Source organism: Carassius gibelio, chromosome A1, assembly GCF_023724105.1.
Source record: "Carassius gibelio isolate Cgi1373 ecotype wild population from Czech Republic chromosome A1, carGib1.2-hapl.c, whole genome shotgun sequence".
Lineage (NCBI taxonomy): Eukaryota > Metazoa > Chordata > Actinopteri > Cypriniformes > Cyprinidae > Carassius > Carassius gibelio.
Window position 1 is genome coordinate 23,515,967 of NC_068371.1, and position 144,179 is coordinate 23,660,145.

Sequence of the window (144,179 nt, forward strand, 5' to 3'; positions counted from 1 at the left end):
ATGAACTTCCCCAGTCTCACTAGCTGTTGCCTATCTGTCAGAACGCTGGTGATCCACTGACAGATAGAGCTAGGAACAGAGAGCTGGGTCAGTTTGATCTGGAGGGCTGTTGGGATGATGGTGTTGAAAGCCGAACTAAAGTCCATAAACAGGATACTCACATAAGTCCTTGTTTAAGGGTGAAGGGTCCAGTGATGTCATTCAGATAAACCAGAAGTTTTTCAAACAACTTCATGACGACAGTCGTTAGAGCCACAGGTCTGTAGTCGTTAAGTCCTGTTATTTTGTTTTTTCTTTGGAACAGGGATGATGGTGGAGCGTTTGAAGCAGGAAGGGATTTCACACAACTGATGTGTGAAGCAGGAAGGGACTTTCCACATTATACAACAGATATGAAAAGAATGGGTTTTCAGACAAGCTGGTGCAACATCATCTGGGCCTGGTCCCTTTCTTCTTTTGTTCTTCCTGAAGACCTGACACACATCATCCTCACTGATTTGCAGAGCAAGAGGTGGGGAGAGTGGGATTGCAGGAGGTGTTAACGGGTTGTGTAGGCAGATGGTCAGAACGGGTGTGAGGGGTTTCAAATCTACGATAAAACGTATTCAGGTCATTAGCAAGTTTTTGATTCACCTCAGTGCAGGGGGATGGTGTCTGTTTGTGATGGCTCTCAGACCTTTCCACACTGAAGTTGAGTCTTTGGAAGTGAACTGATCTTTCAATTTTTTAGCGTAGGACCTTTTAGCTGATCAAATCTCCTTATTCAGTGTGTTCCTGGCCTGACTGTACATGACTCTGTCCCCATTTCTGTACGCATCCCCTTCGGCATGACAAAGATGTCTGAGTTTTGCTGTAAACCATGGCTTATCATTGTTGAATGTTAAATAAGTCCTGATAGGAATGTATATATCCTGACAAAAACGAATATAGTTAATTCCTCTGTGAGATTATCCAGATCAATGGTAGCAGCTTCAAAAAACACTCCAATCAGTGAGGTCGAAACAGGCTTTTAAAGCCCACTCTGTTTCGTTGGTCCATCTCTTTACAGACTTTACTACAGGTTTAGCAGATTTAAGTTTCTGCCTGTAGGTTGGTATGAGATGGACCAGGCAGTGATCAGAGAGCCCCAAAGCTGCTCGTGAAACTTGGCACTTGTAAACCTTCCAGTCCAGTCCTCCACAGACAAATAATTTAAGTGTACTTAACAAAGAGTTAGAGTTATCAAAGCTGTCACTTCATGTCAATGTATTCTGCAATGACACAATAAAACATATGAGGCTATCCAGCGTTCCCATGCTAACTGCTTTAGCCGCAGCTGTTTTAGTACATCAGCTCATGAGATTGCATAGTGTCATGGAGAAAGTCACAGTACTTCATGGTTAACCATCTGCCCTTTTGTTTTCCTCACGCTGAGGTGTGAGAGTACCGAGAGACTGAATCACGGACGCAGACCCTGCAGGCCACTGAATCATCCTCTGTTTAAAACATAGAAGCTCATCAGTGTCCAAGCTGTCTTCTGGAAGCTTAAGTTTGTCTTCAGCTATGGCAAACAAATGTCAAGAGCAGCCATGAGCAACACACAACCCCCTCAGGAGCAGCACTGTTGATGTTTAAGAGTGGGAAGTACCCATTTGAAACCACTGTCCATTAAGGTATTAAGAACATGATTATAAGCATAAGCTCAAGCTCCCATGTGTTCATTCAGTGCTTATTTCCACAGTGTGTTGGGAACAGGTCCTCCTTTCTGTGTGGGTGGTCTGCAAAGCTTCACTGGAAAAATCGCAGCAGAAGCAGCATGTTGTATCGGCCCGTAGCCAGAAGCCCAGATGTGACATTAATTGTTTTTAATCTGCTCAGTGAGCCAGTAGTCCCTATTCACACTCAGTAAATATAGGGATACACTTGTAAGTTAAACAATAAAACTTCATATTTAAGTTCAAGTTGGAGGAATGGGAAATGTAATGTTTTTGATGTAATTCAACCTGACAGTTACATGACCTATAATGGTTTCATGAAAAGACTGTGTGCTGTAGATCCAAAATGCACTTTTTTATGCACCAGCTCTGTCAAAGGCGAGTGATTTAAGAAAATTTTAACAGAACTAAATCTTATCAGCCACAAAACTACATTTTGTGTTTATTTAAAACATATTTTGTCTGATTGACTCATTTTAAAGCTATACTATTGGCCATAAAAGTCACAAAGGTTTTCTTTTTTTGTTTTGTTTATTGAGATGAGTCCCTGATAACAAAGTACATCATGGAGATGTCTATTTGATGTCTGGATTTACATCTGCAAGACCTATTTTTCAAGTGTTTGCTCATCTGCAATATCTCTATAGGACGTTTCATATCAGATGTCAAAGAGACATTTAGAAGATGTCTTAGAATGTGTGTAAAACGAACATCTGAAAGATGTTCATGATGAAAGATCAGATTTTTACACAGCAGATGCTTTCCAGATGAAGCAATCTTTAACAGACATCTTGCAGATATACGTGTGCTATCTAGGCTGAGTCTTTGAGTTTTTTTCTATTTGATTTGTCACAAAAGTGTCAAAATACATTTTGGCTGACATCATTTTATTACTGTTAAGGAATATTTTCACACTGCATTTAACCATGGGTTATCATCATTCTAAACTCCACTTTCAACTCCAGATGCGTTTCACACTCATGATTTAGTTTCAGGATTTGGTGTTAGAGGGTTATGTCTATGCTTAGGAACAGCCAACCAATCATAAGCCTTTCGAAGTTCATTCAGGAGAAACATAATAGTCTTCTATGTAATATTAGGACGTGCAATGCTTGAGCTGTTCTGTAAACAGGTCAAGTACTGCATTTGTCCAATCAATGACACTGATACTACAAACATGTTAAATAACAACGTCAGCGGTTTTTAGGAATGTACAGTCATCTTATATACACAAGATTAATTGTGTGTGTGTGGGGGGGGGGGCTTGCTTTTAAATAATTTCCATTAAAACGATCCAGCTGTTTGTTTGTTTAGAGCAAAGAAAGGCTCATTTGTATTAATCTGGCTGGGACAGGTTATGAGAAAGTGCAGTTTATGATGTTTTGAGGGCTGAAGGTGAAGAAAAAAACTAGGGGCCCCATATTCATTAGAGAAATAATGTTCACCCTGGAGGTTTAAAACCTCCGTGAAGCAATGCTACGGAAAGGGGGAGGTAGGAGATGAAGAAAGAGTGTAGGAGAGAAGGAGACTTGTAGGAGTAACAATTCTCAAGAGGAACCTTGAAGAACCAACCTCCTGATTGGGTCCAGTGGAGCTTCCATTGTTTGCCTGTCTTTGACATCTGAAGTTCATTATGTCCAGGGGCTGAGGAATCAAACTAAGAACATATGTAGAAAAGGGAGAAATTCCCCTTCTCTTTAAAAGCAATGAAAGCATTTATTTTCCTTTGTGGTGTTTCCTGATCTCATATCAAAAGCTTTATTGTTTCTTTGCTCTCAGCTTGTAATTCAGTTGCACACCAAGAAACCAGTGATGCCTCTTAAAGCAAACAGTGCATTCACCAAGCGTACATACGTGCTGAAAGTTTCAGGGCCTGAGATTCTGAACATAACATTCACACACTAGTTGAGAATCAGATAAAAGTATGAAGGGGCATCACACTGATTCCAGGTTCAGTATGATTGATAAGATGTTTTCAGTTGTCACAGTGGGCTCTGTTTGGGATCTATGTGAGCAGGGAAATAAAATCATCTGTTCCAGAAGCGATAAGATTGATTTTTAAAGGCTGTAAACTGGAGTTTGTGATGATTTAGAGATCTGTCTTGAACATGAGTCACACTCTGGCTTTTAAACTGTAACAGTACATATTAAAATGATACATCTTTTTGAATTAGAAGTCCAATTTCTACTATCAAATTAAAGTTAAGGTGCTGAATCAACACTTACATTTTTTTTATGGGTCACTAATATTATTTTATAATATTTGAACATCACCAGTATATCAAATTATATGATAAAATATCAAAGGCATTTTAAAGGATGTTTGAATCCAAACTGTTTTGGTCACCATTGACTTCCATTCCGTCCCACATTTTACAAAATATCTTTTGAGGTCCAACAGGATTGGAACAACATGAGGGTGAGTCAATGATTACCAAATTGTCATTGTTTGGGTGAACTATCACTTCATTTACTTATTGTTTTAGGGGGCAGGATGTAAAATTATAAATGGGTTGCACTGGACAATAAAAAATGATATTGAGGCATTGTGCTCACATTACTCTCATTCTTGACTTATGTTGACATAAAAAAGGAATTCCCATTAATTTTCTTTTTCAGAGCTTTAGGGTTTGTTTGAGTTGTGGAAATTGTTTCTTTACGATGTCAACCATCAGATAAGAGACATTCAAACTTTTTGGCGTAGGTCCAAGTGATCTTTGAAACTTAACTTTCTGCTTTGAAGATAGTTTTATCTTTTCTCCTTTGTAGTATTACTTTTCTTGGACCTTAGAGACATCAACAAATAGAAATTGGTCAAATACTTTATAGTGAGTGAACAGAAACCACTAGGCATACGTCAACGTAAACAATAGAAATGTAGTTTAACTGCTTTCAGGGAGGCAGATTAATGGTTAATCTACATATTTTAATCTGAACACACATTATTATAGCTTTGTCATTCAGTAGAAATTGAACACAGACAAAACAATGTGCGAGAGAAGTTTGTAAAATGCATTAAAAATTATAAAGTTGATTTTATTAGGTTTCATATCAATCAGTAGGCAAAAAACATATTGTCAAGAGGACAACCAATTTAGAAATATAATTTCAGAATCTACAAAATAAGTTTAAGTGAAAAAAAAGAAAAATCCAAAAACAAAAGCAATATGATCTTTTTTTTTTCAAAAAAAAGAAAAAAAAAAGAATAGAGCAAAAAAATAAATCTAAATAATATTTACATTAAAATGTCATAGTATTTACATTAAGGCATTTCAATTACACAAAACTTGTCAAATTCCACTTCACAAAGCCAATGCAATAAATACATCGATTTTACAAGAAAGAACCAGTTGATGCGATAACCCTCTCTTAAACGAAGCCGAATTAATGCGGTAATAGTGAAAAAACTGTAACCTGCTGAATTTTCTTTTGATCTTTTTATGAACAAAAAGTTTAAGCATGTGCTGCTGATAAAAACAAATATGAAAAGGCACTTTAAGATGAGAAGCGTTCAAAAGAACAGTCACTGTGGTCTCGTACATTCATATGAGCTTATGCATCAATGACAGTAGGAAAACAAATGTTCAGCCGGCGTGCTTCGGTGTGTATAAAGGGGACAGTACAAATCACACAGCTGTCTAAAGCCCTTTTCCAACTTCTCATTGCTTTTCTATACCACTGTTTAATAATTCATGAAATAAATGCTGTTCAGTAGCAGCACATTATCATCCAAAGCTATAAATACTTCAGTAACTAAAAAGAGGGAATCGCAGTATAGGCGGTGTACCTGAAACCCCAGCATGAGCAGGAACTATTCCAGTGATATATATATTCAGATATTCATCTTTTCCAGTCTAATTCAAGTGCCAAGTACAAATGGGAGTTAGTTAGTCTCAGTGCTCTACAGATGTACAAGAATGAATCCTGTGTATTTAACAGTTCATTTCGTTATGTTTAAAAAAAACATTTCTTCTTCCAATTAGACGATGAGAGCCGGGTCTCATGTACAAAACAGCTTAAAGAGAATATCAAAATGAGATGAGGGTCCTAACGGAAATTTGATCTATACATTCTAAAGAAAGAGGAAAAGGGTACCGAACAACAAGAAACAGGATTTCGTGATAATATCTAAAGTTTACAGTCCACAGCTCGATGCTCTCGACAGGTCAGAGAAAGATGATTACCCTAAGCATTATAAGGTTCGTCGCGGTGTAGAGAAAGAAACAAGTCGTTCTGTCATCACTTCAAGTGCATAATAATAACAAGGATGTGTGTCTTTGTGTCTAATTCTGATGTCTCTTCATGTGCAGGGCGAGATGATCGGAGCGAGAGAAGCTGCGGCTGCACACAGCGCACTGGAAGGGTTTGGCTCCCGTGTGCTTCCTGAAGTGACGCGTCAGCTCATCGGAACGAGCAAACCGCCAGTCGCAGCCCTCCCACGTGCACCTATACGGCTTCTCACCTGAACACAGACACAATGGACACCACGTTTGGTTAGACACACCAACACAACACGGAAGAAACCATTGCTCATGGATAAAAAACCGGTTTCTGTTCACGAATATGTTAGCATTGCCAAATGAGTAATCTGTTTGGGTAGGTTTCTCTGTCATCGCTGTAGTAACCATAACAAACATATACATTAACTTCACTCAACTCAATCTCTAAGATTAAAGTATTTCAGTATTTTGGTATGTTTGTGGAGACCGACAAGACTAAACTTATATTCGGCCATAAATAGCAGCACAGTGTTTTGCTTTCTAGAACTCGGGTTTAGAGCATTTTTTTTTAAACGATATGTTATTTTTTCCTCCCAAAATCAAGTTGGTGTGACTGTCATATCAACACATGCATTAAAATCACAATGTTGTCTGTAGGTAAAACTCAAAACTAGAAATTAGGAAGGATATTGAAAAAAAACTTGAGGGTGAGTCAATGAGAATAAAATGTTTCATTTTGGGGTGAACTATCCCTTTAAGGGATGACAGAATGTTCATTTTTAGGGAAGTGTCATTAAACGCAAAAACTTTTTTTGGGCATTGTGAACAATAAGTGCTTTGATTAATTCAATTATCTGAAATATCAGTACAAACAAACCCGAAAACTTTATACCAATGTTATCATTTATCTTAGCAATAGGGCTATTGCTGAAAAACTATAAGGAGTAATACTGCAAGTCAAGCTGTTTCAACTGTAGTTTATGCAGTAGGTGTGGTGCTCAAAAACAATTAACTAGCTCAACGTCAGAACATGTGCGTGTCTTGAGCTTTAACGTTTGTGAGGAGAGCCCTGAACAGGAGTCCTGTAATGACTTGTTTGGAAAGCTCATCCCATGTGTTGTCTGCTCGAGGCCTCACTCTTCTCCCCAAGGACTGGTTGGATTGGGTTTTATCTTCATAGGTTATCTGGACATGGTGTGGTTTCTCTTATTTAAATAAAATAGAGGTGACGTTTATCTGTTTATTAATCATACCTGTTCAGGCTAAAATGATAGTGGTTGGAGATGGTTTATGATATTATATTGCAAAATAAGAGATTATACTTTTCAAAAATTTTGAAAAAATTGATTTTTTTTTTAAAGGAATTAAAATTTGTATTCAGCAAGGATGCATTACATTAAAAAGGCCCAAACTTAAGTCTGTGGTCCAAAACTTTCAACATGTATAATAATTTATTTACTCAAAATGTGGAGGTAACAGTTAACAGGTGTAAAAAAAAATACATCTTGGGTACAAAAAAATGTTGGCATCATTAAACTGACCCACCCTGTGCTCTAGGAGCAAAAATAAATCCTTCTTATGAACTGTTTACAAACTAAATGTCATTATGAATTTGAAACTAGCAGCTGAGCAGTGTAAATCTCACCTAACAGGCAGTTTAATCGAAAACAGCAACACTGTCGAAAGACTAAATCATGCCGTGTCAAGTCTTCCAGAAAAGAGTGGGTGTTGTTCTCTTATCATAATAGTGCTGTACAACCAGTATGAGCCTGTAATTAGACTCAGGAATTGGTGACATGAAATATAAATCTATATCTTGAAAATGAAAATGGCCTGATAAGTACAGTACTTCATCGGTATATTCAGTTCCCAAACCAAAGGCCACATTCTGGAATGTATTACTATTCCCTCCTCTGGCTCAAATGAGGTCTGCTCTTCTGTTTACTTCCATCAAGACACTAAACTAATATCTCCAAATATATTTTTATATGAGAGAGTTCGACACCGAACAATATTTTTCTACGGATAATTTCAAATGTTGCCTAGAGGTCATTTTAATACTGGATATTATAAATTGATATTGAAAAAAGGAAGTAGAAACGGCTGTTGCTGCTGATGTATTTGGACCTGGTTTTGGTGCAATCTCACATTAGGAAGCGACGTAGGCTAGCTTTCAGGCAGCATGCAAGAATGAACGCATGTGGCATGCCAACAACGCACTTCTGCCCAGCAACATGACCGTAAAAGTGCCAAAAGAGGAGGCCAGCTTTATCCAGCATAAATAAAACCGTTTTTAATTGGGGAACTCTTACCAGTGTGTGTCCTCAAGTGAGCTTTCAGGTGGGACGACTTGGTATAAACTTTCTTACAACCTAAAATAAGAGAACAGCTTTTGTTATTCACAACAGTAAGCAATTGTGTGTTCAGAAATTTTGAAAGCTGTTGAAAATGTGTAGAATAATTACTAATGATTAAATATTTAAAGTAGAAATGTAAAGTACCAAAAATGCAAATATTATATTTAATGCATAAACAATATGACAAGAGAGTATTTTAGTCCTTTTGGATATTGTTTAACAAGGCTATTGAAAAAAAAAATTAAAGTGTTTTAATTTTTTGAGAGGTAAACAATGTGGGAGGCTATTGACAAAATATATAACTTATGAAAACAATATTGAAATATACATTGTAAGTAATAAAAAAAATCTACGCAATTACTATGTTTGATGCATAAACAACAAGACAAGAGTGTTTAATCTTTTAAGAGAAAAAAAAAAACTTTGGAGGCTACTGTTCAAATTTTTAAAGGCCACTGTTATTAAAAATGCAACTCTGCTTTATGCAGAGTATATATATATATATATATATATATATATATATATATATATATATATTAAAAACTATGCAATTGGTATGCTTAAAAAAAACTTAAATAAAAACTATGCAATTGGTATGCAGAGTATATATATATATATTAAAAACTATGCAATTGGTATGCTTGACACATGACAGTATGAGTGTTTCATCATTTGAGAGATAAAAAATATGCCAAGAGGTTACGGATAAAAACATTGTGGCGAGTGGGGCGGGGCCGAGAGGCGTGGGAACGAGGAGTGAGGCCGGGTGTAGTGATTGGAGATGAGCTACACCTGCGCCCCACCGCCAGTATCGAGTCCCACGTAGGAGATGGAAGGATATAAAACTGGAGTGACGACCGTGAAGGACGAGAGAGGACCAGGCCTGGGACATTGTTTTATGTTTGCGCGCGTCAGTCGCCGTGAGGGGCTGACGCGCTGTTTTGTGTTTAATTTTGAATATAAAAACGTTTTTGATTGTGCGCCGGTTCCCGCCTCCTTCTTCCCGATGATTAGGGAGTTTTTATAATTACAGTGGTGCCGAAGCCCGGGAGAAGGAGGGACGCGCTGCTGAAGATCCCTCGCCGCTGTGGTGAATCCGCGGTGCCCTCGAGCAGGCGAGGTATGTGCCGTCATGGACGCTCGAGGCGGTGGGCTGGAGCGAGTTGCCGGGGACGGGCGAGCTCACTCCCGGCCGCCCACGATATGGAGGGGCGGCTGCCGGCCGTGAGGGAGCGGAGGAGTCGGCGCCGTTCGCCAGGGGGCCGGAGCCTGCCGCCTCCGTGACGGAATCCAGAGGGGCAGGGAACAGGGGACTCCTGCCGCTGCCCAAAATCGGAGGAGCCGTCGCCGTCCACCGGGCGGCGGAGGAGTGTCGTGCCGTCCGCCGAGGGCCGTCCAGTGCCACCGCCGGGCACCGCGGAGGAGATCACCCAGCCGGTGAAGGGCCGAGCAGCAGTGCGTCTGGGAACCGGAATTTTTTTTTTTTTTCCTCTCTCCCCTCTCTCGTCCTTGTCGCTCCTCCTTCCATCTCCTTTTCTCTCGCCTCGTCTGTCCAACCCCCAGGTTCCTGCAGGTCCCCGTGAGCGGCCCCCCCCCGGAGGGAGGGGGGGGGGGAGTAGAGCGCAGTCTCGAGGGTACCCCCCGGCCTGCGAGGGGCGATGGGGGTATGTGGCGAGTGGGGCGGGGCCGAGAGGCGTGGGAACGAGGAGTGAGGCTGGGTGTAGTGATTGGAGATGAGCTACACCTGCGCCCCACCGCCAGTATCGAGTCCCACGTAGGAGATGGAAGGATATAAAACTGGAGTGACGACCGTGAAGGACGAGAGAGGACCAGGCCTGGGACATTGTTTTATGTTTGCGCGCGTCAGTCGCTGTGAGGGGCTGACGCGCTGTTTTGTGTTTAATTTTGAATATTAAAACGTTTTTGATTGTGCGCCGGTTCCCGCCTCCTTCTTCCCGATGATTAGGGAGTTTTTATAATTACAAACATATTAAAATAATCAAAAATAAATAATAAGTGATTAAATAGACATAATATGTGATTATTATGCTTGATACACAAACAGCATGAGAAGATATGTTTAGTCCTTTGACAGATAAAGAAAAGCTGGAAGGCTTTTGATAAAAAATATGAATTATTAAAATAATAATACAATTATTACATGTTTCAGTTATAAATATGAAAACAAAACAAAAAAATGCCATTGTAATGTTTGATGCATTAACAGTAGGATAAGAGAGCGATTCATTCTTTTTAGTCACCAACACAAAATCGGTTGGTTCACTCGTTGCCACATTCACAAATAAGAGCATCCTGTTATTTGGTTTCAGCAAGCTTTCTTTTCCAATTAGGAATTTAAAGCCCATCTCATGTCGTTATCTGTAAAACCCCACTCAGTGAAGTAAAGCAGTGATGGGTTTTTAATTGCGAAGCTCGTCGCTTCAGACATGGAGCTTCTTAGCGTAAATGCACTATTAATGGCACTGTGAGGCTTGTCTGTTTTATAATTTGCCCAGTCAATTTGATGCAACAGGATTCAATAACAATCAGCCTGACGTCAACTCTTTGGCGTTCATCTTGAGCGCTTGTTAAAAGGCTTTGGCCATCTCTGAATTATTTAACAGTGAATTCAAGGTTTTGAGTAGGAAAGTGCAGTCGAAAGCAACATAGTGCTTCAGAAAATACAACAGCATTGTGTAAATTTGGCTATAGATCTATTTTTATATTTGATTCCAGTTCAATTGTAAAAAAAAAAAACAGTTTGTACCTGCAAAATCACAGTGGTGTATCCGTCTTTTCTCAAGGTCTGGGTTTGTTCGTCTGTTGTAACGAACAGGCATGGACCCAGTGGTCGCGAGGGCTCGTGTCGAGGTGGGTGTTGGGTGACTGGGAGCATGGACAGCCATTTTGGAGGCGATAGTGGCGGCGTAAGATGGTGGTGGTGTCAGATTGTGAAGCAGTTCCTTCTGTATGTCAGGACTGCCCGGTTCTGAAGTGGGAGGCGAGGGGGGAAGATAGGGCATTTTGAGCTGCGACTGAGCCTGACCCTGAGGATGCACAAAGTGGCCCAGGCCGAGAGGGTAACCGGTGGCGGGCATGCCACAGTACGCCTTTGAAGCAGTCTGTTGGGTCGCTAAGTGCAGGTCATGGAAAGTAGGCATCTGTGAGGACACAGAGTGAGCGTGAGGGTGGGAGTGTGAATCGGCTTGATGGGGGATGTCCAGCTCTGAGTTGAGGAGCTGGAAGAGCGGCCCATCCTGTGGGATGTCAAAGCCTTGCATCTCCTGCTTGACAAAGACCCCAGAGTTATCGTCCATGGGATTGATTTCAGAACCCGAAGTGGAATTCGAGTTAAAGATGCTGGTGAAATCGGGCAGCGTGGATGGAGCGGGGCCAGTCGAGCTCACCGGACACTCGGGATGAGAGAAAGGCGCTGATACAGGTTCAGTTTTGACCTGGCTGGGGACTGAAGGCCGCGCTGGCCGGCACATTCCCGTTCTTAGATAAGCAATGTCGGGGAGGAAGACATTCATGTTGATGCTGAAGGGGGACCCGTGTTCATCCCTGAAAAACTGGTCCATTACAGAGATGTTCTCTCGTCTTGATTTCTTTGGGTCAGGGAGAGCCACAGATTGTGGAGACAGATATTTATCCATCTCCTGTTTAGCCTAGAGAGCAAAAGAGAGAGGCATAAAATTGTAAATGCAGTTGTAAAGGCCATTAAAGGCAAACGAGATAAACAGATTTCAGAATAATAACTGCTAGAATATTGCACACGCTGCTTCTGTCATAAAAGCTGCCAGGATCTCCTGAGACTGCTTGTGTCGGCCGAGCACAAACACAGTATACATAACATTTCTGAAAAGCTTGCTAGAATACAAATATTCACTTACTGCTACAACAATGACCAACATGCCTGCTACTCAGCTAAGATAACTTGGCTCGGAATAAAAATATATGGACTACTGATCACAGCAGATGCTTAAATCATCTTACAACATGAATTATATTTACAACATAAATACAAACATATAACACATACATACATACATATATAAAATAACTAATTATTCCTCATATGAATAAGCATGGTGGAGCAGATAAATTTAATCTATCATATACATCTAGCAATAAACCGATTTATCGGCCAGGCTGAGTAATTAGGAGATATTTCTTTGGTTTTCTCTTCAAATAAGGACACTTTGGACTATAATAATGGTAATAAAACAATTAACCTTGAAAATAATAATAATAATAAAAAGACAGAAATTTAAAGTTTTTAGTATTATATGGACAGGCAAGGACAGGTGAGTAAATGGCTGATATTTGGCAATTGTGCATTTTCAGTAAATGTTGCATACCATTTATGCTCTCATTTGCTGTCACTGAATGTATTATGTTTGCAGTGTATCAGCACTACTATGTCTCAATGAAATACTATGTCTTTTTTTTTTACAAAAAAAAAAAGGGTAGATATTTTACCTGCAAAGCTAATATATAAAAGCTAAAAATCAGAACTTTACGTTTTAACGTCTGACCTGCGAGCTTGTCTATATTGAGAACATGAATCGGTTGTGTTGCTCTATGGAGCAGTCAGAGGTAAAGCATTTATCAAGTCTTCTTCGATATGTCTCTGCTACATTCCGCCTTCGACTGTAAAACAGCGCTCATACCACGAGCTCAAAACAGACTTGCTGACAGGTGGAAAGCGTGCTGAGAGATTGCTCAGCAGCCTTTCCAAATTTCCACCCAATTATCATAAAACCGTAATCAGCAGAAAATAGTAAATCAAGACTCATTCATTACTTCCTGAGAGTAACATCTATAGAGTCAATAGTGGAATAAACATCAATGGAAATGAAAACACTCTCACACATACAGTACATGCATACATAAACACTCGAAATGCCAGAGCTCTTTAAGTGCTCTTTACGCGGCTGCTACACGTCGCTATTTCTGGATTTAGATCTTCCAGCTGTTCGCCGGACATGTATCTCTTTCACAAGTTTTCAGTTTGAGGCTCGGCGTTGCTGGGAAGTTTCAGCTCGGAGCTCGAGAGCAGCGCGCGTGGGTGCGGAGGGGGAGGCAGTTGTTGACGGTAGCCAAGAAACCAACTGCAAGCAACAGACACGAGTCCGACCCAGCCCCAGCACCAGCCGCAGGCCAGACTCTCCATTGCGTTGAGCCACGGGGAAATCCCCAAAACATCACCAAACCCTTTTGAAATGGACGAGTGATTCTTCATTTTGAGGACGCTGTGGTCTACTTAAAATTTACAACAGTGAAGATGATTCATTATATTACGCTACGTGTGACAGTTTAATAACTAGGCCTATGTGGTAATGTCATTTGTTTGTTTGATTATTTATTGTAACCTATGTATTTGGAGAAAAAGGGATAAGCACTGAACAAGTGAACACAATTTGCATAGATTAACTTTGAATTTCTAATAAAAAAAAAAAAAAACTCAAATAATAACCTTCTTTGGTAATACAACCATTAAAAATAGCAGATTATGAATACAATTATTTAATTTATCATCTTTAATTTCGTATTTATTTTATTAAACACTGTCTGACCTGGTGTAAATGAAAGCATTTTATAAATAAATAAATACGGTTATGGAAATTAGCGATTATTTGTTATAAAACACAAGCGGATATTGTTTGTTAGTAACAACATAATTTGCACACAGAATTAACTAACACACTGAAACACGTTCTAATGGCAACAAGCAAAGTAGAACTGTCCTGAATTGAACACTTTTGTCCGTTTATTTCAAATGGGAAGGTGATAATTGTTGGGTAACAGTAATTTAGAAACACAATACAAGTTTATTTTAACTATTCTTTGAATTAGATTTTGCTTTATTTCTGATATTTAAAGTTGCTTAAATTAAAGAATTGCACATGGCTTTGTTAACGCATCTGATGGGGCATGATGCTGATGGGACTGCAGGCGTGCACGCTGCCGCATCATCCACGACGGCCCACCTTTCACGCGAAGGGATGCATTTGATCTTTAATTCATCCAGTGATACAGTCCTAACATGATCAAAACAAAAAAGCCAAGCACCATTCAAATAACTGATTAACCAATTACCTGAGAATAGTCGTGTGATAAGCCCCTTTCCGTGTCGGGATTCTTGGCTTCAAAGGAAAACAGAGAGGAGTCCTCCTGAAAGCCGTCGGATAGTGAGGGTTTGAGGAGCGAGAGAAAGTCATCTTGTCCCGGTGCGAGCGCAGCGCTCATCGTAAGAAGCGTAGCGGCCATAAAGCCGTGGATGTGACGGAGAGAGGGTCCGCAGGATGTGTTTTGATAGACGTTGAGGAACGGGAGGTGAGTGTATGGTGCATGGAATGACAACTGTGCGTGTATGTGCGCGCGCTTTCAGTAGTAATGTCCCGTTTCGCTTCACTCCGTTCCTGGAGCTCCGGGATATATGTATAATCGCTGAAAGGGCGGGGCCTGACAGAGACTGAGAAAGTGAGACGGCTTTACCTTTACTACTGCTGTTACTGGAACCCGTCAAAACAGAGAGTTAAATCTGCCCACCCCTTTACGTATTTAATTTAGCACTTAAATAATTTTAATAATGACAGCAGTGCAGCATAAAATCACTATAAACATAAATTAATTGTGTTTATCGGTTAATTCAATGGGCATTTAATGATAAAACATTGTTTATTTTATATTATAGCTACAGCAAAAGTATGTTAGAACAAAAAAATAGCTACAGCAGAGAATGAAATAGTCAATAACAAGTCGTAAAACCGGATCTTTTTCAGGGTAGTCGGATACCCGAACAAACGGCTCTTATGAGTCGGTTCTTTTAAGTGAACCAACAACATTCAGAGTGGTCAGGGTTGTCCGATTCCCGACTCTTATGAGCCGGTGCCTTTAATGAATCGAAGCCAATCATGAATCTCTTACTGGATCGGTTACTCCCTTCCAGAACGCAAATAATGTTATGCTGCAGTCTACTTCATTAGGCTCCTCATTATGACATTTGCTATAATCAGAGTAAGTGTGTGCACATTTCACATTTAGGACTACACTTGTTTGATTGCCAAATTCTATTAAAAACATTTATGTTTTGAGATTTTGTTAATCTGAAATCTCATCTGAGATCTCATCATGTGGCAACCGACTGCCAAGAGCAGTCAATGCAATCAGATATTTTCCCCTTCAAATATTTATTCCTCAAAAGCATTAAAACGAAAGTTACTGGAGCCGTTAAAGAACCGGAGTCCTTAAATCCCTTAGGATTCTCATCCCTAATAATGAGGTTCAGACACTACCAAGTTTTTAAAGATGTGTCTGTCAGGACATCCTACATTTACTGTTTCCAAAGCTGTAGCGTACAATAAGGCTCATTTACAAACGGTAAATGATCCCTATATAAAATAAACGTTCACCATAACTTCACATTTAAAAATAACACAATAAGGCAAACAAAAATATCAATCTCAAGCGGACTGAATCAATGAAATGAATCAATAAAACGCAGCTCACTGCTACCGCTGTTCTTGTTGGCCATTCGAGCCTGTGGCGCGTAACATTAAGATGACACAAATAAGCGTGCTTCTCTATTTTTACCAACAGCGTGTCTCACATCTTGTGAATCATTATCATCAAATTATAGATACAGATATTGAGCTATTTTTACGGGGGCAAATATTAAAAATGCTTATTTTCAGATACTGTATAGCTACGTGTTGCTAGCCTTACCTTACTTTAGAACCTTACTTTAAAAACAAAATGTTTGAATGGTTTATTACCATTCATATTTATATTCATAGTTTGAGGTTCACATTTTTCATTAGTACACATCAAACCAGTGGAACTAGTTATGTAATAGGTCTTTAAAAAACTTTCATCTTTGGTTGCATGCAATAGCATCCCAGAAGTATTAAACAAGTTGAACAAGTCTATTTAGTTTTCCGTTCGTCTTTTCTGTAACATTCTGGAACTTCTTTATTGGTCTGTTAAAAGAAAAAGAAAAGAAAAAAAAAAACATTGTTAAATATCTTTGACCATTTCTTTGGACTTTGGTTCTATAAAAGTTAATGTGAGTCTAGCCACAAGCAGCCCAAATAGAAAGAAAAAAATATATATAAAAAAAATTTGCAGTTCAAAAAATCTTTAAAATGTTTCCCTGTTGTATAGAGAAGATAAATGACTGTTTGAAAGGTTCTGTCCAAGCAAAACTTACGAACACTGTGTGTTTGGGACCATAGTTGCATTGCTCCTTGTCTGTACTCTTTAAAGTTTTGTGTATGAACTGCTGTACTGGTACCGTCAGTCTCAAGCTCACGAAGGGATACAGATACAGACAGAGGCCCACCGTGCTGCTGTGAGCGCGTGCTAATCAGGACTTGCTTCATCACAGACAGTTCCTGCAGCAGAGTAAGAAGAAAATCAGTGGTAGTCTGAAAGTTAAAGAGCTTCATTCTATTGTTAGTTTGTCTCCCTTCACAATATGTAAAATAGAAACTGCAGCTTCTGTGGTGCTTTGACTACAGTCTTGTTTTGCCAGCAGTGATCTGCCCTTAGGAAGGACAATTAAGACTTAAACTGCATACACAAACATCTCATGTGTCCTGATGCAGGATGTCAACATTCCATAACATCCATACAAACACATGCCATTTCAAACTCTGTTATTTGCTTTTATATATATTATATATATATATATATATATATATATATATATATATAAACACACACGAGAGACAAGTGTGAATAAATAAATAAATGACAGAAGTTTCACTTTTCAGGTGAACTATTCTTTTGTGTGCAATTGTTTTTTGCCGACATTGTTCTTTCTTGTATGCCTTCTTGTTCTCTTTTTCTCACTTCCATCCACCACATATACAAAAAACATTACAGAAACTTGGGGGTTCATGTAAACACTTAATTCAAAGGTTTAATGCTAATTGGAGGCGTATCTTCATAACCTCTCCAGTACAGGTCGCCGTGATTTTGCCAAGCAAGACATGTTCCTGGCTGGATCAATATCTTTTCAGCATTAATGTCCAAAAATATAGACTTAACCCAATCCCTACCCCTAAACCTATCCATAACCATAATTAATTTCTGAAATCAGTGGGAAATGATAGCTGATTAAGAAGCACCTAACCCTGATTGTAAGCCTAAAACAGATATTTCCTGAAAAGTTATATATCAATTCTGATTGGTTGATTGGAATGTTGTTCCAGGATCAACAAGAATGTTGATCCAGGAACATGTTGTACTTGTGAAATCACGCTCACAGTATGAGGGGTACCCTGAGAGTACTTCTGCAAAGCACACAACCCTGCTTTAGTGTAAATACTATCTGAATCAATTGAAGGAAACACCCTCAAACACTACAGGTTTCTTTTATTACTCTGAAGTCATCAGTGTAATACAGCTCTGAGAACAGATAGAGGTTTACACGTCACGGTCACTGAGGAAACTTAACTATCTAAAATATATTTTAAACAATGTGGTGCAGAGGATCTAGAATTGCTTGAAAACAGTGAAACTGCAATATGTCTTTCAATGTTTTTCTTCATTTTTATAAAAAACGAATAAAACAAACAAATACATAAATAAAACAAACAACAAAAAAATGTTTCTTAATACTTATTAGAAATAAAGAAAGAAAGATAGAGAGAACAGGTAAATATAAATACTGACTAATTGGTGTTTTACTGTAAGAATATAATAATAATAATAATAATAATAATAATAATAATAATATCTGACATCTCCGTATTTATTAGTGAGTAAATCTATGTTTATGATTCATGTGTTCAACCACAGTCTTGTCTCATCTACATCCAATCAGTAATATGCGGCTGGATAAAAAATAAATGTTTTAACTTGTCTTGTGTGAATAAATTAAAAATGTTTATAGAAAAGGACAGTTTGATATCAGATCAGTTGCTGTTCATTCTTGTGTTCCAGCATGCTGATAAAAATCACAGATGCCAAAAAGGTTTTCAAAAAGAAAAGCTGGTGACAGATATAGAAGATCCTTTAAGAGCTACAGAATACTGCACAAAAAAAAAATAAAAAAATACACATACACATACTTAGCCTCAACAAAACCATTTAGGTTTTAAAATAAAACTAAGAAGGGGACAGACATTCCATATTATGCAACGGGAACGTTGCTACAAAAATGTACAGAAACCTGCTGAAAGGAACTTTGTTTTGACACTTTGGCGTCAAAACAAAAACCTAAAAAAAAAAGTTGAATAGCATTTTTTTGTGTGTGTGAACAGTTAATATTCACATGCATGACAGCAATGTAAAATATCCCCAGCTAGCACATGACCTCCCAGATCAGCGGCGAATGTAGATCACCCCGATGCGTAAGAGTCATTCAATATTTCTATTTATCACTGCGCGACCATATGCGCTGGCATGCTAAAAAGCGCCAGTGAGGAGCAGCTGTCTGTGAGGATTGCATGCTTTCTGCCAACATGCCACTGGAAGTTGTGAAGTCGGCACAGTGTGTGCCAGCAGTATTTGGTTGAAAATAGCTCCAGATTGCACCGGCGCTTAATCAGTTCCACCCTGCCCTTAATATCCCAAGAGTTCAGAACGTCAGAGGAGGTATAGTGTACCTAGTAGATACAGGAAAACTCCATAAATTTGATAGAAAGTTAATTCTATTTCTAAATAAGTATATGAAACCAAATAATATTTTCATAAAAATTCATACCGTGTACTAACTTTTTCCTTGTTTCATACATTGTCCTTCCAAACACTAAATTCAGAACCTATGGGTCAAGTAGATTTCGGAGTTACACATTGGTTCCCCTGAGGCAATGTATTAGCTGTCTGTGAACAACCACAAGCAGCAAGGTTATTATGAATCTGATGACTTGAGCTTGGGAAACAGCTGACCTGAGAGACTGTGGATATTCTAGTTACTGCATCTCAGAATCTTCAAGGAAAGCTGTTGTCGCACCTGAGCTGATCTGAGAGCATCCTAAACATACACCGCTGGAGCATCCCTTGATCAATTACTAGTGCTGCAGATGACTAATTTGAGTTTTTTTCCCCGATGAAGGTATGACTTGTTTAGAGAGTAAACTGCAGGTATGCAGTGTAATTTGGAAAGGCAGGCGGGGTGACTGAGTGACAATAAAAGAGGACACACCTAAACTAGACTCTGTGTCTGTGGGAACTACTCTCTTACTGTCACGAGTAAATACCTTTTATCGACAATGCATAATAACATTCTTCAGAAAAGCAGTTCTTAAGCGAGTAACTTGAAGTTGTATTATTTAACTCATTAATAAAAAATTTTTAAAAAATCTAAATAAGCATGAAACTACTTTAAAATGCAAGTGAACCCACGTCCACTTTCAAAAATATTAAAGCGGAACAAAACGTTAATTGTAAAATACATTACATTTTACAAATTAAAATCAAATGTAGAATTAATTACAAAAAAAAAAGAAAGGAAATGTATGTGAAACTTTACAAAAATGACTCATGAAAAATAGTTAAGAAATTCTTCAGAGTAAAGGTCATTCCTCAGACAAAAGACTGACTCTGAATGAACAATTCTCAGAAACATGTTATACTGTATTTGCAACATGTTACACTGTCAGGGTTTTGAATGGTAATTGAGTGTGGCCCCATTATGCGAGTTACAAGAGGTTGTTAATCAAAAAATGATTTTTTTTTATTTTTAATCCTAATTTAATATGAAGTTAAACAGTGGTTTCTATGATCTTTAGTTTGGATCAAGAACAGTCAGTCAGTCAGACGGAAAAAAAAAAAAACCTTGTCTTCCTCCTGTTCCTCCATTTTTATGTGATATGGAAAAGTAAATTAATCAATATAGTATAACAGAAGAGGCTTAACATATTATTGATGAATTACATTTTGGATTTGTTTATTTTTATTTTTAAAGGGGTCATATGACGTTATGTTGCTGTGTTTGGTGTAATGGTGGAAATGTTATGCTCGTCACCATACTGTGATGCTGTCTCCCGGCATGACGAGACAAAACCAATAAAACCCATTACGAACGAGGCATTTGTTGCATCCAGTGGGGACATAATGACTGATTTATACTGTCTTTTTACACAGCACTGCATCACGCCTGCATCAGCTGATACAGCAGTTACCTCTCTGTGGTTCAGGAGTCTCTCCGAATCTGCAGCCATGTTGTTTTTCACCTGTAGTGAAATCTTCTCTTTCCGTAGTGCACTGTGAACATTTATACAAGAAGTGTCTAAGAGAAGATATCTTGAACTCTGACAAATCTGTGTAGTAATTTGTTAAATAAATTAACAAAATTCATTAAAATTTTGACAACCCATTTAATCTACCAAGCGATTTGTGACTATACGTCTCTCTTGTGAAGCCAACAAGGAAGCAAAAGAGAGTCAATCCCGTAGACTCCCCATGTTAAAATGCCCAACTTTACAGCAGAAAAAAAAACATAATAATAATTTATAGGTAATTTCTCTACCTTGCGACAGAGAGTCGCAGGTTATGACACAATCGTTAGCCTATTTTTACGAAAACTGCTTCTACAGAACCATAACGTAAGATACAAGGTAATGGGGCATTTTATAAATTTTCGTGTTTCTTTAGAAATAATTTAATGGCCAAATGGAGTCTTTAAACGCCTCAGATGTAAAGTTATTCGCTGTCAAAGTGACGCAAAAATGAATGGGAGTCAATGGAATTCTAACAGCAGGTGGGGGTCCGCAAGCCAATGGCGGCGCCCAGGGGTGCTTCAAAAAATTATGAAACCCTGCCCCCCTGCTCTGCACACTTTAGGCTTCAAAAACACACTTCAGAAGTCTACGGGTGATGTCACGGACACTACGTCCATGTTTCTATACAGTCTATGGTTAAAACCAGTGGCATACATGTAAGCAACTTTAGGATAATGTGTCTATGCTGCAAAAAAAATATATATATATTTAGACTACTAGAGTATGTTGTACAAGAAAACACTATTTCAGTCAGAAAAAAAATCCCAAATTTTCTTAGAGATACATGGGTTTAAAAGTCAGCTGCTCCTCGTGTGAAACCCAGCACTCAAGGTCACACATGACAAAAACTGCATTTCAACAGAGCAACTCTTTGTCAAACGTATGGCATGAGTAATGAGTGGTGACAAACATAGTGAGCTGAAGGTATTTCTCTTTTTGTGTACTAACATTTCTACAGAATTAACACTGAGCTGTGAACAAACTCACAACCCGGAGGGCTTGACAGAGTTGAATAAATAAAACTTCAAATAAAACGAATGTGAAATCAACAAGCAATAAATGAATTGCATATGCTTCACTGACTGCACGGCACCTGTTTGCAGTGAACAGGCAACATTCACTGAGACTGACCTCTTCATCACTTCAATATAAAGGTGAAGTTCACTAATTATCCTTACTCAAGAAAAATCGTCCCATCCACAAGTAGCCTTCTAATAAAACTGATAGATGCTGATATTTAGGAGAGTTAGTTGTATATTTTTCATATTAGTCCCAAGATGACCTCTAAAGAGACCAATACAGGAGAAAACCTGCTTGTACAGTTTGCATATACAGGTAAGGGATTACATCTGTCATTGACATGTGACAGAGCCAAGAATAAAACATCCAGCCATACATGCATGCACGCACATGCACTGCTAATATGAAGCTGTCAGGTGGGCATAGAGCCTGACCTTTATTGGCAGGTGCATTACCTTTGCTCCTCAATGAGTTGGAATGTATTTACATTTTTTCAGCTATTTCCTACTACCTTCACTTAGCCAGTACAAATGCATACCTTGGAACATGCATATTAGTAGTCAGAGACCGTTGCGGCTATTGTTACAAAACAATGGCAATGATTCTATGACAACTCCACCTATATCCTTTCAAAATAAAAGCTTTTTAAAGATTTCAAACGGTGCTCTTGTATCAAAAACAGGATGCATCTATAAATCTGTGATAATTATTTACTTCCTCTTTACCTTACTTCCTCCTAAAATCGCGTGAGACGGTCTTTCAGTGTTTGAATCCGAGTGTCTCTTTGTCGTACGATCTCAATCAGGTAGTTCTGCGGCTGCTGTGCCTGCTGAAGAAGCTGATTTGCTGCCTCCAACTGAAAAAAATAATAATTATAATAATAATAATAATAATAATAATAATAATCCACATAATTTCTTAACAGTATCTTAACGGTTATTGATTGATATTACATATAAATTGTAGGTCAATACTTGATATTTAATGTAATTGTAAAATGTTCATTTTCCAAAGTTTTATGTTTTAGAATGTAATACTTATCAAATCTAAAAATCTAAATATTCTTATTTCATGCTTAAAAAAAACAATCCATGTTTTTAAATAGTTTCACAGTTTTATTTAGCGTTTTTATTTACTTTTAAAATAATATGTTCGTACACATACAGTACGTAAATCCCATTCAGAAGTCAGTAAGATTGTTTTCAATATTTCTTTTGAACTTCATCACTAATAATAAAACAAACAAATAAATAAATAAAAACAGTTGCCACTACCTGTTTCAACTGTGATAATAATAACAAATGTTTTTGAGCAGCAAGTCAACATATAAGAACAATTTCTATATTATCATAAATTCAGCTTTGCCATCACAGTAAATACATTTTAACACATATTTCAATAGAAAACAGTTTGATTTGAATAATATTTCTAAATGCTTATTTATTCATTTATTTATAAAAAAAATAGAGGATCGATTTCTTTGTAGTAAATAACTTTGCAAGCAGGATAAAATGAAATATCTTCTTTGTTTTTGTTTTAGAAATATACGACCTGGTTATACTTATCAGAAAGACACATCTAAGCACAGTCCTTCGACTGATCAATTATTATCCCCTCTGCTATTCTTCTTATGTCAAGCCATCAGTGAGTGCTTGTCAAGTGTGAGAAGATATAGAGCATGAAACAGATGACTTGAGGACCAGATTCCAGGTAAGATCTTGCTATCTTTGGGCTGCTGTAGCAGGGTGGGGCTCCTAAAGTCTGCATGCAATGAGAGGCTTCCACTGTGTGGGTGGCTAAGTGAGCAATCTAAAGGAATTTTGTAAAGAAAACTTGGTCTTCATCCTCAGTGATTTACAAAAGACATACAAAGTGCCAATTAGTCATTTATGACATGGCAAAAGTCTGTTTGCTAACAGCGGAGGCCAGGTTCACGGTAACCTCATTAACATTGCTCAACGGCTCTTCCAATTGGCTGAGGATAAGCTGGAGTGTGCATCTGATAGGGCAAAGGAAAAGGGCGAACCCTTCATTCCTACAAGAGATGAAACACGCGACTGAGAAACGTGATGCATATAAACACGACATAAGCACAAGGGCCAGATACAGTATCGACACACTGATGTTTCAGGTGCTTTGTGAGAACATCAAGCATGACAGTTACGGTCTGCTATGATCTTGTTATGATAGCTTTAAACGTCAATGAACGAAAAGACTCCGATGTTATGTCTGTGAAGCAAGTCATATATATCAAGTGATTTTTTTTTTATGGGTAGTTTTAAACAATGCAATTATGTTTCCCTCCGTCTGGCCATTTTGTGTTTCAGACTATAATGATCTTTTAACAAAACCGTTCGGCACTTTTTGTCTCAGCACCCTTCTAATAAGGCAATGATAATTACCTTGGTTACAATGTATTATTGCCCTTTTAAAAAAAATGGATCTGTTCATTTATTAATGAATCATATTACTTTAGGCTGAGAACAAAGTGTACTAGGGTTAAACTGTGGTGTAGGAGGGCAGAGAGGAACAAGTATAGACTTGCGATGCCTCTTTATTAAAAGCTGATCCCAATTGTTTCGGCCAACAGTCTTTCTCATTTACAGGATTTACTGTATACAGTAGATTATATACATACCATATGTATTTATGAAGTTCTTTCTCTTGATAGAGTATAATCAAATAATCAAAATATATCCCTTTGTGTTCAGTTTTTACCAATCCAAGTATCAATGTTTTTAGCATTGTAAAAAGTCTTGACAATTGTGCTGTGGACTAATCAGAAGGACTAGGATTTCTCAATTTAAATATGCATAATTGGACAGCCCAGTCTAGATATATGGCCCAGATGTACACCACTGATCAAAAGCTTGTGGTTGGTAATGTAAAAAAAAAAAAAATAAATAAATAAAAAATTTGATGCTCACCAAAGCAGCATTTTATTGATCAACAATACAGTAAAAGCAGTAATATTGTGGAATATTATTACAACTTTAAATAAAGGTTTTCTATTTTAAAACGATCTAAAATTGTGATTTTTCAAAAGCCATTACTCCAGTCTACTGAGCAAAATGATCAGAAATCATTCTAATATGCTGCTCAATAAATATTTCTTACTATTATCAATGTTGAAAATATTGCTGCTTAATATTATTTTTTTCTTTTGTGAAAACTGCTATTTTTTTAGGAATTCTTTGATGATCAGAAAGTTCGAAATAACAGCATTAATTTGAAATAGAATATAAACAGATTTACTATCGTTTCTGGAAAAATAACAGGAAGTGTACAAAGCATTGTATAAAAGAGGTGAAAATGAATAATAATGAATAAGCACTTGATTGTTCAGATGTGGAGCAGAATGCAGCTAATGTTTGATCAGGAGTTTCTTTCAACACCGTTATCAGGAAATAAGAATTTCAAAATATGGGTTTTGATGTCATTGGGGCTTAGATTAAAATTGAATGCAAAAATGATTTATTTATTTATTTATTTCTTTTGGCAAATACATCCAACCAGACCTTCTCAAATGTCAAAACTATAAACCTAGTGGATATTATCCTTTATGCCATTTAATAGCTCTCAATCTCTGAACCCCTCCCAACCTCTCAATGTATTGCACATTCGTTATCAAGAACAAGATATCTGTGTGTGTGTGTGTGTGTGTGTGTGTGTGTGTGTGTGTGTGTGTGTATTATTAACTACTGTACCCGCTGTCCTAGAAACCAGCAATAAGTAATGATACTGATTGATCACAAACATTGCATACCTCAATTTCGAGACATTTATCTGTAAGTGATGACTTACAGATCTGTAAGTGAGTCAGGTGTGGATTTAGTAACTGCTCTAAATGATTCGATGGATTTGGTCATCAGACCGATATATATATATATATATATACATATATACATATATATATATATATTTTAATGGTTCATTGAAAGAGTCATTTGCTCATTCATCAGACTACACTGTACATTTTTGCACAACTCAAAAGCCATGTTTTCTTTACATTATTTTGTGGTACACAACCCTTTTTTAATCCCCATCACATTAAATTTAGAATGCAAACCCTTCATTCATAGTTTTCACATGGCTTCTTATGACATGACTCTATTGAGTCTGTGGCAGCAGTGTAATGCTCGGTGAAGCCATTCCATTGTCCATTGTCATATTATTGTGACAATGTCGAATAATTAAATGAATTCATTTAATGCACCAGCCTATTTTCACACCATTATGACTGCACAAATTTACCACCAACATTTCTTCCCTCTGCTTTAAAAATGGCAAACTGGGGTAACCTTTACATTTTACTTAACTCTGCCTTCAAGTACACAGATATTGGCAAGAGTTATGCAACATCCACAATTCAAACAGTCTTTCCAAGAACGAGAGACCTGTCTTCTGCGTTACGTTAACCACAGGCAGTGCGTCACATCATAAAACATTTATTACTAACTGCCAAAACATTTATTGTAATAAAATTGGAATAAGAAGCTGTCATATTATTCGAAATGTGAATTTCATAATTTAGCAGCTGTATCACTTTAAAAGACAAAAAAAAAAGTCATTTTGGGGTCAGTTTGGGGGGTTCTCCATTGCACCCTTTTTGTTGTGTATTTTCAGTTATTGTGATTTGATTCTTTTATGCTGTAGTTGTATAAATTTTAACAGAGTAAGGTGTTAAATATATAGATAAATAAAGAAATAAATCAAATTATGGATCACTGTATCTAATAGGAATTATCTAATTATCAGAGAAGATAAAGTAAAGATGAAGTGGTTCTATGTTATGTTTTGATTGTAGACTTGGACTGAACCACAGTTAGGAAGGACAGTCCTTATTGACAATACAATCTTATCTGTAGGCTTGGGTTAGTCGGAAACCAAATCAAGCCGAGACAAATGATTCCGCTATCACAGAGAGCCTGTTGTTAACTTATGTTCCAGTGAATACTATGCATGTTATCACAAGTAATATACATTGATGACTACTCACTAATGACTTCCTTTATCAAGGGCTACATTCTATCTGAGTGATAAGCAGCTGATGTGCTTTGAATCACCTACTGAAACCAATTACAAGTTCTGATTGGACTTTTTAGGAGCATCTATACATTTTTTTTAAATACATTAAAAAATAGTTATTTAGTATACAGTGTCTATTTCAAAATCAATATGATTTATCTTTTGAGGTTTTAAGGTTTGTTGTTTTATAATATTAAACCACAAAATATTTTTTTTATCGCAAAAAGATGAGAGAAAACAAATTGCTTATGTACAGTAATGTACAGTAAAAGACTGAATAACTGTTTGTGTAATCATTTAAGTCGTTATTTAGCATTTGCAGCAGTAATTCACAGTATTTCCTGCTGTTTTCTTTATTACCCTTTGTTGCTTAGAGTGTTCTTTTGGTTTCAACGTTCAAGTTTTGACACAATACTGACTCACCAGTGATTATTTGCATCCCATTTTAATGGGAATGACTACTTATGACTCTCTTTATATTATACATTATATTCATAATTACTTTATATCACTTTAAAGAGATCTGATTGCCCATTAAAGGCATATTGAAGAGGGACAAAATAGGTGACAACATCTAAAAGTAACTGTCAATCAAACATTAAAAGCATTTTTTTTTTTGGGGTCGTGCAAACTGCCTACAGCTCTAATCTTTATCACAGTTAGATTAGAATGAATGCATGTAAAGCATGAATCTGGACTTTACAAAGCACTATTTTAGATGAAAGCTGATCCTTGAATGTTTTTGTTGCTGTCTGTAGTACTTTCTGCTATTATTCTGCTGTATTGAAACCATACAACTGTCCTTCTGAACTAACAAAAATTCTTCTGAAGTTACTAAATATATCTGTAAAACATAACATGATGGTTTAAAGAGATATCTGTAAAAGCAAACATAACATGATGGTTTAAAGAGGAGACAAAACATAAATGGTTAAATGTAAACCAAGTTAAATGTTAATGAAGTTGTCGGTCTTATTTCTAACTGTTTTACTTTTTCAAAATGCTTTCCAAATTTTAGGGTGATTTTTCTCTCCCCATTTTACAATGCTTTAGGCAGTTTAAAAACATATCCATTTCAGCAGGAATGACTAGCTTCAGTATTTTCTGAAAGGGAAATGAAAATTATGTTATGATCTACTCACTCTCATTTCGTTTCAAAAGCGTGTTGTTTTTCTTTTCCCCATGCAATGCAAAGAATTTCAAGCATTTCAAGAACTGTACACAATATTGTATCATATTTTTGTGTGAGAAACAGAAAATCAAGAATATAGCTGCAAGCAGCAATCACGGGGCCAAGCATTCCAGCGGCAACATCAGGAGCTAAGCATATGTAGCATCAGACCAAATGCAACAATGAATAATGAAATTAATAATTGCATGACTGTAATTGAAATGGCTGAAAATCGTTAATAAAAGTTCCACAGCGAGGAGCTAAGCATGGCATGGAGCATCAGACCAAATGCAACGAGTAAGAAAAGCAATTATTGGAAGAGTGTAATTGAAACAGCCAGTAAAACTCCAGTAAAATGATGCATTATCATTTTTGGAAAATAGTTGGCGCTGTAATCAAATTGCTTTGTTGTGTTCTGTGGGAGGTGACAATGTTGTGGGCAATTTCTTTCAAAATACTTACAGACCTTTAGGGCAATGAGTCGAACATGCCCACCGAGTTTTGTTCCGATCGACTTCCATTAACCTTGTCAAATAGGTGCTTAAAGTTGTTTGGCCAATGGCGGCCATGTTTTTTAAGATAAGTGAAATTCCTCATAGACACTTATGCCACATTGGGCCATACCAATTTTCAAGTTGATTGGATCAGCGGTTGCTTAGTTATAGCCATTTTAGTTTTTTTTTTCATCCTGTAGCGCCACCAAGTGGCAGATATGGAAAAAATAATAATTTGACTAAAGTTTTTGTTCATGCATATGAGTTCTGAGTTTGGTGAAGATATCTCATTTTGTTCCCCGAGTTATAGCCTTTTTCATAAAATTGGTCCACGAATTTGAATGTTTTGGGTCACCTGGTTTTTTGTTCAGTCTTGATCAAACCACTGCAGTAATATTCTCAGGACTCTCTAGATCAATAACTTTGAAAAAATATGTTGTATTTTGTCCTTTGGTTAGATAACATTTAAACAGGCCTAAAAAACAAAAGATTTCTGTTGTGAATGGCATTAAACTGCAAAAAAAAGGGGTAATATAATCACACATGCATTAGATCTGTACTTTTTTCTAAACAATCATGCAAAATTTAACAGAGATTAGGTAAAAAAGAACACTGTAATATTTATAAAGCTTCAAAACCCAGTGTTGAATAAAAAATTGCAATTATAACCACTAGATGTCACCGGAAGACCACTAATGAGCTCACTAAAGACTAAAACATCACAGTTTATGGGCTTGTTGAGGGATTCATCTAGAAAAAATGTATATTACTATTATTTAATATTACTGTTCAAGCATTTCAGATCACATTGAGTCAAAGTTTACCAATTTATTCATACAGATATATCTAATGTTTATAATTATGCCAGATTATGATTGCAATGAAACCTGAAAAATGACATAGAAGCCCATAAAAACAGAAGACTTGCAATAGGTTTTATCACCCATCATTTATTTTAATTATCTATATATATAACAAAATGTGTGCATCTGTGTGTGGGTTTAAGCATGCTTATTGAGTATTAATATACTAGTTTAAACATTTCATGTTTGTGTGTGTCTGTAATTCTGTTCTATTCTTTTACTGTCAGCCATATCTAGGTTATTTAAAATCAGTGCAGTACTATTATCTAGACTGTGAAATTATACATAAATTGCGTATGCTTCTTTGGAATGAAATTAAGACAACATATAACAGTTATAAAGGTTAAAGAGACAGTGTTGTATGATAAATTGCATTTACGACCACTAGATGTCACTGGAAGACCACTAATGGGCTTTGCAGAGATATAGCCTCAGACTCATTTTGTGAAGATGCCTGACATCTGAAGCAGCGCTGTACAAAAACGGTTTCGTCTATTGACACGAAATCCATAACTTTTTGTCAGCACGGTCTGAAGATGATCTGATTCAATTTTGGTCAAAATCAGACAAACGGTTGAGGATGAGTTTAAAAAAAAAGGTTTTCAACATGAATCAAAATGGCGGACAGGAAATTTTGCTTAATATGACATAATTGGTATGTATGTTGTCGGCATGTCCCAAGGAACATTTTGAGACATGTTTCATGATAATAGGCTAATGCAATCAAAAGTTATTAGCATTATTGGAAATGTAATAATTAGCGGTTATTGATTGGTTTATTACTCTTGACCAATAGGTGGCGCTGTGACCAAAATGATGTGGCGTGGTCAATGTGATGTGACAATGTCACATATTAAGTTTTGTGTAAATATCTCCAACCTTTGCAGAGATACAGCCTCAGATGCAGTTTGGCATCTTTCCAGCAAATTCGTTGGTACGCTAATTGAAAACGGTTACGTGTATCGACACAAATTCCATAACTTTTTGCCAGCATGGTCTGAAGATGATCCAAATCAAATTTGGTGAAAATCTGAGCAACGGTCTAGGAGGAGTTCGAAAAAGTAGGTTTTCAACATGAATCAAAATGGCGGACAGGAAATTTTGCCAAAATTGACAAATGGGGTATCGGTGTTCTCGGCATGACCCAAGGAATCTATCAACATCAGCTTTGTTACAATAGGCTAATGTATGCAAAAGTTATTAGCATTTTTCGAAAAAATCGTTATAACTATTGACCACAAGGTGGCGCTGCCCCCAATTTTTTTGTGTACATTCAGGGCATGGAGCCGGACATTTTTGTAATTATTTGCGAAACGATACGGAACTTCATTCTTAAGATACAGCAATTTACAACTAAATCCAAAATGGCCGACGCCCAAAATGGCCGAATTGGGAAAATTCGGTATCATTCGACTCGGAATGATGCACTGAATCTAAAGACACCACTTTTGTGATTTTTGGCAAAACCGTTCAGAAGTTATGAGCAAAAACATGCATTTTTCATATCTCCTGACCACTAGGGGGCACAGCGCCGAAACACTGCAGGTAGTCCCAGGGAATGGTTGTTATAAGACCCACCAAGATTGGTCTCAATAGGCCAAACCGTTGCGGAGATATAGCCTCACGTTCACGTTTGCGTGCTTTTCGAAGAATTCGTTCATGAGCTATTCGGAAACGGTTTGAGAAATCAACTTGAATTCCATAACTTTTTGCCAGCATGGTCTGAAGATTATCTGATTCAATTTTCGTGACAATCGGTGCAACGGCCTAGGACGAGTTCGAAAAAGTAGGTTTTACGAACAATTGACGATAGCGAAAAAACTAAGCCTTGCGATTTTTGAATTCCGGTGTCCATTCGACTCGGCATGAGCCAAGGAATCACAGGAAAAAAGAATTTTCATTTTGTGGCTTACGGTTCAAGAGTTATTAGCATCAAGTTTTTGAAAGTTTAGACAATTGGTGGCGCTAGAGAGTTTGAGTTAGAGACTTCAAATTTGCTATGGTTAATGTTCAGACAGTCCTCTATTAGTGTGCCAAATTATACAACTTTCCCGCAATCGGTTCTATGGGCTACCATAGACTTGGGGTGGAAGAAGAAGAAGAATAATAATAACGCCAACAAACACAATAGGTGCCTTCGCACCTTCGGTGCTTGGCCCCTAATAATCTTCCCTTCCAGTGAGCTATTGTGAATGGTCATAATCATGAACAAATCGGTTTAGTGAACTAAATGAACATAACGACTCAAAACATCCTGTTTAAAATAAACAGCCGATTCCTAAATTACTAAATCTTCTCTCTACCTCTTCTACAGACACGCCAAAGAAAACTAGGCATATGGATACTGGAACATTTCTGATACTTTTATTGGGTTTTTCATTCTTTTTTTAAAAGCCTAAAGGCTTTAGTTCAATCTTGCATAAAATGACCAACCCAGTATACAATTTTTGTATTATTATTATTATTTCTTTCTTCTCTTTTTGTTCATAAGAAGAAAACAAAAGTGTAATGAGTTTGGAACAACATGACTCTGGGGGATGCATGTATGGATGGATTGACTGCTGCTTCTGCATCTTTTGTAGCATTGCTTTTGGAGTCCATGTGAAAGAAAGAGAGAAAGAGAGAAAGAAAGAAAGAAAGAAAGATGATTTTGCTGCCAACTTTTACTATATGAGCTATATGTGTGTATGTGTGTGTGTTTCTGCATTCTTGTCAAAAGAGTGAAAACACAGCACCTCTTTAGAGATCTGACTTCTGTGCGCCGTCTGTCTTTCCAGCTCTCTCCTGAGCAGTGTGTTCTGTTTCTCCAGCTGCAGAACCCTGCGTGCCAAGTGAACACTTCACACACACACACACATTCAGAAACCTATGATTAGAGTCACGCACACATGCAAACAGTCAGTAAACACAAAGATGAGCTTCTGGTTTTCAAAGACAAGTGACCTCCTCAGACTTCACCTTTCTTTCAGTCTTCTCTCGGCAGTTGTTGGAATGTTGGCACCATAACCATAAGAAAACAGCACCCTCTCTGCCTCATCTTCATTTTCCACTACAAAAAAAGGAGAACAAGTATGTTTGAGAGCAAGCATGTCTAGACCACCCTGCTACAATCATGGCCAGAAGAGACTGAATATCTAATATACGACCATAAACAGTTTTCTATCTTCTTACAATACATACTGTGTAGAAAAGTTCATGAGTGAAGAATGTTGAAGTGGTGTTTATACAGATAAAAGAAAGAATGAAGCCTATAGGCAAGTTTTTACAACCAACTGGACAAGAACATAATGATCAATAACAAATAAGAATGTGCAAGATAAAGAAAAGGAAGTTCTTAAATTATATTTTAGTGTACTTTTCAAGCACCTAGTATCAACCTGCATTCTTTGCACTAGGCGTTCTTTCTCATGTTTGATCTATGCAGATTTGATTAGTTAAAAACCTGTTATTAACTTGATGAGGTTAAAAACCAGTTGTTAACCCGAGGGATTTTAAAACCTGGCTAGGCCACCCTTTTGCATCACCTCAGCTCAGTGTCAGCATATTCACTGACGTTTAGAAGAAGGTTGTATAAGAACAACAAGCCCTGTGGCCGTTTTGTCAATCAGTCTTCAGGTCTGATTGAGTATGGCATTCTGAACATGCAAACCTGTGGCAAAACAGACATGCAGCGTATTTAACATGCTTTAAATGTTGACCTGATGATGAGACTGATTATAGTAGTAAACTGTTTTTGCAGTGCGTGCATGTGTTTTTTGCAGCAGAACGGTTTCATGAGTTGTCATAAAACGGACCATTGCATTGACATCCTTAAATTGACAGAATCATAAATGCATAGATAAAACCCTCAGGTAATAATTTAAGAAAGATTTGGCCTAACAGACTCTTAAATTGAAGCGTGCAACCTTGCTGATGTGCTGGTCTTATCTTATCTTTAGTCTTCAATTGAAATGAATGAATCAGTCTCTGGTCTTACTCTCTGCTGCCTGCATGGTAACATCACCCATCTCCTTTTCCAACCGCTCGTATGTCTCGAGTCGTGCTTGCCGTTCAGAATTCTGGGCTTGTAATTCAGAGATGCATTTCTCAGATGATGTCTTTAGCCCATAAAACTCTTTTGTTAGAACCTGCATTAGCAAATCAAGAAAGGGACAAAGATATAAAAACAGAAATTGAGTAATAAAGGTGATGTCATAACATAACGTTCGAATAGGTTTCATACTGCTGTCAAATATGTACAATCCTTGTTTTATGAGGCTGGCATGGGTTAGAACCCTTGTCTGATGTCTAAATGAGTTGAGATTGAGTGTGACGCTCATTACAAGAAATATATATTTAAATGTGAACCTGACATTTGAAGAATTAAATCATAAGTTAATGATCAACGAACTGATCACCCAAAAATGACAATTCTGTCATCACTTACCCTCGTGTTATTCTAAAGACTTTCTTTACTCAGAGGGGCACAGGTGGAGAAATGTTGAAGAATGTTGGCTTAACTTAATTTTGTTTTTCTTCCTTATGCAAATCGTATGTATAGATGCAACATGAAAAGCTGATAATAATAATGTAATGTATCAAAAATCTTGAAATAGTAGCTTGTCCTATTTGCTTCATTATATGATAAAGAGCGGACAGTAAATTCAATATTTCTGTTTTTGTGTTCCTTGGAAAAGTCAAAGTCATGCAGCTTGGAAATGGCATGAAGTTGTTGTAAATGATGACAGAATGGTGAAGTAATCCTTTCGGGTATTAACAGCTTGAACTGCTAAGCAATTAACAGGTTTCAACTTGCAATGAGACTAAATGAAATCACTTTGTACAGGTTTCATGTGCATGGCATCTTTGCCATTCGGATTTTATTTTAAAGTGCCTTGCCTCCAGTTTTTTTTCTGGTGTTTCTCACACTCAATTTGACAAAGGCTGAGGTTCCTGGCCGTCTCCTCCTGGACCATCTGGGAACGCTCCAACTCAAACTTTTTCAGCTTCACCTGGTTAAGCAGTTCACACCCTGCTGTCCGAACTCAGCTGGAACTGCCTGAACCTGGACAAAAACACAAATACAGGTGCATCTGCGTTCACTCATTCTGCACACTAGCCATCGGTGGAAACAGAAAGAACAACGACTCTGCAAAACAGATACCATGCAGTTTTTCTAAAAAAAAATCTAAATGAAAAACAAGCATCTGTTATAACAAAGCTTAATTTCCAGCAGCCATTGCTCCTGTCTTTAGTGTCACTATGATCCTTCAGAAATCATTCGAAAACTGATTTGCTGCTCAAGAAACACTTATTATTATTATTATCATCATCATCAAAGATGATGACAGACAGTTACGCTGCTTAATCATTTTATAAAGGTCATTTATCAACGTTATAATTATTATTATTATCAATGCTGAAAAGATGATTTGCTGCTTGAAATGTTTGTGGAAGATTTTTTTTTCAGGATTCTTACACAAATAGACTGTTCAAAAGTGAAGTGAAGTAAAGTGACATTCAGCCAAGTATGGTGACCCATACTCAGAATTTGTGCTCTGCATTTAACCCATCCGAAATGCACACACACAGAGCAGTGAACACACACACACACTGTGAGCACACACCCGGAGCAGTGGGAAGCCATTTATGCTGCGGCGCCCGGGGAGCAGTTGGGGGTTCGATGCCTTGCTCAAGGGCACCTAAGTCGTGGTATTGAGGGTGGAGAGAGAACTGTACATGCACTCCCCCCACCCACAATTCCGTCCGGCCCGAGACTAGAACCCACAACCCTTCGATTGGGAGTCCAACCCTCTAACCATTAGGCCACGACTTCCCATAAAAGAACAGAAATCATTTGAAATAGTATACCAGTATTATACAAAAACATGTAATGTGTATAATCTGGGCTGCGATTGCTAAATGAGAGTGACTGACAAGCTTAGACGCGGCATCCTCTGACGTGCTACGTGTATTTCCTAGGGCAGAAAGTCACGGTCTTCTTGAAACCCCAAATCTCAACATGCCCGAACAGATTGAGTATCGGTTTGTGTCTTCCTACATTTATAGCCAGGTCTCTGAAGGATTAAACAACTTTTACTGAATGTCGGAGTGCTCCGGGGGTTTTGGTTGAAACCGTGACCACACCTACGTTGGAGGTAAACTGGCAGGTCAAGATTTTTCCTTTGTGCGTTTTCACTAACATCCAGTCAAATGCAGGCAGTTTTGTGAAGAATACAAAGGATAAGTCATCAAAGTGGAGACCAACACCTATAGAAATAATTGTGACAAATTGAACATAATTGGGCAACTCCCATCATACATTATGGATTAAGAATGGATATTGTTAAGCTATTTATTGGCTTAAAGTATATTAGACTTTACATATAAATTCAGGGAAAAATAGTAAGGGCGAGGAAGCTATTAGAAGCTGTATGTTGTTTATTATGTTAACTTTGCTATACAGGCATGTCATCTTGGAAGCACACCTGCAAGTACATTTGACACAACTGCAAAAAAATGTATTCAGCTTCATTCCACTTCTTGGCATGACGCAATGCAATGCAACTCTCATCTCTATTCTCCCTTCCCCCACTTAAATTTGTAAGCCCAGAATAAAATCACTGCACAACATGTTCACGGGCCGTAGACTCGGCATCTCAAGAACAGGGTAAAGGAGCATCTGTCGTTTTTGCCCTCGGTCAAGCTTCTCTGTGAATGCGAGCAATCCGTTCCCCGGGGCTGAAAAACGTGGGGTATGCCCAACAACTGTGTGTAGAGTATCTGCTGGTATGAAAGGCATGTGGCTGGAGCTCAGTGACACCGTAAGCCTCTCACATGGGCAAATAAGGGCTGACCGCTCAGGAGAAAGAGGAGGCGCAACAACCTGCACTGCTAGACACCCCTATCAGCTACCTCGTTTAAGAAATAAATAAATAAACGACACATCTTAAAGTTTAGAGACAACAACACAGAAAGAGAGGAAAGAGAGAGAGCAGCAAAAAAGAAAAGTGGCAGGAAAGTAAGGAAAAAGTAATTTAATGAATCATAAGATTCATTGCCATTTTGCCGAACTGTGCCCATTAGCTCACTTTTTCAAATATTTAGTAAATTTTTATTTGAGTAATGCAAGCTTGATTTAAACAAGCCATTTTATGTGCAGCATATTTCCTATATTTAAATAGCAATATAAATATTGTTTGCTCAGCTATGATTGAAGGCTATGCCATCTTTCATGGTCATTTTCATGGCAAAATCTATAATATAATAAATGATATTGAACTGCTTACCAAGAAAAGTTAACCACTTTTTAAGTAACCAGTTTTCAGAAAGAAATATTAAATTCTACATCACAGCGTATGAGGATGTGTCATTCCACAATGCTTGTTTTTACAAATGACGTATTCTGTTTAAAATTATTATTATAATTTATATTAATATTATAATTTATTATTAATAATTCAGTTCAGCTTAGATTTAGACTGCTGTTTAAATGTTTGGGGTGAGTAAGATTTTTTTTTTTTGTCTTTGAAAGAAAGAAAGTGACAAAGACTTGTACATGTTCACCAAAATTTCCTTTTCAAGTAAATGCTGTTCTTTTGAACTTTCTATTTAAAGAAAAAGGGAAAAAAAGGATCATGGTTTCCACAATAATATTAAGCATGGCAACGGTTTTCAACACTGATAATAATAAGAATAGTACAGGGGTTCCTCAAATAGCGGACTGCAGTGTGGTTCTGGAGCCCAGATTAATTTCAATCAGACCATGAGACGTAATGACAGCGGTAGCATTTTGTTAGTTTTTTTTGTATCTAGAGACAGTCTTTTCTGCTTTTTTCAACAAATGACATAAAGCACCGCATTAAGAGCTGCAGATGACACTGTTATTGTAACGATAGTAGCAGAAACATGGTGAGCAGCAATTTATGCTACTTTCACTCAAAAACTGCAGGAAATGAGAATGCAGAAAATTACAATATTTTTTCCGTCAAACAAATATGACTCCGACCTGTCAGATAAAACTGGTGTGTAAATTGTTTTTTCAACATAAGTTTTTTTGAAATATAAATAAAAAAATATAATAAAATATAATTAAAAAATATAATAATGAAATATAATAAAACTTTATAATATCATTTTTTTCACAAAACAAAAACACCACCGCTTTGTCTCTCAGGGCTCAAAGTTCTCATCTTTAATGACTATTTTGATTGATAAGGATATTTTCTATTGCAAATGTGTTGTCCAGACCTACATTGGAACATGGAAACTGGACCTCTTGGTATAATTTCTGAATAATGAGACTGAAGACTGGAGTAATGGCTGCTGAAAATTCAGCTTTTCAGCAAAGGAATTCACAATATTATTACTGCATGACTGTATTTCTGATCAAATAAATGCTGTCTTGCTGAGCATAAGATACTTCTTTCAAAAGCATTAACAAACATTACAGACCCCAAACTTTTTAACGGTAGTTTATAATGCTGCGCTTACACTAGGTTTAAATTTCAAGCATGTAATTTTTCAAGCAAGTGCTTCAACATTCTATGTTTTGGCTAAAGACACGCACCAGTAGAGCGTATCAAAATAGAAATACCAGTCTGTTTTCTTTTCTAGCCAGTTTAGCATGTTTTCTCACTCCTGACATTTACCAAGGCTGTTTAAAACCAGAGCTCAAATACTAAATTAGCCTGTCTGTGAGTCTTCACTGAGCTTTGGCGACTCACCGATTATTTTCTTTAAAGTGGTCATAAACTGAGAAATCAAAATTTCTTCGACATATAAGAGGTCATTGTACTATAAAAACATCCTGGAAGTTTCAGCACTCAAAACAGCTTATTTTGAAGCCAATCTGCCAAAACGACAGATTGTGGAATGTGCCACTTTATGACATAATAGTGTGGTTAAACCCCGCCTCCGGCAGAAGAAGGTCAACGCCTACTTGGACATCACTGCCTGTTTAGCCCCACCCACCGATTCACATAGTGTAAATAACAAGAAAGTCAAATGCAGGTCTGCGCAGAAACCAAACGATAAAGATGACTCCGAAGACAAGAAGATGCAGTGCCAAGTTGTGAAAAAACAGTCTTTGCATTGCCTTCCTCCTGCAACCAAACATTAGGAGAGAGTGGATGAACTTTATTTTAATGATGCTCCAGACCGTGTCAGTAAGAAATTGGTCCTTTGTTCACTTCATTTTACCGTGGATTTGTCTACAAATAAAGCACACAAGATTTTCAGAAAGAATAAATCGACGATGCTAGTCGACTATATTGGGTCTGAATGTAATGTCGCACCACACAAGTGAGAATAACTGTTTTTATTACGTGGTCACTATTACTTTCTCTCTTATCACAGATATGTACTGAGTATGTACATGTTTTTAACTTAAATCACAGCAGTGTCTATCTATGAAGGATGCAGGCTGTCAAAGATACAAAACTCTTAGCCAATCATTGCAGTTTGAGTCTACAATCTGCCACGCCTCTTCAAACAGAGAGTCAAAACAGGACAGAACATAGCCTATTGCTTCTAAATTATGAAGTTTTTTTGACGTTAACTTCTTGATAAAATTATAAGTGGACCTCAACAGTACAAAATAAGGCAAATTCTGGTCATGTCTTAACTAGCCACATGTCCTTGTTTTAGCCTAATGTATCTATTTGTTCTAATGCGTCTACCAAAGCCCAGTGTCCAGAACCAATACTGCTCTCCCTCAAGTGCAGGCCATCATCTTGACAGTGTAGACACAAGGATTCATCATCATTTCATCAAAAAGGAATAATTAACAAAGGCATTTTCGGCACCTCTGTCACACAGGCTTTAAAACTGTGGGAACATATACTGTACAACAAATTCCTCCTCAAGAAGGCAGGCTCCAAAAATAATTAAAATCTTTTTCTTGAGGCAGTAACAGGTTAAAATATGTCTTTGTTGATTATTGTACACAGACATCACACTAATAGAAAACATGACTACACCCACTTTTACTTACAGTGACAATACATGGACACGTCTATCATCAGTTCACTCAAAGATTGCTTGATATGGCCTTAGAGGAATCTAGTCAAGCCTGAAATGTTTGACACTAAGAAAAAGAAAAAACAGGCAAAGTAAAAAAAGTCCTAAAGAAAGGTCATTTTCACAGATTTAGCAGTGCATGCAAAGGCTAGAACATGCCACCGCTCATCCCTTATGTGTGCACAAGTTAAGTCATTTTATTACAGATAACAAATGTTTTTATCATTGGGAGGGAATAACGATGATCCAATCACACTACTGTTCATAAGTTTGGGGTCTGTAAAGACCTTTTGGATGCTTTTGAAAGAAGTCACCTTTGGTTAACAAGGCTGCATTTATTTGATCAAAACTACAGTAAAAACTGAAATAGTGTGAAATATTACAATTTCAGGGTCACATGATTGGAATATGCTGATTTGCTGCTCAAGACACATTTCTTATTATTATCAATGTTGAAAACAGTTGTGCTGCTTAATATTTTTTTGTGGAAAGTTATAGATTTTTTTTGAATAAGTGTCAATCAGAAAATTAAGACAGCTACAGATTATCAAGCATATGTGAGAGGTGTTTATGAACTCAATGGTCTAGGAGTTGGTCATATTTGGCTTGGGAATCTCTTTCTGTATTCAGTGCCCTGTCTTTCTCAATGACAGCATTATCTCGGGATTCACGAAGGTTTCTGAAAGAATAATAAACACTTTTCCTAAAACAGTACTGTACATTATGCAGCAAAGGTTTAAATTAAATGTGCTTTAAAGCCTTGACACAATATAAATAATGATCATTCATAATCTGTATTATTACATGTAATACAATACAAACAAGCAAACCCCAGCATTCCACTGCTAACTGTTTCTGTATAATATTCCATAGTTTCACTGGTGGAATTTCACTTTTGTGCTTTAAATAAAGAAATAAAGAAATATAAATATTTCCTACTGTAATTTCTATGATGTTCTAAGATTTTTTTTTAATGAGACTTCCATGACTGGAAATCACAATCTTTAAACTCCTTTACATCCCCAGGTTTTTTGTAGGAAAGTCGTGTGTATGTGTGTGAGTGTGTGTTTTCAAAGATTTTTTAAAGGATCTGTCCTGGTCCAGTCAGAGACGTTAAGGCATGATCTCACCTGTTCTCTCTCTCATACATCTCTTTAGAAGATCTCTGCAGGCTCTCGATTTCATGACTGGTCTTCCTTCGAATGCGCTCCAGTCCATCACGCAGTTTGTTTTCATTCTCTGTCTTATAGTGATCTCTAGTGGAGGGATGTAAACAGCACAACTGTCAAACTGTAATGACTTGCCAGATATAAAATGTACTGTTATCCTTGTCATTCGATAATACACTTCAAACATATTTTCGAATATATAGAGGAATTGTACCTTGCTCTCTAAACTCATAATTTAAAAAGAAAATAAACGGAAACACTATTTATCATTAACTGTCATCTCAGATGTTGATCATTTAAACAAGGCCCAATAAGTCAACTAAATAAGTGGCCTAATGGATATGCTGATCTGTCAGTAATCTTAAGAACACTTTACCTCCTCATTTAGGTGATTCCTCTCTTTTATCAGGGCTGTGTGTGTGAGGTCCAGCATTTCCAACTTCTTCCTTAACTCTCTCAACTCTGTTTCATAGCCATCTCTCTCTCTGTGGACTCAATAAGACAGGATATATTTGTATATATATGAACACACTACCACAGCATTATGGCGACTAAACTAATGATGGCTGTAAGATTTTCTAAATGATTTTGAAAAGTCTCTTAAGCTCACAAAGGCTGCATTTATTTTATCAAACACGGTGAAATCAGTACTAATGTGAAATTTTATTACAATTTAAAATAAGTGTTTACAATTTCAAATTGTAATTGATTCCTTTGGTAAAGATGAATTTTCAGAACTCCAGACTTTAGTGTCACATGATCCTTGTCTGGAATACTTGATTCGGGATTTATTCCAGCGCAAACTAGATCAATCAAAACAGAACAAAAGGGAACTGGAGCGCCGCTGGTATCTAACTTTTGCATCCTACTGAGTGCCTAGACCTGCATTTTTTCCTAATTCTTTTTCATAATCAATCAAAACAGTTGCCATCTCGCAACACAAAACTGCTTAAGCTATTAAATTGGACTAAATGCTACAAGTGTCACCAGAGAGAAGTCTGATGTTTTCATCAGAACGTCCACATTTTGATGAAATCTTACGAGATCAAAACATTAGAAGAGATTAAACATATAGATGAACTGAAATTAACTGTTCAAATAAATGTATAACATACATTTAAGGGAGAAAAATTATATATATATATATATATATATATATATATATATATATATATATATATATATATATATATATATATATATATATATATATATATATATATATACTTCATTCTTCATTCAAAGACGGTAGTAAAAATAGAATCCAAAAAGAGAAGAAACATTTTTCACACCTCCATTAGTGATCTACTTTGGTTACGATGACTGTCCAGATCCTCGTTCAGGTAAGTCTTTTTCGCTTGCAGCTCAGTCACAAGAGCTCTCAGAGGGTTCACAACCTCGTAAAATCGAATTTATATGGGGGGGGAAACACATATGTACACACACACACACGTTTGTTTTTGTGAAAAGTGGGGACATCCCATTGACGCAATGGTTTTTATACTGTACAAACTGTATATTCTATGGCCCTACACCAACCCTACACCTAACCCTAACCCTCACAGGAAACTTTGTGCATTTTTACTTTCTCAAAAAAAAAAAAACGAATTCTGTATGATTAATAAGCGTTTTGAAATTATGTCCTCATAAGTCACCCTCTCCTTGTAATACCGGTGTCATACCCATGTCATTATACACAGTTGTGTCCTGATAGGTCACAAAAACAAGAGCACACACACACACACAAAATCTTCATTCCCAACTCCAGCTGATGATTCAGTGCTTGCCACCACATATTCAGGGATGGTGAGTTTGTCCTCAGACAGGTCCTTCAGCTCAGTGTACCTCTCCTGAGACAGCTCCAGGTCCCTCAGGCTCCTGCAGAGATCACCTGCTTGGTCACAAAGCTGACGGTTTGTCTCTTCCAGCTGCTTCTATCTGAGCATGATGGTGTCCATTTCCTGCTTCCTCAAGGATTGCTGCTTCCTGCATAAGCAGAAGCCACATTCAACCCTATAAAGCCTTTCATATTTTTATCATGTATCATATTTAACGTATGAATCTCTAAGGCCTCTATATGACCAAGATGATCAAACCTTTGCTGAAAGACCTGTTGTTCAAAATCTACTACATGCCTTGTGTTGTTCATACTTTTTTAGCATGTAAAAGGTCTTGCTGCCTTTTTGCTTTTTTCAAAGAAAGAATATATTTTATATTTCAAGATATTTCAAAATATTTTTCTGGTCTGCTGCAACAACTTGATTTAAGCATTTTCAGAAAAACTGTATTAAAATGTGAGTATCAAAAATGTTATATCAGGCTCTTGAGAAAAGTTTATTTGTTCATCTCTCAATCATAATTGTACTGCATTGCATTATATGTTTTGCATCCACTATAAAAATAACAGAGCTTTGATCGTGAAACTAAGCATTTAAATATCATCTTACTATGACATTTCTTTTGGAGATTCAGAGTTATTATTACAGCTATTATGTATATGCATTTATATATAAGTAATATGTTATTTTGTTATAAAGATCTCATTGATTTACATAACGAGCTATCAATCTTATTATTTATTTATACTATCTGCACCAAATAGTATATTTTGCCTCTGAATAAAAGTGAGATGTTTCTTAACTTATCATACTATATGAGACATAATTAAGCCTGATTTATTAAATATGATGTATCAAAGCATAAAACAACTATGCATTGCAAAGTGTGCAAAGTACTTTTTATTTTGTATTTTGTCTAAAGCTTCAAGTGTTCAATTTAATTATTATAATCATTTATGTTTGGTTTCATTTACATGAATCGAAATGGATAACTTTTTATTAGCTTAACATTCCTGGCCTGTTTTAACAGACCAATAAAAAATTAAAATAAAAATTTTATTAAACCACTTAAATGAAAAAAGGCACATTTATCAACCAATACCAAACTGACCACTGACAGATTGTAGGCTACATCTTTTTCTCAGTCAAACTGTGTGTAAATGAACCTGTTTTCATCCTGCTGTAGTTTGAGCTGAGTGTCCAGATGCAGAGCAAGCACCTGTTTCTGGTGGAGAGCATCGTTCAGCCTTTCCTCCAGCTCTTCTGTCTACAAGTGAATGTGCAAAACACTTATGGGTGAACAAATACAGCTGAGTTCATTACTTGAAAAACTGCTTTCAGTCTAATGTAAAGACCAGTTTTGTATTCACCAACCATTAACTTACCTTGGTAAGGTGGTCCACTTTGAGGTTGTTGATGAGCAGATTTTTCTGTGACAGCTCTATCTTCAGTTTTTGGAGGTTATGAAGCAGCTCTTTTCTTTCCAGGAGCTGTTTTGTCACCTTCCCTGCTCCATCCTTCTCCTCCGAAGAAGAGATGTCCTCGGTGGGGATTGCGTCTCCAGACTGATGTCCTCAGACTCGATGGAGCTGGAGATGTTTGTGGCGTCTCTTGGCTTCATCTTCTTCGTGGGCATCTCGACAGAGCTCCGGTCCAAAACTCCTACCGACTTGTCATCTGAGAGAAGAAGACTGTTCTTCAAAGCTGGACAGGTAGCAGATGGTAGCTCAGATGCTCGAGTGAAGAATTAACGGATAAGCGATGAAAGCTGGACAAAGCAAGGAGACAAAATGCGGTTATTTCGGCATAACCACCTGACTTTCACTGCCTCGTGACAAAAAAATAAAATAAAAAATAAGACAAAGTAATCATTTAATGTTATGCGTCACAGTTTACAATGTCTTTGTTTATTTTTATGATTACAACGGGGACGTATGCATCTCACCGACGGGTATTTTTAAGCGTCCCGCCTCCCATAGAAACAGCAACGACAGCAGAAGAGAAGTGACGTATGCGTTATTAAAGAGCGTGCGATTGAAAATAACGCGTCATCTGTAGATTCCGCCTGAACGGGACTCTTAATTTGAAAGATTCTTACCATTCCAGACCGGAAGTAAGCTGATGTGTTGTATCGTAGCGTATTTCCTGGTTTTGTGAACGAATAAATGTGTGTTTTATTATTATTTTTAACCACACAACCACACTATTTTTGATGTCTACTCAAAACATAATTGGACCCTCTTTGGCACCGACGATGGAAAAATGCAAAAATGATGATTCAGACGAAGAAGGCGCAGGTATGTTAACGCATAACGTTACACATTGTGGTAGCTGCTTTGTGAACTGCAATATATAATTATCTTATAATTTCGCAATTGCAAATGCATAACAAGGCTGATTGCCTTTAGATGCCACCCCCCCCCTTTTCCAACAACAGTTAAGTCATTAATTCTTTTAGATTTAACTGAAGTTTAAATGAATGCACAATAAATAATACACGCTGCCTCCAGTCATAGGTCCAGCTTTGCCTCCAAAATATAAAGCTTCAGAGTCCTCCAGCTCATGTGAAGACAGTGATCAAGAGGAGGTTGTATTCAAGAGAGCCAAATACTCATCATCATCATCATCATCATCTAGGAACCGGCCTTCTTCAAAGTACGATACTTGATGGGTTTTTCCAGATACATGTGTTTCTCAGGGATTCATAGTTAATGAAGTGGTTAGTCATAAATAAGCCACTTTTTATATATGCAAATTATTTTTTGTGTTGTGTTGGAACATAGTCAGCCTTACAAAGCATAATGTATCATATTTGATAAATACATTTAGAAGGCCCTTAAATGATCTATATGATCAAAAACATTGAAAACCCATATCTTCTGTCGTCTGATCCGTACTTACTTAAACTTAGGTTAACTTGAAAATACGATTCCGTCTGCCTTTTAAGAAACGTTTATTTGTTCATTTCTCAATCAACATTGTACTGCATTGCATTATATGTTTTGCCTCCACAATAAAAACTATAGAACCTTGACCACAAATCTAAGCATTTAAATATCATCTTAAGATGGATATGGAGTGGTAGCTGATATTTATGTGCAATTTGTTTCTGGTTACATTTTTTTTGTGGTTCTTTAACAGCAGCAGGGGCTACTTGAAAGATGAGGTGGATATAAAGCAAGTTCAAATGGATGAGGAGGATGATGATGGTTTCTTTGGTCCAGCTCTTCCCCCAGGATATCAAAAGCGAGACAAATCACCAGAAAGGTAATAAACTCTTGATAATAATATCCCACATAATCAGCATCCAATCTAAGTCGTGGATGAACTACATTTTGCATCTCCAGGCCACCTTTACTAGGACCTGCACTCCCTCCAGGATTTAAAAAACAAGATGAGGATGAAGATGCAAAGGATGACACCAGAGGGTTTTTAGGACCAGCTTTACCACCAGGATATCAAACCCAAGACAGATCTCCTGAACGGTAACAGGAATTGACAATATTACTGCTCTACACATTTTGTTGTTGTGTACAGTGGGTAGTATCACACACATAGTATCATATTTATTCAAATTCTACATACAGATGTAAACGTTAATCTAGGTTTTCCCCCTACTCTGCAGACCACCTGTAGGACCTGTTCTACCTCCAGGCTTTAAAAGACAAGATGAAGAGGAGGGAAAAGAAGATGCTAGAGGGATTTTAGGACCAGCTCTACCTCCAGGTTACACACCAGCAGTGTCAAGCGGTGAAGAAGAAGAAGAAGATGATTATGTCATTGGACCAATGCCATCAAAAGCACCATCCCAGGACTCTGTGGCGTTGGACATTGAAAGAAGAGCTCAGAGAATGAAAGACAAACTTACAGGAGTGGATGTAAGTGCTTCTTAAATCTATTAATTCAGCTATTATATTGGATATATTCTTCTTCTTCTTCTTCTTCTTCTTCTTCTTCTTCTTCTTCTTCTTCTTCTTCTTATTCTTCTTATTATTCTTCTTATTATTATTATTAATTATTTACTATATTATTATTTGTTTTTGTATATTGTAGATTTCTATCTTTGCACATATGCTTCTAATTTTATGCTTTATATACTTCCCATTTTTATTTCTGTTTACATCATACCTCAGGACAAGTCATTTTGCTGTTCTTGTACAATGACAATAAAAAACTTGAGTGGTTTGTTTTGTTCAAGACGAAAATAGATTTTGTTTTTCCCAGTGTGTGGGCAGACTAAACAATCTTGGGCTCTTCTGATTTTAGACTGGCCCCAAAGTGGTCAGAGAGAGCTGGATGATGGAGTTGCCTCCTGAGTTGCAGCATGTGGGCCTGGAAGCACGAACCTTTAAGAAAAAATCAGGCCCTGAGAACAAAGACCGCTCAATTTGGACTGACACTCCCGCCGACCGTGAGCGAAAAGCTAGGGTGAGTTAGCGATAGATGTAACTGAATTCAGATGTGAAATGTGGGGATTGTTGTGGAGAATCATCGTAGATTTCCCAGTGATTTCGCAGGTGATATAAACTGTGTATTCTTTTTATCTTTATGTTTTTATGTTTTTGGAACTGGGTTTTGGAAAAACAGGGATTTCAGGATATGTTTGTAAATTCCCTTCTTTTTTTGTCTTGCTTAGGAACGACTAGAGGCTAAGGAAAAAGGTGAATCTGCCAAGGATGATGGACCTCGTCTGCCTCAGAAAGAGATTGAGATGGCTGAAAAAGTTTCTAAATATAATGTAAGTTCAGTTAAATCCAGCTTTGTGATTTATTACAAAATGCACTTGAATGAAGTCAACAAAATGGCACTAATATTTTATGTTTATTTATTTATTTATTATTATAATTTTTTTTTTTGGTTTGGTTTTAGATTCAACTTTAATGTCATTATGCAGAGTAGTATGTACAGAGCTAATGAAATGCAGTTAGCATCTAACCAGAAGTGCTAGAATATAGTGTTTTATATACATAAAGTACAGAGTAAGTGAAGCTATGATATACAGAATGTACTGTGTAGTTGCTATATACAGTATTGAGCAGAGTATATACAGAATATAAATTTGTATGTACATTATGAACAGAGCAATGTAGGATTATATATACACATGAACAGCAGCAACGTGAGAACAGTGGTAATAAATACAGTTGGATGAGTGTGCAAAACACACGTTGCTCCTGTAACATCTGCCGGATGGAAGGAATGAGAAAAGTCCATGGTTAGGGTGAGAGGCATCCTTGATGATGTTTCTTGCCCTACCCAGACAGCGCTTATGATAAATGTTCTCGATGGAAGTTAACTGGGTGCCGGTGATCCACTGAGCAGTTTTCACCACCCGCTGGAGTGCTTTGCGGTCAGATGCGGCGCAATTGCTATACCATACTGCTCTCAATTTTGTTTGTCTTGTGGGTGTTTAGTTCTAGATTGTTGGTGGCACACCACACAGCAGGTGCTGGACCTCATCCCTGTAGGCTGACTCATCATCATCCTTATCAGACCTACCACTGTGGTGTCATCTGCAAATTTTATTATTGTTTGAGCCGTAAACAGGAACGCAGTCATGGGTGAATAGGGAGTACAGGAGAGGGCTCAGTACGCAGCCCTGTGGCACGCTGTGTGTTCAGGGTGATGATGGAGGAGGAGAGGTTATCTAACTTAACAGACTGTTAGTCAGAAAACCTAGAATCCAGTTGCAGATGGGTGTGGTGATTCCAAGCTGGCTGAGGTTGGAGGTTTTGCAGCTAGTGGGGACAGTTGTTTGGGCCAGGGACAGATTGAAAATGTCCATGAAGACCTCAGCCAGCTGCTCCACACAGGCTTTAAGCACACGACCAGGTATTCCGTCAGGGCCAGCTGCTTTCCATGCATTCACTTTACGCAGAGTGGAGTAAACATCTGATGTGGAGAGTGTGAGAGGCAGTTCACTGGGTTGATGCTCAGCTTTGAGTGAGATCTCCTTATTGTTTTGATCAAAACGAAAAAGTGATTGAGCTCGTCTGGGAGGGAGGCAGAGCTGGAGGGGGGCACGGAGTTAGGTAGTTTGTAATCCGTGATGGATTGTATGCCTTGCCACATACGCCGGGGGTCTGAAGAATTGAAGAGTTTGGCCTAGCAGATACTGAAGGCCGCATCTCTTGCTTTGAGCAGGAGGCGAACATCACTGTTCATCCAGGGCTTCTGATTGGGGAAATCTTTATTTTTTTGTGTGTGGTCACTCTGCTCACACATCTGTTGATGTGCTTCAGGACAGAGTTGGTGTAAATGTCAATGTCGATATGAGAGTTCGATATGAGAGTGGCCTGGGCAGCAAACTCACTCCAGTCTGTGTGCTGGAACTGATGTTGAAGAGTAGAGTCAGCACCTTCCAGCCAGATTTTAAACATTCTATTTTTTATTTATTTTATTTATTTATTAACAGTAAAACGTCTGGTTAAAAAAAAAAAAAAAGTTTTTGAGCATTTATTTGATCCAAACTACAGTTTATATATAAACTTACTGCTTAAGTATAAAAATGTGAATTTCAGTCTCAGAATGCCCATTTCTTTGTAGGAATCCAAGCGTGGTGAATCTCTCATCAGTATACACACTAAGAAGATGAAAAGAAAAGCTGAGGAGGATGCTTCAAAGCCTGTGGAAAGAAGACCCTTTGACAGAGATGCTGACCTCCAAGTCAATCGGTTTGATGAGGCTCAAAAAAAAGCTTTGCTCAAGAAGTCACAAGAGCTGAACACCCGCTTTTCACACAGCAAAGACCGCATGTTCCTATGAGGGACATTCAGCAAATCTATCTCTTGTTGTCAAGGATTCTTATTAAAGGAACGTTGTACTGCACTGGAATCATTGCAGCATCATCGTCATCAAAACATTTATGTACTTTGTTGACAATTATATGTAAAATTTAGAGGACCTCCTGAGGTTCCTCCTGAATTCGTCTTTTATATACCAATGGTTAATTGTAAGAGATAATGCATTAAAATGTCTATAAATTTTGTGACTTCTATTGTGAGTTTTTAGTCCGCCTTTTTATTCCTAAGTAATGAATACATAAGTATGTTTGTTTATACCCATTGATATCCTTTTGTTCCCCTGAATACTGACAGTTTTATGTTTTTTGGTCATGTATTGAGTGCTCATAGAATGTTCCAAGTTTAGATCACATGAACTTCACCTCAAAAATAAAAGAAAGAAAGAATTTATATTTTGCTTCATGACACGTAGACTGGTCTATATTAAGTCCATTAAAACGTTTTTGTTCTGTCATAACACTTCCATCCAAATTCCAATTACCTTGATAAAAAAAAAAAAAACCTTACTAAGATGCTGACAAATTAAATTCTAAAGCATGTATGTGTTATACATGTCACATTCTTGATTTATGCATTCGTCAACATTTGCATGTGCAGTACACTTTTACTATGTTACAGTAATGAGAATCGACATTCATATTGATAATTCTTAAGAAATATTTATTTCTGAACGCTTGAGACTATAAAATCAATCAGACAACGGTATTAATATGCATCATTCATTTGTTCATTCATAATAAAATCATAGCCATATGTAACTTATTACAGACATTGTAATTTTAAATAATGTAGTTTAATTACAATTTATTTTTGTTTTATTAAAGTTCTGATTTAACTCCTTATAGTAGGTGTTTATTTTATCATTATTGTTGTTTTATTATTATTATATTTTTTATACGTTTTATGCTATCAAAATATAAAGTGTCTTAATTCCTGTGAATAAATATCTCTGAAAATCACTTCTAAATAAGTCGGTTGCATTTACCAGAAATAGCAGTGTTTCTAAATAAAATGACAAATAGACGTAGAGAAAATATCTCCTTAATATCTTAACATTTCTTACTCTAATTCTACAATTACTGGATGAGCTAACAAAAAGAAAAAACTATTTTATTTGTCGACTATTCCGCTAAATCGCGGATTTTGTAACTACGTCACATCTGCATTAAATAACGCGCGTTTTATTTATTTTTTTGTCCTGACGGGCCACCGTACAACCGGTTCTGCTGCTGTTCTGCTGTTGATAGTGTGTTAGCTAACGAGTTTGTCTCGTTGAAGACGTGCACTAAATCCACATGAAATAACTAGAATATATTTAAACTATTAATAATCATGTCAGACAAAGGAGAGGTGGATTTAACCGGGGCAAAGCAGAACACGGGTGTATGGCTGGTCAAAGTAAGTGTTTTAAATAAGTTAGCTCAATGATGAACAGCTACAGTCAGTTGTACATGACTTAAGCATCTACAAACACCTCGCATGGTTTATATGTCGTGCAGTGTAATTATTAAAACCATATTAAATGCACTGTTTTAAAGCTATGTTTGCATACACTTTATAAAGGTCCCAAAGTATTTGGCCCAGCAGTGGACCAAAGCCACAGGGAGAGGAGAAGTTGGAAAGCTCCGGATATGCAAGTATGTGGCAAGAACAGGTCTCATCTACAAGCACAGCGTTAATTCAACCATTAATATTCATACAATTGTTGTTGTTTGTGCAGGAATCAAGGCAAAGCGGAGGTAACTGTTATGTCTGTAAACATCCAGTGTTTTATATTTGAGGCATGTGTCTTTAAGTGGATTCAGTGTTGTTGTGATTTTGATTGACAGGTGTCTTTCACACTCAATGAGGAGCTGACCACCGTGGACACCATCGGGGAGAAATCCTCCATGGTACGAGCCCCTAGAGAGCACCCATTCACTCTGCAGACGGTCGGTGGACAGACTCTGGCTGTTTTCACCGAAAACTCTTCAGGTGAGAAGCAGGATGTCAACCAATACATGCAATGCTGTGATCTGCTGTGCTTTTAAATGATGTGAAGATAAAGTACAACAATTTGTTGTTAGTTGAAGAAAGTGTTCATTTAACTGAGTAAATTAGATAACCATTTTTAATAATACAAAGTAATATCTTTCTTTATATTAAGTCAGCTTACAAAAAATGCTGACTAATTATTTGATCATTACTTTTATTTAATATTATGTTAATATCTTAAGATTTTGATTTTAAGAGCATTTTTACTTTTTTATGATAAAGAGTTTTTGTACTTTTTGGGGACATCATTTGATGTCCAATGTGAAATTATTCCAGAACCGCTTGATTATAATACATAGAAGATGGTCACTTAAGAACAGTGAGCATTCACTTGAAATTGTTCTGTATGTTTAGAACGTGCAGGATGAAAATGCATCAGACAGTGTGTAATAATAAGAAATAAATAGAATAGATTTAGTTGTTATAGCGCAAAAAAAAATAATTTCCGAAAATGTTAAGGATCCCTTTCTGTGTAATCTTTTACAGAATTTATAAATGTCCATATTTTTATTTTTATCTTTCTTAATATGAAGAATCAGCTGTTCTATTTAGAATTGTGTTTTGACCGTTTAGTTGAATAATTACATTACCGATGACAGACAAGGCAGAGTTCATTTGAAAAATGAATTTATTATTCGACTTATGCATAGTATATGAATATACACATATTTTATTGCCCATATTTTAATTGAAAATATTAATAATAGCAAAAACAGTACAAAGTGAATTTCACTCAACCTATATATGTTAATGAAAAGCAGAGATGTCTGAAATAGAAGACTATAATGTTAGTTATTTACGTTTTAATAAAAGTTATTATAAAGTTTATTTTTTTTCCTGTTAACTGACCATTTGCTTTCAAACAGCTAATTTGGTAAGTCATTCCGTGCCATCTCTGGGATTTTCTGTACAGACTTCCGTTTCCTCCAGTTCTGTTTAATTTCTCTTGGTACTCTTTGTCTGCTGTGTGTGAGATGAATCAGATATTAGGTTGTGATAGCTTTCATCTGGTCTCTCAAGCTTTTGCAGTTGCTAACCTCTGCCTTTCAATCAGTGTATGTGATTGTGGTGTTTTAATGGTTGAAGACATTAGAATGGGCCTTCAGATATCACTGATTTTGGAAACCTAATCTCCTGACTGCTTTAATTATTCCTTGATTAACGTGGAGTTGTGTTGTGAAGCTTGGGTGTCTGTGCATGACCAGCTCTGTATAGTTTCCATGCTAATTCTTGTTTCTCTGTTGTGAAAGTGAGGATTTCTTTAGGTGTTGTAAAGGTGCTTGAGTTCCAAAGCCTGGGCACTTCTTCGGTAAAGTGACCAGTTGTTCAAAAAAATGGGGCTCAATGAAAATGTTTTTATAGTCCTAATAAATTTAGATTGTGAAATATTATATGATCTTTTTTTATTAACTTTTATAATTTAATACATTTTCAATTGTATTTTATTCCTTTGATGGCAAAGCCGAATTGTAGCTTTTTTTTTTTTTTTTTTTTTTTTTTAAGTTATGATTTTTTGTTGTTGACTAAGGGTTCCTACGCAGTTTGGAAAAGTATGGAATTTGATTTGAATAATTTGCAGGTCTGGAAGAGTATTGAAAAAAGAAAGCAGAATATGGAAAAATATTAGCGATTACAGACTGTTAGTTTTTTAGAATAGAAAATTATAAATGGAATTTAAATAAATTGATTATACAATGAGTGTGTTATGGCAGCTGTTAAGTCCTTCTTTAGTGACTGTCAAATACGATTGAATGAATTCAAGGTGGACTTCAATCATTATGCTAAAATACAGGTTATATTGCAGTTTATTTTCTCTGGATATTCATTGCACCATATTATAGAGCCTCTAAAAGGACCTTTGAAAAAAAAAAAACATACAGACTTTAATGTGCGCATGATACACCATTAAACGTAACATATAGGACCATGCACACTGATCTATTGCACCATCAGCCCATTTTGCGGTGTGGTTTGGCTGCCACAGAAAAGGCTATGCATTAAAGCAGAACTAAGACCTTGAAATATGACGTACTGCCAGATTTGTAACACTTTTTTTAAACATATGTATGTACAATACCAGTCTTTTTATAAACCATTGGACTTGGCAAATAGGACAATGCACACAGCCATATTATCAGCTCATTTTGTGCCATGGTTTCCTTGATACCACAGAGGATGCTAAAGTGCACATTATGTCCTGCTATTAGAGGTACTGCCCTAAGGAAAGCGAATAGATCTCTATTAATACAGGTTCATCCATGCTTTAATTTTCTTCACAGTAAGATTTATAATTTATAAACCAAAAAAAATGCATAAGCAAGCAAAATATTCCAGTGTGCTTATAAATAGTTTATCGAGGGCTAGAAAAATGCATTGTGTGCATGAAAGTCTGTATGCTTCTATGTTTGCAATAAAATCGATGAAAAAAAAGAGTAATATTTAAGACTACTATATACAAAATATAAAGCTCAAATAATGCTCTATTAACTGTAAAATATGGTGTGAAAATCTATTGAGAGGTTTGGAAATTCGTATTATGAAATGGAAAATGTGTAGGAACCCTGTGTTGTTGTTTTCAGGATAATGAATTTTTAGTTTTTTAATTACTGTCACTTTTGATTACTATAATGCATCCTTAAACAGTATTAATATTATTAGCATTAAGTATTAATTTCTTTAAAAAAAAAAACAATCCTGAGCCCAAACTTTTGTTTGTACGTAATAATAAATGCACTGTTTTATATGAATCTCCACATCTTTGAAGACTGGGTAGGGACCTTTGGTTTGTGGTTTTTGGGTTAATTTAGATCAATCTCCTCAGTGGTTTCAGTAAAACGAACTCATGAACTGACTGATCAGAGGTTCTGTGTGGCGTATTGGTAATATCTGCGTTGTTTGTGTCTATTTGTCCGTTTGCTTTCGCTGACTGCTATGTAAGAAGCTGCCGTGAGGCTTGGCCTGCCGTGATTATTTTGGCATGTACTCCCCCTCGTTCTCATGTTGCCATCCCTCTCGTAGGGCAGTCAGATGCCGAAGCCGGCGGCTCAGGTACAGGCCCAGGTGAGTGCTCACCGTCGCCCCCTGCTTGAGTGGAGGTCCAGGATATAATGATCTAATGGCCTTTGATTTGACAATCAGCCCAAAAAAAAAAAAAAAAATCAATTTGAAATGCTTTCTGGGACCTAATTTAAAGAATTGGTGTATTGAAAATGTACAGAAAGCACTGTTGGCCTCTCACTTCTGATGTAATGACGGAGCAGTAATGGGCTGTGTGTTGCAGCAGCGATTGCATAGTTACAACTGTCACAACTGTGAGTATTAATGTCTCTCTTCTCTCACAAAGATAAAATTGCACTGGAAGGATTGGTGGTGCAGAGAGCTGAATGCAGACCGGCCGTCAATGAAAACTACATGAAACTAAAGAAGTATGTTTAGAATATGCAAACACTAGTTCTGTTTATTTAGTGAAATGCCTACACAGAAAGCATTATAAATTCTCATAGAAACTCATAAGGGATTCATTTATGGGCCATATATAAGCTCTATATGTGCAGCAACTCTGTGTGCCAAACAAATATCCTGAACTCACAACACTAGCAAGTGAGCACTAACCTTACTCTAAACCTTAAAGGACAACTTTTTTTGCATCTTTAAAAAGAGAAAGAAAATCGATTTCAGTCATACGTTTTATTAGGTCTATACAGGTCCACACACGATCTATTTCAAGACCTGTGATGTCTGATACATAAAATTAATTAGGCTAATGGCCAGAACTCATAAAGGATGTTGTGTTATTTTGCAGACTGCAGATCGAGGAGTTATCCAAACCCATGAGGTTCTCTCAACAGCTCGACAAAGCAGTCACCACCAACTACAAACCGGTGGCTAATCACGCCTATAACGTACGGCAAGCTTTCGCATCATCAGCTGTGGGAAGTATCTGATATGCAGTTGATTGTTGATGCACACTCTGTTTGTTCCTTTGTTGTTGTTTTATCTCAGCTGGACTATGAAAAGAAGAAGAAAGAAGAAGGGAAGAGGGCCCGAGGAGATAAACAGCAGGTGCTGGACATGTTGTTCTCTGCTTTTGAGAAGCATCAGTTTTATAACATTAAGGATCTGGTGGACATCACAAAACAGCCAGTGGTGAGTTACATTACAGTAACACTACGCTACAGACTACTGTGCAGAAGTTTGGGGTTGGTCATTCTGTTTTTTAAGTCTCTTATGTTTACAAAGCTGCATTTATTTGATCATACATACAGTAAAGCATTAATATTGTGAATATAACTGTTTTCTGTTTGAATTTGTTGTGAAATGTCACATTTATTTGATGCTACTACTCCAGTCTTCAGTGTCACATGATCCTTCAGAAATCATTTTAATATGCTGATTTGGTGTATTAGTGATTAAAACTTTTGTGCTGCTTAATAAATATATATATTTCGCATATATTGAGAACCATTACACAATTTATTTAGGATTTCTTAAGTTATTGGAAATATAAATTTTCTCCAAGTATTTACTGTATTTTTTTTATTTATTTAATGCATACTTGATGAACCTTATTGTTCACTACAAGGCTGCCTATTAAGTCTTCCTTGTTCTCTAGATTTATTTGAAGGAGATTCTTCGAGACATTGGTATATACAATATCAAAGGCACCCACAAGAACACCTGGGAGCTCAAACCAGAGTACAGACACTACCAGAACGAAGAGAAGAGCGACTGATTACCATTGGACTCTGGGTGGCTATGAATACCTGAAAAGCCGACTTCCCCAATAAGTTCAAAATGTTGTGTCTGGATAATTTCTTCAAGGATGATTCGGTTGTTTTTAGAGGTGCATCAGAAAACTATGTGGCATTTTATAATGCGGAGCAGTTTTTTAATGCTTGTTATATTGACCGATTCCCATGAAGAAGAAAAAAAACCTAGTAAGAGTAGTTCAAGTCTTCAGTCATCTGAAAATGAAAAGAACTTATCATCTTAATGTTTTGTATAAAAAGGTGATGTTGGATTTTTTTCTTATTCAAAGAAACATTTATAGAATAATGATAAACAATAGTTTTATTCAGATTTAGTTTTCTGATTGAAACACTTATTTTAGATAGTATTTTGTGTTCTTAAATGCTCTTGAAATAAAGGTTTTTGTATGAATAAATAATTTGTTCCATGTATGATTTTTTTATTCTTACAATTCACCCAGGACTGGGGTTTAATATGTAAATAAAACATTTAAATGGTTAAGTTAAAATTAATTCAGTTCAGATAAACTATTTAATATCAGAAACACTTTAGTTAAAAAAATTAAGTTGTACCATTGTTAAAGCAAAGTTTACGGCAATGTGTTTATGAAAAAAGAAAAAAAAGCAGCTCATCAAAATGGGGGTCATTATTAAGGCTTTGTAGCCACAAAAACCAATTATATTTTGCACCAACAAATCTACTATATCTTATGGAGGTAGCTGATTGAGACCACTAATGAAACCAACAATCTGGATAAGCATAAGCATTATCCAGGGATGTCTGCAGGACATTAAAAATCAGCCTGAACAATTGCAAGCCCCAAAAGGTTTGAAGCATAACACTACACTGCATTGTTATGGATTTGGCATTCTCTATACTGATGCTAAAGACACTTTAATGTGCTTAATTACTTTAATTAAAATACAATTCAGAACCACTTTCACATGCAAATGTCAGACACCCATCTTCACCCAAAAACAAGGGGCATTTGTGCTTTTAATACACATCTGAATAAGCCCCAATGGTTTGCTCAGACAAATACACTCCTATCATAATCTGTAACTTAGCATAGCGTTTGCCTAAACTCCTAATTGAGGCATTTAAACATTTGCTTTTGTTGCAAAGTTTGGAATTACATTACTCCTGGCAAGTCAAAAGGCTATCTGAACATCAAACCTTAATCATAAAAAAAAAAAAAACTCAAAACAGTAAGGTCTACATATAGATATATCTTTTATAACTAGAGTCTACAAAAACAGCATAACGCCATTGTTAAATAACTATTTCCAAGTAAAAAATACAACATGCAGCTTTTAATGGTGATGGTTTTGCCCACCATGCCATATAACTAGGTGGGAAAATTGTGGTAAAACGCTTATAATTTTCTTACCTTTGTTTTTATTTAAAGTCGTTTTATTTTCATAATTTCTAATTTAGTTTATTTAGTCTAACTTGTTGTATAATTCATTGTACATACAGTTCAGTGAATTTGATTAAAACATCTGAAGATGGGAGGGAATGTAAATATTTGGGAACCTCTGATGTAAGGCCTTCCAATTCACCTTGAAGAGGCTCATTTCCTCTACCCTTCATTAGAATGGTTTCCTTTATCACATTTCAAGTTGATGACACGAGGCAATTTACAAAGTAAACACATGCAAAAACTTCAGTTAGCCAGCAGCTTGACTTTATTCAAATACTGGTGCCAAGAAATCCTATACAATCCTGTGATTCAATATGTAACGGGGAAAATTACAACTGTACATATGCTGAAACAGTAGCCGACATGCACAGCAAATGAGAAGCCTGCAGTCAACTTCACCTCAATGACAAAGAAATAAAAGAAAACTCCAAAGTTACTCTGATTCTTTTACCACAACCTTTTAACATTGCGGCTTGGCTTGCTAAAAGTCCTGTTTTTAATTTCATGAAAGGAGAGTTCACATCTTCTCGTAGTAGACATAAGCCAATCAAGAAATAAAAACAGTGGCCTTGTGAAGTTAAAAGAGCCTCTGGTCCTGATGGAGAGGATGAGGAGGAATGATTGGTTTAATCCAGGGGCCCGGTCCACCAAACAGAGGCCAGAGTTGGAGGAGTAACTTGTAGACACTTGGGAAGTTTACTATGGCAAGAAAGAGAAACACAAAACAATCAGTTTTGTTTCAAGCTAATACAATCAAACACTTCAGCAAACCCTTACAAAAAAGCTTGAAGATAACATTTATCAAGTCACCAGATTTTGTTAGATGCTTTCAAAAGCAACTGAAATTGTCATTTTCTCCTCAATTTAGTCTTTTCCAACCACCTTCCAGATGGCCAGACATTATGAGGAATATTACTGTTGCATCCTTGTGCAAACCCAGAGGCCACCAAGTATGGCAACAGGCCTATCAGTGGATGCTTCACAAGAGGATTCTAGAAACACTATTTCGAAGCAATAATTTGAGCAAGGGCATACTAATCTTTATTTTTCAAGGCAACTCAATGCAAATAAACACTTAAGAGACACAAGAATTCATAAACTTACACATTTCTCAATCTCTAAGCCATCCTTGAAGAAAAGCATGAATGGGGTGACGCCATCCTCACGGAAGTCAAGGAGACCAATTGTGCCATCTGGGTTCATGGATTCGCCAGTGAAAAACTGTAGGAGGTGGAGAATAACAACACCCATTTAGCATTATATTTGATTGGTTCAGACCTCTAACTAAAAGTCCTGTTTTTATTTTAACAGACATTACAGTATAGAAGTTTATGGTACTGACTTTAGCTGACCAATCACTCAGGGTAAAAACTTTACCAATAACAGAGCAGCAGCTGTACAAACAATGCTAATATCTACAGAATTGACTAGAAAATATGGGGTTGAAGACACAAATTTAGGTCTCAAATCAGTGTGCCGAAGCCCAACCAGGGTATGTACTCAGAACATGGTTTGTTTTCATAGGTCGTAACCTACAAAGGTGTCCTAAGTTGGTCATCATTGTACACCCTTAAGAGAGCTTTCACTTTAGTGGTCAAATATTTGGAGTCAGTAAGAAAGAAATGAACCCTTTCATTCAGAAAGGACGCATTTAATACTGCGCTTTTGAATTTTGTATTCTTCAAAGGATCCGGAATCTTTTTTCAATTTCCACAAAAATATGAAACCGCAGTTTAATGCAGATTACAAAACGTTTCTTGAGCAGCAAACCAGCATATTGGAATGATTTTGGAAGGAACAGGTGAAAACTGAAGACCTTGCATCACAGGAAATACAATTTTAAACTATATTAAAACTTAATGTCGCAATATTTCATAATATCAGCATATTTTCAAGTGAAGAGACTTTTCAAAAACAAGAATCTTATCCCAAACTTTTGAGCCTATACAACTACGACAGAATGACAGTATCAGCTGTTACTGTAACCCACCTGATAGTTTTTGATGTTGCCTAAAATTTTCTTGACCTCAGCTGGTGCGTTAGCCATGAAGGGGTCTACCCTGTCAGGTGAAACTTCCTGTAGCTTGGCTTTCACTCTGTTATATATAAAAAAAAAAAAAGCAGTTATTAGCAAAATAACCAGGTTTCATTTAGTCTTGCAAACTGCCAAGTACAGCTGTTTTAGGTAAAAGTTGTGTAGTCCCCAATTCAATCTTACGCGCCACTAATAGGGCAGGCAGAAAGCGCAGGGACATTTCATTTTGCATCTCAAAATATTAAAACCCAGGTGGCCACAATGCAAGACTCTGAGCTGTCAATGATGCATAAATAAGTCATAATACAATAGGAAAGTTAACGTTAACATTGATATTTACAGTACTACATGCACTTCTCAATGGTGATTTCAGACTTACGCCTTCATGTAGTCCTTGATGTAAGCCGTGTAAGACTTCTTGTCATAGGAGGTCTCCTGAAGTTTGTGGTTGAGGACGATATCTACACCGCTGACAGTGGTAGAATCACAGCCTTCATCCTGAACTTCGGCTGACGCATTGCCACCAATCAGTGAATCATCTATGTCTCCCTCCGACCTGCTGATCATCTGCAAAACAGAGACAATGACTGGAGCTGATACCACACCAATCACTCAAGCTAAAAAAAACTCACTCCCAACAATGATTGGGAATTGTACAATTAATTTAAATCTCTACAAAACTGATTTCAAAGATACTCAGACTAATTTGGGTCTCAAAACTAATTTAGACTGATTTTCGCCCATCATAGACATGTACTCGGAACATGGTGTGTTTTCATAGGTCTTAACCTACAAAGGTGTCCTAAGTTGGTCATCATCGTACATCCAAGAGAGGGCTTTCACTTATAAAATCGATTTAGAGAAAGTCATTTGGTTTAAAATAACCCACATACCTTTCCCTCAACTTCAATCATCATTCCATTCTCAGACTCTTTGATTTTGTAGATGTCGGAGAACATCTCATCCCCTGTGAAAATAAAATGGATAAAAATGAATAACTGTAACCATCACAATGTGTCCCAGGGTATTTTGGCTCGGAAAGAGTGATGCAAAATGTTTTAAGTCACAATAGAAATACCCATTTAGCATTACACGTCATTGTTTAAGACCCCAATTAAAAGTTTGGGTCATTATGACATGGACTGTAGCTGACCAATCAATCAGGGTAAAAACTGCAACATTAACATATAGAGTGGCAGCTGTATAAACAAAGCTAATATCTACAGAACTGATTAGAAATTTTGGTGTTGAAAGACAAATTTAGGTCTCAACTCGGTTTGCCAAAGCCCATCCAGGGTATGTACTCAGAACATGGTTTATTTTCATAGGTCATAACCTACAAAGGTGTCCTAAGTTGGTCATCATTGTACACCCTTAAGAGAGGCTTACATTACAAAAGTTTGGCCTCAGTGAGGTTTTTTTGGGGGTTAATGTAATCACATAAGTCTAAAAATTAGTTTTAGGCAGAGTACAACCACTAAATATATACCCCACCCCCCCCTTTTTAGGGTCTTCGGCACGGGGTTAATTAACATAGAATGAACAATGCCCGAAACGTTACCAACAATCTCTGGTTTACTCACGAAATACTCATTCACCTCTTTACAGTTTCCTCCTCCCTCTTTTCACATGGACGCTTTAAAACTTATCTATCGCATTTTCACTTCTAATCTCTGTCAGCAGTGTTCACTGGAATGTTCCGAGTCGAACATTCTTAAATGTGTTCCTCAGAACGACGGAGAGCTTCGAAATATCCGTCACTGTTCGAGATAATGGTTAACGTCCCACGTTTATTTAACGTCACACGAGCGTTAATGACAATTAAAGGGGCTGAGAAAAGATGACGAAATGGAGTAACGCCAAAGTTAAAGTGAAGTGACTCGACTAGTAACACGCCCTGTTTGCGATCATTTCATCATCTCGGAGATTTGTGAAATAAATTAGGGAAAAAAACTAATTTTCATACATTGCTTCCGATTTGGTCATGTAAAAAAAGTATATTAATAAAAAATACTTTTTTCAACACCAACAGTAATTGAAGATTATGGGTGTTAAAGTAACCCAACAGCACAACTTCTATCGAGCACAAACTGGCTAACCGGCGTTTTTGTTCAGCTTCTAACACTCCCATAAACCGCCCGATTCGCTTGAATATAAACCCAACACTTTTATAAACTGAAGAAGTGTTGGCGTAACATAATTCGCAATAGTACGGTTGGTCAAGTTATTTAGGAGCTCAGCAATGAAACGCGCGCCTACGCGGTTTCGTAGCATGGTTAGCCACGAGGCTAACAGTTCGAGAGTTAGGCCGCAGCGAGTCGAGAGAGATCACCGGCTCTTTTTAACAAATTAACATCATCGGACGACAAAAATACTGGTAAAACCGTACGATTCTGGACTACGACGGTGTGTTAGACACTGTTCTTACCGGTGATGATGTCCTTATAGATGATCATTTTGTTGGATTGTATTTGGGGGTGTCAGGGAGCAGCGCTGGCCGTGATCTGATCGTGGACTCAGCTGAAAAGGCCGGCGCGTGGATTGAGCGTGTTATATATGCAGTGAAAAACACGGGCGCCCTCTAACGGTGAAACACCAAATAAACCGACGACACGTCTTGAGAGTTTCACATGCTAACATAACTTTTAGCATATTAGCATGATGTTCTTTTCCTCGATAGTGTTTAAGGTGTTCCAATGAACAAAACAATGACATTTAAATACGTATGTTTATTCATATGTCAGTTCTTTCTCTGTCTGGAAATATTCAAATTAGTCAAATAGTACAGCCATTTTTGTTTCTTTAGTTGGTGTTGGATGAGTGGGGAGTTAACAGAGGTGTAAAACGTAGCCTACTGAAAGATTTTACAAAGTAAAAGTACAAGTATCTGGCCAAAAACATACTTGATTAAAAGTTAAAAAGAGTACAACTTTAAATTGTGCCCAAGTATTAAAATAGTAAAAGTCCTTTTTTCCTTTCTAACTGATATACAGAAGTTTGGTTAAAGGGAGAAAACTAAACAAAAGGGAAAGGGATTAAAAGAAAACTTTATCCTTTCCACCCTCATGCCATCCAATATACAGTATATATTACTTTCATTTATCAGATGAACACAAACTAAGAGTTTAATATATATATATATATATATATATATATATATATATATATATATATATATATATATATATCTTAGTTCAATGCAAGGGAATGGGACGTCCAAAAATGAATATGACAGACAGTAACTCATACAACCACTGTTAATGATTTAGTGTATTCTTAAGTTAAAGGATAAATACAAATAAATAAATAAATAAAAAACAATATTTTAAACTTGACCGTCATGTTCACTTTGTGTGGTTTCTGAAGTGGTCCTGTCCTCTTGCATTATACAGACTAAAAATATTTTCCTGTGTTCATCTGAAGAAAGAAAGTCATAAACATGTGGGACGACATAAGGGTGTGTAAATGATTTTAAAAATAAAAATTACAGTTTTTTCTCCAGACATGTAATCAAGTAATAGTACAATTAACTGGTTTAAATTGTACATGAATAAAGTACAAATCCCCCCAAATATTACTTAAGTAAAGTAATCAAGTACAATTACTCAAGTATTTTACAACTCTGGGAGTTGGAGAAAAAAAAATAGCATAGAATTTACGTAAGTCATATTAGTATGCGACAAATTAAGAGTCAGGTATAGGCTACTTTTGGTATGTAAGACGTAACCTTAACTAAAAATAAAATAAAGTTTTATTCCCAAAATACTTTTTTTTATTTTATTTTTTTATTTTTTGGCAAAACCTAAAACTATGGATCTTGACAAAGTCATTTGAATACATTTTCTGAAGTGGAATGTTTCATTAATGCAGAATAGTTACAGTGAAATGCATCTGAACAGAAATTACATTCAACACTTTTTAAACCTGGAAACATGCCACAATATAATGACCGTTGTAACAGTGAGACAGAATTATTGCAGTTTTAGGTTGTGAATGATGACAAATGAAGTTTACAGTATTGGCTGTTAAATTATTATATAACAAAATATCAACAATTTAAATGACAGTGAATTTACTAAATATATATACCTACCTGCAAAACTACAGTATACTATGAAAAGATTTTATTTTAGGCACTTGTGTCAGGATGCTTTCAAAATAAATAGCTTTAACTTATTTAATGTTTATCATTTAGCCTATAATAATAATAATAACAATAATAGTGTTAGAGGCCTTTTTTATTTTGATAATTGTATAATAAATAAAAAAGAAAACATGCATTGAATACAAAAAAAAGATTAAAGAAGCTAGTGTTAGTTTCTTTTCTTTTCTTTTTTTTTAAAGAAAAGAAAAAAGAAAACAAACTGTTAGTAAATTAACAGAGTGCAAGTCTAAAAGGGGAATGTTTTGTTGTTGTTGTTGTTGTTTTAAGAATAGAATTAGAATAGAGAGTGTTAGAGTTAAAGCGTCAAATAAAGATGGAAGAGTTGTGTATTTAGGCGATTAGTATCAAAGTATATACAGTTTTAATTGGGTCAGGCTGGCATTTCCTCCCAAAAGAGAGAGAGAGAGAGAGAGAGAGAGAGAGAGAGAGAGAGAGATTTGTTTTTGTAGATTTTGAATACAGAATTCTCCCACCACTAGATGTCGCTGTTTCCTCAGTTTAGTAATTGCACGCTTTCACACGCTGAACGCTGGGCCTCTCTAAACACTGATTGCTATGCTTAACACGACTGCATGCCCGAACTTCCTTACTTCCTCTTCCATTCGTATCCCGAATATCCCACATGCCAGAATAACGCTGAGCCACTGGATTTGCCAACGCCTGTGTTTTTTTACAATACTGATGAACACAGCCATGCATTGCTGGGTAAGTCGCTTAGTTTTTGCCACCATTTAATTTTCTTCTTAAATTCCAGAAATAATTTTCCATATTTTCTTAATCGACTAATTTCAAATGTTACTAGTTAAAGTAGACCCGAAATGTACTGAATTACACAAGGTCTTTCATGCCTATGTATTCATTTCTATAAATTACTTTAGTTGTGAAACTTTTAGTTTTTTTTTTTCATTAAGCTTCATTAAACATATTTTGCGAAGACTTTATATTCAGAAAAATATTTTCCAATCTGGATTACAGATTAACAAATATAATTACGTAATATATTTTTCAACAAGATCATGATTTATATACCGTCATTCGAATCATTACACAATACAACACGTTTATTTTATTTTTTTATAATAGTCAGTAGTATAATAGTTCAGCAGCACACAGAACAAAAACTTCTTTATTGTTCGATATTAAAGCTATTTTATTAATATTTGTAATATCTTTTATTACAAAGCAATGGCTGTTGAGGAGCTGAACTGATGTTGTGTGCACTGTCTGCTCTTTACAAATCGTTGGCTGTAAGTAACTTGAATTCTCTGACTTCGTTAGTGCTGTAGATTTTTTAGACCTTTCACACAATGTAGCAGTGCTCATGCGGGTGGTACTGCCTTGGGTTTTCATTGTAATGAACTACACCAGTGCTTCTCAAACCTCTCCATGAAGTACCCCCAGCACTGCACCTTCTGTGTGTCTCCTACGTATATCTGACACACCAACTTCAGGTCTTGAGGTCTCCATTAATGAGCTGATGAATTGAATCAGGTGCGACAGATGAGGGAGACACAAAATGTGCAGGGCTGGGGGTACTCCAGGACAGGTTTGAGAACCACTGAACTATGTATGCCATTGTTTACGTAGTAGAGCCTGTTTTACTGCACATGACTAGATAGGATTCTGGAAAGCTGTACGGTAAAACACTGTTTGTCTTGCTTGAATGTTTGCTTGGCCCATTTTATTGACCAACACTGAAAATGATCTTGCAGGTCAAGATGTGTGGATCTATCTCTGCAATATCTCTGCAAGTGTGGGTGACCCTGTTGTTGCTCTCTCGACTACAAGGTGACTGTTTGGTTTCCTTTCTCAGCATTAGAATGTCTAAGATCTAGAGCAGAATGTGGTTCAATGACACATAAGAGTGTCCACGATAAAGAAAAGGACAAATCTTAAAAGAAATATAGCAGATGGTTCTTTGTAATTATTATATTTATTTATTTTCTTTTTTAATATGGTTTAATGCCATTTTCCAGAAGGGATAACATTAGTTTGACCATTAAATGTAATAACTAGTTTTTTTTTCTCACAATTCTGAGAAAAATAAAAATGTTAGAATTGCAAGATCTAAACTTTTCAGACTTTTTTGCACCCAATTCTGAGTCTACTTTAAACAAATCTGAGGTTATATCTTATATCTCTGAATCTCTTATCTTATGTCTTATATGTCTATCTGTGTTATGAATTTACCTCTCGCAATTCCGCAGAATATGTTTCTGAGAAGGAAATAAAGTCAGAATTATGATATATAATCGATTGGTTTTATTATTATTATCATGTTGCAGAAACAAGCTTTTATGTCTGCATTATGACAAATTTGCTGTTTTATGTTTTTAGTGGTTGTGCCACATGACTTTTATCAGGCAGACAAGTTAATTAATAAACTATATATATATATATATATATATATATATATATATATATATATATATATATATATATATATATATATATATAAGAATAAGAAGTGAAGCATTTTTATTCTATTCTTTATTTATTTTTATTTTTTTGTCAAGAACTCCTTTTTTATGTTGATTTATTTTTATCTTCTGATATTATGATAACAGGACTGTTGTACCACTCTGACATTTTATACTGTACACTCCCTAAAAATAGCTAAATAAAGTTCAGTTAAAACACAAAAATGTTAAATCTAAAATGCATATTTCAAAAATGATTTGAGTTAGAAGTATTTGTTGTCTACCATTTGAAATGATCTCAGATTTGTCAATATGTTCTAGGTAGGGTCCTTGCACCACCTCATCTGCAGGCGATGGCTGGACTTCCCTTCATGCTGGCCTGTAATATTACCTTGAAGACAGGAGAGGAACTAAAACAAGTACTTTGGTTAGACATGGCAAATAAAACTATACTACACTATCAGCCTGATAAGAATGACAATGTCAGCAAAGTGGATGGAGTCGAGCTTTTGCAGGAACCCACAGGTCAGCAGGCTCACACCAGCGTGATCACCATCAGAAGAGCCACGCCAGCCAGCGAGGGCTGCTACCAGTGTGTTTTTGATGTGTATCCATCCGGACAGCAGAGAGGAAGGACGTGTCTTTCACTTACAGGTGGGGCTTGGTAAAAAATACCCACAGGATATTTCTGTGCTCTTGGTATTTTTCACAGCTTTTGATTTGAAAATATGAATTTAGTAGTTAATATTAGTCATCAAAGAGACTGCAAAAATGTAGCATAGGAAGTGCTATTTTTTTAGACCTACACTAAGATGGTTTGATGATGTTATTAGTGGTTATGACCTTGCTAGTGGTTATAACATTGACGATTGGTTATAAATAGTGCCCCAAAAGGAAGTGGTGAGAACCACCATCCTGCCTGACCTATTTTACTTAAAAAAAAAATAACTGACAACAATTTATCACAAAAAACCACACGACTCTACATCTGATAGAATCTGCCATTGGGTTTGTGATAAGTTTCTTTTTATCAGCCTAAGTTAGCGGTGAAAACAAGTGAAGGCAGTGAATGTATGCCAATATATAGTGTTGCACATTTTCCAAATATTAACCTAATCATAGTCTGTTCATAGTCATGAAAATTCTTTCATGTCTTACCAGGCCTGTGTGAATTTCTTTCTCGTGTGGAACATGAGAGAAAATATTTTAAGAAATGTCTCCATACAGTGTCACCAAGTCAGTGGACACCAAAACTTTTACCAGCATTCTGAGTAAACGATGACATGATTTTCATTTTTGGGTAAACATTCTTACCTAATGGTTAAAGAGCATGTAAAATCTCTTCACTTCTCTTTTTTGTATTCCTTTCAGGAATGGTGGAAATGATGGACAATAGAACAGTTGTGAGTGGAAACCCTGTTACTCTTTCGTGCAAGTATACTCTCAGTAAGCAAGTTCGGCAGGTTTTATGGAAAAAGACAGCTGAGCAAGGGGACACCACCACTGTTGCTTCTTATGTCAAGAATGACAAACCCATCATTGAGACCCCTTTCAAGGGTCGGATCATTCTAAACCCATCACTTGGGCAAACCAAGCTCTCCATACAGCAGACTCAGACAGAGGATGAGGGCTGTTACACCTGCGAGTTTCACACGTATCCAGATGGCATTAAGAGCAAGACCGCTTGTCTGTCCGTTTATGGTAAGTTTAAATGGCAGTAATGGCAGAGCTTATAGACATCTGCATTTGCTTTAAAATGAAGGATATGTATTATGAATGGTCTCTAATATGTTTGGCAAAAAATCAAGGAAACTCCAAAACAGCTGTTAGTATTTAATAAACCTCAAAACCTTGTTTATTTGGTTCTGGTGTGATTTATATTAGGATTGAATTGATATGAAACTGGAATGTCTCCTCTGAGATATATATATATATATATATATATATATATATATATATATATATATATATATATATATAAGGCGTATTTGTAACAGTGATAGTGGAGGTGAGGAAGAGAGAAAGTATTTGTAAAACATACAAACACCTCAAAAATTAAATTAACCCCCCCCCCACCCCCCAAAAAAAAGGATGCGCAACAAACTGACCAAAATTAGCATTGTTCAACATGCACCCTCAGACCCCCGTGATGAAGTGAGTCAGTTACTGAGAGAGCTAAAGAGAACTAGGACGGAAGTCATTATGGACTGCTTATGTGACCCTGGACCACAAAACCTTAAATGTCACTTATACATCATCTGAAACCTGAATAAATAACCTTTGCACTGATGTATCAGTGGGGGAAATTTACAAATTATCTTTATGGAACATGATCTTTACTTAATATCCTAATGATTTTTGGCATGAAAGAAAAATCTATAATTTTGACTCATTCAATGTTTTTTTTTTTTTTTTGGCTATTGCTAGAAAATATACCCCAGCGATTTTAAGACTGTTGTTTTGGTCCAGGGTAACACACATGATACTTTTATTTGTAGTACTATTTGGGTAAATGACATCATTTTAATTTTTTGGTTCAACTGTTAGTTTAATTTGAGGGATTTCTTCCTTGTTCACTCTGAAAATACACTTATGTTTCTACAGCAACATCTATTGTTGTGGCATTTCCTGTTTCAATGAAGTTCCGGTGCAGTGTTGCAATAAATGACAAGAGAGATGATAAAATGTGCTATATTCTTTCTCATGCAACTGTTTTGCAATGGTGATATTAGCGTCAAGATTTTCTGCTGAAAACATCCCTTTTATTTCAAAGTGAATTCTTCTTAGGGAGGAAGTTCACAATCAGTCAAAGTTGACACTGGTTATAATGCCTGTCTGTGACTGTAGTTTAGGGGATAGATTGGGATGAGGGCCAGTGTGATTACTGCCTTTCTGTTCCTCTGGAACAGAGCTCCATTGTGTTTGCTTTCCCTCTGTTGATATTCCCCAAACAGTCTGGCTGTTGTCGCCAAAAAGCTCACACAGTCACAAAAGTGGACAGAGCCTCACTCTCCCCTCGTCTTGGTGTGATTTGTCTCTTTATCTTTTATCTGACTTATGTCACAGTGTCCCTCTTTGATGGAGTCTGCCGCAGACATGACCAACGTCTGACGGCTGTAATCAGCATAACAACACAAGTGCCTTCTTTTGTCTTCTGAATGAAGATGCCACTTACAATACAACAAAGAAAAGTTCTACATGACCAGTACAGTATTTGTAATGGAGATATACAAAGTTCACATATGTGGCACACTGTGGACTGTTGTGAGGGTTCCCAGCTGAACCTTATCTTAGCAACCAAAAGTCCACAAGATATTTCTTAAAAAAGGAAGTAAAAGGTTTAATTAGGACTGTAAATTCAGTGTGTTAATTTACTGCCATTACCGGTGGAATTTGCAGATAAAAGTTTGAATGCATCTGCAAAATAAAAATGTACTTAGATATGGTACAAGAAAAAATTAAAAGACATGGTCCTCACTTGTCAGCAAGCTAAAGTGAAATTATAAGTGCTAGTTTAGTATCATTAAGATAATATAGTATTTATTAATATATATATATTCTCTTTTTATTTCTGAAGTTGTGCTGATTTATTTTAAATCAGTTTTTGTCGTTTTTAATAGTTTTTTTATGTCTAAATATAGTTTTTATTTATTTTCAGTTTTCATTTTAGTTATTTCAGTACGTTGTTAAACTAATTGAAAATGAGAAACGTTGCTTTGGCAGTTAGCTTATATTTAGGGATATGCCGGTATCAAATTTTCCTGTATACGGTATTATCATGGTATGGTCATAATACAGTATAACAGGTTAAATAACTTTTTTCTTATAACAAAAATAAAAAGTTATAAAAAAATTAAGTTCATGTTAGCTCATTAAATAACACAGCTGCAACTTTAGATTTAAACGTGTTATTATATATTGGAATTCCTAAGTCCTAAGATTAATTAATGTTTAGAATTTGTCATTGGCAGTTTAACTAATGAATTAACTAATGTTAACTAATTTAATTAACAATAAAAAAAAAAAACACTTTCAAACAATATCTAGGTTATGTTGTAGTCCAGATTAAAATGGAAGAAAAGTTTGAAAATAAATGGCTATTAAGTCAAAAACTTAAGTATTTGATCTGAATGGCTATTTAAATGTGTTTTAGTAAGTAGTGCAGCTGCTTTATTTATGGGGTTTCCAGGCAGCATTTTCTGCAGTTTAGCGCCATCTGCTGTCAGAGAGTGAATGTGCTTTCATTCAGCGTGTCTCTCACGTGTTCCCCCATGTGCTTCTCATGCGCTCGTTTACATCAGGGTGCACAAGTGTCTTTCAAGAAGCATACAGATGTGTTTTGCATTTGGACTAGTTGATGGGAATAATATTCTTAAAATGCATTCCAAATTCTGAATAATTTGTAATATATAATCACTCAAGGTATTTAGAAGTGCCCATGATAACAATATCATGCATATTCATTACCGTGATATATCGGATTACCGAATAGGCTACCGGCACATGTCTAGTTAATAAATAAATATATATATATATATATATATATATATATATATATATATATATATATATATATATATTATAAGCTAACTGCTAACGGCCGCATATTGTTAGTAAAGTAGTTGATAAGTTAAGAGTAAGAAATATAGAATATAGTCATGCAGATTAAGGCCTTAATTTGTGCTTTATATGTATTACTATACAGCCAATATGGTAATACTATGCATGTTAATTAGCACCTAATTAATAGTGAGCATTGGTCCCTAAACTAACTAAATAAATAATTCTGCAATTTATTATATTTTAAGTTAAAATTAAGTTTATTCGTGAGTACCGGTAATATGTGGGTGTTATTTACCCTAGCCCACATTTGCTTAATTATATTCAAGCTTTTATATTCAAGATATTTCACCTTTTATAATGTCTATTATAGTTCCATGGTATTTTAGATACATTGATTTGGGGGCTTTTCCCAGCAAATATACTGATATTTGATTTAATGTGATAATTTAAGTGTCATATCGTGAATTGCTTAACTGATTTACAGTCACATTTTTTTTTATTATACTTCATTCATTTAAAAACAAATGCAACCACAGCATTTAACATGAATGAAAAGGAGCAGAAAGAAGTAAAAAACTTACAATGTCTGCCCCCTATTAGCACAAAATCATTTACAGTTCCAGTGCATTTAAGCTGTCTCATGCAGCCGTCTCTTCTCTTTCTCTAAGACATCAAAACACAAAATAATAAAGTTAATCTTCGACTCCACAGTATTATATTTCTGCAACAGTGATAATTTAACATACTTCTTAAACACATAAATGGACTTTGAAGTTTTCATTTTTACAACCAAGTCTGTTCCACAAACTGACTCCCTTGATTGTGACACATTTTTCCTTTACAGCCGATTGGAACCTGGGTTTTGTAAAAACCTCAGTACCTTTTAGTTCATATCTGCTTTTCCTCTTGGTGAATCTGCTTTGCAAATTGTTCGGTAAACTTTCCAGATGAGCTTTATACATGGTTTTTAAAAGGATATACTCTACTAATTCATACAATTTCAGAGTTTTTAGTTGTATGAATAAATAATTAGTTGGATCTCTGTATCCACTTCCACTGATAACTCTAATCGCTCTTTTCTGTAAGAGTAAAATTGGATTGATGTATGTTTTACAGGCACTTCCCCACACTTCAATACAATAAGTCAGATATGGAATAATCAATGAGTTATACAACAAAAACAATGCTTTCTTATTTAGCGAATCTTTAACTTTATGCAGCACACCTATTATTTGGGACACCTTTACTTTAATATTATCAATATGTGATTTCCATGTCAAATGTTCGTCAATTATAATACCTAGAAACTTAATCTCATGAGTTCTTCCAATTTCTAATCCATTAATATACAATGACGTTTCAACTTTTTTTTTTTTTTTTTTTTTTTTTAACTACAAAATATCATAAATTTAGTTTTACTAATATTTAGGGACAATCTTTTGGCATTGAACCATTTCATAATTTTCTGAAATTCATTCTCTACAATATGTAGGACATCTATTATATTTTTTCCTGAATAGAACAAAGTGGTGTCATCCGCAGACAGAATGCACCTAAGTAACAGACACAATGTCATTTACATATAGAAGAAAAAGTATAGGTCCTAAGACCGATCCTTGTGGTACCCCACAAGTTATGTTACTATTATTATACTTTATGTTGTCAATTTCAACAAACTGACTTCTGTTTTTTAAATAGCTGGTAACCCATTGGTGTGCAACACCTCTGATCCCATATTTATATAATTTATGCAACAATATCTTGTGGTCCAGCGTATCAAACTCTTTTTGAAGATCCACAAAGATGCTTACTAAATAGTGCTTTGTATCTATAGCATTGGTAATTTCTTCAGTTAGTTCCATAATTGCTGTAGCAGTTGAGTGATTAGGACGAAACCCATATTGGCTGTTACTTAAAATATTAAATTCATTTAGAAATGTATTCAGTCTGATCGCAAATAACTTCTCCAGAATTTTAGAGAACTGTGGAAGTAATGATATTGGTCTATAATTAGAAAATTCAGATTTATTTCCTTTTTTGAACAGTGGACTTTGGCTATTTTCATGCAGTCTGGAAATATCCCTGAAGTAAATGACAAATGACAGATATAGGTAAAGGGCTCAGTAATTACATCTATAATTAGCTTTATCAATTCCATATTCATATCAGTATATTCATTAGATTTTTTACAGTCACATTTAAAAATCTTCACTCTGTTAAAAAGAATATAATTTTAAATTCTTATATAATTACATAATGAACTTCTTGTCATTTTCCTAGTCCTACCCGAACCTGAGGCCAGTTATGTCACCGTATCAGAGGGCATTGTTGAGGCAAACTGCTCAGCTGTATCACGTCCTCCAGCAAATATCTCCTGGAACATGGAGGGTCAAAATCAAACACTGGGCCCTGCTGTCACATCATATTACCAGCTAGGGGACGGCACCACAATGGTGGTCCGTTCCATTCAAATGCAGGCTGAGCTACTGGACGATAAACTTGTGAAGTGTGAAGTTCTTCACCAAGGCCTTGAGTCTGCAATTTATGTGTTTCTGAATAAATGTGAGTGAAACATACTCAACTTGATCTTTTTGTACTGTTATGCCTTGATGGTGTTGTTTGTAGAATGTTGGGAATATTTGATTTCTTTAATGTTGTTTTTTTTTTTTTTTTTTGCAGATAGGAACATCCATGTCATTCTCATCTCAGCCAGCTGTGTGGTCCTTGTGCTGCTCGTATGTCTGTGTATCTGCCTGAAGAGGTGTTAACTTTACCTGCTGAGATGGTCAGTACCACCAAAAAAATGTCTGTCCACTTTAAAATTGTGTTTCGCATTACTTTAATGCTTAATCCTGGGGCATATTACATTTTTATAATAATTTACAAAGTCAATAGAGTTTAAATAATGGCTTTCCTCAGTTTTCAGTATAAGGGTATACACATGAAAGAATGTAGCTGTTTGTATGCAAGGAAAAGTAAGGAAGAAGAAAAAGGTTACTTTGGGTGAAACTAGGTTGTCATTTGACACTAATTGAATAAATGATAATACATGTAGTAAATCTAGCTTTTCATTTATAGTTGGGGACAGAAGTATGTCAGGTCACCACATTAAATGTAAAAACACAGATTAAATTTCCACATTTGAAATATCGTCATAGACACATAAACCAAATCTAGTCTGTACAAATACATTTGCTCTTATATCATGTACATGTAGAAACCCATCAGTACATGTTGATATTATATAACTATATATAAAATATACACATGTATTTAAAAATATATATTACAAAAACATATATAAACATACAGATTTCCATATGTTATTTTAAAGAAGTTGCATACAATAAAAAAATCATCATATACATATTAAAATATATACATATACACATTTTGCAATGAGGATTTTATATTTATTGTAAACTAACTCATCTACCCTGTGAATGTACAAATGAATAAAATCATTATATATGTGACAATTTTTCAAAACTGAGATTTATACATCATCTGAAAGCTAAATAAATAAGCATTCCACTGATGTATGGTTTATTAGGATTAGACAATATTTGGCCGGGATACAGCTATTTGAAAATCTGGAATCTGAGCAGGGACGGACTGGGATTAAAAAAACCCTGGATTTTCTTCCAAACAGGCCCACCGCGACTACAAACAGTCACTACTATCACACAATGTTACAGCAATCCTGCATTCACGGCAAATAACATCACAAAACCCATGGTGACTCTGCTGACAAAAACAATAGAAAACATAACAGAAATTTGAATTATTTCCACTACAAATACCACTACAAACCATCAACTTTAACCGTTAAAACAATTAAAGGGTTAGTTCACCCAGATAGCAAAATTATGTAATTAATAACTTACCCTAATGTTGTTTCAAACCCGTAAGACCTCCGTTTATCTTTGGAATACAGTTTAAGATATTTTAGATTTAGTCCGAGAGCTCTCAGTCCCTCCATTGAAGCTGTGTGTAGGGTATACTGTCCATGTCCAGAAAGGTAAGAAAAACATCATCAAAGTAGTCCATGTGACATCAGAGGGTCAGTTAGAATATTTTGAAGCATCGAAAATACATTTTGGTCCAGAAATGGTAAAAACTATGACTTCATTCAGCATTGTCTTCTCTTCCATGTCTGTTGTGAGAGAGTTCAAAACAAAGCAGTCTGGATATCCAGACTGCTTTTATAATTTTGCTATCTGGGTGAACTTAAAATAATGGTATCCTGTAGTGTGTTTTGGGACATATAACATTAGGTTTAGTGGTTTTAACAAAATCCACCACAGGAAGGCGACCAATTAACAGTAGAGACCAGGCACTATCATAGTTTCCTTTAAAACCAATACAATTTCATTATAACCAGTAAAACCATTACAAATCATGTGATAGTTTCAATTTTTTTTATTTTCAGTAGGGGATTAAAATGTATTATTGTATGAACTAAAATACTTGAAATCTATAGATTTCTATAGAATCTACAGTAGAAACTTGAAACAACAGAATTCTTGAGTATATTTACGTCACATAAGCAAAAATAGATTGGATTAGCGCCCCCTTTTGTTGGCTGTGAACGTCCCTTTATCTGACACTTTTACTTTGATGGAGAATCAGTCAGGTCAACGGTCATTCTGGACTTCTCCAGAACATCAGATGGTCAGTACGCCCCTGAGTCTGAGCGTGCAAAAAATAAATAAATAAAATATTCTTAATACTGTGAAAATTGCCTTTGAAGTTGTCCAAATGAATTCAGCAATGCATATTACTAATCAAATATTATGTTTTTATATATTTATGATAGGAAATTTACAAAATATCTTCATGGAACATGATCTTTACTTAATATCTTAAAGATTCTTGGCATTAAAGAAAAATCTTTAATTTTCACCCATACAATGTGTTTTTTTTTTTTTTTTTTTTTGGCTATTGCTAAAAAATATACTCCAGTGACTTAAGACTGGTTTCATGGTCCAGAGTCACAAATTGCCTTGTACAGTATATGGCAACATCACTCTTGATATAGGCCACATGTTATATTACATTTCCATATAGAAATTATTATAATTATGCAAATAGTTAGTTAAATATACCTATAATAATATAAAATGTAAATACTTTACACATTTAGATTTTTAGTTGTGATATATTGTGCTTCACCCTTTTAAAGTTAAAGACTTCACTGTTGTAAATAAATACCCCAGAACCCTTTTAGAGAGGAGATGATAAAAACAGCTACTGGAAAAATGTATAGCCGGAAACTGAGAGAGAGAGAGACGCGCCAGAATGACTCACTAACCTCTCACTTCACACGATCTATCTTCTTTATTCAAGCCTTTCTTCCTGCTTCAATCTCTTCCACTTTCCTCTCTTAGAATCTGCTGGTCACCCGAGAGGGTCAAAAAAGCATTTCATATTTGTTTAAACTGAGGCAGCTAGATCTGCACAAGAGGCCTCGGACAGTGAAGAAAAAGAAAGTGTCTCAGGCCACACAAACGGGAAGTGAAATCATTCTGTTCACGTTGTGTTCATTGAGTCGTCCTCTTAATGCTCTTTACGGCATTAAACACATGACTTCTAATCGGTGAAGTGGTCTGAAATTCCTTATGCTCAGGCCTGATTTCTGCTTTGAATTGTGTTGCATCAGGAAATTGCACTTAATTGTCTTGGTGTCCCAAAAAAAAAAAAAAAAGTATGATTTATAGTGAAACCATAGCCAAGGGTGAAGTATGTTTTTACAGAGCCCCGTTTATGTGCTGAGCCACAAGAAGTCTAAGGTGTCACCACTTCCTGTCTCTTACAGGAAGCCCATCTTATACCATGACAGTTTAATATTTAAAATACTTCTAGAGTGTCAAGGAACAAAAATTATGAGCGAAACTGGAAATAAATGGAACAAGAAAAAAACAAGAAAAAAAAGGGAAGGGACATTATTTTATTCATTAGGATTGTTTAAAATGTTTCATGTTTAAGACACAGAATGGAGTAAAAGTGATGTCTACAGAACTATTTGGCCGTTGTATTTTGAGATTTAATAGATCATAAAGATTTTTTTTTCCTTTGCAATAACAAGCTCAGATGAATTGTTCACAATAAGACATGTAATGTGCTTGAATAAAAAATTATGTTATTATTGACTTTTAAGCCCTTTAGCCCCTCAGAAAGGCATGCTACATTCAATTTGACCCAAAGCTGTGTCGCTGTTCCTTAAATGTTGAGGGTCACTGTTGTCTGAAGTTCAAAGAGGAGGATAAGTTCCCCATTTGAGCCGGTTTCCTCCCATTATTTTTCTCCCTCTTTATGTAAACACGTATTAATCCAAAACTGTTTCTTATCTCAGTGTATTTTGGAGAGCTGTTCATTTTCTTTTTTCTCTGAACAGTGGAAACATTGTGGCTTTGTGGTGTTTGTCAAAATGCAGCTCTGTGTGCGAGCGCTAAACCTCTGGCTCAGTCAGTTTGAGTTGGACTATTTGTAGGTAGTAATAGACTATTTGTAGGAACTAGTTGAGTTGAGAATTTACTAAACAATTATTATGCTTTAAAGAAATATTTTAACTGTATAACAGACCAGTATTAAACTGGAATATTTGTTACAAATCCATATTTTCATATTGGAAGCACCATAGGAACATGGGCAAATGGTCACATATTTTTGAACAAAATGAGTGAAATTATTTTAAATTCACCATCATGCTTTAAAAGTATGTGATATTATGATAAAAGACTAACTAACTTCCATGTTACCCATTATTATTAGCGTTCTTTGGAGACATGAAGGTGTATCACAAAGCAGAAATGAGTCAGTTTCAGTATTGATGTAATCTCTTGAGGGACAGGAAAAAATCCTCGACTGGAATAATAAAGGAACATTGTTCACTGTTCAACCAAGCCTTGTTGATAACACAACTCAAGATGGAGAACATTAAGTAAAACATTAGCTGTAGGGGTTGGAGGACTAGATTGAACACTTTTTGTTGTTGAAGAAGGCTTTTGCTTCTTAATTCTAGGACGTTAACATTTTCCTTTTTCTTCCTTCAGGCTGACTGAAATGAAAGTTAATGCTGCTGTGTCCAGATGTTCTCCCTGACCAAACAACGGTGTTCCCTCTGTCTGAGTCACAGACAAATCTGAGTCAACGTCTTCTAATATAACTGATATTCAGTGTAACAGTATCAAAACAAACATTTAATCACTACACTAAATGCCTTATTTATTATAGATGGTAGATTTTAGTAAAGCAGTTTTTCTAGTGACTCATTCTCATTAAAGTATCGTAAATCTAAGCAGACTTATCTGAAAGCTGACATTCTGTAACCACAGAGAGGTCAGTGGCCAGAAAAAAGAAAAAAAAAGTTATTGTTAGCTTTACTGATGTTTTGATGTGTGTAATAAAATAACAAAGTTTTATCAGGGGAAGCACTCTTTTAGACATGAGCAGCTAAATGGCCTTTGGTGCCAAGTCATTGTCTTGATGTTTGGATTAAAGTGATTCAATTATTACAAACATTTTCCCTCTAGAGGGAAGTACACTCATAGCTTAAAACATTTAGTCCATCTGTGTCATTCTGAAGTGAGGCGGTTTCATCCCCCTTCTACACCTCCTTGTGTTTTATGTGTTTTGTATGAAGTTTTCTGAAACCTCTCAAATAATAAAGGAGAAATAAACTTTGTTAATCAGACTTTGTGACATTGTCAGGTATACAATGAAAAAAAGAAGATAATGTTAAAAGATAAACATAAGGGGAGTCAGAGGTATGTGTTTCCATTCACCCACTTATGGATATTCTAATAATAATAATAACACAACTCACCAGGTCTACAGCAAATGTCATAACATGTTAAAAGTAGAAAGATATTTCACTAATAATTCCTTAAATCTATCAGTTATGTTATCTTAATACATCTCTTTTCTGCCAATCCATCACTTTATATATGCTGTATGTTTTGTTTAATTATATCTAAATATCTTATTGATCTAAAAGGAAAAAGGGTATATAATGTGTTTATGCAGGCACAGTTTCTTTTATTGATGTTTTATGAGGCATTTATTAAAGAAAACTCTTATTAACAATCAGTGATTTACAAAAACAACAACGCAACATTTCTGAATCAATTGTGGAGTAATATTTTCCACAGTTGGTCATATTACTTCTTCAGTGCAATATGAACTGAATTTCTTAAGTATTCTCATCACTTAATAATTTATTAGACTAATGAATTTTTTAACAACTGAATGACAAAAAAAAAAAAAAAAATTAATAAGATTGTTTTCCTTTATTAGGGTACTAATACAGGTATGTATGTTAAAGTACTAATGTGTACCTTTAATTTATATACCATTTAGGGGTAAATAGGTTAAAAAGATGTACATTTTAACTTTTGATTATTAGGTACAGATTTGTACTTTGTTTCTTAAACACGGTATACAACGGATGTCAGCAGGTCTGAGTTCAGATAGAGACCGGGAGGAAGAAGCAGGTCTTTTTTTTGTGTTTCCATGTACTGTGGAAGTGAAGACAGCATTTTAAAATGTATTTTCAACAAGAAATTAACAGTTCCACATATATATTTAAAACAAAGGATACCTGATTTTTATTTGCCTTATCTTTTCTTGTAGATTTTCTTCCTAAAATATTTCATAGGATTATGCAAGGAAACACAAAGCTGATTTTAAAGAAACTGGGATGCTTCGTTTTAAACACTCAAGTCACTCACCTTGGTGACTAATGACATAAAGAAATAATACAGACATAACTATGAAGACCAGCCCTGCGATTCCACTGCAAATGTACAGATACGGCCAGACCCACTGACGATCATCCTTTTCACCTGAATTCGGATCACCTAATAATGAAGAGATTGAAACAAAATAATATATCAGAGTAGTTGTGATAGGTCTCATCATAGGTTCATATCAACATATGAAGATGCAATTGTCCAAGCAAAATGTTAACAGTAATGCCATGAATTATAATGTTCATGCCCTTACGTTTGCTGCTTTGATTGCTTGACACCTCGTTCTCATTTTTATCTAGTGAATATAATCAAGTATTTAAATATTTATATTCAACAATACGTCTGAATGCTTACATTCAGTGAATCAAAAGAAAATGTATCTTACCTGTCACAGTGACATTAATAGCATGACCTACAGATCTGTCAACACCTTTACATCTGTAGGAACCTGTGTCCTCCACTGAGATGTTCAGGAAAATCAGGAAAGCCATCCATTCATGTTCTTTGATGCTCTTCAAATCAGTTTTTATGTGATGTGAGTAATGAAAAGCTTTACAGTCACTTCCATTGAGTTTGCACCATGAGACTCTTGGGATCCCGTGACATCCTTCTAGAGTTGTTATAGTACAGTTTATCTTCAACTCGGTCATAACCGGAGCTCTAAACACTGTGTTTCGTGGCACTCTGATCACTGAAATACAATTCATCTCAGACGCTAAAAGAATGAAGGAAAAAAGAATAGGAAGACCAAAAAAAAAAAAAAAAGTGAAAGAGTGTTGGAAGAGAATTTTTAGTGATTTATCCTTATCTGCATTGACATCATCCGCTAAATAAAACTAAGACAATAATCAGTTTTTCACACAATACTGAAAAAGTATTTTAGTATTTTATTTTAAACAGTTAAGACTGCTGGTGTAAACATGTAATACCACATTAGAGAACAAATAAAGAACAGATTTCAACTTGTTTCTGTAAACTGTGAAACACCTCACCCTATACCCATAGTAAATGATTTAGATTATTATTTATTATTTTTATTTTTTATAGTAACCGTGCACCACACCGATTATTGCAATGCAGCACATTAATGTATGAGGCTTTACTTTGGCTTCTTCTTTTTAGTTCTTCATCTAAAATAATAAGATGAATTAGATATTCAAATTATTATAAGCAAATATTTACCAGCATGTGCTGTATACATTTATAATATATAATAATTCTATATAAAACTATTATATGTCAGTTATTTACTCACAAAATCATTTTGTTATCTGGCAAATGCATTGCACACATATGTTGTAACATCGGTTTTAACAAATATAGTGTAATAAATCAGAAACTTCACATTTAAGAATTTTTTTCTGACCGACATCAATCAGTCTATAGGGCAGATCTTAATACTCACCGTTTGTGGTGCTAATGACACCAACACACATCAAAATCAGAATAGTGGCCAGGATAATCTGGAAGACAAGTTGCTTTTTGTTGAAGTTCTTTTATGAGAAAATGTATTTTAAAATGAATATACATTTTAAAGCTGTGAATCAGTGTGTGCAAATATGTTGGAGTGACATGGAAATGTGTTGGAAGCTGTAAGTTCTTCAAAAACATCTCTTACCATCTCTGCGTCTCTTTTCTTATACTTAACTGGTATCTTCGAATCCTTGATTCACAGATGCGTGTCACCTGCGTTGTCTCTAAGGTGAATTTGTTACTCTGCTTTGTGTCTGTGTCTGTTGCTGATGGTTGTTCTTCTTAGCCTTCTTTCATCATTGACATTGTCAAACCTCACTGTAGAGGTTTCCGGTTGTTTTTGCGCCCTGTTCTGTTTGTTTTAGCCTTGTCCAGGTTGGCTGAGCTTTCATGCATATGTTGAAGAAAAAAAAAGGATGAAGAAATAGTAGGTAGTGTTGCCAACTTAACAATTTTTTATTTATTTATTTAGCAAGATCTTGCAACTCTGCATGCATATAGCAACAAATTTAGCTATTTAAAAAAAAAAATATTTGGCAACTTTAAGCAACTTTTGAAAAATGGCTAGTAGTTGCAAATGTTCAATAATAATTTATAACTTGTACCTATGTCAATCAGTTAGGTACAGTGTAAGAAAGAACAAATGTGTACAAAAATGGAAAAGGTATAGGTCATTTTCTGCCAGGACATTATCTTCAGACATTTCATGTAACTATGCAACAAAATGCAAAGTATAATTAAAAATACAGTAAAACACCTGTGAAAATTAATAAGGGATATTCTTTGATATTGACACCGTAAATGTGCCAGATTTTTACCAACCTTTCTTAGAGTAATAGTATATTTATTAACTACCAATATACTACTTAAAAATATAATTGTTCAGAATGTGCAGTTTTACTATGTAAATATATTAAATGTAATCGTTTGAGAACGTGTAACTGTCCAATAATTAAATTTTGTGTTCATATTAATTTTACAAATGTGTATATTACTTTTAAGAACAAATTTTAATTTATATATTTCTAATCTAATTTTTCACTGAGGTGGCCAGCCACACGATTTTATGTTTATGTTTGATAGTGACGACATCGCACAATGCCATTTCAAAGTCATTTAGCAACTCTTAACAACAAATCAACCTGCCTTTAGCAACTTCCTCTTAAAAATATAGATGCAAGCAGCAATTACCGGGGTTCAAGCATTTTAAGACTCATGAGATATTGTAGATATTTTATGCTGAGTTTAAACAAAAAGGCAAAAAAAAAAAAATCTCTAGAAATATAATTTTATGATTTATCACTTTACAGTAATAGGGGACACTGCTCCCAAATTGATGTGGTGGGGTTAGCTATAGGGGTGATGATGACACAAATAGTTTGGTGCCAATATGCTGAAGGATTGCAGAAAAAGAGGCTTAGATCCATTTTGGCACTTTTCTTATCTCCTGACCACTAAGTGACACTGTGCCAAAACTGTGCAGGTTACCTCAGGACATAACTGTCAAACTCCATGTCTGGTCAGGACACGATAAAATTTTTTAAGGAGATATAGTCTTATGTCCATTTTGGCAAGCTCTGACAAATCATTTGTGCCTTATCAGACAATGGTTGTGTTTATCAAAAAAATAAAATAAATAAATAAAATAAAATAAATAAATACAACCTATGAACCATCTAGGACATGTTCAAAAAAGACACTTTCACATCAAGTCAAATATTTAACTGGTTTGATTGACAGCAGTGGTTCTAGATGCAAATTTGTTTGGAATGAGATCTAACATGAATATTGTCTGTATGTGTGAAAAATTGTGTGATATACGAGGCGAAAAACAGTATAGTGCCAACTAGGGGCATCTTTTTTTCCAGATGTCTGGGGCCATAAGTCAAAAAGGCCCATAGAGTTTCATTCCAATCAGCCTCCATTAACCTTGTCTAATAGGTGTTCAAAGTTGATTGGCTTATGGTGGCCATGTATTTCAAGGTACACCAGTGCCCTCATAGATAACGGTGACACCTCACTGCACGCTAAATTTCAAGTCAGTCCGACTAATCGGTGAGTAGTTACCGCCATTTTCCAGTATTGTTCCTGTTATAGCGCTACCAAGTGGTCAAACTTCCAAATTTTTTGTAATTTGACCAACGATTGACTTCATTCACATGTGTTCCAAGTTTGGTTAAAATATCTCATTCCATTAAAGAGTTATAGCAGTTTTAGTAAAAGTGGCCCCAATCGCTTTAAATGTTTTTGCATCCTGTTCTGATTTAAAATGGAACATCAACTTGGTTTTGATAAATTTTGCTAATTAGAGTACTTTTCTGCACTGGTTTGGTTCTGATTGGGCAAAAAACCTAGGACTAGTTAACAAAAGTAGGTTTGCAAAAATTCAATGTGTCAGAAAATGCTCATGATGGAAATTAAATTGGAGCATTTTTGTTTGTATTGAGCCCAGGATTCCAGCGATATAGACACCTGAGACAAATGGTCTAGGAGTTATGAATGATTTTGTGTTTTCTATCGCTGTAATGTTTCAGCTTTTAACTTTAAAATTAAGCTTTCTAGGACAGCTCTTTCTAGGTCTGTACAATCAGTTTTACAGCATAATAATAATAATTGAATACATTTTTGCTTGAAACCTTATAATTAGTTGGGAACACTGACAGTAGAACAATGAGTTCAAAATAACTCAGTAACACCTTCTTGTGGATAATGACTGAACAGCAGAACAGGCAGAAAACTCCGATTTCTCTGTTTACTATGTTTTTCAAGATGTAATATGTTGATTCAAACCACTTTCTGCCTTGTAAATATATATGAATGCATGACATCAACTGAGTCCCCCCTTAGAATGGAAATATTATACATTTTGTTTAATTGTTAACTGATTATTGCAATTATGACTTTACTAAGACTTATAATAAAGCTTATAATAAAGGCCTAAATTAGCCTGCAGACAGACACAATGTGCAGACTTTTATATTTTTCCAAAAATGTACATTAGTACATTTACATTAAACTCACTGCATCATATCATGTGCAACCAAAGCCAAAGGCGAAGTATGTTTTTACAAAGTTCCGTTTATATACAGAACCACAGGAAGTCTAAGGAGTTACCACTTCCTGACTCTTGCAAGAAGCCCTCCTAAACTTACCTTATAACATGACTGATGGCTTTCTAGTTGCCACTGGTAACAGGAAATCACTGTTTAAAGACATCATATATAAAAAAAAAAAATACAGTACAGTGCTTTTCCAGATTCAAATAAATATGTTCACTTGTTGTGACAAACTACTTAAAGTCGATATGAATTGTCATTTACTGCCAATAACAGTTTCAGAATGTGACCCATTTACAAATCATACAGGATATTCAACAAGAAAATCTTTTTTTTTTTTTTTTTTTTTCTGTGGGGAAATTATTTGGATTATTAAAGTGCATGTTACATCCCAGAATGGAGCTAGACCAAATGCAAGTTAAAACAAATAAACAATAGCCCAAACAGCTATTTGCCCATTTGTTAACATTATGCAATATTCGTCAAGAACTATGTGAGATCAGCAAAAAAAAAAGGAAAGGTGTTTCAGAGGGAAAGCATTCACATGTTGAATCTAAAGCAGCTTTTGTGTAAGTGCTAAAGTATGTATAATGTGATGCTATCAAAACACTTCTCAGCCCGTATGTGTCTGTGGTGTACTCAGCCAACTTACTGTGGTGAAAATACATCCATTCTATTTGTTATTTTCCCCGTAAAACAAAAATGGTGTCTTCAAGAATGTACTCCAAAGTGAGGTCAAATTGGAACATGCCCTGCAAATGACTGGCAACAGAATTGGCCCTATTACCTTAGTTCCTCCCCTGAGTGAGCAGTACACAGTTCACTATTTTTTTTTTTTTTTCTAATTATGCTTTTTTTTTTTTTGTTTTTTTTTTATGTTGCTTGATTCATTTCAACAGCACAGACTGCAGTATGCATATTACGCTGCTCTCACTTAAATACACCAATCTAATATACACATACATTCACAGACACTGACTGCATGAACAGTGTTTTTGACATAACATTGTGTGTAACTGACAGTTTAAGCATAATAAGAAGCAAATGTGAACTTAAGTTGTGTCCCAAATGTCACACTATACACTATGTACTTATAGACTATGTATTTAACCATGTAGTGTATGAACTATATAGGGTTATTTTGTCATTTATAATCAGAATCTGCCTCTCCCTCCTCTCCATAACTGCAACAGTTGAGTGCATTAAGTGTCCAACAGCCCACACTTCTGCTGTGTCCAAAATTGAATACTTCCATACTAGTATGCAAAAAAACTGTATGCAAAAAGAGTAGTATATCCAAATTCATACTATTCAAAAAACAGCTCTTCAGCTGTGAAGAGCTTTATGATACAGCACGGCCTCTCTGTTGCTTTACTCTCACTCTCTCTCTCTCTCTCTCTCACGCACACACACACACTCACACACATACAGACACGTCCTTATCTGAATTATCTGAACACAGATAGTCTGAAAGTATAAATACAAAAATGTAATCCTAACATAAGCCAACACTAAATGTCTTATTTATTAGAATGTATATTTTAGTAAACCATTACTTCTAGCCAAACTGTAATGGATCATAAAAAAGAGATCAAAATATAAGCAGACGTCTGTTATCTGGAGCTTCTGTCTCTAACAAACTCAATAACCAAAAGTCAATTAACATTAGCAAAATTATTTACTGATGTTTTGATGTGTGTAGTACAAACAACGTTTTAACACTTTTTTAGACACGAGGACCTTATGCCCTTTTGGTGCCAAGCTATTATTACATCATATTTATGTTTAAATTAAAGTGAAGTTTTACTTAAACTGTGTCTTATTTCCCTTCTAGGGGAAAATGTACTCATAGCTTTAAATGTTTAGCTCACTCATGTCATTTGAGGGTTTCTATTCCTTTTCACACCTCCAAGGATTTCAAAAGTTCTGTATAAAGTTCTCTGAAAAAAAAAAAGTAAATATGCACCTTGTTAATCAAACTGTGCAACACTGTCAATCACACAATAGCTGCTGTGTGTAGTTTGCTTTGTCTTCTGAAAGAGAAACACAAGGTGATTTTGGTGCAGAGGCATCCACCTTATTTGTTTTCATCCACCTACTCATAAAGGAAAAAAAAAAGTCACACCACATTTCACAATTACTTCCCCTGGTCTACCTTGATGTTCATAACATGTTAAATGATAGTATATAGAGGACTTTTGGAAGATTTTTTATTATGCAAAATGAGTTTTATTTGCACAAATTATTTGCACAAGCGGAAATGGAGCGGGGGAACTGACTGGTCTAGGAGGAGGCGGGAGAGAGAGGCTGGGAGGGAATACAGGAGGGTAAGGACTGGAAGGAACCAGCGGAGACATGGGATTCAGGATTTACCTCCACAAACCAGTCTATAAGGTCCATTAATCCCTCCATACAATTCCCAGAAACCGAATGCAGCTCACCCTCAGTCACAGAAGTGTGGGCAGGGCTGTCATCCATGCCCTCGATCCCCACCAATACTCCCATGATGCACGGTGTTGCCGGCTCACACACCTGGTCAGTCATGCTCTCGAGTCTTTGCTCTCCAACAATGTGGGCTCTAGCTTCGTGCGGCGGGATGGCGGCTGGCTGGTCTCTGGTTCAGGAGTGGGGCTGGAGATATCCTCTTCAGCGTTGCAGATAGTAAATGAAGATCCATTTTTCTCCAGCACCCACTCCACGAAGGTGGCGAAATCCTCTCTGGGACTGTTTGCTGGCAGGCGTGCCTTACACCGCTTGCTCAGCTGGTGTAATAGAAGTTAGAGAGCGAGCGGTCAGGGAAGTGGGTAAGGCACGCCAGATCTAGAAAGTCCCTGGTATGCTCCTCCAGCGAACGGTCCAGTTGCTCCAGGCACAGGAGTTGGACTGCTGGGATTGCCATTCCGGGAGTGGGAGGAAAACAAAAAACAAAAAGGAAAGAAAAACACCGCTAAACTACACTTATGGGTCCATGATTCTGTTACGAGCTGCTGGTATGTGAATTAAGGCGCACAAGGAAGACAATATACAAAAGGGTACTTTTAATAATCATAGGAGAATAAGGGCACATCCAACATAATACAATATACAAATGTAGGATACAACTTGACCAGAGACAAGACATTGCAACAGCCTTTCCAAATCTTGGTTGGCTCTCTCGGTTTGACCCTTGTTCTGGGGATGAAACCCAGAGGACCGATTACAGTTGCTCCCAGCAATCTGCAAAAATCTTGCCAAAAATTTGGACACAAAGTGGGGTACCCTGTCGGAAACCACGTCTTTCAGGAGGCTATGTAAGTGAAAGACGTGATCTATGACAGTCAACGCTGTCTCCTTGGCTGAGGGTAATTCGGGAAAGAGAATAAAGTGGGCAATTTTCGAGAACCGGTCCACCACGGTCAAAACTACCATGTTGCCCTGGGAGTAGGTTTGGGGATACTTTGAATTTTATCGATTCTGATTCCGATTCTGCTTATAGATTCCGATTCTTATCGATTCCTAATTTTGATTCAAATAAGATAAAAAATCAGATATAAAAAAAACTAAGTCAAACATTTAGATGTCAGACATGTATTCTGTCTTTTTACAAAGCATTCTGTTACAGCTGAATAACATGAGCAAAAATCAGCAGCCTACAAATCACTGCAAGAGGAGTTTTGCCTGTGCTTTCAAGAAATGCCATAGCAAAAACAACTAGATTAAAATAAATGTAAATTAAAATAAATGTAAAATAATAAATGTAAAAGTGTTAAAGACAAGTAAACAGTCAGTTATAAGAAAGGAACAAACAAATCAATTAGCAATATCATAAATAAGTACAACTAAACAAAATTTCAGGTACAGTAACTAATTAAAAGGAAAAAATGCATAGTTTTTATAAATAAAATAAAGATTAAATAATTAAAGTTGTTAAATATATCCATTCAAGATCAGACAATTATTTTCTTTTGTTCTTTGATTAACAGGCAGCGTGTTAATTAGGCTGTGGTGTCTTTAAGCAAAAATACTGTATATGTGTGTTTTCTTTCTCATCTGTTTACATTCACGTAAGACAAAAACAGCAGTGTTTATGATGATGTACTGATGTACTCTATATATTGTTCAAAAATATGAAAGAAGTCAGTTTAGTCTCAGATCAACCTTTTCTACAGTTGAAATACACGGAACAGTCAGAGATCGGACACAAACCGGAAACCTGCAGCGCAACACCGACCACTGCTCTCTGTCATATTACTGTCTATGCTCTCTGTGCATGCACTTGAGCTTCATGTGTGCTGCACACAAACAGGGCGCAAATTCTTTCTGTTCCTACACTTAATCATATTTAATCAAACTGAAATACGCACACAGGAATCGTTAAGCAGAATCGAAATGCACGTGTCTTATTGAATACCCGGTTCTTGGAAAATTGTAACCGGTTCTAAAATGGAACCAGTTTTTGATACACAACCCTACTTGGGAGGCCGGGAGGTCGATAATAAAATCAAGCGAGATATGGGACCAGGGTCTTAAAGGGACCGGCAGCAGTTGAAGTAACCCATCTGGGGGTCGATTGGAAGTCTTACCAGTGGCGCAAACTGAGCAAGTCGAAACAAAACTGTGAATGTCGCTACTCATAAGTGGCCACCAGAATCATTGTTTGACCAAAAACTTAGTATGGTTAACTCCTGGATGAAAAGCCACATTGAAACAATTCCCCCACTGAATAACGTCTGACCGTAATCCCTTCTGCACACAAAAAAACTATTCTTTGGGCACCCAGGCGGAGGTGTTAACCCTTCTAAGGCCATCTTGACCTTCGATTCGACCTCCCATGTGAGTGTGGAGACCACTAATGTCTTGGGTAAAATACACTCGGGAGTAGACGGGCATTCAGAATGGTCAAAAATGCGTGACAAAGAATTGGGTTTGATGTTTTTGAAACCCGGATGGTACAAGAGAGTAAAATCAAAACAACCGAAAAAAGTGGAGTTCTGCCTGGAGTTCAACCTTTTGGCGGTTCTAATGTATTCTAGATTCTTATGGTCAGTCCATACTATAAAGGGTACCCCTAAGCCTACTAACCAGTGGCGCCATTCCTCCAATGCCGGGTCTACTATATAAAAGGAGGTGATCTCAGAGTGGTTGCCTGACGTGATGAGGTTAATGCCTCCAGTGGTGAATGAGATAACAGGAAGTCTTTGGCCATTGAGGGCGTGAACAGTAATCCTGTGAGTGAGTGGTTTGAGAGGAATCTGAGGTTTGTGTGCAAGTGCATGGTCCATGAAATTACCTTCAGCCCTGGAGTTCAGAAGTGCTTGACAGTCGTGGGTGTGTGCTGACCATCTCAGTCTTACCGGGAGGAGCGTAGATGATGATGAGGTCTTCTCGGTGGATATCCCATCCGATAGTAGCCTCATACTTACTATCGGGCTTGGCCTTTTACCGGACAGATGTGCGCATGATGACCGGCTCCCCCTCAGTAAAGGCAAAGGTCCTGGGATCTCTGCCTCTCCTTCTCCTCCTGGGAAAGCCGAGCTCGCCCTACCTGCATGGACTAGTGATCGTAGATGGGGTTGGCCGCGTATGAGCCAGGGGTGACTCAGCTACTTACGCTCTACTTGGGATCTGCATCTACTCTGCATCCACTCTTACTGCCAACTCAATAAGTTCATTGAGAGAGGTCGGAAGATCCAGGGCGTAGATCTCTCTCTGGACACGGTCAGCCAGCCCATGCAGGAACATGTCCCACTGCACCTCCTCGTTCCATTTACACTTTGCCGCTAAGGTAAGGAACTCGATGGACACACCGATGTCCCCCATAATGCCACTCTCCCAGTCAGCAACGTCAAAACAAATGCAACTTTGGCTCGTTCATTATTGAATGTCCTGGGTTGATGAGAAAAGTGCATCGAGCATCGTGTTAGAAAAGCTCTGCAGTAATTCGGCACATAAGAGTAGGGTTCCAGAACAGGAAGGTGTGGTTCAGGCTGGGAGGGGCTTTCTGGTGGTGTGGGGGTAATGGGCGGTGTGAGCGGCGCAGTGGGAGCTCGTAGGAGTTGTAACCGCTGGGTGAGCTTGGACACCTGTGCCACCAATGACTGAACAGCACGACTTGTGTCATTGAGATAGCATGGAGGACCTCAAACAACGATCTGACAAACAAGATACGAAGGACAGGGAATTAAATAGGCAGTTGGTATTAGGTGCAGCTGCTGCTGATCACTGATGATCAGCAGTAATGTCCACATGAAACAATCAGCATGACATAACATGAGATGAGCAGGAAACAATGCATTCATGAACCGTGACACCATGTCCTAGAATCTGGAGGAAGGGTGGAGTCCATTGTTAAGTTTCCACAGTCTGGGATGCTTTGGGGTGCAATGTCATCTGCTGGTGTTGGTCCATTGTGTTTTTTGAAAACCAAAGTCACTGCACCCGTTTACCAAGAAATCTTGGAGCACCTCATACTTCCTTCTGCTGACCTGGGCTTCCATACCACCTCAGCAGTGCCACAAACTGACCACCTCCATGCCATGCCGAATTGAGGCAGTAATTAAAGCAAAAGGAACCCCTAACAAGTATTGATATTGAGTAGATGTACACTAAATTAACATACTTTCCAGAAGGCCAACAATTCACACATTTTTATTTAAAATTGTTCTTATGAATTATTCTAATTTGTTGAGATTGAGATTTGTTGTGAATTGGTGGGTTTTTGTTAAATGTGAGCCAAAATCATCACAATTAAAAAAAATCAAACACAAGTTAAACTACTTCAGTCTGTATGCATTGAATTTATTTAATACACAAGATTCACAATTTGAGTTGAATTATTTCAATAAATTATATTTTCCTCTACATTATAATTTACTGAGATACACCTGTATAATATTGCTGCATGCAGCCATCTTTAGACACATACAAATGTTTTTGCTTCTAAAACATTGACATTTCTAAAAGTAAAAAGACATGTGTTGTCATATAATATCCGAAGAAAGCAATGTTACGGATAGAGGACTTTTATTTTAGAGACTTAGACTCTCACTTTGTTTTAAAAGTGGTTTCATGAGTTCTGTTTTTTTCAATTCTCTATAACATGTTGTTGGTGTTATTTTGAAAAGCAGAATTGATTCAAGCCAAATTAAATCTTGTGTAAGATTGTCATTACAATCCAAACCATGAGAAATCAAACCTATTACATGGAACTGAGAAAAGATTTCTGCTTTCTGACAGAATTGGAAAGGTCTCACACGGTGGCCCCAAAAGTATATGGATGCATTGTTAATGAATTATATATAGCGAGTGGTATTTATTCTACATATATACTAGATTATAAAATAATAAATTTTTTATTGTTCAAAATGAAGGAAATTTCTGGTTGTTAAACTTGTGTTTATGTTACTATGGTGAACTACAACTGTGGTTACACTAGGTGAACTCATCTTCATACATCCGTTATAAAATAACCTTGACAAGAGCTTGACAAGCGAAGAAAGTGGCATCACACTTTTAAAGTGCGAATTGAATGTATTTTCCTGGGGGTTTATTGTGAATTCCTGGGGGTTTATTGTGAATGTTTAAATTTATAAACATTTATTAATCATAGTTGCTTGTATTATTTTTAATGATTACAGCCGTTTAGTGAATCACAGTTAGCAATCTACCACAAACATACATATTCACATTAATTCCATAATTGTATTTAATTTTTTTATCTTGGAGCAAAGGGAAGAGAGAGGAGAGTCTTGACCATATATTCTGAAACTGTCCTTCTAGTATGTAAATGCAGTGTTGAGATTAAGGAAAAATCTTTTGTGGAAGGTCCCTTCAATGGAAAGTCACAGTCTTAGGTGAAACCAGACACACCAACACAAAGAGTAGAACAGAAGCAAACTGATTTATGCACTGGCAAATAAGCACTGAGCTTGTTAAGGAATAGGATGTTGGGTTAACTTATTCATTCACACACACACACACACACACACAAACACACACACACACACACACACACACACACACATTCAGTATGTACAGTATAAATAGCATGTTACTCATTGACCTTTAATACATAAAAAGGAGGTCGTAGGTACTATTCTTTACTGTGGCTGCTAAAGAATCCCACCCTCGTGTCTGGTAAATTGCACTCTCCCCTCTGCTTGTACAGGAAGTGTGCTTGCATGCTTTTGCTCTTGTGGGCTTCTTACTTTGTACTCTCTCAAAAGATCACAACTTGAAAAATACTTATGCCTGGTGATCTATTAGAAAAATTGCAATACATTTCTGAGTAGAAAAAACATTGTTTTATATATATATAAATCTAAAGGAATGAAGTGAAGTAAAATATTTACTGTAAAGGCCTGTAACTTTGATGATAAACACAACTATACATATTTATAATAATATGGAAGTTTATATCACCACTATTAACTATAATGGCACAAAGGAACCTTTATTCGCATCGCTGAAGGCCTCTCCAAACAACCCAATTGTTCAGCATGTAAATGTTTTCAAACCAGTGTGTCAAAAATAGAAAATGGGTTGAATTAAAATGCAGATTCATTTTCTGACAGTTGGTTCCTTATTCATAGTTACTCCAACAGGCAGTCAGACAGTTTACTTAATATTATTTTATTTAATTATTTGCAGATTCTGTATTCACTATGGTGTTTATCAAACAACACCAACTCATTTCGCATAACAGTAGCGACACTGGACATGTAAGATGATGTGACCAAAAGAGCAAATCTTATTAGTTGGTCGGGGTTTTTTTTTTTTGCAATGCAATGAGCAGACATATTAACAGCTGCTCATTCAAATTAATATGTTAAGTCATTCAGTAGCTGTTAATAATATGAACCACAAACCCACAGGGAAATAATAAATAAAAGTTCAGCCTCAAAAATGTTGCCAAAGACAATTTTCAAAACTGCTTCTTTTGTATAACAAAATAGCACATTGTAAATAGGAATAACCATTGTAGAAGCTGCTGTCATTTATTTTTGTAGTTTATTACCTGCTAGAATGTGAAACATCACTCTCCACATCTATTTATTTCAGTAGGACAGAAAAGAGAGCTATTCAATTGTTTTTGTAAATTTAAGAACACTAGTAATTCTTGCTGGACTCTTGAGATTCTAGCAAACATTTGCACTTTGCGACACAGAGGTGTCCAAAAGGTGAGACTACAGCTCCTCACAGACAGTGTTTTAAACTGATTTCTTAATACAGAATGACAAATGAGTCACCATTTTCTCATCGGTCATTTCTCAGTATTCTTTTTTAAACTTTTTTTAGGTAAATGATTCGTTGATTTACCGGAACCGGATTGCCACATATTCTGAATGTTCTGGTTCTTGTCGTGCTGTTCTTCTCGGCACTCTGGACATAGCCTGGTGATTCAAAGAAGCATACACCAGAGCATTCTCTTCTTCTCCTCTTTCTGTGCCAGCTGTGTTGTGGCTACCATCTGAAACTCTTCCAGCTGATGATGCTCCTCTGACAGGTGGAGTTACACAGCCATGATATGAAGCAGAGGTCAGCTGATCAGAGGTGGAAGGGGTGTTGTGATGAGCTTTGCTCTGTGGAAGAGAAATCATAAAAAATAAAAAAAATGTTTTCAACAGGTAAAATAAACTGTTTTACAGAACAAAATTTAAATAAAAGATACCTGATTTTTAGTTGTCGTATCTTTTCTTGTTGATTTTGTCCCTAGGAGAAATTGCGCAGGATCATCCAAGGAAACAAGAACTAATAGTCAGAATTTCATTGTAGCCAAATAGAACAGTACAGTTTTGTTCAAATTGGCATACCTTTGAATCTGATGATAAGCAATGTTACAGTCATAACTATGACCACCAGCCCTGCTATTCCACTGCAGATGTACACATACGGCCAGAGCCACTTAAGATCCTTTTGACCTGAATTCGGATCACCTAATATTGAAGAGATTGAAACAAAATAATATATCAGAGTTGCTGTCATAGGTCTCATAGGTTCATATCAACATATGAAGATGCATATGTCCAAGCAAAATGTTAACAGTAATGTCATGAATTGTAATGTTCATGTCCTTACGTGTGTTGCTTTGATTGCCCTCATTCTCATTTTTATCTAGTGAATATAATAAATATTAAAGTATTTAAATATTTATATTTAACAATATGTCTGAATGCTTACATTCAGTGAATCAAAAGATAACGTCTCTTACCTCTCACAGTGACATTAATAGTATGACTTACAGATGTGTCACCACCTTTACATCTGTAGGAACCTGTGTCCTCCACTGAGATGTTCAGGAAAATCAGGAAATACATCCATTCATGTTCTTTGATGCTCTTCAAATCAGTTTTTATGTGATGTGAGTAATTAAAAGCTTTACAGTGACTTCCATTGATTTTGCACCATGAGACCCTTGGGTTCCCGTGACATCCTTCTAGAGTTGTTATAGTACAGTTTATCTTCAACTCGGTCATAACCGGAGCTCTAAACACTGTGTTTCGTGGCACTCTGATCACTGAAATACAATTCATAACAGACCCTAAGAGAATGAAGGAAAACCGGGGGGGGGAAAAATTAGGTAGACAGAGAAAAGCCTAAAGAGATTTTAAGTACATTTGATATTATCACTGACATCAGCCACTAAAAATCAAACAATAAATCAAATCAATGAATCAATAAACAAAACATAACACCATAATAATTTTTAATCATAGAAAAGGTCAAGTGAAATCATCTGATTTTCATTACAGAGTTTTGAAACTAATAATAAAGTTTACTGGTGTAAAAAAAAGACACTTCACCTATTATAATGTTTATTTTAATGTTAATTAGAATTAGATCCACTATTCTATAACCAGACATTCCAAACCAATCCGTAAGTATAATGCAGTGCATGAGCTCTATTATTATTTTTTTTTGAACATACTTGCTGATATTGGTATAAGTCAATTGAATTTCAGATAAAATCATATAATCTAAGATGAGTTAATGATTCAGGTATTATTACTAATAAGAATAATATAACATTACATTAAAATTATATTGTATCGCTGACTGTTTTTTTTACTATTCCAAAAACGAAAACGGTATTCATTTGTCTATAAAATTTTACAATTTTATCAAAAATTTGTATCAAATGACACAATGACACGATTCTTATTTTAATTTAAGCTGAACCAAGGCATATCAAACCAGACATTAACTGTGTTTCATATTACTGAGTGGGATAATAAATAAATAATCTACTTGAAAAGAAAACAGTTTGTCAGGTGAGAGGTTAAATAGCCATGCACAAAACCATGAACATACCACAACTTTTGTCATACAAATACCACAATGTTCCCTAGAAACCACAATTAACAAAATATTATTAACTGACATTAGTATTTAATATAGCATCAGATCTTAATACTCACCATTTTCTGTACCGCTGATGCCAAGTGATAGCAGAAGAAGAGAAACGGCAAGGTTACAAATGATCTGAAAGACATAGTAGCCCATGATTGAAAGTTTTTATCAGACAATGTGCGTTTTAAAAACTAAATTCCAAAATGATAGCTGTGCACATCGTTTGCCATGAGTGTGTGAGTGAATGTGTGTATTGGAAAGTACACGTATACTGTAAGATGTTCCTCTGTGACGTCTCTCACCATCTCTGTTTCTCTCTTTTTTTTGTACCTCTTAACTCCCTGAATCATGGGTGTTTTTCACCTGTGTTGTTTCTCAGCATTTCTTTGTATCTGATAGTCGTCGTTGTGTCTGTGTCTGTATCCGTATCTGATGGTTGTTCTTCTTCTGTCGTCTCTGACAGTGTCAAACCTCATCTAGTGTGCATATAGTGGTTTCAGGTTGTCTGAATCTTGTCCAGGTTGGTTGAACCACTTCAAATGTTGAAGAGAAATAGAATGAAGAAACAGAAAGATCAATTTTAAATGAACTCAGTGACACCTCCTTGTGGATAATGACTGAACACTATAAACTACATCTGCTTGCTTTACTTTCTGTTCAATACAAGGAGGTCTAAACCTGAATTAAGCTATGTTTAATCATTGCCATTTATTTCAATACCAGCAGTAAAACTGTTACAATTATCCATCAGAAATATGGTATTAGAAATCTGTAATTTTTGCTCTTGGGGCTCATTGGGGATTAATTCAGTTTGTTTTGAGCCATTCACCTTGGACTAGTCTTAAAGTAGGAATTATTTGTAGTTTCCTCTTGTAATACAAAAGAAAACTGCTCAAACGTCCCTAGTGTAAGCAATGTGTCCTCTGATTTTTATTTTTCGTGTGGAGCAAAACATTTCTCTGTTTTGGTGGACATTTCAGTGACTTGAGCAAAAACATTCTTTAAATCAGACCTACACAGCACACACACACACAAATGTGTAACTTTAAAGTTTAATGTGCTCTTTTTAGTCGATGTGACCCTTAATGTAATTAAATAATGAACATTTTAGGTTACCTGACAAAATGTCATTATTATTATTATTATTATTTTAATTATTTTGCTCAAGTTCTTGTCCAGGCCCTTGTCATTTCTAGGCTGGACTTCTGCAATGCTCTTCTGGTTGGACTTCAATCGAGCACAATCAAAACTCTACAAATGATTTGGAATGCAGCGTCATTAATGGTCTTCAATGAACACGAAAGAGCCCATGTTACACCTGTCTTTATCCCCTTGCACTGGCTACCGGTTGCGGCCTGCATCAAGTTCAAGACATTGATGCTTGCATATAGAACAGCCTCAGGCTCAGCACCCACCTACTTCCACTCACTATTATGAATCGACATCCCCTCCAGAAGTGTGAGATCCGCTAGTGAGCGACCCCTGGTACCATCACAGAGAGACTCAAAATCACTTTCCAGAACATTCTCGTTCACCATTCCTGGCTGGTTGAATGATCTTCCCAACCCTACCTGGAACGCTGAATCCCTGACAATTTTCAAGCGGCAGCTGAAAACGTATCTCTTTCTAAACTACTTCATCGTGAGAAAAACAAACAAACAAACAAAAAAACACATTTCTCTTTCAACCTTTATTTATTCCTTATTTTCTAGCTTGTGCTTATTTGAACAATGTCTAAAACTTGCTATGCTGTTTGTCTCTTTAACCCTTAATCAGCCCCTGGGGTCTATTTGACCCCAAAGCCATTTTCCTTTTTTCTTTTAAAACATTTTCTCTTCATCTCAGGAGCATGAAATTATGTGACTTTTCCTAAATAATAAATCTAAACACACACACACACATAGTGCGAACTACGGGGGAGCTAGGGGGAGCTCGGCTCCCCTTAATAAGACATGGGCTCCCCTGAAAACGAGAAATTTGAAATTTTGGGGGGTCTCAAAAAATTTTGACAATATGAATATTTTGAAGTACAATTTCAGTTGTGCAATGTGATCATGATGGATTATTAAGTGTAAAATAGCAAAAATATTATTCATTCATGCATGACGGCGATTAAAACCTAATTTACTTAAATAAAGATTACTATACATGCTATTCTTGTAATGAGCATCAATGTGTGGGGGCGCTGCGCTGCAAATTCCCCTTTAGTACGTCGTATATTCGTAGACAAAAATAAACGTTGGAGGCCATTTATCACGCGCAAAGTCCTTAATTCATTCTGCAGTTATAGCAATGATAGCAATTGTAAAAAGAAAACGAGGCAGTTTAATTAATTTTGGTTTTATGAAGAAATTGTGTAGTGATGACATTAATAGCACGACTGATTCACTTGCTACAAACACTTATTAGACCTCCCACCGCGCGCCCACTGTGACAACCAAGAAGCTGAAGAAAAGTTATCTCTGGCTGTAGTAATAGCTAGTCAGAGGCCGGTGTAGCAGTCGATTCTGTTCCCCTCTAAATGTCTGTTTCCTCTCGGGTTGCCAGGTCCGTGTAATAAACCCAGCCATATAGTTAATCAAACATTTTCCCAAAGTAGCCTAAATTCCGCGGATTTGGCAACACTGCTGCATGCAAACACACCGAACACACCTGGATGTAAGGAAAGCAAAAAGCGACACATTTCTTGCTACACTGCAACATAGTAAAATGATTCTCACACTCTATTTTCTTATTCATCTTGCAGTTGTTCCGTTATTTTTGTCTTATGTTTTTACATTTCAAGTTGAAAAACCTCTCGTCTTAAATGTATTTTCAAGTTTAGGATTTAGGACGGTATTTGTAACTATTTGACTTGGCGTAAATCCAGTCATGCTTCTTGTGCACGCTAGTTCTGATCGTACGTATAGTAACTCGGCAACTACGCAAGAATTGTAGTATGTTTGCGTAAAGGGGAACAGAATCGACTGCTACACCGGTCACTATCCTAACCCCTCTTGCTCCGAGTCCTCTCTCCCGTTAAATTGGAACAGCCAGCAGTGGAGAGACTGTAAGAACCGATATACATGGCTGTTTTTTAAGGATGGAAGCTTGAGGAGCATCTCTTGTAGGGATGCAAAAAACCTTCTTCTGTCTGAAAAGTTACCTGGCACGCACTTGTTTGAGGAGTGGATTAATGGGGAAATAAGCAGCGCTGCAGTAATGCATACAGTTGTAGCTGTTATGTATCTTTGTAAGTCATTGTAAGTTTTTTGAGGCACTCGTGTCGATAAAAATCTAATAATAGTGCATTCACTTGTAGCTGTCCTTATTTGCGGCACACGCAAGTGCATACCCCCCCCCCCCCCCCCCAAAAAAAAAAAAAAAAAAAAGTGGGCTCCCCCAGAGGACACGGTATAGTTCGAACACTGCACACACACACACACACACACACACACACACACACACACACACAGACAGACACACACACACACAAATGGACTTGATTTTGTTGTTCTAAAAGTGTGTAGACCATAAAAAAAAATATTGTATTATTATTTATATGTATTTGTGAAGTTTTACTACATGAGTTAAAGTCTGCATGAACATGTAGGATCATAAGACAGACACAGGGAGAAGAGCTAATTTTGACCATACCAGAATGTGTACATGCAGGAGTGTGTACATGTAATGTGTTCCACTGATGCATAGGGTGGCTTCTTCTTTCCACCTATGTATGTATGTATAAATATATCAACTGATGTAAGCATGAAGTATACATTCTATTTAAAAAAAAAAAAAACCCATGTTTCCGTACCTTGTAAGGAATTTGGTCAGTGGTTATAAGCTATGGTCACTGTTAAAGCCTCAGAGAAACAGAGAAACGAACATGGCAAAGACAACAAGTTTCTCTCCTATGCCTGATATGCAGCTGGTATGCAGCCCTGCGATTGAATTGTAACGGGGACAAAGACGGATTTTAGATTAACAGTGTGTGGGGAAAAAAATCATTTATGGTCCGTTTATGGGGAAATTAATGAGAAAAGTGAAAATCATATTTATCGATTTGTCCAAAAAAAGTAGTAAACCCAGTATAAATCTGAAATGTTTCACATTTTTATAAAGGTCTGAATCTAGAGCACAAATGCAAATTGGAACGAACATTCTATCTCATGCACACACACACACACACACACACACACACACACACACACAAACACACAAGTGTGACTGCAGTAGAGTGCATTTTTATAGAAATTGGCATATAAAATCAACAAATTTGGCATAAATCTGAAAATTTCCACTCAATAATGAAGGACTGGTACTAGAGCACAAATGCAACATGGAACAAGCGTGTTCACTCACTTTCTCTCACACACACACACACCTACACTCACAATGAGAGAGAGATTTCTGGAAATTTCTGTAACATAATTTGCATTTACATAAACGAAAGCAGACAATTCAAAAGACAATAGACAACAACAACAAATTGTAACTTTTGACAAAAATATAGATTTATTATAGATTTTGTGTTGTTTAAATATATATATATATATATATATATATATATATATATATATATATATATATATATATATATATATATATATATATATATATATATATATATATATTTAAACATTTAAGGGCAGTGTTATTAAGTGTTTGCGGTGTTCAGCCAATCATGATGCACTGGTTCAGTTGGCCAATCAGAGCAGACTCCACTTGTCGGAAGGAGGGACTTTGTAGAAAACAATGCTTTTGAGAGAGGCGGGGCATAGAGGACCAACAATAATGTACAGTATTTGAAAAATAATATGTTTTTTTAACATTAAAGCATGTCAACATATTCTGTTACAGCAAATACACAAAATAATGATCTTTTAATAATGAGAATCATATGACCCCTTTAAATAAATACATAAATAAATAAAGTGGTATAATTATAGAGTAAAAATCTTTATTTATGAATCATGGAGAGGATACATGTCATTTTCTAATCTAATATATATATATATATTTTTTTTTTTATTTAAGCTATATTGCAGATCAAGCCATATTGCAGAACATTGCCATACCAGTTAAGATATACAAACTCTATTTTAACCATCTTATTTTATATAAAATAAATAAAATAAACATGTGATGCATGGATTTCATGGCTGTGTATTTTAATTATTCATATTTTTTATTTATTTGAACTATAGTTATGATACACATGAAGTCTTCGCCATCAAAAAGTTCTTACAACAGTTTCACAGTAAGAAGACAAAAATTAGTAGAGACAAAACCTTCTGGATCTTGGGGATGCAGTATAATGAATCTTATGAACCTGAAAGAAAAATAAGCCTTTTGTTAAAAAAAATCTGAAACGTTCATAACTCAGCCCATGGTACAGTACAATTAATCACTAGGAAAAATACAAAGATAAAATATTAAGATCTGTATCTACTGATTCTTTAACTCATGTACACTGTAAAATGTTTGTAATTTTAACAGTAAAAGACAGAAAACACTGTTTTTGGTACATAGGTAATTGGTAAATTTCCTTACTAAATACGATGTAAATCTAACAAGACATTTACTGTAAAATACTGTTAAATTGACAGTTTTTGGAAGTGAAAAATAATAATTTCTGGGGATGTCAATGTAAACTGAATTATTTGTGTGACACTTCACTTCATTTGTGACCCTGGACCACAAAACCAGTCTTAAGTTGCTGGGGTATATTTGTAGCAATAGCCAAAAATACTTTGTATGGGTCAAAATTATCCAAAAATCATTAGCATATTAAGTAAAGATCATGTTCCATGAAAATATTTTGTAAATTTCCTACCATAAATATATCAAACCTTCATTTTTGCTTAGTAATATGCAATGTCAAGGATTTCATTTGGACAACTTTAAATGAGATTTTCCCAATATTTTGATTAGTTTTTTTGTTGTTTTTGGACCCTCAGATTCCAGTTTTTCTAGTAGTTGCATCTCGGTCAAATATTAATATAATATAATAAAACATAAACCAATGCAAAGCTTATTTATTCAGCTTTCATATGATGCATACATTTAATTTTAGAAAAATTGACACTTAATGGGATACTCAAGCCACAAGGATGCGCTGTTTCTACGTATATTTATGCTTTGATTTGAAAGAAAACAGTGGATCCTTGTGGCGCAGCTGATATGCAGCATACAGTGATAAGGAGAGACAGAGGAGACCAAGGAAATGAAGATTAATAAAGTCATTATTTTTGTTTTATGTGTGTACAAAAAGTATTTTCGTCTCTTCATTATGTTACTACACTGATGGCAGATGGACTATTCTGACAATGTTTTTCATACTTTTCTGGACCTTGAAAGAGTTATTTACCTTGAGCCTCCCAGTTTTGATCCGAATTATTGTAAATTTTGTTCTGAAGATGAACAAAGCTTTTATGTGTTTGGAACACCATGGGGGTAAATGATTAGGCTAATGGCAAAATTTTCATTTTGGGTTGGAGTATCCCTTTAAGACTGTTTTTGTGGTCCATGGTCACATTTGTGTTGTTTCATTTAAATAACTATTTTCTTCTCATTTTTCCATATCAACTATTTACACAATTTTTTGTTGTTGTTGTGAAATTATTGTTTTTACTATGACTGACTTTCTTTTTCTTTTCTTTTTTTAAACAGTAAATTCACACTGGTTTATGAAACAACAATCATAGTGCCAACACTTTAATTTGCACAAAATTATATAAAATGTTTATACTATGCAACTGTTGAATGCTTGAATCTGATTGGTTGTTAAATGTTCTAAGGCAGGGCTTCAACTGCAAGCCTAATTCGGCCCACCAATCATCTTCATTCTGCCCGTGGCCTACTCGCGGGTAGCACAAACACCTGCAATTGTTTTTGAACTAGTTAGTTTGTCCACAAAGTTGTTGTTTCACAGCCAATGAAGAAAAAGGAAGGAATGCAACAATGACCTATTGGAGTCCGCAACATCATTAGAAGTCAGTATTATGGGTCATAACTGCTGGAGAGAAATAGCGCAGACACTGGACGAAGATGATTATCACTTGGAGTGTCTTTGAGAGGCTACACATTCGGTAGTACACAAACGTTGAGCCGCTTTAGACACTACGCCATTAGCACTTCAACAACAAAAGCACACAATTAGGCCTATGTCAAAACTATAATAACTGTTCATTTACATTAATCGATTTAAAGACAGCACTAATGTTAGCCTTTAATAGATGCTGGTGTTGGTAATGTAATGTAAGTTCATTTTACTGATGAATATGCATTTAAATTTAAAAAGAAAGAGATCGGGATGTCTCGATCAAATTAGTAGCCCTCAAATTAAACTAAATGGATAGCCCTGTTCTAAGGAAATGCATGGCTAAATCAGTTACAGACATCTCGAATGCATTAAATAACCATATCACTTCGTCAAATCATTTCAGTTATTTCAAAGGTCCTTGTGGTTTACAAAGGCAAAATAAATGTGCTGTCAGCACTGCTTTGATGATTTTATCAGTAAAATAGTTTAGCAACTTAAAAGCGACATGATATTTCTCACAAGCGAGGTAACAGCACTTGAAGCTTGGTAACTGAACTTGAAGCTAACTTACAGTTTTGCTATTAGTAGAGATGCTGCTGCAGTACACTGTTGAGAAAGACATAGTGCCAGGAAATTCACACATGCTTAATATCTCTCTCTCTCTCTCTCTCTCTCTCTCTCCGAGAACTTTATTAATAATTGCATTAGTCTGCTTTTAACAAACAACCCACTTCCGATACCGATATCGGTCAAATGCATAAAGCAGGGGTTAAAACAAATAAATAATAAATAAATTGGTGCAGTATTTGAATGTTCCTGCATTCTTCTGTATTATTTGAGTGGGAAAAAAATACTGGTTAATAACTTATTTCAAAAGCGTTTTATTTGCCTATAATAATAATAGTAATATTTATAATAATTAAGATTTTTAAGTGTTTAAAAAAAAACACTGATCATGTAACCGCTTTGAGAGGAAAAAACAGTCTAGTAGTAGTCACATTTAATTATTAATATATTACTATTATTAATTTATTATTATCATTCAGAAATAATGTAGGCTAAAACACCTTATAACACAATATTATATTATATTAATACACAATATTTTGCAAACATTGAAAAACACAATTTGGCTATTTAGTTCCCTTCTTTCCACAACAAATCATCTAAAGTTGTAACCCTACCTCTCTCATTCTGCACGAATCAAAATGTTTCCATATTCACAACATATCTTGATGCTAAAATATTATTTATTATGCAAACTTTGTTCTCCACTCGCATTTTCAACATAAAACATCATCCTTATATAGGCTATAACCACAAAGTGAGGCGGTTGCACTGATCCAAACTTATCAAAACAAATTATTTAGTTTTGTTAATCTGTTAATGATTTAAGTGAAATACAGTATATTTTGCATATAGGCCTATATATTCCTATTTATGTAGTCTATATAGTTTTATTCCATTTTCTCTGTTCACAAAAACGCTGCAGGTGCTTGATCTACATGATTCTGCCATTTTTGCTGGTTTCAGACACACAAAAAGCTGCATATTACCTGCCATTCCTTTTCACTTAAATGTAGCCCTAATGCTTAATTGGCGGTTCATAACATAACCTCAGATAAACCAACTCTGGGGGATTGACTTTGTGACTTAACGTGACCTATGATGAATTTACAGCTGAGCACGGGCGTTTCACTCATGGGATTGGATGCATCAGTGTTTGAATATTCCATACTATGCTAGCTGACAAACTATATTTTCTACTGATTTTTTTATTTTTATTTTTTTGGTAAGTATTTTATTATGTTGCCCAGATAAAAATGTTGGATTATGCAACATACACGCAACTCATTATCTCTTGCAGTTAATTAATAAACCATGGTTATCAGCCCTTTTCATGATAATTCCAATATTCAAATAATACAAAATCAGCCTATAAATTATTGCATCCCTATAATAATTAAATGGCCCATCATTAATTATTCCTTACTTAAAATGTATATTTAAAACAATAACACATTTTGGCACACGTACCTCCATCACTCATCGTCAATTCTAGTAACAGAGGAACTGGAGCTCTTCTTCACAGTCTCTGTTCTGCCACTGCATAGTCATTACATTGAGGGCCCCACAACGATAGGGTTCCTGTGGGCACTCCGGCAGTGACATTTTGATCTCAAAAGATGTTGAGTTCAACCAGTACCACTGTCCAGCGACAAAGCGCAGACCCACCCAGATAATTGATTCACTCATTAGATTACTTTTAACCTGTAGCAGTTGCTCATAAGTGGTCAGACTGGCTAAATCAGTGTAGTGATCTCTGCAGTGCTCCAAAGCTTCCTCCCATGTCTTGTTGTCTCTCTCCAAAGTCAAATAGCAAAAGAAAGGCAGAACTTTTTCACATCCATAATCAGCCCATCCTGTTCCATCAACTTCCACACAATGTTGATTACTGCTTAACCCATCTGGTTGTCCTCCTTTCCATTGATAGAAGTCTGTTTGCAAGTCACCGTCAGACCATATAAACTCGTCCAGCACTGTACCATTCCTGTACATCCCAATCCAAGCATGATTATTCATGGCCCCCAACAATGTTCTGAGAAGCAGATTTTCCTCTGTGCTAGAGATGGTGGAAAGGTCTGTGTAATTTTTCCTGCAATACATCTGTGCTTCTCCCCATGTTTTTAGTTCGTTCACATGGATATGCACTCTTGTGACTGCTGAGAATCCACCATGGAAAATAAAAATAAAAACCAGAAAAATCTTTTCCATTTCTACTCTGATGGATTGCTTGGGAGTGGAATGTCGCTGAATAAATGCTAGTAGTTCTTGCATGGAGCGCACAGGTCCCTTGTTAACTATTCACTGATCCTTCAGTATTCAGTTAAAATGTGAACTCATTCAAAACACATGCAAATGAACACTATAGCAGCATTTGCTTCATCTTGGAAAACAAATCTTAATCCAGCCTAATATGTTTTTTGGTTTTAGAGGCTAGTGTTTGACTTGTTTTAGGTGAGTTTGGTGTTCTTTTTAGCTGATATGGCTAGGAGACCAGTCAGAACAGCTGAAGACTAGCTTGACCAAGTTAAGAGACCAATTGAAACCAGTTTGAAGTGTAATAGAGAAACAGATTTTTTATGTTGGGAAAACTTTAAAATACTACCTTACCGAGCAGGGGAAAGTTATGATTTGCAATGCATTGCAGATTTACATTGAGTTCGATGTTTGCAAATACATTGCAAAATGCAAAATCTATAAGAGGATTAAAAATTCTACTCTGCTTAGAGAATGTAAATCTTAACACAACAAGTTTTTGCTGGTCTAGTTCAAGTTTAACCTTATTTAAAAATGATTCAAATAAACAGGGCCAGATTTATCTCTTTTCATAACATAGGCAAAACTCATTTTTGGGCTACCCTTCCCTATAGGCCTAACATGAGCTACCACCCAAGCAAACAGAATATTTCTTGATCAGTGGAAAACATTGTATTGAGCCATCGATATGCAGACTAATGAAGTTATTAACGCATTCTAACTCAAGTCACAGAGAGAGAGAGAGAGAGAGAGAGAGAGAGAGAGAGAGATTAAGCGCGTGTGAATATGTGCATCTGTGCGTCTCTCAGCAGTATTCAGCAGCAGCACATCTAGCGAATCTTTAAGTTAAACTACTTCTAGAACCTCTCTACTGAGAAGTGTCATGTAGCTTTTCAGCTGCAAAACTATTTTATTGATAAATTCTCTGGGCATCGCTGAAGTAGTTTCTGGTTGTGTCTCCGCATGGGTGAGTGCGTCTGTGAGAGAGAACGGGAGAAAGAAAGCATTATTTCTGTAGCCTACATAAAACAGGTAGAAGACATGGAAATACTTTGTCACCGCATTGTTTGTTATATCTATTTGCTTAATGTTTTCTTAGGTTTTGGTTCTTTTACTGTTGTAGCACCTAGTATAGGCTAACAAGAATATTATATAACTCTTCATTGTGTTTGGGACCCCTTGGATAAGCAAACCATAGGCACATGTCTAGAATACCTATACGGCCCTGCAAATAAATACAATAATACAGGGCTAACATCCAGAATGAGAAACCAACATAACATTCATTAGGGCCCGAGCACCAATGGTGTGAGGACCCTCTTGGAATTGCTCTGTTTATTATAATGGAGCACCGATGGTGAATGTACCTTATTGGAATTGCTCAGTCTGTAATTATTATTAGGGCCCGAGTAGAAATGGTGGGAGGACCCTCTTAATATTACTATGTTTATTCTTAACCTAAAAATACTCTGCACGCGCATCAGAACTGGTGATTAAAAATACATCTGATATGGGTTTCAGAATTGGGTGTGGCAATGAAATTTCAATGAAGCACCCGTCCCGCTACATTTTATCTACATGTACAAAGTTCAGTAGCTACAATTCCCAATCCCAACAAAAACGTATCTTCCTAAATGCAACAGGAAGTCAGCTATTTCGAATTTTCTCTACAATTTTTGTGCAGTTTTTGCCATGTTCAGGCTGCAGTTTTAATTGGATCATCTTAAGACTGGGGCCCAGTTAATTAGCCATGAAATCGCCTATACATTAGTTCAGCATTCAAGAATACTAGCCTCATTGTTCAGTGGATTTAATTGAATTGTCACTCACCTGCAATTAAACCAATTAATGTTGTCCATTACTGCTTTTAATGTTTTTGAAAAAAAAAGTCTCTTTTACTCATCAAGCCTGAAATTATTTGATCAAAAATACAGAAAGGAAACAAAAATCAGCAATGTGTTAAATTGATAAACAGTGATGGTAAAAACTTATATTGATATAAAAGGTTTAATCTTCAACTTTCTGACCATGAAAAAATCCTGAAAAAGCATCACAGGTTTTCATCACAACTGTTTCCAACATTGATAATAAATCAGGATATCAGAATGATTTCTGAAGGATTTTGTGACACAGAAGACTGGGGTACTGATGCTGAAACCTCAGCTTTGCATCAAAGAAATAGATTAGTAGAGTAAAATATAAAACCATTATTTTAAATTGTAATAATATTTCACAATATTATTGTTTAACTTTTTTCTGTATTTTTGATCAAATAAATGCCAGTTTGATGAGCATAAAATGTTGTAGGAATAAGAAGGTTTAGAATCATATTTATTTCAAGTGCTTTTAATTGGGGTTGGGGGCCTCCAACATGCAAATCACTCTAGTCCTCCTGCTCATGAATTAATTCCCCTGTCTGAAGCACTTCCTGTATTTGGGGTTAGTTTATGGTGTATCTGGTGTAATTCCACCGATTGGCTAGAGGCGGCAGCAGCGGCTACAAGATCATCAGAGGTGGCGGCTTACGATACAGAACATTCCGTGGTAGCTTGTCTTTTGCTGTGCTCCCAGAGGCCATGGTGTGCACTGCATTCTCTTCAGAGTTGGCGTGGTGCTGGCGCCCACTGATAATCTCCTTGAACTGTCTGGTCTGGCCGAGGATAACATTACTGAACACTCTTCCTGTTCTGTCACAGATATGGTGGCCATCTGTGAACTCTCTGCCTTTTCTGTTCTGGCCATGGAGGCCGCCTGTGAACTATCTGCCTGCTCTGTACCAGCCAAGAAGGCTGTCTGTGAACTCTCTGCCTGTTCTGTTCCAGTTTACTCTAAGCCCCAGTTCCTGCCATGGGTTCTTGATCACTGCGGTCCGCCATGGTGGTCTGCCAACATCTGCTCTGCTGGACTTCTGCTTTCGTCTGGTGGGTTTCTGTTCTGTCTGCTCCACCCTGGTGGCTTCCTGCTCCATCTGCTCGTCCGTGGAACTCTCTGCCTGTTCTGTTCCAGTCAAGAGGCTGTCTGTGAACTATCTGCCTGTTCTGTACCAGCCAAGAAGGCTGTCTGTGAACTATCTGCCTCTTCTGCTCCAGTCAAGAGGCTGTCTGTGAACTATCTGCCTGTTCTGTACCAGCCAAGAAGGCTGTCTGTGAACTATCTGCCTCTTCTGCTCCAGTCAAGAGGCTGTCTGTGAACTATCTGCCTGTTCTGTACCAGCCAAGAAGGCTGTCTGTGAACTCTCTGCCTGTTCTGCTCCAGTCAAGAGGCTGTCTGTGAACCACATACCAGTTCTGTACCAGCCAATAAGGCTGTCTGTGAACTCTCTGCCTATTCTGCTCCAGTCAAGAGGCTGTCTATGAACTATCTTCCTGTTCTTTACCGGCCAAGAAGGGTGTCTGTGAACTATCTGCCTGTTCTGTTCCAGTCAAGAGGCTGTCTGTGAACTATCTGTGTGTTCTGTACTGGCCAAGGAGGCTGTCCGTGAACTCTCTGCCTGTTCTGTTCCAGTAAAGAGGCTGTCTGTGAACTATCTGCCTGATCTGTACTGGCCAAGGAGGCTGTCCGTGAACTCTCTGCCTATTCTGTTTATTCCAAGGAGGCCGTCTGTGAACTCTCTGTCCATTCTATTTTGGCCAAGGAGGCAATCTGTGAACTCTCTGTCCATTCTGTTTTGGCCAAGGAGGCCATTTGTGAACTCCTTGCTTGTTCTGTCAAGGCTACAGAGGCCATTTATGAACTTTTACCCTTCTCTAATCCAGCTAATTGATGGTGAATTGTCTGTCACAGACCAAAAATCTGCCTTTGAACCCTTAACCCTACCTGCCATTGAGCCCAGAGACTATAACTGCATTCTGTGTCTGTCCCATTAACCCTGTCATTGCCATAGAGAACATTTATGAACTGTCTGCATATTCCATTTTCCCAAATGTTGAACCATCTGCCTTGCCAGTCCCAGTCAGTGAGCCTGTTTGTGAATTGTCTGCCTGTCCAGTTTCAATCAGTGAGCTGTTTGCCTGTTCAGTGGTCACCAGCTATTAACAAACATTCTGTGTTCTCTACCTCGGTCCTTGAAACTTCTCTTTCTGTCTCTTGTATGTCAGTTTACTCTAGGCCCCAGTTCCTGCCATGGGTTCTTGATCACTGCGGTCCGCCATGGTGGTCTGCCAACATCTGCTCTGCTGGCCTTCTGCTTTCGTCTGGTGGGTTTCTGCTCTGTCTGCTCCACCCTGGTGGCTTCCTGCTCCATCTGCTCGGCCATGGAAGTCTTTGGCTCCGCCCTGGTGGGCTTCTGCTCTGCCTGCTCCTCCCTGGTGGGCTGTTGTCCAATTTGCTCTGCCCTGGGGGACTTCTGTTCTGCTCTGTCTGCTCCGGTCTGGTGGTCTTCTTCTCCTCCGTGGTGGTCTCCTGCTCAGTCTTCTCTGGCCTGGTGGTCTTCTGTCTTGCTCTGGTGGTCTTCTGCCCCACCATGGGGATCTTCGCACCTGTCTGCTCAGCTGTGGTAGTCTTCAGCTCCATCTGCTTTGCTGGCTCCGCCCAGGCTTCCTGTTCCACCGGTTCTGCCTTGGTGCTTTGCTCTGCCAACTCTGCCTCAGTCTCTGGTCTCTCCACTTCCATGTGGACCTGGACCTCCATCCCTCCCCCTGTCTAAATCACAATGTGATTGGTTTCCCTGAAACCAATCACACATAGCTGCTACCAATAACACACAGTATATAAATCAGTCTCACACCACCATGCACTGCTGAGTATTGTTTAGCATTTATCCCTCATTCAGCAATAGCTACTCTATGGAGCTAGTCCTTGTTTAGTCTCACCTTGCCTGTTTTCCTGTGTGTAACACTGTCAACCTTCATAGTCATGGGAAGAAGGAGACGGGAACTGGCGAATATTCAAATAAAACTTTAATAATAAAATAAACACAAAACAGTGCGACAGCTTGTTTCCTCCTCCTGTTATCCTTCCGGAGCTCCTTCTTGGGATTCGAAACCGGTGAGTGGCACAGGTGTCACTCATTCTCATTAACTTTACTGGCCTCACTCTGTTCCTATGGCTCTCGGCCCCACCCCTCTCATCACATACCCCCATTAGCCCTCACAGGCCAGGGGTTACCTACCAGACTGCGCTCTACTCCCTCTCCCCCCTCAGGGAAGCAGATAACGGCTGTCACGGCATACCTGAGGATATGGACAGACAGAGAAATGATGAGAGAAAATAAGACGGAAGGATGAGGAGAGACAGAGACAAAAGAGGGGAGATCAAAAAATCTTGTTCTGGTTCCGGTTCCCAGACTCACTGCCACTCGGCCCCCCACCAGCTGAGTAAACTCTTCAGCAGTGCCTGGCGGCAGCACTGGGTAGCCCTCAGTGGACATGACAATACTCCTCAGCAGCCAGGTGGACAGTGACAGCTCCTCCGGATTATGACAGCTGGCAGGAGTCCCCCTTTCCCTGCTCCTCCCTGTCATGGTGGATGGCAGCAGGCTCCGGCCTCTGGCAAATGGCGGCAACCCCAGTGGCTGGCAGCGAGGTTTGTCCGTTCCCCCCTTCAACTCACTCCAGCCCACTGCCTCGAGCGTTCCTCGCGGGCGACTGTCACAAACAAAAAAAATCAAAATACACAACAAAAAACCGGCCTGGTCCTCGCTCGTCCTTCACTGTCGCTCCTCCTCCTTTGATCCTTCTGGAGCTCCTCCACGGGACTTGAGACTGGTGAGTGGCACAGGTGTCGCTCATTCTCATTAACTTCCTTCTGCCTTGCTCCGTTCCCACGGCTCTTGGCCCCGCCCCCACGGTTCTTGGCGCTGCCCCTCTCGTCACACTGTGTTTAGATTCTTGCCTGTGATTTCGGTTTACCCTTTTGTCTTGCTGTTTCAGACTGTTTGCCCCTGCCTGGACTATTGCTGTTATTTGGATTTTCCCATTTGCTTCACCCTCAGGATATTGTTAGCTGCCCGATCCACAATGCCTGTTTTGGATTTCTATTCTGTCTTGCCCTTAATATACCTGTTTGCCGTTGTTTGACCCTCACCTATTAGGACCAAGTTTTGGTATAAAAGCTTGCATATGGATCTACTCATCTCTCATCCATGTTGCCTCATAACAGTTACTTGTACACCTGCTCACAATTCATATACAAATCCTGCATTTTTCCATGTTTTATAAGATTTTTCGAAGTTCACGTCATTTTACTTTGAATACAACATACTTTGTTGAATGTGGGTATTTTTAAAGGATTAGTAGATTTATGGGATTTGCTTTTTGCATTTGACTGTCATTTATAGGGCACTTTGTTGGAAACTCCTCTAGCTTATTCAGGATTTATACTGGCAGGTTACAGCCTATGATCACAACCTGAATGACAATATCAACACCTGTAGATATTCTCCATTATACAGGATTTAACGCTACTTGTTTGCATAAATGCTTTCCTGGATCAGCACTTATCTTTTATTAGTGTAAATAGCAATTATGCTATCTATACTTTATTTTGCCAGATACAATTTGAACTTCATTATTTTTGAACATTAACAGGATGCAATAATAACACAGTGTAAATGATTATTTATAGCTTGGCAAAAGGCAGATTCGAACCTGGGTTAATCAAGTCAAAAGCCAATTCATACTCTCTACTGCTGCTGCACTGAATATGTTGAACCAAATGTGTATTTATCAATTCTGATTATTAATCATAAAGCTGATCTACATGATTTAAGATTTTGTCTAATTAAGTTTAAATATACTCTTTACAGTGCATTAGAGCAATGTCAGAATTTTATCAAATTTATTTTGTCAACAGTGGTATTGTCAATTAAAACATAGACTAGTTTATACAAATTTACTGCAGAAGTTGGTTGTCTGTTAGCATTTATTTTTCCATTTAAATAAAATGTATATTTAAATTTAAAGACATTTAGCTATATAAATGCTTTTAGAAGGGTTTCAATTTAACATTGTTCATGTGTGTTTGATTAGGATTTAAGCTAGATCCAGGAAACTGGATCTCAAGGGCCACTGGTGAGAACCCTGCTCTAACCTTACAGACAGTGCCATGAAGAATGAAACAAAATTCTAATATGAATAACCTGTGGTGAAACACCAGCAGGATCGTCACTGATTACCAGGGCCCCAAAGCAAGAGAGGCCCCTTTAAAAGTCTGGAATATATTTTATTTAACCTGGATTTTACATGGGCTAGGCCATGGGGGCCCATCGGGACTGACTATGCATATAGGGCCCAGGATGTTTTGCAATGCCCCTGATCACCAGAAAACCATTTAGCTTTTCTAAAGGACTCTATAGAATGAAAAACAGGTCCTGACAAGAAGAAGGTTCTTTGCAGAACCTTTGTTGTTGTAAAGAACCCTTTAAGAACTTGTATTTTAAACCGTTGTGGTGTCTTCAGTCACTTCTGATCGGAGAATTGTAAAAAAAAAAAAAAAAAGTGATTAAAAAGATTACAATCGTCACCTTTAAGAAGTAACATTGTCTTTTCACAAAACACTCTTTCAGATTGATTAAAAATAGTCAATAACTTACAAGCATATTTCTATCTCTAAGCCAATGACTTTGTGAGCTGAACTGAAACTGTTGCTGCACGTTGCCTGTTGTCAAAATAAATGAATACTGAGTGTATAAATAGTAATCAAACCATACACCATAACCAGACAATGGGCAGAACAAGTAGTCTTTGAGAATGCCTTAATATACATTAAAATCCACAACCTATAAAAGTAAATAATTATTTATAAAAACAACTAGGGAATTCACAAGCCTGCATATAGAGTCCTATACACGAATCTAGTGGAAGCACCATGAAACTACAGGTTTTTCTTTTATTTTTTTTATTTATTTTTTTTGCTCTCACCTGGAGGTGCTTATCTGCCTTAACAATTTGGATTTTAAAGGCCTGGTCTCTATTTTAATCTGAACTACTGCATTAATTGAAATTATATCAGAAAACATAATATCTGCTAGGATAAACGTATGACATCATGTTCATTCTAAGAAATGTCAATGTAGAAAAAGGCAAATCCTAAATTCTCTCATTTGAATGAGGATTCTGGATGTAGAATTTCTTTGCATGCAGAAAAACAATGCAAACAGCAGCTACCTTTACATTTGTTTGCTGCTTAATTTTCACAGCAATTGCCACTGCTGTATGTGTGCTGTAGCACAATCCTGAGTGTGGTTGAATGACCCTTGACCAGAAAGACCTAGGGCCCTATCTTGCACCCAGCGCAATTGACTTTGTACACTGACACATGTGTCATTCCTATTTTGCACCCGCGCAAAGCGCGCTTTTCCCTCCACAGAAGCACGTCGCTAAACTAGTGAATGAACTTGCGCTCCCTGGGCGGTTCAGCGCAAAAAAGGAGGCGTGTTCCGGCGCAAACAATCCCTGGTGCTATTTTGCTGTTCCATTAAACAGTTGCGCCACTGACCAGAAAAAACCTAGTCTAAAGTCAGTGGCGCGTTGCGCGTTGTTCATTATGCTATTTTAAGGGCGCATGCTTGACCATAATGTATAGCGTGCACAACGCGCATACACTTTGCTCATGTAATCTACACAGATGCAACAGTTATTTTTGCAAATCATAAATTGTTACACTAAAAAAATATTAACACATGAGATGACGGAAATCATTGTGGTGTGCCACGAAGATGTGAAAAAAATAGGCATAAATCTAGCTTACAAATTATTCAGGCTAATTGTAGTAATTAAGGATCAGACCTGTTTGCCCAATAGTGGCAAGGCATATATGTGTATATAAGGACATCTGACAAATTGGTTTGTCCATCAAGAACCAGGAAAAAAAATTGATGAAACAATTCGCTATTTCCTCCCACGCCTGTTTAACCGACGCTATTTTGGGTGGGTTTCTCCCATCCCCATACAACACAACTTCTCTGTCTTTCACTGCTCTTACAAGAACAACAGTCTCCTCGGCTGTGAACCGCTCCTGGCGTGCGCCTGGCAAATACGCCATAATAATAGCAATCCATAATGGAACTTGCGCACCTGCTTTTAAAGGGAATGTTGGATGACGCTCTGATTGGTTTATTTCACGTTATGCCCAAACCACACCTATGAATAATGAAGCTACTTCAGACCAACCCATTTTAGATTTTGCGCCGGGCGCAAGAGCCATTTATCCCGCCGGGAAAATAGCAACAGCGCCGAGACCCGCCCACAAAGTTACTTGCGCTTCGCGCTTTGACACTTGCGTTTCAGATCGTTAAAATAGGGCCCCTAGAGATGTTGTTTAAAAACAACCAAAATCAGGCACAGATCAATCACATATTGCTCTTTCATGTTAGTTTGTGTAATGCGATTGTGTCAGGATGGCTAGATCCTCCTATATTGATTGTTAGGATTGTTGGCCTATCAGTGGTTAGGGGTGAGCATATAAAAGGTGGAGTTGTGTCACAAGGATGTGTTGCTCTTAGGTGCCCCGCCCCTTTCTGGTACCAGTGTGGTTAGCAGTGTGGCTAACTTGGTCACGGCTCACTTAGGGTTCTTTTTGTGCATCTATCCAAAAGCCGCATGAAGTCAACAGGTTAATGTTGCGACCGGTGTTTGGTCAGACTGCTTACTCGGCAGTTCGTTGTTGCTCGCTCCTGGCTCCCTCACCATCGTGTACATCGTTTATGGCTTTGCTTCGGTGTGATGTTTGGCTGCATTTTTCCAGTTTCGATTAACAACTTTTGGTTCAGATTCAGTTCCGTGCTCGTGCTGGCCCTGTCCATTTAACGTGGCTGAGGTGCTTGTGTGTTGGAGAGTTCCTGCTGCAGTGCAGGACTCCGAACATCAGTATTAAGAAGTGTTGCTGTCTTGTTCCTAGTTTGTTTGTTTGTGCGTTTGTTTTTATTTGTATTTTCATTGTTGGATGGCTTATATTGCCTTCTATGTACTCAATGTGGAAGGCTGGATGATTTGAATTATTTAAATGTATTATTTGATTGTTCATTTCTTGTTGAGCCCAGTGTGTATCAGTGTTGTTTTTGGCAGCCCTTTTAGTTTTAGTCTTAGTCTTTTGGACGAAAATGCTTTTTAGTTTTAGTCACATTTTAGTCACTTATAAACTTCATAGTTTTAGTCGACGAAAACATAAAAAGGTTTTAGTAAATTTTTGTTCGACGAAAATGCAAAAAGGTTTTAGTCAAGTTTTAGTAAATTTTAGTAAAAAACAAAAAAGTAGTCTTTAACAAATTAATTTAGGTTAAAAAGTATTGTAAATGGACTTAGGTTTGACAGGTTGTAATGAGTGTTGCAATTCATAAAACAACCGTTAACCTTAAAAGCGTTGCATAATAAACTAGACTTTCTCATTGATGGAGATGCAGTGCTGCCAAGCTGTACTTCATGGTCGCATTGGGCAGAAACTTTTTATCCACATATTTCAAGTTATATTCTTTCCATGAATTGATGCTCTTCTAAAATTTCAGCACATTGCCTATTTTCACCAGTAATCACAGTAATAAAGGAATGGTTTAAAGTTTAAACAGCAAAAAACATTGAGCTACTACAACATTACACACAGATAAAGTGGTAACAGTGGAATCACTGTTTTACTCCAAATAAAGCCAGGAATAAAAACATTCTTACTTTGGCAATTGTGGCTTTATTTGAGAAATTGCTAAAGTGCAATGAACAACGTGCCCAAAATATAAGCTATTGAGGAACACATACTTATGCTCTGCTTATGGCCTGTCTAATAAAAGTGACACAAACATTCAGGGATGCAAACACATGTATGGTCAAAAAAGAGAGTTATCGAAGCCCTCACCCCGCAGCAAATATCACAATTTTATATTTATATATGAATGTCAAGAGCTAAGAAGTGAATGTATTTATATAGCCTACACTACACACAAATAATATACAATTAAATTATGCTCATTTTAAATGTATTGTATAGACTAGGTATACAAATATAGGCTTTTAATTATCTTTCAGTGCGCAAAACCATGATAATATGAAACGCTTCAAAACAGAGCGCAAAAAAAGCACGTATGCACATTGCGGGTGCAGAATGATGTGCTCAAAGCAACATGGAGTCACAGTGTGCTGCGCTGCTCAAGTTCGCATTTAAAAGTATGTGCAATCCCGTCCCAGGTGCAGCCCCGCCTCAGTCTGCAGGCTGCAGCCGGGTGCTTCTCCAAAATAGGCAGAAATTATATGCATTGTGAATGTCAGACTTATAATCATTTTCGTTTTGTTTCGTTTCGTCTCGTCAACGAAAAATCGAAAACGTCTCTTCATGTTTTAGTCACATTAGAGCCATTTTTAGCAAGTCATCGACGCGTTATCGTCATAAAAAAAGGTGCGTCAACGAAATAAATTTGTTAACGTCATCGTTGATGAAAACAACATTGGTGTGTATTTCATTTTTTTTTTTTTTTTTAGTTTGTTAACTTCTTTATTTTCTTGTGAATGTTTTGTTTGGAATTGTAAATTGTCTTCCTTTTTGTTTTTTTTGATCTGGTTTGTTCATTTACAGGTGCTGTGGGTCAAACCCCAAAAGGGCAGGGAGGCAGATTTCCACATGTGTGCGGTGGTGATGCTATCTTGTCACCGTGTGCAGTGTTGTGCCGTGTCGATCACCAACCAAAATCTCACTGGGTATCGAGTGTGTGTGTGTGTGAATGGGTGCACCGATAGTGTGTGATAATTGCATTTTGTGATTCTTTTGGAGTTGATTCCAGCTGACCACAGCCCTGTAAATCTTTGGTCTTTTTGTGTGATCTGCAACAAGTAACCAAACATTGAGTGTGTCAGTGCTCATGTGATTTCCCCTTTTTTAGTAATTTATTATTTGGATTAATAAAGCTTTGTATTTTGGTACCCATGTCTCTCGCTCTATTTTGTGGAACCGAACCTGCATTGCCTTGATTAGCACCTGTGAGTGCGTAGAATTTCCCTGGGTGCAAGTCTTGGGGTGGCGTAGTCCTTTGTCTTGTGTTATAGTTTCTGTTTTCCTATGGCTATGCTGCTACATTCTGGCGTAGTCGGGCAGGGTTCTACAGTTTTGAGCAGAGATGTGGGTCATTTTGTTGATTTGGATATTTCTTTAAATTTTATATTGTGTTTTGTTTGTTTACAGTTATTCGTAGGAACAAGACAGCAGCATAAACTCCTGGAAGGATTTACCTGGCTGTTTTCTTTTCTACTCCCTCCCCCTTTATCTTTTTCATTCCCCTGTTTAGTGGTAAGTGTTTGACATCCGCTATGGAAGGAGAGTTGCAAGAACTTAGAGATCTTAGAAGAAGCCCAAACCTGCATGCGGGCACGTCATTTCTCTTTAGTTGACCAAGCTTTCTTTCTTTTTGATCACCTGGAAGGTGAGGCCCGAGGTGAGACCAGATATCGTTCTGATATAGAGAGGGGGGATCCTGAGGAGATAATTCAGGCGTTAAGAGAATTGTATGGGTGTTCCCCGTCTTATGTAGCTTTACAGCAGGCCTTTTTCTCCAGGAGACAACAGCATTGCATTGCTGGGCCTCCGGGAGAAAGTGAAACGGCAGTCTCCTCATGTCATACTGAATGCAGAAGCTTTATTGCGTGACCAATTTGTTGAGCACGTTATTGATATCGGCCTTCGTCGTGAACTCAAGCAGTTGGTCCGCCATTAACCTTCCTCTACACCTTTAGAGGTGCTTAGTGAGGCCATGTGTTGGGAACGGGAGGGAATGCCGGGGGGCGTAAGGGGACAAAGTCAGTCTGTTCAACTGGCTTATGGGTTCCAGTATGCTGTGCAGGGTGAGTCGCGTACAGGTCCTCCTAGTTCTCCTTCAACAGAGTTAACTGAATTAAAAGCAATGTTAAAATTACAACAAGAGCAGATAAATAAGCTTACCCAGGGTTTAGCTCGTTTGCAGGCTCCAAACTCACGTAGCCGATCCCCAAGTTATGGTCATGTTATCTGTAGGAGATGTCAACGCCCTGGCCATTTTGCTCGGGAGTACAGGGAAGAACCTCTGATTGGTAGTAGGCAGACTCGTCCAGCACAGCAGTCGGAAAACTAATCCCCACCGAGTTGCAGAGCCACAACTCGGTTGGGGAGTTATCAGGCTCAAGGGGGGCACGATGAGGCTTGTAGCAGCAACCTGTTCTGAGCATTATTCTACTGGTACTGTGCAGTTTGAACCACCTGAGGCGGGGTTACCTGCTGGGTTGCTGGCCTCCCCTGCACTGGTTCAAGTGACTCGGGGTACAGCCTATATACCTGTGGTGAATGTGGGTGTTACTGAGGTTGTACTCTAACCGAGGACATCTTTAGGTACCTTGAACGGTGTTTTTGTCATAAGTTTACCTGAAGGCATAAGTGAAGTGAGTTCAGTCACTGCTGTGGTAAGTGTTCATACGACTCTGGTGGGTCCCACAGTAGAGGAGCAGATTGACTCTGTAGATTTGTAGATTTTGTCAGTGGAGGATCAAGCTCAGGCTGGGGCCCTACTCCAAAAATACCACTTTGTGTTCTCAGCCCATGAGGGGGATTTGGGTGGCACTAACCTTCTTTCACATGATATTCCACTTTTAGATGATACCCCTATCAGGCAACGGTACAGGACGGTTCCCCCTTCAAAGTACGAGGTGGTGAAGGCACATATTAACCAGCTACTGGAGTCACAGGTGATTAGAGAGAGCTGTAGTCCATACACCTCCCCTATTGTCCTGGTTAAAAAGAAGGACGGTAGTCTACGGATGTGTGTAGACTACCGTCAGTTAAATTCTCAAACCAGGAAGGACGCCTTCCCTTTACCTCGTATTAAGGAATCCCTTGATGCCCTGACTGGGGCCTGATGGTTCTCCACAATGGACTTGGCCAGCGGGTATAACCAGGTCCCTGTCACGGAGGCGGATCGACCTAAAACTGCTTTCTGTACTCCATTTGGCTTGTTTGAGTGGAACCGGATGCCGTTTGGTCTCTGCAATGCTCCCAGCACCTTCCAGCGATTGATGGAATGGTTGTTTGGTGACCAGCAATGCCAATCTTTGTTATAGTATTTGGACGACATTGTGGTGTTCTCTTCCTCTGTGTTCCAACATTTAGAATGGCTGGAAGTGGTGCTAGGTCGATTGGCGATTGAGGGACTTAAAGCTAAGCTCCAGGAGTTTGCATTTTTTCATCGCGAGGTGAAGTATTTAGGACATGTTGTATCATTTCAAGGTGTCGCTACGGATCCAAGCAAGGTGGAGGTAGTGGCCCAGTGGCAGACCCCAACTAGCGTTTCATAATTGCACTCCTTTCTGGGCTTCGCCAGCTATTATTGCCGTTTTGTGCAGGGGTTTGCTAAAATGGCAGCCCCTCTGCATAAACTGGTTGCTGAGCTGGCCGGAGGCAAGTCTAAGAAATGTAGGGGACAGAGTTTTGGTGTTTCCTGGACGGCACATTGTCAGAGTAGTTTTGAGGCACTAAAAGGTAAACTCACCTCTGCCCCTGTTCTTGCTTACGCTGACCTCTCCATTCCCTTCATTTTAGAGGTTGACGCTAGCTATAGTGGCTTAGGCGCCATCCTTTCCCAAGAACAAGGGGGAAAGGTGCGGCCTATTGCCTACTCTAGTCATAGTCTTCAGCCCACTGAGCGCAACATGTCCAATTATAGCTCCATGAAGTTGGAGTTCTTGGTGCTCAAGTGGGCCATGACGGAGAAGTTTCGTGAGTATTTGCTGGGGCACATGTGTAGTTTTTACTGATAATAACCCCCTTAGTCATCTTGCGTCAGCAAAGTTGGGGGCGACTTAACAATGCTGGGCTGCACAACTTGCTGCTTTTGATTTTGAGTTAAAGTATAGGTCAAGGAAAATCAACCGAAATGCCGATGCTCTGTCGAGGCGGCACCCACCTGATTGCAGTGGGCTGGAGGATTGGCTTCCAGGCACTGCAGTCCCCCATGTTGTGCAGCAAACAGGATGTGTAGATGTGATTCCTCAAGATACTCAAACAATTATTTCTGTTTTGCCTAGTCATTCTACTACCGACTTGGTTTCTCTGCAGTGGGTAGACCCAGTTATTAAGGGGGTTCTGAGTTTTTGGAAACAAAAAGTGTTTCCTCGTGTAGAAGAACGTAGACAGTTGTCTAAGTCCAGTCTAGTGTTGCTCCGGCAGTGGGATCGTTTGGTGGAAAGAGCCGGTGTGTTATACCGACGGGTTTTTCGCCCTGATGGGGGTGAGGAGCTTTATCAGTTGATTTTGCCCACCATTTTGAAAGCGGATGTTCTGACACAGCTCCATCAAGTGCATGGACATCAGGGCATCGAACGAACCACTGAGTTGTTAAGGCAACGATGCTATTGGCCGGGTATGTCTGCAGAGGTGGCCCGTTGGTGCCAGGAATGTGAAAGGTGTCAGTCTGCCAAAGATGTGCAGTCCATTGGCCATACCTTCATGGGCCATCTGCTGACTTCGAGGCCAAATGAGATTTTGGCCATTGATTTCACTATGCTTGAACCTTCTCGTTCAGGCATTGAAAATATTTTAGTTATGACTAGAGTTGTTCCGATTCCGATACTAGTATCGGAAATATCTCCGATACCACAACAAATTCTGGCATCGGCATCGGCGAGTACATGAACCCATATACCGATCCGATACCATTTTCTTAAAAAATACCTAGTTATGACCGCAAGCTTTGCCTAACTGCTGCACGGTTCTTCTTCGCTGCTCAAAATGCATTGAAAACACAGGAAGTTGTGCTGTGTTGCCACAAGCAACCCCTGTTTAGAGCAGCGAAGAAGAAATGAAAACGCGTTAGCAGCCCTGATCTATATATGACTGGATCACTCATCACATTCTAAACTGCCAAAAGACAGTGAAGCCGCTTCTATATTATAGATCAGTGGTTAGCAGTATGTCTCTGTAGTACCGGTAGTTACAGACTCTCAAGTATATTCAGTACCGGCAGCTGCGTTCAGTCGCTTCCGTGTAAGTCAAAGCGCAGGGCTCCAGACAGTAGCCGAATATATACTAGTGTCTGTGAATATTAAACTGCAAAATACTATTTAAATATTACTCCCGCAAAATCTACATCTCTGTGGGTGACTGGCACAGATGCGCGAGAGCTCGCTGTTTTGTAGTCTCTGCTGTGTGTCATGAGGACACGAACGCATAAACCGTCACTTCATGAGAATTTACCGTTTCATTTGAGAATACTGTCATATCATAAACACAGACACTCAAAGATCTTCATGGCAGCCCATTAAAATAAATGTTTGGTTTACATGAGTAAATTGACAATATATAAAGCTACTGTTGTAGCCTACAGTAATAATAATACGTCTCTATAATAATAATAATTATGCCTAGATGGTTGCTTGTTTTTTACTTGTTTTGTTGTAAAGAGATTATCTGATTAATAGATCTTTTTTTATATTCCTAGACTTATTTGTTGCAGTTTTTTTATACAGTTATATTGTAAAACTTAAATACCTTTTTTAGTTTGCGGTGTTAGATTTTTGGCTGCATTTGAAGTTCTTTTTTGCATATGAAAATAAATAATACTGTCAAATTCATGTTAGATAATAAAAATACTGTAATAAATACAGTAGTTCACCATGTATTTGTTCATGTTTTATTGAGGGATCTGTCTGAAGCACACCATAAAAAGAATTCTAGCAATTTACACAGGGTAGTAGTATATACAGCTGTATATACAGATACACACCCAGGTATCGGATCAGTACTCGGTATCGGCCGATACCCTGAGCCCAGGTATCGGAATCGGTATCGGGAAGAGAAAAAGGGTATCGGAACATCTCTAGTTATGACTGACGTTTTTACTAAATATACCCTGGCTGTCCCTACAAGGGACCAACGTGCTGCAACGGTGGCTCAGGTTTTGGTGGAGAAGTGTTTTTTTAAGTTTGGGGTTCCTGGTCGGATTCATTCAGATCAGGGCCGCAACTTTGAATCCTCCCTTATTCAGAAGCTCTGTAACCTTTATAAGGTGGAGAAGTCTCGCACTATTCCCTACCATCCAGCCGGTAATGGCCAGTGTGAGCGCTTCAATAGGACTCTGCCTAATCTTCTGGCACACTGCCTGTTTCAAGGAAGAGAGACTGGGCGTCTTGTCTTCCGCAGGTACTCTTCTGTTATAACACCAGTCTGTGTTCCAACATTTAGAACGGCTGGAAGTGGTGCTGGGTCGATTGGCGATTGAGGGACTTAAAGCTAAGCTCCAGAAGTGTGCATTTTTTCATTGCGAGGTGAAGTATTTAGGACATGTTGTATCATTTCAAGGTGTCGCTACGGATCCAAGCAAGGTGGAGGTAGTGGCCCAGTGGCAGACCCCAACTAGCGTTTCATAATTGCACTCCTTTCTGGGCTTCACCAGCTATTATTGTCCCTGTATTATTTGATGTTTGGGCAAGAACCGCAGCTCTCAGTTGACTTTTTGCTGGGGAGAGTTCAAGAAGAGGTGGCAGGTAGCGTCCATGACTGGATTGTGGATCATCAGACTAGGTTCCAGGTGGCATTTGAGGGTGCATGTGAGCGTTGGAGGGCTGTTGCTGAACGACGTAAGGCACATCATGATCGGAATGTGCAGTGTACACAATTAGAGGATTTTGTCACCACAAAATCCAGGATCTGTGGGATTCGGTGGTGTTCCAAATTGTGAAAGCACCAAAAGATGGTGGTGCTGTATACACAATCACGCCGATGGACGAGCTGAGCAAGGTAAAGCATGTTCACCATTCCCTGTTTGAAGCCAGGATTCAAAGATGTCCTCCAGATCAGAATCCTAATTATAGCCCTTTGAGTGGAAGAGCGTTGCCTTCTGAAGATGAGCTGGATGAGGGTGACTTTGTTGGCTTTAGTGCCCGAAGTCCCTCAAGCTTGCCTCTCCATGCAACCTAGGTCGGCATTAAGAGATTCTGTCTTAATGGTCGAATCTGCACCATAGAGTGGGCACCCTCTGGGTCTGTGACCGGGGTGCCAGAGGCCTCAGGACACTTGTGCTCTGGAGATGGTAGCTTGCCTCCTGTATCCATGGCTGTAACTACAGACCTCCCTGTTCCTGATTTGGCCGTATTGAGAAGGACTACAAGAACTACTGCTGGCCAACACCCTAACATTTATCGTCTCCCACGAGCCGTGGGAGTGGTTAGGGGTGAGCATATAAAAGGTGGAGTTGTGTCACAAGGATGTGTTGCTCTTAGGTGCCCCGCCCCTTTCTGGTACCAGTGTTTACATTGTGGTTAGCAGTGTGGCTAACTTGGTCACGGCTCACTTAGGGTTCTTTTTGTGCATCTATCCAAAAGCCGCATGAAGTCAACTGGTTAATGTTGCGACCGGTGTTTGGTCAGACTGCTTACTAGGCAGTTCGTTGTTGCCCACTCCTGGCTCCCAAACCATCGTGTACATCGTTTATGGCTTTGCTCAGTGTGATGTTTGGCTGAATTTTTCCAGTTTTGATTAACAACTTTTGGTTCAGATTCAGTTCCGTGCTCGTGCTGGCCCTGTCCATTTAACGTGGCTGAGGTGCTTGTGTGTTGGAGAGTTCCTGCTGCAGTGCAAGACTCCGAACATCAGTATTAAGAAGTGTTGCTGTCTTGTTCCTAGTTTGTTTGTGCGTTTGTTTTTATTTGAATTTTCTTTGTTGGATGGCTTATATTGCCTTCTATGTACTCAATGTGGAAGGCTGGGTGATTTGAATTATTTAAATTTATTATTTGATTGTCATTTCTTGTTGAGCCAAGTGTGTATTTCATTTTTTTTTTTTTTTTTTTAGTTTGTTAACTTCTTTATTTTCTTGTGAATGTTTTGTTTGGAATTGTAAATTGTCTTCCTTTTTGTTTTTTTGATCTGGTTTGTTCATTTACAGGTGCTGTGGGTCAAACCCCAAAAGGGCAGGGAGGCAGATTTCCACATGTGTGCGGTGGTGATGCTATCTTGTCACCATATGCAGTGTTGTGCCGTGTCGATCACCAACCAAAATCTCACTGGGTATCGAGTGTGTGTGTGTGTGTGTGTGTGTGAATGGGTGCACCGATAGTGTGTGATAATTGCATTTTGTGATTCTTTAGGAGTTGATTCCAGCTGACCACAGCCCTGTAAATCTTTGCTCTTTTTGTGTGATCAGCAACAAGTAACCAAACATTAAGTGTGTCAGTGCTCATGTGATTTCCCCTTTTTTAGCAATTTATTATTTGGATTAATAAAGCTTTGTATTTTGGTTCCCATGTCTCTCGCTCTATTTTGTGGAACCGAACCTGCATTGCCTTGATTAGCACCTGTGAGTGCGTAGAATTTCCCTGGGTGCAAGTCTTGGGGTGGCGTAGTCCTTTGTCTTGTGTTATAGTTTCTTTTTGCCTATGGCCATGCTGCTTCACATTTATAAACCAAAAGACAGCTTATGAGAGAGGAAGATGCTTTCGTAATGAAAGTCATTTATTTATGTTTGATGTGACCTTTGTATAGCCCAGTGAATTCTCAGTATGTTTGTACTTCCCCATTCATTCTGCATGCAAATAATTCAAATCATCAGGTTTGGACCTGATGCATATTGACACTAACCACGAATGTAGTGTAAAGCTTGTTGAATACACACACACACACACACACACACCGATAGGAAAGAAAAATCAAAAGTATGATCTCTTTAACATCTCAAATATTTCTCCTAGACGACTTCAGTCTCCTGCTTCTCAAACTTGTCTCCTGAGACAAAATCTCTAACAATCTCGCAATGGTCTCCTTTAAAGATTTTGGATCTCTCACATTTGTCTCTTTTAAAGCTTCAGAAAAGATCACAACAAAATCACACACTGTGATCAGATTTCTTTTCATAGTCTATAGACTCTGGTGGTCTCATATTTGTCTCCTTTAATTCTTGAAAAGAGATCTCATCAAATCACACATTATTCTCTGATATTTCTCCTTAGCTAGAGACTCTGGTGGTCTCACATTTGTCTCATCCAAAGTTTCTAACAAGATCTCAACAACATCGCATACTTCATTTTTCTCCTTAGCTTGAGACTCTGGATCTCTCACATTGGTCCTCTCAAAAATTTAGATTAGAGATCTCAAGACACACACTGCTTAGATTTGTCTCTTTAGCTTAATAATCTGGAGGTCTCATATTTGTCTCCTGTAATGCTTTAGAAGAGATCTCAACTTTACAAAGTTTGTTGCGATAAACTCAGAGTTAAAGTCTACATTGAGAGAGAAATAATGTAGAAATAAAGACAATGTTACTTTTTATACGACAATGTTTATGTTCTTTAGGAACATATTTTTTTGTTGGAAATGGCAGTGTACTGGTTGCCTCAAAACTGATATACAGAAAATGTAACTCTGGAGCTTTCTTTGCTGAAAGGCACATAAATGGCTATTAATGCATATTATATGGAATATATCATTGAGCATTTGACTTGGTGCATACTTTGTTATTGAGATCACTTCTGAAATTTAGGAGACTTTAGGATAAATGTTTACATTTAAACTAGTAACCCTTGATATTCTGAAATGTTTAATGCAATTTAAATGATTTTATACTGGTTTTAGTATTTACAATATGAGTAAAAGTTTAACGCTTCTCTTAAAATAAAACTGAAGACAGCGTAAGACAAAGCTGATATCTCAATTAGACATAAAAGAGAATCAGCCCTTAGTATCTTGAGCATAGATTAGCCACTGTCAGAGCCATAGTCTTGTGGGCAGCGCATCAACATGAAAGCACATCTGCACATCAAAAAACATAGGTTTGAATCCCAGCTAAAGGTACTTTCAATTCTTACCTGTCCAATTGTTTCCAGTCTCTACTCCTACTGTTCCCCATTGCAATAAAAAAAGCAAACGCAACCTCTGTGCAGTAAAACATTTTTATGAGATTTCCATGAGATTACAGCAAGACAATAAAGAGATCTCCCATGTTTCTCACATGTTTCTCTCCCATTGTCACTTTGGACTCCTTTCTTTCAGAACTTTCTCATGCCTCAGTTGTGTCTTCTTTTAATTATCCTAAGGATTTTTAGGAGAAACATCTGAGACGCTGTTTATACTAAACTAAGAAATACATGGGAATCATGGGAGTCTTCTGAGGTTAGAAAGAGTAACCACTGAGCAATAAAATATGCACATAATGGAGTCTTGATAGAGATTGCAGCAAGACGATAAAGAAATAATTATGTTTCTTCCAACACATTCTCTATTTTGACTCTTATTTTCTCAAATATTTATCATGTCACATTTGTGTCTACTTCCATTTCTCATAAAAGAAACATCTGAAATACTGTTGATATTAAAATGAGAGATATATGAGAATCTCATCTAAGCCTCCTGAGTTTAGAAAAAGCAACCACTGAGCAATACATTTTTCCTATGGGCACATCTAAATATTTAACTGAAAATGTGAACTAAATTTATAAAATCAAATACACACTAATTCAATTGGGCCAACTGAAATATTTAGATGTGATTAATAATTCACACAAATTCAGTTAGGACAACTGAAAAATTTAGATGTGATCAGTCAGTAGAAAATTTTGAATTGGAGAGGTCAGATTTATTTTTATTTTTTTACAGTGACATCCTATATTAGTTTCTGTGAGGATATATGCTTTCCTACCAGGACTTATTTAACACTTATTTAACTTGTTCAACAATGAGAAGCCATGGTTTACAGCAAAACTCAGACATCTTCGTCATGCCGAAGAGGATGCCTACAGAAATGGGGACAGAGTCTTGTACATTCAGGCCAGGAACACACTGAATAAGGAGATTTGAGCAGCTAAAAGGACCTACGCTAAAAAGTCAGAAGATCAGTTCACTTCCAAAGACTCAACTTCAGTGTGGAAAGGTCTGAGAGCCATCACAAACAGACACCATCCCCCTGCACTGAGGTGAATCAAAAACTTACTAAAGACCTAAATGAGTTTAACTGTAGATTCAAAACCCACCCACACCCGTTCTGACCATCTCTCTACAGAACCGTAAACACCTCCTGCAATCCCCCCAGCACTTCTGATCAGTGAGGATAATGTGAATCATGTCTTCATGAAGAACAAAAGAAGAAAGGCACCAGGCCCAGACGGTGTGACACCAGTCTGTCTGAAAACCTGTGCTGACCAGCTGGACCCATCTTTTCACAGATCTTCAACAGATCTCTGGAAATGTGTGAAGTCCCTTCCTGCTTCAAACGCTCCACCATTATCTCCATCCCAAAGTAAGCCAAGATAACAGGACAGCCAGGCACAAGAACAGTTTCTTCCCCTAGACAATCTACCTCATGAACAGTTAAATGTTCCCCACATTATGCAATAAAAATGTGCAATAACCTTATATTTATTTGTTACTGCCTCCATCCTAACACATCCCTGCATCTCATTCTATTCTATTCTATTCTATTCTATTCTATTCTATTCTATTCTATTCTATTCTATTCTAAAGTAAAACTGTGCATACAATTCATTTCTTTTTCAATTTCTTTTTCAATATTTGTTTATTTATATCTACATATATGTTTTTTATATTTTTATTCTCATCTTATTTTTATTGTCTGTGTGTTGTTGTTGTCTCGGTGTACTGAAGCTTTTGTCACTAAAACAAATTCTTTGTATGCACAAAGATCAGATCAGTCTCTAAACCAGGATATTCATAGAAAAGTTCAAATCCACTGCAGGAGCACTGGTGTTTCAAAAACTGCCAACATGATGCTTCAGAAAGTCCCCGCAATCCTTGGGTCATCAGTGGAAAGACCATTACTTTAGTTTATGTGTATGCAAAAACTAAACTAGCCACTATCTTTTGTAAAATGTTTAGCTGTAAGCTGTGGAGTATTACATGAAAATAATAAATTATGTTACAGAAATCGAATATGAAAAATACGTTTAATCACTTACCACCATTTTATAAAAAACATTGGGCTATACTTATCATTAATGCCTTATTCTGCCACATTATTAGAACAATGTTTGTACATAATTTATCAAACGAAGTATATCTATCATTCCTTTCTGTTGACTTATTTATTTAATTTACCTTTATTTAACCAGGGGAAAAAAGACTCACTGAGATTGAAATCCCTTTTGCAGGAGTGTCCTGGCCTAGATAGGCAGCCAAGTTTGCATATACAAATGTATACAATAGAAAAACCAACATACCAACAAATAACCAATCAAAAACAATCAAACACCATTAACTCACTCTCTAAATTAGATAGTAAAAGCTTAAAATCAAGTTTTTAACTTCAGCTCCTTTTGGAGAAGATCCAATCTGAAGTGGCGGCATATTTAAAGGAAGATTTACCAAGCTCAGTTCTGATGAGGGGCCCCCAAGGATGTTTGGAAATGAGTAATTTCCAGACAAAGTCCTTTGAATAAAACAACAGCGATAAAATGGAAATAACTACCAATATGGCTTTTATTAATCAACAGATACAAATGCATTTTTTCAGAATACTCAAAGAAGGCCATGCAACTCTTTAGTATAGTTCACAATGATGAAAGCGTATGGTGAAAGCGTAGCGTGTCTTAGCATGTTTCTTTATTTGTAATATTACATTTGTAGGTAGTTTGGAGAATGAGTTCGTGATTATGGGTCAGCAAATTTTGTAGGCTATAAGAATTATAAAACGAGGTCAGGTTAGAAATCACATTTATTAAAGTGTTAATATAAAACATAATTAATTAATAAATGTGTTCTATTATTTTATAATGATTTGTCCACGTGTCTTCCACCTGGAGCCCAAGAGACAAGCTCCAGCATCACAGCCAGGCGGTTTGGAGAATGGATGGCTCTATCCCTCCATCTGCTGGTGAGTCTCCATAAATACATTACATTCGTTGATAGCAAAGACTATCTGGGACTGGTATTGTCTCTACAATTGAAAACTCTTGAACTCCAGATTTGAGGAAATAGAAAAGAATAAACCAAAATGACCACATGATGGAGAAACGTAGATAAAGAAATACACATACATGCATACATATTCAAACATCTGTCATCGTAATAATATTTGTTATTCTTGTAGTTCTTGCTAATAAATTGTGGACCAGTAGCATGATGCTAGAGTTGTCTTACTGCCCATCTGTATGCACAACCAACACCATTCTTTGTCTTTTTTAACAAATCTATCCAATAATAATAAGAAGAATAAGAATAAAATAATAATGAAAAAAAATAAGCACAATTAAAGCGCCATAAATGTTGCTTTGACCCAGTCCTGAGACCAATATCTTCCTCCACAGGGTGTTTTTTTATTTGTTTTTGCGTGAGGGACATCAATGTCACAGTCCTCAGCTGGTGTGCACCAGATGGCCACCAGAGGGCACTCCTGTATATTTGTTTTAGCACATGGCTTGCAGTGTGATTCTCATGACTGCGAAATTCAGATGAAGGGCAGGAAGTGTAAGCAGAATGGATGAGATGGAGGATAGTCCGTACTGTACTGGTTTATACACTATTACAAGAGAAATGTATAAACAGAAAATCACAGCATACATTGGACATGATCCTTATGTTATAAAGAGAACTGATTTTTCAACTAAATTGAAATACTTGCCTGCCATTTGTCACGTGTGTGTTACTGTTTGTCCTTATTTGGTTTTAATTCCCGTTTCCTGTTCTTGTTATTAGTTAATCATCGTTCATTCTGTTCACCTCTTAAGTTTTATTATCCTTTTTGTCTCCACTCCATTTAAGCCCTGTGTTCTACATGTGTTTCTTTGTCTGGAATGGTTTGTGTCTACTTTTGCTACTTGTGTTAGTTTGTGTGAAACTCCTGTTTCCTTGGACATTATTAAAGACTGTATGTTTGATTTGGACTCTGCGTCTCCTCGTTCCTCGCTCTGTGCTTCTCACAGTGGCAACACATGTCAGATTTCCAGACCAGCAAAGATTGAGAGGTGCCTGTCCTCCCTGTGTTTCTTTTCCTGTTTTGAAAGATTTCCCCGCATCTATGGAAGTTGCCGTTTGGTTCACCGCCCTAGATTTCCTAGATCTCCCTTTGTGGAGTATGCGTGTGGGTTCTGTGGGATCTACGGCACGGCATTAGACGACATGACGCACCACTCGCTGTTCTGGATTGGGCTAATGGCAATCACCCCGTGGACCTCCCAGACACCAATGGACTCAGCTGGAAGGAAGGGATCCTCCGATGTTTGGAGAGTGCCTGGCCCGGCCCCAACCCAGAACCAGCTCAACTTACTCGGCTCTCTATTGGACATGGCGCTACCTCCAGAGTTCTCAGCTCCTATCCTTACGCCAGAATTTGCTTCAGAAAGTTTTCCTTAATCTCCGCTGGTCTCATCCAGCCCTCCTTTGTCTCCTGATTCACCAGAGTTAGCCAGCTCTGCACCTCCAGAGCACCCTCCAGTGCCCACTCCTCCAGAACACTCCCCATAATTCCTCATTTCCCGGAGCTCTCTGATCCTCTCTGGTCCTCTCTAGTCCCCCCGTGTAACTGTTATGGTTACGGTTTGTCCTTATTTGGTTTAATTCCTATTTTTGTTTCTATTCTTGTTATTAGCTAATCATCATTCATTCTGTTCACCTCTTATGTTTCATTATCCCTTTTGTCTCTACTCCATTTAAGCCCTGTGTTCTCCTGAGTTTCTTTATCTGGAATTGTTTGTGTCTATTTTTGCTATGTGTGTTTAAGCAACTAATAAGCAACTAACTGCAAAAACTTCTAAAGTGAATCCCACTTTTACATGATGAATGCAGAATATATGCCAGTTCTTAAACTTTGCTGCATACACAGGGTATGTTATTTGTTTGTAAAACAAAACTTGTATTCAGAATCTGAATTGATTATAGCCTAGAAAGCGAGTTAAAAGCGCTTCCATACAATCACTAAAAAACTGTCACTCACTTCAGTTTATCACAATCTCACAGTGTTCTGTTATAATCAGTGAAGCTCTCTAAACTGTACATATTGTATTGAGTTGGCAGCCCTGTAACTATTTACAAATGATTTACAAATTAAAAATAATTAAAACAATATGGCCGCAGCATGAGTGAACGTGTCTCAAGCTCAAGCTTTAATTTTGAGTTGTTTTTTTAATAAGTTATCAGAGAATTGTTTGTTTTACACCTGCAAGTGTTTTCGCTCTTTGTCATAATGGATGAGTGGCATATTACGATGCAAACTTTGTGGGATGCTATTGAAAAGATTAAGACTCACATGCTGGCTCACTTTGATGAAAAATCTGACTCCATTCATAGTAGTTTAAGCAGAATTCAGAATTCTTTAAGCACTTTGGGAGATTAAGTTGACTTGTTAGAGCAGCGTGTTGGTGCTAATGAGGACAATGTGCAAGTGTGTGTTATACTCGGATTCAACAGATAACTCCTAAAAAAGATAAAAGATAACTCCTACCTGATCATCAAAGTTGATAATTTGGAGAATCTAAGTCGGCGCTATAATCTTCGCTTTATTGGAATACGGGAATCGTCGGAAGGCAATGATATCACCAGTTATATGTCAAGCTGATTCCACAACTTTTAGGACGAGATAACTTTCCTACTCCTGATCAATGGGCTTATCGTTCTCTAACAGCTCGCCAAAGTGATAGAGCTAGTCCGAGGCCTATTATGATCCAGCTCCTTAATTTTCAGGACAAAGTGCAGATTCTTTGCATTGTAAGGGAAAGGAAACTGGAGTAGCCTATAACGGGACGCGCATAGGATTTTTTTACTTAAATGCATTCAAATAAGGTGTAGTTCATTGAGTTCACATATTTAACATTTACTACATTTTTTTAAGTGTAAAACTGATTGACCAAAACGTTTTTAGTTTGCAGCTCTTCTGGACATGAGAGCAACTATTCCTGGTATCGAGTGATGATGGAGTCTTACAGTTTTATAGTGTTCACCACAGTATGTATAAGCTTCAGTCCCAGTAATCTGACCTGTAGTCAGTCCAAGGGCAAACAGGAAAACTTCAGTGAGAGTCATCATCATCTCTGCTGTGTTGAGCTGCTTTGGTTTAAGGATGGTTGAGCTGAACAGTTTATCACTTTCACTGGACTGCTGACACAGAACATTCAAATTCTACAGCAGCATCATCTATTTTGTTTATCTAAAGAATCTGTGAAGTCACACAGTGTCTTCATCCAACAATGAAAATGGTGTAGAAACATTCAGAATTTGCTAGTAAATTTCACAAATAACTACAAAGAACTAACCCATTAAAGAATACATAAGATTTTTAAATAGAACCACTTAAATATTGTTTTCTTATAAACCAAATAATCTTTGTTTTAGGGCTATTTACAAATTCGAACAATATTTGACAGAGGCATCTACTGAAGCAGCTTTCTTTATTTTAAAACCAGTGAAAGCCATATTATTCACAATCCTATAAATCTCTATAGTCATAATTGATGAAAAGTGATACAGCTGATCACAAACACACGAAAAAAAATGCATCATATTAAATATATATTTATATAGCAGACTTTGACTTCACTTTTGATATTCATATTTAAGTTTCACTGTCAAAGGGTTAATCAGTAAATACAAAATAATAATCAGTACATCATCACCGAATATGTATAATCCATGGTGTAATAATTTATCATGATCATGCTAAGAAATTTAAATGCAGACAAAGGCGAATCATAATTTCTTGTATTTGAATGAAGATTGTGGATGTGGATTTTTTTATATGCAGAAATAGATGACCAACCATGCAAAAAACAGCTAAGTTGGATTGTCTTTTAATTTTATTTTCAGCTCATGTTTGACAAACAATATGTTGGTCAGGGAAATGCCTCTTCAATGTGTTTGAAACACAGTCCACGCTTTATGTGTTTAAATGAACCTTGAATGACCGATACAGTCAGACAACCAATAAAATAAATAAAACCACAGATCAGATCCATTGCCTCCGCATGTAATTTGGCATAATGCATTTTAAACAGAAGATAGTTTATTAGAATGGGATATGTGTGTTTGTATGTGTCATTTAATCCTTGTTCGTCAATATGAATAGTAAGTTGAATGCAGTCATCTGTTCTGCAAAGATTTATCGACTGAATTGGAATTGATGTATATTGACATCACTAACCATGATTATAGCTTAATGCTTGTTACAGTACTGTCATTTTTCTCATTTGTTGATGAATAGGAGAAAAGTGTTGAAGTTTATCACACACACACACAAACACACACACACAGAGAGAGAGAGAGAGAGAGAGAGAGAGAGAGAGACAAAGCATTGAAAAAAAACATACTGTGTGTGTGTGTGTGTGTGTGTGTGTCTGTGTGTGTGTTCTTCACTTCAATTAGAAGGTATCTGAAGGTCTGTCAGCACTGAGTATGTATCATGTTCATTCAATGAAATGTAAATGTAGACAAAAGCAAATCACAATTTCACTTATTTGAATGATGGTTGTTTTTGAAGCAATGCAAACAACAGCTACATCTGTTTGCTGTTTTTCTAAATAATTTTAAGATGACGCTTGACAAGCAATCTGTTGGTCAGGACAATACCACTGCTGTATGTAAATTGAAATACTAGCCTTCCATCTAATTACCATCGCCCCTTGAACCTCCCAGACACCACTGGACTCAGCTGGAGAGAAGGGATTCGTAATTAAAAGTAATTAGTTACTGTTTCAAAGTACTTCTCCAACACAAATTTAACAAATTTAAACTTGGGTAAAAAGAAACAAAGGCAAACCTGGCCATTAGTGCAAATCTCTGTAACTGTATATTAGGCCTTAAGTTACTGCACAATAAACAGAACACTATCCAACTCTTATGGTGCGTTCACACCATTAGAAGACAAATTTGCGTCTGTTGTGAAGTTAATTTCACGTGCAAATGAAGCGTATGAACTCAAAATGTTCAAGCATCCAACTTACACATCTAGTTTGAACACAGCATTAAATATTCAGTATAGTAACATGTTAGCATGTGTTGATGTGAGGTGGTTCATAAGATTTGAGTTGCTTTGAAGCAGATGTGGATAACGTCTTTTTTCCTGGGCATAGTGTGCATGTTACAGAAACATTCTCGCCTTTAATTTCTGGTACTTCCAGTTCAAGAAAAATTAAACTTCGTTAGTAACGCCATTATACTTAAAGCAGTTACTTCCAACACTTCTGGAGAGCGCCCGGCCCCGATCCAGAACCAGCTCACCATCTGCTGACACAGTGTTCCTGGACATAGTGCTACCTCCAGAGTTGCTGAGCCGGCTAAGGTCATGGAGGATCCACCATGGCAACCTGAACTGCCAGTTATGCCATGTACTATTGAACTGCCTCCTCCACTGCCATGGCTTCCTAGCCTGCCTCCTCTGCTTTGGCACCCTGAGTTAAAAGCTTCACCACGGCCCCCTGAGTCAAGGCCCCCTGAGTTAACAGCTTCACCACGGCCCTCTGAGTCAAGACCTCCTGGGTTAACAGCTTCACCACGGCCCCCTGAGTTAACAGCTTCACCACGGCCCTCTGAGTCAAGGCCCCCTGAGTTAACAGCTTCACCACGCCCCCCTGAGTCAAGGCCCCCTGAGTTAACAGCTTCACCACGGCCCTCTGAGTCAAGGCGCCCTGAGTTAACAGCTTCACCATGGCCCTCTGAGTTAACAGCTTCACCATGGCCCTCTGAGTCAAGGCCCCCTGAGTTAACAGCTTCACCACGGCCCTCTGAGTCAAGGCCCCTGAGTTAACAGCTTCACCATGGCCCCCTGAGTCAAGGCCCCCTGAGTTAACAGCTTCACCACACCACTCTGAGTAAAGGCGCCCTGAGTTAACAGCTTCACCATGGCCCTCTGAGTTAACAGCTTCACCACGGCCCTCTGAGTCAAGGCCCCCTGAGTTAACAGCTTCACCACGGCCCTCTGAGTCAAGGCCCCTGAGTTAACAGCTTCACCATGGCCCTCTGAGTCAAGGCCCCCTGAGTTAACAGCTTCATCACGGGCATCTGAGTCAAGGCCCCCTGAGTTAACAGCTTCACCACAGCCCCCTGAATCACCAGCTTCACCACGGCCCCTTGAGTCACCAGCTTCACCACGGCCCCTGAGTTAACTGCTTCACCACTGCCCCCTAAGTTAACAGCTTCACCACTGCCCCCTGAATTAACAGCTTCACCACGGCCCCCTGAATCACCAGCTTCACCACGGCCCCCTGAGTCACCAGCTTCACCACGGCCCCTGAGTCACCAGCTTCACCACGGCCCCCTGAATTAACAGCTTCACCACGGCTCCCTGAATCACCAGCATCACCATCGCCCCTCTGAGTTAACAGCTTCACCACGGCCCCCTTAATCACCAGCTTCACCACCGCCCCCCCGAGTTAACAGCTTCACCACGGCATGTCTCCCGGAGCTCCCTGATCTGCTCTGTAGGCCCCAGTTGTCTCCTCCTAGTTCCAGGGCACCCATGCCTTCCGGGAGTGGGGAGTTATGTCACATGTATGTTACTGCTTGTCCTTATTTGGTTTGATTCCTATTCATGTTATTAGTTCATTATTGTTCATTCTGTTCACCTCTTATGTTTCATTATCCCTTTTGTCTTTTAAGTCATGTGTTCTCCTGAGTTTATTTATCTAGAATTATTCATGTATACTTTTGCTACTTGTGTTTTCCTGTTTACTTGAACATTATTAAAGACTGTATGATTCAGGGGGAGGGACGGAGGGCCGGACGAACAGAGAGGAACAGGGACAGGAGTGAACACAAAAACAAAAAACGAAAAACAACATGAAGCCCCCCGGGGCGGAGCAGAAGACCACCACAGCCATATGGTCAGGAATGAAGCCCCCCAGGGCGGAGCAGAAGACCACCACGTCCGGCGCCAGAGCCCTCCTGGGCAGAGCGGAAGACCACCACAACCGTGTGGTCAGGGCAGAAGCCCCCAGGGCGGAGCGGAAGACCACCACATCCTTGTGGTCGAGGCCGGAGTCCCCCAGGGCAGAGCAGAAGACCACCACAACCGTGTGGTCAGGGCGGAAACCCCCCAGGTCGGAGCAGAAGACCACCACAGCCGTGTGTTCAGGACGAGAGCCCCCCAAGGCGGAGCAGACCTCCGTGCGGCCGGACCAACGGGACGACGAAACTCTGGTAATCCCCTGGTATCTTTACTGGACTCCAGAAGATCGGTGCTGGCCTGAATCTGCTAGCGAAGATCATTGGTGACTGGCATTTGTTTATGAAGACCATCGGTGACTTGCACTTGTACATGAAGATCATTGGTGGCTTGTATTTGCTCATGAAGATCAATGGTGACTTGCCTTTGTTCATGAAGGTCACTGGTGACTTGCCTTTGTTCATGAAGACCACCAGTGACTTGACTCAGTCCTAGAAGATCACCCGTGACTTGACTCTGTCCTTGAAAATCACCAGTGACTTGACTCAGTCCTTGAAGATCGCCAGTGACTTGACACAGTCCTTGAAGATTACCAGTGACTTGACTTGACTCTGAAAGGTCAATGGTGACCAGCCTTGTCTCTGGAAAGTCCATGGTACCTAGCCCTGCCTCTGGAAGGTCATCAGTGACTAGCCCTGACTCTGGAAGGTCAGCTGTGACTAGCCCTGACTCTGGAAGGTCAGCGGTGATTAGCCCCGACTCTGGAAGATCATTGGTGACTAGCCCTGGCTCTGGAAGGTCATCGGTGACTAGCCCTGGCTCTGGACGGTCATCGGTGACTAGCCCCAGCTCTGGAGGGTCAGCGGTGACTAGCCCTGACTCTGGAGGGTCAGCGGTGACTAGCCCTGACTCTGGAGGATCAGCGGTGACTAGCCCTGACTCTGGAGGGTCCACGAACACCTGACTCGACTCTTGAGAGTTCACTGTAACCTGACTTGACTCTGGAGAGTTCACTGGAACCTGACTTGACTCTGGAGAGTTCACTGGAACCTGACTCGACTCTGGAGAGTTCACTGGAACCTGACTCGACTCTGGAGAGTTCACTGGAACCTGACTTGACTCTGGAGAGTTCACTGGAGACTGACTCGACTCTGGAGGGTCAGCTGTGACTGCCATCCCGTGCAGCAGCGCTGGGCAAGCAGCCATCTTGTGCCATGACTCTGGACCGGTGGCCATCTTGGGCATTGGCACTGGGTTAGCGGCCATCTTGGGCTGTGGCGCTGGCTCAGCAGCCATGACTTGAACAGTTTTGGGAATCTCGAGGATCTTTGACAGCATAGCAAAATAATCAAGAAATGTGTCAGCGGCCATGAGCCATCTTGCACCGTGGCGCTGGACTGGTGACCACCTTGTGCTGTGGCGCTGTGCTGGCGTCCATATTGCCTCGTGGCGCTGGGCTGGCGGCCATCTTGTACTGTGGCATGGGGCTGGCTTCCATCTTGCCTTGTGGTGCTGGGCTGGCGGCCATCTTGTGCAGTGGCACTGGACCTGCGGCCATCATGGGCAGTGGCGCTGGCTTTCTCCATCCGCCATGGTGAGACGGCGGCTCTGGTCCCTCCCACATGAGCCCTGAGTCGAAGGGGGGCCATGGTGGGGAGCGATGCTGAGCCTCCTCTCGCCCACTTCCTCCTCGGCGACCTCTCCTGGTCCCGCGAAACACGACCAGATGGGATCCCTCAAACCGACTGCTTCTGTCACGCTCGGTGGCTGGGGAGGAAACATCCACCGACATACCGCTGGATCTCGTGTTGACGGAGTCCTTCTGTCACGTTCGGTGATACAGGAATACAGGAAGAGATCCAAGTGTGGGTATGATATTTATTCAGGGGTATTCCAAAAGGGGTAAACAGTCCAGGCAAGGTCAAAACCAGAATATCCAATAAACGTGAACAGACAAAACACAAGGCAGGATCAAGACTAAGGATTAGCATAACACATAAGACATTAGACAAGGACTCCGTGACACATACTCAGACAGACCGGTTATAAATACACAGAAGGTAATGAGGGAACTGGAGACAGGTGGGGAATAATCAATTAACCCAGACACCGTGGGAAAGGAGGACATCTAGTGGAAACCCAGGGAACACAACCCAGACACTGTGACATATTATGTCAATTTAAAACATAAATAATACTGTCTTAATTGTTTAGATTTTTAGAAGGCACACTAACTTCTTTCTCACTTACAACACTATGTGTTTGCTGCATAAAAACGAGTTGATATTTGCATTGATCTGACCAGGGCAGTGGGGTAAGATAAGCCATATTTTACTTATGTGGTCCTCAAGATAAGGAAAAGTACAATGAAAGCATGACACAAGAGAAGTACAGTGAAATAATTTCAGGATGTTTCTTATCATTTTAAATGATCAAAATGTATCTATGACGAAAGCTTCTGAAAAGTATGGCTTCTTAAAAAAAGTGTTCCCATGGCTCAATTTGCCCAAGTTTAGGAGTAAGCTGATCCGAGTCAGTGGGTAAGATGCGCCATCTGCGTGTCAACTGACCAACTGAATCTGATTCACACTCATGTGTAATTGATCATTTACCTCTTTTAAAAACTCATTTAACAATCAAATGTGACCCTGTACCACAAAACCAGTCTTAAGTTATATTTTTAGCAATAGCCAAAAAAAAACCTAATTATTTATTTTTCTTTTATGCCAAAAATCATTAGGATATTGAGTAAAGATCATGTTCCATGAATATATTTAGTAAATTTCCTACTGTAAATATATAAAAAATGCTATTTTCTCCGAATTTAGAAAAAAAATTTTGCACCCTCAAATTCCATATTTGGAAGTTAACCCGTTAACTGTCACCCCATCCCATATACAGGACGCCTACATTTACTTCACTATATTACAATTACATCTAAATCTAATCTTAACAAACTATATATCGTTGGAAAGCTCTAAGACTCCCAAATATATATTTTACAAATGTTTTTTGTTAAAAATTATGTAGGAAAAGTAATAGATTAATTTATGACAAGAGTGCTCCCTCAAAAATCTACATCATAACAGGAGTTTTGACCTTTGTTTAAAAAAATGTGTAAAATCACATTTTAGAAATCATCTGAAATTATGTATCGACTGAAAACTTAAAATCTCAAAATTCATCCTTTAAAAACCATTTTAAAATCAGACATTGCATTAACATGTAAACGGTACATCAATATCATGTTACTAAATGTTTTCATTCATGAATTATACAAATTTAAGTTTGGATCGTGCACTAGAAAGTCTATGTTCAAAAACATGAGTGACAGTTTTAAACAGGTAAAAGGTGTGCCATTTGCATTTGGAAGTTGTTGCTGTGAACCCACATCATGTGGTCAAAGGAGGTCTCCAAACAAGTCTAACAGACAATTGTTAGGCTTTAAAAACAAAACAAATCCATCAGAGTGACTGCAGGAACATTAGGAGTGGCCAAATTAACAGTTTGGTACATTCTGAGAAACTGGTGATGCACTGGTGAGTTTAGCAACATAATAAGACCTGGACGCCCACAAGGGATGAGGATTGGAAAGTCCTTTCCATGATAAAGAAAACCCTTTCACAACATCCAACCAAGAGAAGAACACTCTCTAGGAGGTAGGCGTGTCACTGCCAAAGTCTATACTCAATAGAAGACTTCACGAGAGCAAAAACAGAGCACTCACCACAAGGTGCAAACCATAGCCTCAAGAATGGAAAGGTCAGATTAGACTTTGCCAAAAAACATCTAAAAAGGCAGACCACTTCTGGAGTAGAATTCTTTGGACAGATGAATTTAAGATCAGTCTGTACCTGAATGACGAGAAGAGAAGGCTTGAGAACAGCTCATGATCCAAATCATACAACATCTTCTGTGAAACATGGTGAAGGTAGCGTGATGGCATGGGCATGCATGGCTTCCTGTTCCAGTGGCACTTTCTGTTGTTTACTGATGACGCTACAGAAGACAGAAGCAGCTGGAGGAATTTTTAAGTGTATAGGGATATAGTGTCTGCCCAGATTCAGCTAAATGCAGCAAAGTTGATTGGATAGCACTTAGTAGTACAAATGGACTATGAACCAAAACATACAGCAAAATCAACCCAGGAGTTTTTGAAGGTAAAAAGTGGAATATTCTGCAATGGCCAAGTCAATCTACTGATCTCAAACTGGTTGAGCATGCATTTTACTCGCTGAAGACAAAACTGAAGGCAGAAAAACCCACAAGCAAACAACAACTGAAGTCAGCTGCAGTAAAGGCCTAGGAGAGCATCGCAAGGAGGCAATCCAGTCTTGGTGATGTCCATGAGTTCCAGACTTAAGACACTCATTACCTGCAAACGATTCTCAACAAAATATAAAAAATTAACTGTAGTAAGTTCGTGGGAGGAAAGGAAGAGGACAAAGGGGTCGGCTGGACTGCTGACGTATTTATTAAGTTAAAAATAACTTAAACTTCACAAACACCAAATGGTGACTTTTACTCTGACATCAACAGAGACACGTTCACACAACACTTCCGGTTTACTCGTTCCTGTTTCCGTTTCCGGTTCAGGTCAGCAGTCCGTCTCTCTCTCGACTGCTTCTGTCTCTCCTGGCTTTTTATAATCTCTCCGCGCCAATTACTGAAACAAGAAACAGGTGTTGATAGTTTTTGCCCAAACCACTCACTTACCGCTCGTCTCCTGATTCTCTCTCCCGCTGCAGACTTTGCTAAACCATGCCCCCCTGCCACATACCCCCACCGCCCGTCTCAGGCCGGGGAGCCATCAGGCCTGCAGCCCCCCCTCCCCATTTCTGGAGAGGGAGTCGGCAGCCGCCATCTGAACACCTGGCCTGTGGATCACCTTGAACTTAAAAGGCTGAAGAGCTAGATAACAACGAGTGATCCACGCGTTGGTATCCTTCATGCGGTGGAGCCACTGCAGCGGAGCGTGGTCCGAACAGAGGGTGAACTCCCTTCCCAGGAGATAATAGCAGAGGGTGAGGATGGCCCATCTGATGGCAAGGCACTCTTTCTCTATGGTGCTGTACTTAGCCTCTCTCTTCGAGAGCTTCCGGCTAATGTACAGCACAGGCCGTTCCTCCCCCTCTATCTCCTGGGACAGGACTGCCCCCAGCCCCCTGTCCGACGTGTCTGTCTGCAACAGAAAAGGGAGAGAAAAATCAGGAGAGTGTAACAACGGCCCGCCACACAGAGCAGCCTTGACCTGGGTAAAGGCCTGCTGACATGGCTCCATCCACTGGACCGTATCTGGCACCTCCTTTTTAGTAAGGTCAGTCAAAGGGCTGGTGAGGTCCAAATAATTAGGAATAAACCGTCTATAATATCCCGCCAGCCCCAATAACTGCCTTACCTCTTTTTTGGTCTTGGGACGTGGGCAGGTCGCAATAGTGGCTGTTTTATCAATTTGGGGACGCACCTGTCCATGCCCCAAAAGGAAGTCCAGATACCTTACTTCCAATCGCACACTTCTTTGGGTTGGCCGTGAGCCCCGCTCCCCTCAGCGACCTCAGGACAGCCCTCAGATGCTGCATATGCCGCTGCCAATCATTACTAAATATAATGATATCATCCAGGTAGGCAGCCGCATAGCAGCATGGGGCCGCAGAATCTTATCCATGAGGCGCTGAAAGGTAGCTGGTGCCCCGAACAAGCCAAATGGAAGGGTAACAAACTGGTGTAATCCAAACGGCGTTGTGAAAGCTGTCTTTTCTCTGGATAATGGGGATAAAGGGGATCTGCCAATAGCCCTTTGTTAAGTCCAATGTCGAATAAAAACGATGTCATGCCTAGCCGATCAAGCAACTCGTCAACCCGTGGCATTGGATACGCGTCGAATTTCGACACAGCATTCACCTTGCGGTAATCCACATAGAACCGGACTGAGCCGTCCGTTTTCGGAACTAAAACTATCGGGCTCGCCCAGTTACTATTGGATTCTTCTAATACCTCCATGTCAAGCATAGTGCCTAATTCAGCCTGAACTACTTTTTTCTTGTGCTCAGGTAAGCGATTCGGCCGGCTGCGAACTACCACGCCTGGCTCGGTCTCTATATGGTGCTGAATCAGGTTAGTATGGCCCAGTAGGGGCGAGAAGACATCGGCAAACTCTGCCTGTAATTTCGTTAAATCAGTGAGTTGGGACGGCGAGAGGTGATCTCCACCTGGAGCCAGGGCGAGGGATTGTGGTTTGATATTCGCTTCTGGTCCGAGATCATCCTCCCCCCAATCACCATTGCCAACATCACTGATTCCGCCTCATTCCATTTTTTTAGGAGGTTGAGGTGATAGATTTGACGGGACCCGTTCCTATGGGACCGTATTACCTCATAATCGAGATCTCCGACTTGTCGTGCGACCTCAAACGGTCCCTGCCACTAAGCCATTAACTTAGAGCTCGACGTTGGGAGTAATACAAGTACTTTCTCTCCCGGTGCAAATTTGCATAATCTAGTTCCCCTGTTATACAGCTGGCTCTGGCGGTCCTGGGCTTGTAACAAATTCTCCATTGATAGCTGCCCCAACGTGTGGAGTTTTGTTCTCAAGCCCAGCAGATACTGAATTTCGTTTTTGCCCTGAGATGGTCCCTTCTCCCAAATTTCTCTCAATACATCGAGCACCCCCCGGGGCTGGCGTCCATAGAGAAGCTCAAAGGGGGAAAAGTGTTGCATAATCAACTATGACTAATGCAAAGCAATGTCCTCGTGCCGATCACTCTAATGGCCCGATGAGGTCCGTACCAATTCTCTCGAAGGGAACCTGCATTAAGGGAAGAGGGCGCAAAGGCACTTTTGGGGCGCCCGGTGGATTCACCAACCGACATTTGGACAAGATGCGCACCACCTGCGCACATTGTCATGAATGCCTGGCCAAAAGAAACGGGTCATGAGGCGATTCAGTGCTGCTGCCTATCCCAAATGGCCCACCATAGGATTAGAATGAGCCGCATGGAAAAGCATTTCCCTGCGGCTCTTCGGAATTAACAATTGAGTTGTATTCACTTTTGTCCGAGCGTCTTGGGTCACTCGATACAACCGGTCTTTTAAAATGGCAAAATACGGATGGGTGAGCGGGAGGGCAGGTTGGAGAGGCTGGCCATCGATAGAGCGGACCTGTTGAAACGCATGTTTTAATGTCTCATCCTGAGACTGCTCCAGAGGAAAGTCATCACGTTCTGAAAGAATCCCGATTTTGTTCGGTTCCCCTGAAGCAGAACCCAGCGGTCCTGGCTCAGTTTCTCCCACCTGTACCCGCGCGGTATCCTTCCGTGCCTTATTTCCCCAAGAGGCATCCGCACATAACGACCCCAATAAAACCGTAAACGCGGGCCAATTTGTTCCCAAAATTATCGGATGTTGGAGGTGGGGACTAACCGCCACCTCTACACTATGCTTTTGTCCCCGGAATTGAATAATAATTGGGACAACCGATACTCCACCACATCCCCGTGTACGCACCACACCTTAACCAAGCGGCTTGTATCCAATACTCCCGGTTGAATCAGGCTTTGATGGATTGAGGTTTGGTTACATCCTGAATCCACCAAGGCCGGATATGTACTTCCCTTGATACTCACAGGTATTTGGTACTCCCCAGCCTGACCGGGGGTGATCTGTGGGATGACCGGGACCCGGATCATTGTCCCCACCTCCATCACTGGACACCTGTCCTCGAAATGCTCCGGGTCCCCGCAACACCAACAGGCCAGCCCAGACCTACCCGCCGCCCCAGTGGCAGGGAGTGGATTGGAGAATTGGCGCGGAGAGAGCAGAGAAACGGAAGCACTGTCCCCTCCGGCAGCCACAAGCCCGGGGCCGGACACGAGGAGGGCCGGGTGGACGGGACCTAGGGAGAGGGACAGGGGGAGAGAGAGAAGGAGAGAGAGAGTTAGAGGGCAGGGGTTCACCGACCCCTGGGCACGCCACCATGTGGTCCTCCGCCAGCGATGTGGGGTGGTGGCACTGGACCCACTCGGCCGTCTTCTTGGGTAGCCGAGCAATGAACTGCTCCAGCACCACCAGATCAATGCCATGCTCCACGTCACTTCCCTCGGCCAGTAGCCACTTGCGGCAGGAGTCCCGGAGCTGTTGGCCCATTGCGAAGGCGCTGGCGATGTTGCTTGGGCGACCGGCCAACCCGCTGGATGATGGCCCTCTTCAGGTCGTCGAAGACCAGGAGGTTCGCCACCGGAAGTTGTTGTGCGGCCACCTGGGCTTCGCCAGAGAGCAGGGGGATGAGGCGCACCAGACACTGCTCGCGGGGCCATCCGCACGCCTCCGCCGACTTCTGGAACAGCTCCATGAACGCCTCCGGATCGTCCTGGGGCCACATCTTGTGTAACGGCAGCTGCATGGGCGTGGCGGGCGGCCCGGCGGCCTCGGCGCGAACCTCCCAATCAATCCAGCTCCGGAACCCCTGTGGTCCCCCTGCTGGGCCTGGATGATGGCTTGGAAGCGCCTTTCCTGGTCGGTCCTCAAGTCCAGCAGGGCCTGGTGTTGTTTGCGGTGCAGGATCGCGAGGGAGGCGATGATGTCCGCAAGCGGCGTGGAGGACGGGCTTTGCATGGCGGCGGCGGCGGTCCTTCTTCTTTCCTGGGATTCGGCACCATTGTAGTAAGTTCGTGGGAGGAAAGGAAGAGGACAAAGGGG

At 38.1% G+C, this 144,179-nt stretch overlaps 6 protein-coding genes, 2 long non-coding RNA genes, 5 other non-coding genes and 1 pseudogene across 18 annotated transcripts; 3 read left to right on the forward strand and 11 right to left on the reverse strand.

Moving 5' to 3' along the window:
* Positions 1 to 4,705: 4,705 nt before the first annotated feature.
* On the reverse strand, positions 4,706 to 14,841 carry LOC128016048 (Krueppel-like factor 5). The gene is made up of 4 exons (XM_052600371.1): positions 14,374 to 14,841; positions 11,039 to 11,939; positions 8,227 to 8,286; positions 4,706 to 6,156 (listed from the first exon to the last, which is right to left on the reverse strand). Exons 1-4 carry the CDS (start codon positions 14,542 to 14,544, stop codon positions 5,978 to 5,980), a joined length of 1,311 nt encoding a protein of 436 aa, XP_052456331.1. The 5' UTR covers positions 14,545 to 14,841; the 3' UTR covers positions 4,706 to 5,977.
* A 1,006-nt stretch (positions 14,842 to 15,847) lies between these two features.
* LOC128021237 (progesterone-induced-blocking factor 1-like) lies at positions 15,848 to 44,020 on the reverse strand (annotated as a pseudogene).
* Positions 33,365 to 41,349, reverse strand: LOC128016104 (uncharacterized). The gene is made up of 3 exons (XR_008184076.1): positions 40,628 to 41,349; positions 40,213 to 40,338; positions 33,365 to 34,127 (listed from the first exon to the last, which is right to left on the reverse strand). It is a non-coding gene; the product is annotated as an uncharacterized LOC128016104 (long non-coding RNA).
* Positions 44,021 to 44,159: 139 nt separating the features above from the next.
* LOC128016059 (GPALPP motifs-containing protein 1) lies at positions 44,160 to 49,282 on the forward strand. 2 transcript variants are annotated; one of them, XM_052600427.1, is made up of 8 exons: positions 44,160 to 44,386; positions 44,600 to 44,744; positions 45,234 to 45,356; positions 45,437 to 45,574; positions 45,715 to 45,967; positions 46,356 to 46,517; positions 46,726 to 46,827; positions 48,636 to 49,282. In XM_052600427.1, the coding sequence occupies exons 1-8, from the start codon at positions 44,302 to 44,304 to the stop codon at positions 48,852 to 48,854; spliced, it is 1,227 nt and encodes a 408-aa protein (XP_052456387.1). In that variant the 5' UTR covers positions 44,160 to 44,301; the 3' UTR covers positions 48,855 to 49,282. The 2 variants fall into 2 exon arrangements, with proteins under 2 accessions (XP_052456387.1, XP_052456378.1); XM_052600418.1 differs by having other exon boundaries at positions 44,161 to 44,386; positions 45,231 to 45,356.
* Positions 49,283 to 50,100: 818 nt separating this feature from the next.
* On the forward strand, positions 50,101 to 56,093 carry LOC128016110 (general transcription factor IIF subunit 2). 2 transcript variants are annotated; one of them, XM_052600506.1, is made up of 9 exons: positions 50,101 to 50,290; positions 50,456 to 50,529; positions 50,613 to 50,631; positions 50,722 to 50,866; positions 53,945 to 53,986; positions 54,270 to 54,351; positions 54,729 to 54,828; positions 54,929 to 55,072; positions 55,539 to 56,093. In XM_052600506.1, the coding sequence occupies exons 1-9, from the start codon at positions 50,225 to 50,227 to the stop codon at positions 55,656 to 55,658; spliced, it is 792 nt and encodes a 263-aa protein (XP_052456466.1). In that variant the 5' UTR covers positions 50,101 to 50,224; the 3' UTR covers positions 55,659 to 56,093. The 2 variants fall into 2 exon arrangements, with proteins under 2 accessions (XP_052456466.1, XP_052456475.1); XM_052600515.1 differs by lacking the exon at positions 53,945 to 53,986.
* Positions 56,094 to 57,340: 1,247 nt separating this feature from the next.
* LOC128016120 (translationally-controlled tumor protein homolog) lies at positions 57,341 to 61,725 on the reverse strand. Its single transcript, XM_052600529.1, has 6 exons — positions 61,562 to 61,725; positions 60,027 to 60,100; positions 59,513 to 59,700; positions 59,089 to 59,194; positions 58,203 to 58,319; positions 57,341 to 57,797 (listed from the first exon to the last, which is right to left on the reverse strand). The coding sequence occupies exons 1-6, from the start codon at positions 61,587 to 61,589 to the stop codon at positions 57,795 to 57,797; spliced, it is 516 nt and encodes a 171-aa protein (XP_052456489.1). The 5' UTR covers positions 61,590 to 61,725; the 3' UTR covers positions 57,341 to 57,794.
* LOC128021294 (small nucleolar RNA SNORA31) lies at positions 57,947 to 58,078 on the reverse strand. Its single transcript, XR_008185511.1, has one exon. It is a non-coding gene; the product is annotated as a small nucleolar RNA SNORA31 (small nucleolar RNA).
* Positions 58,594 to 58,664, reverse strand: LOC128021280 (small nucleolar RNA SNORD58). Its single transcript, XR_008185508.1, has one exon. It is a non-coding gene; the product is annotated as a small nucleolar RNA SNORD58 (small nucleolar RNA).
* LOC128021300 (small nucleolar RNA SNORA31) lies at positions 59,291 to 59,424 on the reverse strand. The gene has a single exon (XR_008185513.1). It is a non-coding gene; the product is annotated as a small nucleolar RNA SNORA31 (small nucleolar RNA).
* LOC128021284 (small nucleolar RNA SNORD58) lies at positions 59,886 to 59,956 on the reverse strand. The gene has a single exon (XR_008185509.1). It is a non-coding gene; the product is annotated as a small nucleolar RNA SNORD58 (small nucleolar RNA).
* Positions 60,433 to 60,503, reverse strand: LOC128021277 (small nucleolar RNA SNORD58). Its single transcript, XR_008185507.1, has one exon. It is a non-coding gene; the product is annotated as a small nucleolar RNA SNORD58 (small nucleolar RNA).
* Positions 61,726 to 63,812: 2,087 nt separating the features above from the next.
* On the forward strand, positions 63,813 to 77,972 carry LOC128016125 (OX-2 membrane glycoprotein). Of its 2 annotated transcripts, XM_052600542.1 has the most exons (8): positions 63,835 to 64,003; positions 64,482 to 64,545; positions 65,011 to 65,086; positions 66,040 to 66,372; positions 67,090 to 67,419; positions 72,562 to 72,843; positions 72,961 to 73,066; positions 77,337 to 77,972. In XM_052600542.1, the coding sequence occupies exons 2-7, from the start codon at positions 64,507 to 64,509 to the stop codon at positions 73,047 to 73,049; spliced, it is 1,149 nt and encodes a 382-aa protein (XP_052456502.1). In that variant the 5' UTR covers positions 63,835 to 64,003; positions 64,482 to 64,506; the 3' UTR covers positions 73,050 to 73,066; positions 77,337 to 77,972. The 2 variants fall into 2 exon arrangements, with proteins under 2 accessions (XP_052456512.1, XP_052456502.1); XM_052600552.1 differs by lacking the exon at positions 64,482 to 64,545 and having other exon boundaries at positions 63,813 to 64,003.
* LOC128016154 (uncharacterized) lies at positions 73,290 to 75,767 on the reverse strand. The gene is made up of 3 exons (XR_008184081.1): positions 75,596 to 75,767; positions 74,169 to 74,284; positions 73,290 to 74,025 (listed from the first exon to the last, which is right to left on the reverse strand). It is a non-coding gene; the product is annotated as an uncharacterized LOC128016154 (long non-coding RNA).
* Positions 77,973 to 78,287: 315 nt separating the features above from the next.
* On the reverse strand, positions 78,288 to 95,425 carry LOC128016134 (B- and T-lymphocyte attenuator). Of its 3 annotated transcripts, none has more exons than XM_052600582.1 (7): positions 95,194 to 95,425; positions 94,960 to 95,023; positions 93,753 to 94,082; positions 93,620 to 93,655; positions 79,014 to 79,142; positions 78,884 to 78,924; positions 78,288 to 78,800 (listed from the first exon to the last, which is right to left on the reverse strand). In XM_052600582.1, exons 1-7 carry the CDS (start codon positions 95,239 to 95,241, stop codon positions 78,711 to 78,713), a joined length of 738 nt encoding a protein of 245 aa, XP_052456542.1. In that variant the 5' UTR covers positions 95,242 to 95,425; the 3' UTR covers positions 78,288 to 78,710. The 3 variants fall into 3 exon arrangements, with proteins under 3 accessions (XP_052456542.1, XP_052456535.1, XP_052456525.1); XM_052600575.1 differs by lacking the exons at positions 78,288 to 78,800; positions 78,884 to 78,924; positions 79,014 to 79,142 and adding exons at positions 91,518 to 93,123; positions 93,213 to 93,253; positions 93,355 to 93,477 and having other exon boundaries at positions 93,753 to 94,058; XM_052600565.1 differs by lacking the exons at positions 78,288 to 78,800; positions 78,884 to 78,924; positions 79,014 to 79,142 and adding exons at positions 91,518 to 93,123; positions 93,213 to 93,253; positions 93,355 to 93,477.
* Between the last annotated feature and the right edge of the window lie 48,754 nt (positions 95,426 to 144,179).

What these genes read in the sequence shown, in the direction of transcription:
- LOC128016125 (XM_052600552.1), top strand. Translation starts at nt 63,854, where the DNA reads ATGCTTAACACGACTGCATGCCCGAACTTCCTTACTTCCTCTTCCATT. An exon ending in ACACAGCCATGCATTGCTGG is followed by an intron (nt 64,004 to 65,010) that starts GTAAGTCGCTTA and finishes ATGATCTTGCAG; the next exon opens with GTCAAGATGTGTGGATCTAT. An exon ending in GTTGCTCTCTCGACTACAAG is followed by an intron (nt 65,087 to 66,039) that starts GTGACTGTTTGG and finishes AATATGTTCTAG; the next exon opens with GTAGGGTCCTTGCACCACCT.
- LOC128016059 (XM_052600418.1), top strand. Translation starts at nt 44,302, where the DNA reads ATGTCTACTCAAAACATAATTGGACCCTCTTTGGCACCGACGATGGAA. An exon ending in ACCGTGAGCGAAAAGCTAGG is followed by an intron (nt 46,518 to 46,725) that starts GTGAGTTAGCGA and finishes TGTCTTGCTTAG; the next exon opens with GAACGACTAGAGGCTAAGGA. An exon ending in AAAAAGTTTCTAAATATAAT is followed by an intron (nt 46,828 to 48,635) that starts GTAAGTTCAGTT and finishes ATTTCTTTGTAG; the next exon opens with GAATCCAAGCGTGGTGAATC.
- LOC128016134 (XM_052600565.1), bottom strand. Translation starts at nt 95,241, where the DNA reads ATGATTCAGGGAGTTAAGAGGTACAAAAAAAAGAGAGAAACAGAGATG. An exon ending in CATCAGCGGTACAGAAAATG is followed by an intron (nt 94,083 to 94,959) that starts GTGAGTATTAAG and finishes TCATTCTCTTAG; the next exon opens with GGTCTGTTATGAATTGTATT. An exon ending in GCTTATCATCAGATTCAAAG is followed by an intron (nt 93,254 to 93,354) that starts GTATGCCAATTT and finishes AATTTCTCCTAG; the next exon opens with GGACAAAATCAACAAGAAAA.
- LOC128016120 (XM_052600529.1), bottom strand. Translation starts at nt 61,589, where the DNA reads ATGATCATCTATAAGGACATCATCACCG. An exon ending in CTATAAGGACATCATCACCG is followed by an intron (nt 60,101 to 61,561) that starts GTAAGAACAGTG and finishes TTATTTTCACAG; the next exon opens with GGGATGAGATGTTCTCCGAC. An exon ending in GCAACATCAAAAACTATCAG is followed by an intron (nt 58,320 to 59,088) that starts GTGGGTTACAGT and finishes CACCTCCTACAG; the next exon opens with TTTTTCACTGGCGAATCCAT.
- LOC128016110 (XM_052600506.1), top strand. Translation starts at nt 50,225, where the DNA reads ATGTCAGACAAAGGAGAGGTGGATTTAACCGGGGCAAAGCAGAACACG. An exon ending in CGGGTGTATGGCTGGTCAAA is followed by an intron (nt 50,291 to 50,455) that starts GTAAGTGTTTTA and finishes CACTTTATAAAG; the next exon opens with GTCCCAAAGTATTTGGCCCA. An exon ending in TGGCTAATCACGCCTATAAC is followed by an intron (nt 54,829 to 54,928) that starts GTACGGCAAGCT and finishes GTTTTATCTCAG; the next exon opens with CTGGACTATGAAAAGAAGAA.
- LOC128016048 (XM_052600371.1), bottom strand. Translation starts at nt 14,544, where the DNA reads ATGGCCGCTACGCTTCTTACGATGAGCGCTGCGCTCGCACCGGGACAA. An exon ending in TATCACACGACTATTCTCAG is followed by an intron (nt 11,940 to 14,373) that starts GTAATTGGTTAA and finishes TTTGCTCTCTAG; the next exon opens with GCTAAACAGGAGATGGATAA. An exon ending in ACACCACTGTGATTTTGCAG is followed by an intron (nt 8,287 to 11,038) that starts GTACAAACTGTT and finishes CTCTTATTTTAG; the next exon opens with GTTGTAAGAAAGTTTATACC.